The following is a 144,179-nucleotide window of genomic DNA, read 5'->3' on the forward strand; positions in this document are numbered from 1 at the left end:
AAAGTCATGCTATTAGTGATTGTAGGATGAATCATGTCATGATCTCAGTACTAGATATACAATCAATGATCACTATTAGTGTTTCGCTTTTCAATCAATGATCACTTTTTTAATTATGACGGATTACTTGTGTATTGTGGTGCCATTTGCTTTGGAATACTAGTAAGATGCCTAATTGTTTCCTTCCTGTTTTAGTGATCAGTTTTTAGTCACGCTGTAATTATAGTTGCCATTTTATTCCATGTATCATTCTTAAATTAGCATAATCACTTGCACCATTAAAGTTTTATCTTTCATGATTGTTTTTGTTGGCTAATCTTATCTCGGCACGGTACATGAATATAATTCTGCATAATTTTTAAATCTTTCCCTATCTTGCAAGCTTCTCTGATTTAAGGCATATACAGTTAAAGGCAAAAACACAAACTTAGCTACGCCAATTGTTTTGATAATCCATTGCTATCTCCTATGAGTACTTTGAATTGGATAAATCGGGGTAACTAAAAGTTTAGTTTCGGCAAGTCAGAAAGTATCAATTAATTATATAAATACTTTACGAATAAATGATCAATTCGGCTGACTGTTAAAATATGTAGAGAAAGTCAAGTATGGCAAACTGATATTCGCGAATTAAACAAAATAAATGAAGAATCAATTCGCAAAACCTAAAAAAATGCACTAACAGAAAGTCATTGTTACCATAATCTGAATCATCTAATCAGGAATCTTACTTCTCTGACGACTTTTCCCTAGTCATCCTCCGAAAAAACATTTGAGAAAGAATAGAAGTTCTGATCAAGTGACTCTACCGCCTCATACAAGTGATATGCAACCAAAAAATGAAATATCCAAATTCCCTACGCATGTAGCACTAACCTATAAAAGAAACCTATGCTATAAACTTCGCTACAGTGCTGACAGCCTGACATGAAATGCCAGGTTTCACAAAACATATGAGGCAAATTGCAAGGCGTGAAATTAAAACCCACATTTCATATAAGTCTCTTACAGCCTCAATAGCTCCATCGCGGCACCTTACGCCCCAAATAACCCATCCTACTCACATATAAAAAAACAACAGTTGAATCAAAAGCCACAAACCAATGAGAAATACCTCACCATCAACCATCAAACTGGAATTTGAAAAAGTAAATAAGGAAGCCAAGAATTACTTAAGAAAAGAATTTCAGTTAGTAAGCATCTTTACTGCACACGAACATCAAACAAAAATGTACTAACAGATCTGAGAACAAGGAGAGAGAAAGCAAGAATTAGGGTTACCTTCAGATCTAACGACATCAACGAACTATTCTACCTCCTGCTGTTCATGAGAGAAGGCTTGAAAATTTGGTTCTTCGGCAGCGGCGGCAGGATGCGGCAATGCTCTTCGTGGACATGCAAAGAGAAGAGGATCGAGAGTGAGTGAAGAGGGGAAGAGAGAGAAAGAGAAGTAGATTGAGAGTGAGTGGAGAGGAGAGGAGAGAGAGAGAACAGAGATTTTTTTTTGACGGGTGAGAGAGAATAGAGATTAGAGGGGAATAGTTCGGGTTGCTTTTAAAAATATTAAATTCCTTTCCAAAAAAAAAGTATTCAATTAGTCAAATGCTCGGGTTGTTTTAAAAACCCGAGCATTTGTGAATTTTTCTTTTTAAATTTCCAAAAACTTATCAAATGCTCGGGTTGTTAAAACAACCCAAGCATTTGTAAAGTAGCAAAAGAGGTTTTTTCTACTAGTGAAAGGAATAAAGTTGTGAATGTTTGATTATAGGAAAAATTGACAATAAAGGTCTGAACTTTGGGTGATAATTTTTAAAAGGTATGAACTATTGATTAACCGGTGTAGGTCCCAACTTTAGGGGGTCTTAACTTTTAGCGGGCCTTAATGAACTAAAACTGGCTTAATAGGTCATCACTTGTAAAACTTGGGTCACATCAGAAGGGTTAATTGAGGGAAGAATGTAGGAACTAGGTGAGATTTAAAAAAAAAATCTTCAGTTTTAAGTCGTCGAGGCCCGCTAAAAGTTAAGACCCCCTAAAGTTGGGACCTACATAGGTTAATCAATAGTTTAGACTTTTTAAAAATTATCACCCAAAGTTCAGACCTCTATTGTCGATTCTTCCTTGATTATATATTATATGTATTGCTTGTGTGTGATAACAAGTAATAATTAGTAAATCATGTAAAGTGAAACTTGGATAGTAATAAACTTTAGACTGGTGTAACACCCTGATAATTCTCTCTTTTCAGAAATACCTTTTTAATATAAAACATAGAGAATTACCCAAGCATAATCGCCCATGTGATAACATATCGGCTTATTCAGAATTTTACAGCGGAAAACATATAACTAAACTTCATACTTTAAAACAATAAACAAATGAGTAAATAAGTACTTAAAACCAAAATCTCTATAAATGTCTACTAAAATCAAACTTATTATAATATGTTCCTATTAAGGTAGTAATTATAAAATATGATTACACAAACTCTCCATTTCCAGATTCCCAATAATGCAACATCTGCGAACCTATAAATGTCAATGCTCTAAAGAATCTGCTCACCAAAATGGATCATCACATGATCAATAAGGCAAAGCCATGATCAACAATCACAAACAAAGCACGTAATCAGCAAAGCTGAGTACTACATAGTATTACATAAACATTCCTAACATGATACTAATATATAACATGCAGGGATAAAAATAATATAACATTCTGCAAATAGCTTCTACTGAACTAAACTTTAAACACCTTTTTATTACTTTAATGGAATAGTTATTGGACTTGAATTGTCTTATCTAAACTTGTCTTCACCTAGGAAGACGAAATACGGGCGCGACTTCGTATTTCATAATGACCTGCGATATCGAGGAACCTTTGAAAAATAATAGGGATGGTGATCAATCCATCTCCCAGAAAAACCCATGGGGTACCACCATGTACTCGAACTCCTGATTGTCCAACTCTAGACGTGCACCAGTTTAAAGTTTATTACTATCCAAGTTACACTTTACGCGATTTGCAATTTATTACTTGTCATGACACACACACACACACAAGTAACAAAGAAATATCAAATAAAACATTCACAACTGAACTTCTTTTTATCTTAGGATTTAATAAGTGATCACACAACTTACAATCCAGATTACTTTCTTTAATTTCAATCTTTCTTCTTTGTTGAACCTAGCCAACAATCAATCTTACCTTTCAAAGGCATAACTTATCAACTTACCAAATAAGGCTCACGATCCTTATAAAGTAGTGAAAATAATACTGTAAGGGAACATGAATAAACAAGATTCAATCTCAATAATATTATTAATTCCCCCATGTGAATTAATAGCTAAAGTTCTCATCCACATGCTTGCATCAACAAATCAATACAAACATGATAATCTTTAACTCATAATCAAATCTCAATATCAACATGCTTGCATACAAGCATAAAACATGTAAAATCCAATCTTACTATAAATCACATATGAACTTATAAAGTTCATAAACATGATACTCCAACTTTTCCTTCTTAAATCATGATACTATATCACATAACACATAGATATGTTCGTACCTTGTGTAAACCCGTTGATAGGCCACCATTAATCCCTTAAAAATCACGTACTGAATACTCTCCGCCTAAAATAATCAATATAAATTAAAATCAATACTCTAAAAAAAGGAACTTTCAAATACTTTAATAAATCCCCTTTAAAATATTTAATAGTTGTTTTTACTGTTAAAACTTCACTTATTTTTAATATCTAGCATAGTACTACCATATTAGTAATTAAAATCCTAAAACTCCATTATTAAAGCCCTTTCTAAAATTTCAGCAACTTATAAAATTATAAATCTCTCTTTAAACATACATAAACATGCTTAAATTCATAATTTAAAACAATCTCATAGTTTATAACCTGTTACTATGATTTTTCAATAATTAACACCCTAAAAATCCATGTTTGATAATTAAAAACTCAATATAAAAATAAATAAACAAATCTAAATTTTTTTCTTTTAATACATAATAAATATGAATCCAGATTAATCATTAAAACAGTAAATTCAAGTTAATAATCATGCTTAGTATTAAAATAAAGCATAAAAATATAATCTTTAATGAAACCTTGAGGAAGAAGAAAAGAAATTAACCAACAAATCAAAGAATCAAGAAGAGGAAGAGGCGCTGGAAATAAGGAAGACACGCTGCAACAGTGGCACACAAAAGGATTTATGATTTTGAAGGTTTAGTGACGTTTCTTATCAAGAAGAAACGTTACTTGAAGAAGAAGAAAGAAAACTTGAGAGAGAGAAAACAAAAATCCATGTGAAAGGGGAAGAGAGAGAATAGGTGGCATGCTTGGGCTTGTGAGGAGAGAGAATTATTTGTTTGTGTGGTAAAATAATTGGGTATAAAGGTAATTATAAGGAGACTTTTCCTTTTGGGCTTAGGAAAAGAATATTGGGTTCAAATAGAGTTTGATGATGGATAGGATAAATGAATTACAACTCCTAACATCAATATAAATCCTTTTCCGAATCTACTTAGAATTTTGGGTTCCTCAAGCCCATTTAAACTTCTTTTCCAAATCAAATTAGTATTTCAAACATTTTTGAAAGTATGCCTAAATAAAATATTTTTAACTTCCTTAAATTCTTAAAATAATTCTTTTGACTCTCAAAATAGTCAACCTTCTTTAAATAAATGAAACATTTCAAACTTAATTATGTTTAAATATAAATATATAAATACTAAAATATATTCATAAAATTACGGGGGATTACAACAGGTGCACGTCTGAAGTTGAACAATAAAAAAGTTGGGGTTCATGGTGATCGTGCCATGGCTTTTTTTGGGTATTGGATTGATCACTATTCCTATTTTTATTAAAAGGTTCCTCAATATTGTAGGTCGTTTTGGAATACGGAGTCGCGCCCTTATTTCGTCTTCTAAAGAGAAGGATGATTTTAGATGAGACAACTCGGTCCAATGTCTATTTCATTAAAGTAATAAAAAGATTGTTAAAGTTTAGTCCGGTAAAAGTTATCTGCAGATTGTTACATTGTTATTTATCCCTGCTTACTAGTTATTAGTATCATGTTAAGAATGTTTATTTATTATTATATAGTACTCAGCTTTGTTGATTACATGCTTTGTTTGTATATGTTGATCATGGCTTTTCCTTATTGATCCTGTGATGACCCATTCTGGGTGAGCAGATTAGTGCATTGACATCTACATGTTTGCAGATGTTACATCATGGGGATCTGGAAATGGAGAGCTTGTGTAACATATTGACCTGTTTACTGTATAATAACAGATACATGTACATTTAACTTTGGTTTAAAGTTAAAGTTAAATATTTTGTTTGGTTTAAAGTTATTTCGTTATTTATTATATTTCAATTCTAAAGTTTAGTTATATGTTTTCTGCTGCAAAATTCTGAATAAGTTGATATGTTATCAGACGGGCGATAATGCTTTGATGATTCTCTAAGTTTTATATTGAAAAAGTATTTTGGAAAAGAGAGAATTATCAGTGTGTTACATTTCCATTAATTTTATTGCATCAATATGAAATTATCTTCTATTCGCTACTTATTTGTTCAGGTGTTATGTGAACCCAAATTTATAGGTCTCTTACTTGTGTCTTGTTCTATATCTCATAAGATACTTGATCTTTATGCAAAGAATATCTCTGTTGTTGAGAATTCAGCTTGTAAGAATTTGATTATATTTTTTTTTCTTTTTTTCCCTTTTTAAGGTACTTAGAGGTGATAAAAGTGCAACAAATCAAGAACAGATAGAGACTTGAGAACATCAAATTTAGCTACCATTATCTATATTACTAGGTCTTATTAGTTAGTTTTTCAGGACAGAGACTTGAGATATTCAAATTTAGCTACCATTATCTGTATTACTTGTAACACCCCGATAATTCTCTCTTTTCAAAAATACCCTTTTCAATATAAAACATATAGAATTACCAAAGTATTATCGCCCGTGTGATAACATATTGACTTATTAAGAATTTTGTAGCGAAAACATATAACTAAACTTTAAACTCTGATTATAATAACTAAAGAAGTAAATAAATAAGTATTTATAACCAAACACTCTATAATTGTCTACTCAAATCAAACTTATTATAATATGTTTCTACTAATGCATAAAATATAATACTAGATTACACCAGCTCTCCATTCCCAGATTCCCAATGATGCAACATATGCGAACCTGTAAATGTCAATGTTCTTAATAATTTGCTCAACAAAATGGGTCATCACAGGATCAATAAGGCAAAGTCATGATCAACAATCACAAACAAAGCACGTAATCGACAAAGCTGAGTACTACATAATAATACATAATTATTCCTAACACGATACTAATAAATAACATGCAGGGATAAATAATAATATGACAATATAACATTCTGCAGAAAACTTCTACTGAGCTAAACTTTAAACATCTTTTTATTACTTTAATGGGATAGTTATTGGACTTGAGTTGTCTTATCTGACTTGCCTTCACCTAGGAAGACGAAATACAGGCGCGACTCCGTATTCCAGAATGACCTACGATATCGATGAACCTTTTGAAAAATAGGAATGGTGATCAATCCATTACTCAGAAAAGCCATGGCACAACTCCTAAATGTCCAACTCTAGACGTGCACCAGTCTAAAGTCTATGACTATCCTCGTTACACTTTACGTGATTTAAATTTAATTACTTGTTATGACACACACACACAAGTAACACAGGAATATTAAATCAAACATTCACAACTGAACTTCTCTTTTATCTTAGGATTTAATAAGTGATCACACAACTTACACAAGATTACTTTCTTTCAATTCCAATCCTTTCTTACTTTGTTGATGCTAGCCAACAATCAATCTTACCTTTCAAAGGCATAACTTATCAACTTACAAATATAAGGCCCATAGTGATCATAAAGTAGTGAAAATAATAATACAAGGGAACACATCCACATGCTTGCATCAATAATTCCATACAAACATGACAATCTTTAACTCATAATAGATCTCATAATTAACATGCTTGCACATAGGCATAAAATATGTAAAATCCAATTATACTAGAAATCACATATGAACTTATAAAGTTTCTATACATGATACTATAATTTTTCCTTCTTAAATCATGATACTATATCACATAGCACACAGGTATGTACGTACCTTGTGTAAACCAGTTGATAGGCCACCTTTTGTTCCTTAAAAGTCACCTACTGAGTATTCTCCGCCTAGAATAACCAATATAAACTATTTTTATACTCTAAATAAAATACAACTTTAAAATATTTTAAATCCCCTTTAAACATATTTTTAAAAGTTGTTTTTACTATAAAAACTTCAATTACTTTTAATTCCTAGCATAGTACTACCATACTAGTAATGAAAATCCTTAAAACTCCATTATTAAAGCCTTTTATGAAATTCTAGAAACTTATAAAATTATAAAACTCTCTTTAAACATATATAAACATGCTTAAATTCATGATTTAAAATAATCTCATAGTTTATAACATGAAACTATGATTTTCTAATAATTAACACCCTAAAAATCCATGCATGCTTTGACGATTAAAACTTCAATGTAAAAATAATAAACAAATTTGAACTTTTATTCTTTTAATATATAATATATATGAATCAAGATTATTTATTAAAACAGTAAATTAAAGTCAATAATCATGATTAGTATTAAAATAAAGCATAAAAACATAGTCTTTAATGGAAACTTGAGGAAGAAGAAAAGAAATTACCCAACATTTCAAAGAATCAAAGAAGAAGGATGAAAGGCGCTGGAAATCAGGACACACGCAACAACAAATCGACGCACAAGATTTGTGGTTTTGAAGGTTTTGTGACGTTTCTTGTCAAAGAAGAAACGTTACTTGAAGAAGAAGAAAAAACTTGAGAGAGAGAGAAAAAACCGTGAGGAGAGAGAGAGAATAGAGAGGGCCAAAATTCTTGAGTGTGAGGAGGGAGAAAATAACTCTTGTGTGGTAAAAATAATTGGGTCCAAGGTATATATAAAGAAGCTTTTCCTTTTGGTCTTAAGAAAAGGAGATTGGGCTCAAATAAAGTTTGATGATGAATAGGATAAATGAATTAGAACTCCTAGCATCAATATAACTTCTTTTCCTAATCTACTTAGAATTTTTGGTTCCTCAAGCCCATTTAGTCTTCTTTTCCAAATAAATTAGTATTTCAAACATTTTTCAAAGCATGCCTAATAAAATATTTTTACTTCCTTAAATCCTCAAAATAATTTCCTTTTGACTTTTAAAATAGTCAACCTTCTTTAAATAAATAAATCATTTAAAACTCAATTATGTTTATATATAAATATATAAACACTAAAATATATTTATAAAATCCGTAAAATTATGGGGGATTACATTACTATATCTTATTAGTTGGCTTTTCAAGACTTTGCTTTGCAATTATGATATATGTTCAGAAAAAATTTGGCTTAGAATTTTGGTGAACATGCAATATAAGTTGGAGTTTCAATTGAAATATTGCATTTGTAAGTTATAGTAATATTGATCAAAGTTTTTTGATTTAATCTTCAACTGTCATTGTTGATTTTCTTCTATGTTATAATGTACATATACATATCGATTAAAGTAGACAAAAATTTCTCGATGCTTTTTGACGTCGCAAAATGGGTTAGAAAGCGTCCACAAGACACGGTTTTTCTAGTAGTGATTAATAAGACGACATTTAATAGTAAGCACTAAGAAACTAATAGCTAAAAAGCGACCAAATAATCTCATCAAATGTTTAAACACTATGACATGTACTAAAATTACATGAAAAATTTAGATAAGCAAATAATTGTTAATACACTTATATACATACATGTTGTGTCTTGTGAGCTAGCCTCTATGATATATACATCAATAGAGTCAAATCAAAACAAGAGAGCAATATACACAATAATTCAAAAATAAATGCAAAGAAAAATATAAACAAGTACATGATATTCAAAGTTTAACCCTTAAATTAAATTAAATGTACTTTAAATTTTTATTTAATTAATTATTAAATGTAAGAAAATTTATTAATTAACATATTTAAATGATTTTGTACATATAAAAAAATAATTAAATTTTAGTAATATTATCTGGTTGAGTACGGTCGAGTTCAGGTTTGAATGTAGGTTTGTCTGGTCAGGTCAGGATATAATCTTGCCGGGTGCCGGTCAAGTTTGGGTAATCTCATATCAGGTTTCAGTCAGGTCTGAGGACTGACCCTCACAGGTCGAACGAGGTTCAAGCCAGGTTAGTATCAAGTTGACCCAACGGTTTGTTTCTGACACCACTATTGACAATTTTGGATATTGGTTGATAATATTGAATTTTTTTTCCTTGAATAAGCAAAAGTGGGTTTTAATTCCAGAAATATGCCAAAAAAAATTCCCTGCGTACCGTCCACGTAGGACGGCACATGAGAAACTTTTTTTTTTTTTGTTTTTGCCCACGTAAACCGCTACTCACAGTAGCGGTTTATTTTAAAATAAACCGCTACTTTAAGTAGTGGTTTATACACATAAACCGCTATCTCAAGTAGCGGTTTACTTGGGCAAAATGTTGTAAGCACATATCAAACTCTGGCATATGTAAACCGCTATTACGAATAGAGGTTTATGTACAAAAAAATCCCGATCTGTGCTGCTTCCCCATAACTGGCCAAAATGCCAGAATCATTAAAAAAAAGCTCTCCATCTTGCAATTCCAGCACCAAATTCCATTCAACAACACCAAGTTTATGCACACATCAATCACCAAACACCAAGTTCATCCACATTCAAATTTATCCAAGAATTTCTAAATTACGAAGTTAGATTATGAAAATATGTCAATCACAAACAAAGTTTAAAATGTAACATAGTGTTAACTAAGTATACAAACAATAAATGAAAGTGCTAAGACCCCTCTTCTTCTTTTGTGAAGGTCTAGATGAACTAGGTGTGGTCTCACTAGACTCTGCAATGGCATCAAGAGAAGATGGAGTGGTGGCAGAACGTCATCGGTAGGTCCTCTGACAGATTGGAGGCGAAAGGTTTCGTGGTAGATGTATGGACAGCAGACATAGAAGATGTAGAAGTTGTTGTATGTGCAGCAAAAGTAGGCACGCCCTGTAAGATGTGGCCATGTTCAGCTCGACCAACAACATTAATACACAGTCCCCTCATGGTCTGCAATGTCTGTACAAACAAATGGCACTCCATATTTGGAGGCGATGACTTAGCAGCCTCTAGTACAGTGCTGCACCTATGAGCAACATCAGATAAAGTATGTTCCTGCATAGAAAGAAAAATACATATTATATAGTCGGATAAATAAATAAAAGAATAACTACGAATCATGACACTTACCAGTACTAGACCTGCAAACGCAGGCTGATAATGTGTAGAAGGAGGTCGCCTCAATGGATCTGTCATGCGTAACCTCGTGATGCGACGATACCATATCATATACTCCTCAATGGCATGAGTACGACCACTAAACGGAGTGCCCTGAACACCTCCATTGTCATGGCTGACGTTTGTGTCACTGAAAGCCACATAGCACTTAGTGACTCGTCATCCTCTAGTGCGATTGGCACATATTTCCTCGGCATCGGATATCTCATAAACAATTTCAGTTCCACATACATACAATCACATCCAACAACGTCATATACCCTATTCAGAATCTTTTGAAACATCATACCAGAATTGATGATTTTTTTTCTTTCCACCTCTATACACAATATCAATGTCATTTTAGTTCACCATTCCAATAAAGGTATAAAGGATATTTAGGTTGTTGCATATTCTACATACAAAAAACATAATATTTAAGTTATTCTTAGGCCTTGTTTGGTTGACAAAATAAATCATAGGAAGTGCAAATTCCTAGAAAGTAGAAGTATATGAAGTTGTTTGGTTGGCAAAATCATGTGAATTTGCACATCCTAGGAAGTTCTACTTCCTCCAAAATGGAGGAAGTTACTTACCTAGGTCCCCCTAGGTAAGTAGAGCTTCCCATAGGAAGTTCTACTTCCCATTATCAACCAAACACAATTTTACACTTCCTAGGAATTTCAAATACATGGAAAAAACAACTTCTTAGGAAGTATGACTTCCTATATACAACCAAACAAGGCCTTATTCTACACGTTCAAACAATATGAACACCATTCTTCACCTATACTAGTAGCATTTGCAACCTAAACACAATAATTCATGCAAAATCAACCATCACAAAATGCTCAACACCATTTTTAACCAACCAATATCAGCAATATATCACCTTCCAATTCATGCAAAATCAACCATTACAAAATGCTAAATTATGCAAATTACTAGATTATACTAATCAAACTTAACAATTTCCATCTAACAACAGTTACAAAGCTAAAATACATAACAAATATGACATGCTAAGCAAATTAAATTAAAAAAACAAAAAAAAACTCACATGGGCTAATAGACAGTGGCCTGGCGTCAGTTGCGAGGATGTGCGACGTCCTTGTTGGCTGAGCTCCGGTGGCCCACTATCGACGGTGGTGTTGTGTGGGATGGTGTGCGATGGTCAGTCGTAAGAGAGAGAGGGAGAAACAAATTTGAGATGATGAAATCGTCGAATCTGAGAAATTGGGAAACCTAGGGGGGAGTTGGGGATTTCAGTAAACCGCTACTCAAAGTAGCGGTTTTTATTAATGAACCACTACTTGAAGTAGCGGTTTATATCACTCAGCGTCAAGCTATGGACTGGGGGGTTCAGGGACTAGTAATGTAATATCCCAAATTTTATAACTATTTTATAAAATTTATTTTGTTATAATAAGATTTTATAAATATAAAATTCTGAAAAATAAAGTAAAAACATAATAAATCAGATTTTTATGAAACTGTTTTTATTTATTAAATCAGATTTTTATCTTTTAAAAAAAAAATTCCGAAATCAGAATTTTATTTTTTTTTAAATCAAATTTCTGTTCAAAAAGAAAGATAGAGAGAAAAGAAAATTCTGAAATTATAATTTGAGTTGGTTTTGAGAAAGGATTAGATTTTTGTAATACTTATCTTTTGGTGAAAACCCTAAGATTTATACATATATATATACCCTAAACACCCAAAAATCTCCACGTAATACACTTTCTTCATCTTTTTGGTAAGTTCTAAATTTTAGATCTAGAATCACCATTGTTGTATTTCGAAGGTTTCAACCAGAAAAAAAATAATATATTTTTAAAACCCGACATCGCGACTCGGACGACTTGGCCAGAGTCCGACACCGGTCTTCTTCTTCTCTTTCTTCTTTCTTCTTTCTCTTTCTTCTTTCCTCTCTTTTTCCTACGTCTGGATGCTGCATGCAAGAAGCCACGAACTGATTCAAGTTCCTTAAATTCTTTTCGTCAAGTTTTAAAGTTTTTAACAAAAAAAAAAGAAAGGGTCAAATGTTGTGCAGCAAAAAAAAATCACGTGAAAGGATGATTTTGCTGTTACACATACATGAAAATGGTTTTCCAAAAAGTGACAGTACATTTGCAAGTAAATGTTTTTTTTTCCAATTATTTTTCTTTTCTCTTTTCTTTTCCTATTTCGGCTATTCAACTTTATCTTGTAAACTTGATCAATTATTTTCCGGGATACTATATCAAGTGACTAACTTTAGGTAATATTATTTGTTGTAGACGGAAACTTTGTAGGAGGCGAATTTTAGTTGATATTTCTATACTTGGGACCCGTGCAAGGTAATTCACAATGTCCATCAACAACTAGAATCCCGTTAGGAATTGTATGTGCTATGTGTAATACATGTGGTTATGCGATTCTATGTTTATGTTAGATGTATATTATGTGACAGAAATAGTATAGTACTTTCTATGACTAAAATTATTATTATTATTATTATTACTGTAGTACTATTATCCCTGCGTATAATATATATGTATCTACTAGTATTGTTGTTATGAATTTGGGATTTTAATGTACCTAATTATACCATCGTATTAAAATTATGCTAATATTGATAATGTACTTAATGGGTATAACTAGTGTGTTAATGATGTAGCGAACGATATTATAAGTTGATATATATTGTGACTCTATGAGGCTCTAATGATAGATATATTAATTATTATGAATTATGGACGTTGATTATTATAGTTCTATTAAGTGGCTAAGTTGTGAAAAATATTTTTTGAACTAAAGATGTTCATCTTAATGTTAATGTGATATTTGATGTGCCATAACTATTAAAATATATTAATCACGTAAAGTGGAAATAATATTGAGGGAATTATCCCGTGGACTTGGATCCTCCATAGGTGATGAACAGTATTTGATTTTACTCTGTTACAACTCTTTATTGTCTTCCTCCTAATACTATTGGTGCGCATTGCGGATACCCATTAGATTAGCGAGGGGTGTGCTTACTGGAGTGCAAAACGATATTGACTCATCTCGGGTGACGACCCATGTTGAAGTAGGTGGTTACTGGGATTAGTCCCGATCTACTGACGTTCAATTCCCCTCTAAAAAAAAAATAAAAATAAAATTGTTGTGTATGACTCATATAAACTTGAAAAATTGAAATGGTTAATCATATTATATATTTGATTGTATTATGTTATACTTGTCTGTATTACGTTTTATTTGTCTGTATTATGCTATAAAAATTATTTCTAAAATATAACTATTATTATTATTATTTTACGGGATGGAGTTGTAATTACTTAGCTTTCGCTAATTTTTGAGTTTTTGTTTTCCTTTGTTCTCTTCCTATTTATATTGTGCAGGTTGGTGAAAGGGACTACGTTGCAGGAATGAGTGAACCTATAGTTTTTATGTTCACCTAGTTTAGTAAACATTATAGTACTGTCATTTGAGATTGTTTATTTTTGGTTTGATTTAAATTAGACAACTTAGTTTGGTTTATTTTGATACTTTGGTTTGTGAGTTAAATTTTTATTCTTAATAATTAGCCTTGCATTTATTTTTAACAATAGATGCGGCGGTAACACCCTAAAGGTTTGGTCGGATATTTTAATGAAAAGTGAATGTTTATAAAGTTTTAGAACCAAAGTTTTGGGGTGTTACAAATTGGTATCAGAGCTTAGGTTATAATAAATTAATATAAATTAGGAGTTAATAAAATGTGTTAAATAATTACGAGTTTAAGGTTAAATAATATAGGTATTAATAAATTAAGTAATAAATATTAAAATAAATTGTGAGAGTGGGATCGAAAAGGGTTTATGTGCCTTAATGTGAAAGCACTTATTTCAGGTGCTTATTAATTGTTTTTTTTTTCGTTCTTGTATGTTTAGATGTTGTAACTACAAAAAAATATTGTGCTTAGATGACCGTTTAACCATGGGATTTAGAAATTTATATTTATAATAAGGTTTATAGACTAAGTTCTTTAGTAGTATTGAAAATTCTCTAAATTCCTATTTATGTGTTTTTGTTAGGAATCTTATTACTTGACTATTTGAGTTGAATAGAGTTTAAGTTCTTGTTATAATTGTTGTTTACTTGTCAAATTTGATGGAAGCATGCAAATATTGTCTTGAGATGTAATGATGAAATATAGTTTGGTTGAGGCATGTAATTTTTTTATGATGAAAGTTTGTATTGAGTAAATAAAACGATGTGCAAGACCATGTGTGGGTGAATAGATGTAGTAATACCAATGCTAATGTGCAGGAATTGTATGCAAACCTATCAAGTATACACTAGATCTCGTAGGAGGACTTTTGAACAAATGGCTGAAACCCCTGAACAATTGCTTGAGAGACTGAGATCTCTAGAACTTTCGCAACGTATGGGTTTAGTGTTACAAAACCAATTAGGGAATAATGGTGGAGAGGACCCACAAGCTGCTAGGGAAAAGAAGTTAGCAACCCTTAAACCTCCAATTTTTGTAGGAAAGGAAGACCCCTTACTCTTAGAAAACTGGCTAAGAGACTTTGATAAGTTATTCACTGCTACTGGCACTACAAAAAAAATTGGATATAGAGGCACATCATCTGGCTGAGTTGCCTCTGAAACCCCCTTTTAGCATCACATAACCATAGTTGCCTCTAAATTATATGGTTTTTAGTGTCAAATATATTCTGGTGCCTCTAAAGATACATTTCAGCATCCATGTATGTTGGTTGTCTCAAAACCATGTTTTTAGCATCACATGAATATTGTTGTCTCTAAATCCATATTTTTAGCATCACATAAATTTAGTTGTTTCTAAAGCCATTTTTTTTAGCATCAACTGTATTAGTGTTATCTAAAGCCATGTATTTAGAGTCACATGAATTTAGTTGTCTCTAAAGCCATTTGTTTTAGCATTAATTGTATTTAGTTGTCTCTAAAACCATGTATTTAGCGTCACATGAATTTAGTTGTCTCTAAAGCCATTTTTTAGCATCGAGTGTAGTTAGTTGTCTCTAAAGCCATGTATTTAGCATCCCATGAATTTAGTTGTCTCCATAGCCCTTAATTTTAGCATCAATTGTAGTTAGTTGTCTTTAAAGCCATGTATTTAGTGTCACATGAATTTAGTTGTCTCTATAGCCATTTTTTTCGGCATCACATAAATTATTGTTGTATCTAAAGATATTTTTTAGTGCCACTTGAATTGTGGTTGGAGCGGAACTAACATTTTGAAGCTGACTGATTTTATATTTCTAAGATTATTGCGAAAAGAGAATAAAAAAAAAGGAGAAAGAAGTCATGGAAAGTCGAATATTTAAACTTTTACAATCCAATGAATATATTAGAACCTCTAACGCTTAACTTACTAAAACTTTTAGAATCCAATGAATATATTAGAACCTCTAACTCTAATAAACTATATTAAGTGATCCTCAAATATTTTAAACAACTAGATATGTTATTAAAATTCTACAGAAAATTCGGCAGAGTTTCCTTTGTAATACGGACCGCCTAAAACTTAATTTAGGACTCGCGTCCGATTCATAATCCTGTATCCTCAAAATCCAGCAACCCAAACAAGTTTAAACTTTAATTTACAAACTCAACAACATGAGAACAACAGAAGCATAACAGCAGCACAACAACAGAAGAATAACAGCAGCAGCAGATCAACAACAGAAGAATAACAGAAGCATAACAGCAGAACTTGAACTTGAACCATTGTTATTGGAAAAAAACCAGTATATGAACCACTAACAAAACCATACTCCTTAGAACACAAACCCATAATAACCACTAACAAAACCATAATCCTTAGAACACAATAACCATTATTATTGGAAAAAAACCAGTATATGAACTTGAACATAGAATTTATAAAAACTAGTATATTAACTTCAACTTGAACAGCAGCAGATCAACATAAGCTGAACAACAGAAGTAGAACAACAACAGCATAGCAGCAGCAGAACAGCAGCAGAACAACAACAGCAGACCAGCAGCAGCAGAACAACAGCAGCATAGCAGCAGCAGCAGCAGCAGAACAACAGCAGCAACAGAACAACAGCAACATAGCAGCAGAACAACAGCAGCATAGCAGCAGAACAACATCGCAGCAGAATAACCATTATTATAGAGTCACCAATGATTTTTTTTTAAAAAGAAAAGATAAGGAGAAACCTGGGTCACCTTTAATACTGATATCTAACAAATATCTTTAATCTTCAACATCATTGTGTTTTTTCTCAGACTTTTGAATTAGCTCTTCCTCATCCTCTTCATCGGTCCACTGTCATAAGTATTATATACAGAAGTTAATATTTGTAATTGTTAATAATGCACATGTGTTAATCTGTTTTGCATTAAATTGAAGGTATAATCTATGACATACCGCATCCATATTGAGATCGGAATGTTGTATCCAGCCAAATTCATGAAGGCTTCTAGGGCGCGTTCCATAAGTCTAGATTTCTTTTCGAGGCCTCTCACTGTATTACTTAGAGCTTCGTTCTTCTCCTTAACCTCGTTTGCTTCCTTCTTTGCCTCACTAGCTTCATTTTTGGATGCTTCAGCCTCTTTGCGAAACTTTTCTCCTTCACTAAATGACCCAAATAATGATGTCACTGAGGGACTTATCCCTTTTTGTCGATCACGTGCACTTGGCTTGCGTTTTGGCTTAATTGTTGCATAGATTTCTTCATCAGTCATTTTTGTTTCCAAATGTTTCGTTGCTCAACTAGCTGCTTAATTTCATTCTGCAGAACGGGAGAAGATCTTGTCAAGTAGGAATATACTTTCAAATACAACCAAAAAAAATCCAGTTTGATATTCGTTACCATGGTGTCCTGTGCCGATTGAGTTACAGGTGTTTTGTCGCTTCTGTATGAGTCTCCTCGTACAATTCCAATAATCCTGGCATTACCTTGTCACGTTCAAACTGAAGAATGGCAAACAATAAACCTAAGTAACTATTCCAAAAATTAGGACAGGAATGGTGAAAGAACACACGTTACCATATCTTGTGCTTTTTGTGCAAAACTTTTTGTTCCTGCCGTATGTCCGGCATCAAGGTATGACCTATTCTCAATGTTTCTGCGACTCTTTTTCTATTAAATTCAAATATAAACAAATTACAATTGTGTGAAATGATAAAAATTGAAAATAAATAAAGAAATCTATGCAATGTACGAGGGTGCATCAACCTGAAAGTCCGGAGTGCCAAAGTATGATACAAGCCACTCCCAGTCTTTTTCGTACGAGGTATGGGCATTATGAGTTCACAGTGATGCCATTTGGACTTACTAATGCACCTGCAGCATTTATGGATCTTATGAATAGCACATTTCAGCCGTATTTAGATAGATTTGTGGTGGTGTTCATAGATGATATATTGGTGTATTCGAAGGACGAAGAAGAGCATGAAGGTCACTTAAGGAAAGTTTTGGAGATACATCGAGAGAAAAGGTTGTATGCTAAGTTATCAAAATGTGAGTTTTGGCTTGAGAAAGTAGCATTTTTGGGTCATGTGATTTCGAAAGAAGGTGTTGTTGTAGATCCATCAAAGATACAAGCAGTAACCGAATGGGTGAGTGATGTGTCCAAGTTATCCGCCAATCTTAGGCGGATTTCGGGGCGTTTTTGGTGTCGGTACGAGCTTAGTTTCGGGATTTAGGAGAGATTTGACGTTAGGAGGTGTTGCCGGAGGATGTTGTGATTTGAGGAGTCTAGGGAGTAGTTTACATGGTGGCACACTCGAGGGCCGATCTTAGCCCTCCGATCACTTTTTGTATCCCGGAGTCCTTGTTCGTAGTCCTTTATGATGCATCTTCCGAGGTTTTTCGAGCTTTGCCCGAGTTCCGAGTTTCGAGGTCCGTGGTTCGCGCTTCATTGTTATTCGTCGCCCGAGGATTGATCACACTTCAGTTCTACAGCTCCATGGCTTCCTCAAAAGCCAAGTTATTTCTTCTCTCCTTGTATTTTTGGTGTTTTGGTGCGATTTGAGGCAGAGAGCTCGTCCCGATCCGCGATCAGTGTCGCGAGTCGTGACCTGCCTGTTGTCGCGAGTCGCGAGCTCTGTCGCGAGTCGCGACCCCTGCTGCAACACTTTTTATTTCTTTTCCTCCCTTGGAGGGTAAGCATGTTAAGTTAGCTTTTAGTTTTAGCTTTAACTACGAAAGAAAGGTAGAGAGAAAGAGAGAGTTCCATAGGTTTCTTCTACTCTTCCTTATTAGATTTGTAATGAATTTTATGGATTTGCTAGCTTAAACTTCCATCTTGGATTTGGTTATTGAAGCTCTAATCTACTTGTGAGAACTTCTTACTCTCTATTTTCTTATGGTCATTGTGATGCTTCTTGTATGTATTTCCATGATATTTGCATAATCTTTGCTAGGAACGTTACTAGTATTGTTGTGTGAATCATCTAATGCTAGTTTTAGGTGCATAATCGGATTGTTGTGTTCCTAGCTCCATGTAGCATACTAGGTGTTTGATTAAATGCTGAACATTAATCTTGTGCACTTAGAGAAGCATAGCTTATTACTTGAATGTTGTTGCTTTAATAACATTAGTAATCCTATTGGTTCCTCGTTTTTAATGCTACTTTGGTTTGAACTTAAGTGCGATTCATTTGAGTTAATTCATAGTAAGAGCGGTTCAAACCACGCAGATCGTGTGTTAAACCACGATCTAGGAGGATAGAAGTATCGACTTCTCGATAGGTGACCATAGGAAAGGTTGAGGGTTAAGGTTTCGTGATCACAAACTAGGTTAGGGTGGATGCTAACCGAGTCCAAGGCCTTTTTATATTGTAATCCCTTCGTGTTTTAATATCGTGTGTAGTTTAGTTTACTGTCATCATTCCAAATCCCCCAGATTCGGTTGCTTTGGCCTTAGTGCATACTAGGGTTCTTAATTTGCTAATTTCCAATCAAGTTCATTTGCTCCATGTGGATACGATCCCTGCTTCCATTATACTTACTTAGTGTACATGAAAGTAGGTTAATTATATTTGGTTAGGAGTACACGACAAACGCCTACCAAAATTTGATGGAGGACCAGATTTATTCAGTTGGTTCCATGGTTTCGGACATGAACAACTTATTTGTGTCCCGTTATCCACCTTAGGGACCGGAGAACCAGGACTCCTGGTACTCCGATCCCACATCCGAGATTGAGGCGGCGGGCATTCTACGCCGCCAGGAGAGAGAGGCCCGTAGGTTTGAGCGCGAGGGCCCCTCGGGATCTTAGAGCTTTTCCTTTTCCCTTTCCCTCTTATTTGTTTTTGTCCTTTCCACATTGGGGACAATGTGCATAATTAGCATGGGGGAGAGATTGATTAAATGTGGTGATATTTTAGTTTGTTTTGTTTTTCTTAGTTTGTTCTGTTTTGGTCTGTTTTGTTTATATTGTAATAAGTTGATGTAAATTTGAAAAAAAAGAAGAAAAAAAAGAAGAATCCTGCTGAGTTGAAAACCCGCAAGGGCGGGCGACTCAGGCAAAATTGGGGGCTCGGATAGGTCGAAAACCCGAAAGGGCGGCCTATGCAAAAAAGAGCTAGTTGAGCGGGTGAGTTTTGTAAGCCAAAAAAAGAAGAGAGATGAAAAAAAAATGAAAATGAGAAGCTAGGATGAAAACTCGAAAGGGCTCCTAGGAAAAATGAGAGAAAAAAAAAGAAGAGAGAAAAGAAAACTTGCTTTGATTCTAATTTGTCGGTGGTGGCATCATAAGGTGACGGCATTCGGAGTCGGTGTTTTCGGGTTAGATTAGGTTCTTGTTTTGTGTCCTTTGAGGGCGGGCTAGACATCTCTTTTTGGCTTGTTTTTCTTTTGTCGTTTATGGTATGTTTTGGTCGGAGCTAGAAGCTAAGCGTGGGGGAATCACTCACCCTCGTGCCTTAGTTTCCTTGCATTTGGGTTGGTTGGAGTAGGAGGTCATTGTTGATGATCGTGTCCCGATACCTTTTGGGATTCGAGGGTCATTTGTATAGGATGATTCTTTTGGGGTAGATTTTGTCGTTTGGCTTTTGTGTCTTGTGGAGAGCAAATCCGGAGGTTGGCGAGTATGGCGATTTTGGGGCTTGGTGTGTCGAGTTCTCTTTTTCTTTTACTCGAGGTCGAGTAAGGTTTAAGCGTGGGGGAATTTGATGTGTCCAAGTTATCCGCCAATCTTAGGCGGATTTCGAGGCGTTTTTGGTGTCGGTACGAGCTTAGTGTCGGGATTTAGGAGAGATTTGACGTTAGGAGGTGTTGCCGGAGGATGTTGTGATTTGAGGAGTCTAGGAGTAGTTTACATGGTGGCACACTCGAGGGCCGATCTTAGCCCTCCGATCACTTTTTGTATCCCGGAGTCCTTGTTCGTAGTCCTTTATGATGCATCTTCCGAGGTTTTCGAGCTTTGCCCGAGTTCCGAGTTTCGAGGTCCGTGGTTCGGCTTCATTGTTATTCGTCGCCCGAGGATTGATCACACTTCAGTTCTACAGCTCCATGGCTTCCTCAAAAGCCAAGTTATTTCTTCTCTCCTTGTATTTTTGGTGTTTTGGTGATTTGAGGCAGAGAGCTCGTCGCGACCGCGATCAGTGTCGCGAGTCGGACCTGCCTTTGTCGCGAGTCGCGAGCTCTGTCGCGAGTCGCGACCCCTGCTGCAGCACTTTTTATTTTCTTTTCCTCCCTTGGAGGGTAAGCATGTTAAGTTAGCTTTTAGTTTTAGCTTTAACTACGAAAGAAAGGTAGAGAGAAAGAGAGAGTTCCATAGGTTTCTTCTACTCTTCCTTATTAGATTTGTAATGAATTTTATGGTTTGCTAGCTTAAACTTCCATCTTGGATTTGGTTATTGAAGCTCTAATCTACTTGTGAGAACTTCTTACTCTCTATTTTCTTATGGTCATTGTGATGCTTCTTGTATGTATTTCCATGATATTTGCATAATCTTTGCTAGGAACGTTACTAGTATTGTTGTGTGAATCATCTAATGCTAGTTTTAGGTGCATAATCGGATTGTTGTGTTCCTAGCTCCATGTAGCATACTAGGTGTTTGATTAAATGCTGAACATTAATCTTGTGCACTTAGAGAAGCATAGCTTATTACTTGAATGTTGTTGCTTTAATAACATTAGTAATCCTATTGTGTTCGTCGTTTTTAATGCTACTTTGGTTTGAACTTAAGTGCGATTCATTTGAGTTAATTCATATAAGAGCGGTTCAAACCACGCAGATCGTGTGTTAAACCACATCTAGGAGGATAGAAGTATCGACTTCTCGATAGTGACCATAGAAAGGTTGAGGGTTAAGGTTTCGTGATCACAAATAGGTTAGGGTGGATGCTAACCGAGTCCAAGGCCTTTTTATATTGTAATCCCTTCGTGTTTTAATATCGTGTGTAGTTTAGTTTACTGTCATCATTCCAAATCCCCCAGATTTGGTTGCTTTGGCTTAGTGCATACTAGGGTTCTTAATTTGCTAATTTCCAATCAAGTTCATTTGCTCCTGTGGATACAATCCCTGCTTCCATTATACTTACTTAGTGTCATGAAAGTAGGTTAATTATATTTGGTTAGGAGTACAAGACAAACGCCTACCAAATTTGATGGAGGACCAGATTTATTCAGTTGGTTCCATGGTTTCGGCCATGAACAACTTCTTTGTGTCCCGTTATCCACCTCAGGGACCGGAGAACCAGGACTCCTGGTACTCCGATCCCACATCCGAGATTGAGGCGGCGCGCATTCTACGCCGCCAGGAGAGAGAGGCCCGTAGGTTTGAGCGCGAGGGCCCCTCGGGATCTTAGAGCTTTTCCTTTTCCCTTTCCCTCTTATTTGTTTTTGTCCTTTCCACATTGGGGACAATGTGCATAATTAGCGTGGGGGAGAGATTGATTAAATGTGGTGATATTTTAGTTTGTTTTGTTTTTCTTAGTTTGTTCTGTTTTGGTCTGTTTTGTTTATATTGTAATAAGTTGATGTAAATTTGAAAAAAAAAAAAAAAAAAGAAGAATCCTGCTGAGTTGAAAACCCGCAAGGGCGGGCGACTCAGGCAAAATTGGGGGCTCGGATAGGTCGAAAACCCGAAAGGGCGGCCTATGCAAAAAAGAGCTAGTTGAGCGGGTGAGTTTTGTGAGCCAAAAAAAGAAGAGAGATGAAAAAAAATGAAAATGAGAAGCTAGGATGAAAACTCGAAAGGGCTCCTAGGAAAATGAGAGAAAAAAAAGAGAGAGAAAAGAAAACTTGCTTTGATTCTCATTTGTCGGTGGCGGCTCATAAGGTGGCGGCATTCGGAGTCGGTGTTTTCGGGTTAGATTAGGTTCTTGTTTTGTGTCCTTTGAGGGCGGGCTAGACATCTCTTTTTGGCTTGTTTTTCTTTTGTCGTTTATGGTATGTTTTGGTCGGAGCTAGAAGCTAAGCGTGGGGGAATCACTCACCCTCGTGCCTTAGTTTCCTTGCATTTTGGGTTGGTTGGAGTTAGGAGGTCATTGTTGATAATGTGTCCCGATACCTTTTGGGATTCGAGGGTCATTTGTATAGGATGATTCTTTTGGGGTAGATTTTGTCGTTTGGCTTTTGTGTCTTGTGGAGAGCAAACCGGAGGTTGGCGAGTATGGCGATTTTGGGGCTTGGGTGTGTCGAGTTCTCTTTTTCTTTTACTCGAGGTCGAGTAAGGTTTAAGCGTGGGGGAATTTGATGTGTCCAAGTTATCCGCCAATCTTAGGCGGATTTCGGGTCGTTTTTGGTGTCGGTACGAGCTTAGTTCGGGATTTAGGAGAGATTTGACGTTAGGAGGTGTTGCCGGAGGATGTTGTGATTTGAGGAGTCTAGGGAGTAGTTTACATGGTGGCACACTCGAGGGCCGATCTTAGCCCTCCGATCACTTTTTGTATCCCGGAGTCCTTGTTCGTAGTCCTTTATGATGCATCTTCCGAGGTTTTCGAGCTTTGCCCGAGTTCCGAGTTTCGAGGTCCGTGGTTCGAGCTTCATTGTTATTCGTCGCCCGAGGATTGATCACATTCTCAGTTCTACAGCTCCATGGCTTCCTCAAAAGCCAAGTTATTTCTTCTCTCCTTGTATTTTTGGTGTTTTGGTGCGATTTAGGCAGAGAGCTCGTCCGACTGCGATCAGTGTCGCGAGTCGTGACCTGCCTGTTTGCGAGTCGCGAGCTCTGCGCGAGTCGCGACCCCTGCCGCAGCACTTTTTATTTTCTTTTCCTCCCTTGGAGGGTAAGCATGTTAAGTAGCTTTTAGTTTTAGCTTTAACTACGAAAGAAAGGTAGAGAGAAAGAGAGAGTTCCATAGGTTTCTTCAACTCTTCCTTATTAGATTTGTAATGAATTTTGGCTTTGCTAGCTTAAACTTCCATCTTGGATTTGGTTATTGAAGCTCTAATCTACTTGTGAGAACTTCTTACTCTCTATTTTCTTATGGTCATTGTGATGCTTCTTGTATGTATTTCCATGATATTTGCATAATCTTTGCTAGGAACGTTACTAGTATTGTTGTGTGAATCATCTAATGCTAGTTTTAGGTGCATAATCGGATTGTTGTGTTCCTAGCTCCATGTAGCATACTAGGTGTTTGATTAAATGCTGAACATTAATCTTGTGCACTTAGAGAAGCATAGCTTATTACTTGAATGTTGTTGCTTTAATAACATTAGTAATCCTATTGTGTTCGTCGTTTTTAATGCTACTTTGGTTTGAACTTAAGTGCGATTCATTTGAGTTAATTCATAGTAAGAGCGGTTCAAACCACGCAGATCGTGTGTTAAACCACATCTAGGAGGATAGAAGTATCGACTTCTCGATAGATGACCATGGAAAGGTTGAGGGTTAAGGTTTCGTGATCACAAACTAGGTTAGGGTGGATGCTAACCGAGTCCAAGGCATTTTTATATTGTAATCCCTTCGTGTTTTAATATCGTGTGTAGTTTAGTTTACTGTCATCATTCCAAATCCCCCAGATTCGGTTGCTTTGGCTTTAGTGCATACTAGGGTTCTTAATTTGCTAATTTCCAATCAAGTTCATTTGCTCCCTGTGGATACAATCCCTGCTTCCATTATACTTACTTAGTGTGCATGAAAGTAGGTTAATTATATTTGGTTAGGAGTACAAGACAAACGCCTACCAAATTTTGATGGAGGACCAGATTTATTCAGTTGGTTCCATGGTTTCGGCCATGAACAACTTCTTTGTGTCCCGTTATCCACCTCAGGGACCGGAGAACCAGGACTCCTGGTACTCCGATCCCACATCCGAGATTGAGGCGGCGGGCATTCTACGCCGCCAGGAGAGAGAGGCCCGTAGGTTTGAGCGCGAGGGCCCCTCGGGATCTTAGAGCTTTTCCTTTTCCCTTTCCCTCTTATTTGTTTTTGTCCTATCCACATTGGGGACAATGTGCATAATTAGCGTGGGGGAGAGATTGATTAAATGTGGTGATATTTTAGTTTGTTTTGTTTTTCTTAGTTTGTTCTGTTTTGGTCTGTTTTGTTTATATTGTATAAGTTGATGAAAATTTGAAAAAAGAAGAAAAAAAAAAGAAGAATCCTGCTGAGTTGAAAACCCGCAAGGGCGGGCGACTCGGCAAAATTGGGGGCTCGGATAGGTCGAAAACCCGAAAGGGCGGCCTATGCAAAAAAGAGCTAGTTGAGCGGGTGAGTTTTGTGAGCCAAAAAAAGAAGAGAGATGAAAAAAAATGAAAATGAGAAGCTAGGATGAAAACTCGAAAGGGCTCCTAGGAAAAATGAGAGAAAAAAAAAGAAGAGAGAAAAGAAAACTTGCTTTGATTCTCATTTGTCGGTGGCGGCATCATAAGGTGGCGGCATTCGGAGTCGGTGTTTTCGGGTTAGATTAGGTTCTTGTTTTGTGTCCTTTGAGGACGGCTAGACATCTCTTTTTGGCTTGTTTTTCTTTTGTCGTTTATGGTATGTTTTGGTCGGAGCTAGAAGCTAAGCGTGGGGGAATCACTCACCCTCGTGCCTTAGTTTCCTTGCATTTCGGGTTGGTTGGAGTTAGGAGGTCATTGTTGATAATTGTGTCCCGATACCTTTTGGCATTCGAGGGTCATTTGTATAGGATGATTCTTTTGGGGTAGATTTTGTCGTTTGGCTTTTGTGTCTTGTGGAGAGCAAATCCGGAGGTTGGCGAAGTATGGCGCATTTTGGGGCTTGGGTGTGTCGAGTTCTCTTTTTCTTTTACTCGAGGTCGAGTAAGGTTTAAGCGTGGGGAATTTGATGTGTCCAAGTTATCCGCCAATCTTAGGCGGATTTCGGGGCGTTTTTGGTGTCGGTACGAGCTTAGTTTCGGGATTTAGGAGAGATTTGACGTTAGGAGGTGTTGCCGGAGGATGTTGTGATTTGAGGAGTCTAGGGAGTAGTTTACATGGTGGCACACTCGAGGGCCGATCTTAGCCCTCCGATCACTTTTTGTATCCCGGAGTCCTTGTTCGTAGTCCTTTATGATGCATCTTCCGAGGTTTTTCGAGCTTTGCCCGAGTTCCGAGTTTCGAGGTCCGTGGTTCGGCTTCATTGTTATTCGTCGCCCGAGGATTGATCACACTTCAGTTCTACAGCTCCATGGCTTCCTCAAAACCAAGTTATTTCTTCTCTCCTTGTATTTTTGGTGTTTTGGTGCGATTTGAGGCAGAGAGCTCGTCCCGATCCGCGATCAGTGTCGCGAGTCGTGACCTGCCTGTTGTCGCGAGTCGCGAGCTCTGTCGCGAGTCGCGACCCCTGCCGCAGCACTTTTTATTTTCTTTTCCTCCCTTGGAGGGTAAGCATGTTAAGTAGCTTTTAGTTTTAGCTTTAACTACGAAAGAAAGGTAGAGAGAAAGAGAGAGTTCCATAGGTTTCTTCAACTCTTCCTTATTAGATTTGTAATGAATTTTATGGCTTTGCTAGCTTAAACTTCCATCTTGGATTTGGTTATTGAAGCTCTAATCTACTTGTGAGAACTTCTTACTCTCTATTTTCTTATGGTCATTGTGATGCTTCTTGTATGTATTTCCATGATATTTGCATAATCTTTGCTAGGAACGTTACTAGTATTGTTGTGTGAATCATCTAATGCTAGTTTTAGGTGCATAATCGGATTGTTGTGTTCCTAGCTCCATGTAGCATACTAGGTGTTGATTAAATGCTGAACATTAATCTTGTGCACTTAGAGAAGCATAGCTTATTACTTGAATGTTGTTGCTTTAATAACATTAGTAATCCTATTGTGTTCGTCGTTTTTAATGCTACTTTGGTTTGAACTTAAGTGCGATTCATTTGAGTTAATTCATAGTAAGAGCGGTTCAAACCACGCAGATCGTGTGTTAAACCACAATCTAGGAGGATAGAAGTATCGACTTCTCGATAGATGACCATAGAAAAGGTTGAGGGTTAAGGTTTCGTGATCACAAACTAGGTTAGGGTGGATGCTAACCGAGTCCAAGGCATTTTTATATTGTAATCCCTTCGTGTTTTAATATCGTGTGTAGTTTAGTTTACTGTCATCATTCCAAATCCCCCCAATTCGGTTGCTTTGGCTTTAGTGCATACTAGGGTTCTTAATTTGCTAATTTCCAATCAAGTTCATTTGCTCCCTGTGGATACAATCCCTGCTTCCATTATACTTACTTAGTGTGCATGAAAGTAGGTTAATTATATTTGGTTAGGAGTACAAGACAAACGCCTACCAAATTTTGATGGAGGACCAGATTTATTCAGTTGGTTCCATGGTTTCGGCCAGAACAACTTCTTTGTGTCCCGTTATCCACTCAGGGACCGGAGAACCAGGACTCCTGGTACTCCGATCCCACATCCGAGATTGAGGCGGCGGCATTCTACGCCGCCAGGAGAGAGAGGCCCGTAGGTTTGAGCGCGAGGGCCCCTCGGGATCTTAGAGCTTTTCCTTTTCCCTTTCCCTCTTATTTGTTTTTGTCCTTCCACATTGGGGACAATGTGCATAATTAGCGTGGGGGAGGATTGATTAAATGTGGTGATATTTTAGTTTGTTTTGTTTTCTTAGTTTGTTCTGTTTGGCTGTTTTGTTTATATTGTAATAAGTTGATGTAAATTTGAAAAAAAAGAAGAAAAAAAAGAAGAATCCTGCTGAGTTGAAAACCCGCAAGGGCGGGCGACTCAGGCAAAATTGGGGGCTCGGATAGGTCGAAAACCCGAAAGGGCGGCCTATGCAAAAAAGAGCTAGTTGAGCGGGTGAGTTTTGTGAGCCAAAAAAAGAAGAGAGATGAAAAAAAAATGAAAATGAGAAGCTAGGATGAAAACTGAAAGGGCTCCTAGGCAAAATGAGAGAAAAAAAGAAGAGAGAAAAGAAAACTTGCTTTGATTCTCATTTGTCGGTGGCGGCATCATAAGGTGGCGGCATTCGGAGTCGGTGTTTTCGGGTTAGATTAGGTTCTTGTTTTGTGTCCTTTGAGGACGGACTAGACATCTCTTTTTGGCTTGTTTTTCTTTTGTCGTTTATGGTATGTTTTGGTCGGAGCTAGAAGCTAAGCGTGGGGGAATCACTCACCCTCGTGCCTTAGTTTCCTTGCATTTCGGGTTGGTTGGAGTTAGGAGGTCATTGTTGATAATTGTGTCCCGATACCTTTTGGCATTCGAGGGTCATTTGTATAGGATGATTCTTTTGGGGTAGATTTTGTCGTTTGGCTTTTGTGTCTTGTGGAGAGCAAATCCGGAGGTTGGCGAAGTATGGCGCATTTTGGGGCTTGGGTGTGTCGAGTTCTCTTTTTCTTTTACTCGAGGTCGAGTAAGGTTTAAGCGTGGGGGAATTTGATGTGTCCAAGTTATCCGCCAATCTTAGGCGGATTTCGGGGCGTTTTTGGTGTCGGTACGAGCCTAGTTTCGGGATTTAGGAGAGATTTGACGTTAGGAGGTGTTGCCGGAGGAGTTGTGATTTGAGGAGTCTAGGGAGTAGTTTACATGGTGGCACACTCGAGGGCCGATCTTAGCCCTCCGATCACTTTTTGTATCCCGGAGTCCTTGTTCGTAGTCCTTTATGATGCATCTTCCGAGGTTTTCGAGCTTTGCCCGAGTTCCGAGTTTCGAGGTCCGTGGTTCGCGCTTCATTGTTATTCGTCGCCCGAGGATTGATCACACTTCAGTTCTACAGCTCCATGGCTTCCTCAAAAGCCAAGTTATTTCTTCTCTCCTTGTATTTTTGGTGTTTTGGTGCGATTTGAGGCAGAGAGCTCGTCCCGACTTGCGATCAGTGTCGCGAGTCGTGACCTGCCTGTTGTCGCGAGTCGCGAGCTCTGTCGCGAGTCGCGACTCCTGCCGCAGCACTTTTTATTTTCTTTTCCTCCCTTGGAGGGTAAGCATGTTAAGTTAGCTTTTAGTTTTAGCTTTAACTACGAAAGAAAGGTAGAGAGAAAGAGAGAGTTCCATAGGTTTCTTCAACTCTTCCTTATTAGATTTGTAATGAATTTTATGGCTTTGCTAGCTTAAACTTCCATCTTGGATTTGGTTATTGAAGCTCTAATCTACTTGTGAGAACTTCTTACTCTCTATTTTCTTATGGTCATTGTGATGCTTCTTGTATGTATTTCCATGATATTTGCATAATCTTTGCTAGGAACGTTACTAGTATTGTTGTGTGAATCATCTAATGCTAGTTTTAGGTGCATAATCGGATTGTTGTGTTCCTAGCTCCATGTAGCATACTAGGTGTTTGATTAAATGCTGAACATTAATCTTGTGCACTTAGAGAAGCATAGCTTATTACTTGAATGTTGTTGCTTTAATAACATTAGTAATCCTATTGTGTTCGTCGTTTTTAATGCTACTTTGGTTTGAACTTAAGTGCGATTCATTTGAGTTAATTCATAGTAAGAGCGGTTCAAACCAGCAGATCGTGTGTTAAACCACAATCTAGGAGGATAGAAGTATCGACTTCTCGATAGTGACCATAGAAAGGTTGAGGTTAAGGTTTCGTGATCACAAACTAGGTTAGGGTGGATGCTAACCGAGTCAAGGCTTTTTATATTGTAATCCTTCGTGTTTTAATATCGTGTGTAGTTTAGTTTACTTCATCATTCCAAATCCCCAATTCGGTTGCTTTGGCTTAGTGATACTAGGGTTCTTAATTTGCTAATTTCCAATCAAGTTCATTTGCTCCTGTGGATACATCCTGCTTCCATTATTACTTAGTGTGCATGAAAGTAGGTTAATTATATTTGGTTAGGAGTACAAGACAAACGCCTACCAAATTTTGATGGAGGACCAATTTATTCAGTTGGTTCCATGGTTTCGGCATGAACAACTTCTTTGTGTCCGTTATCCACCTCAGGGACGGAGAACCAGGACTCCTGGTACTCCGATCCACATCCGAGATTGAGGCGGCGCATTCTACGCCGCCAGGAGAGAGAGGCCCGTAGGTTTGAGCGCGGGGCCTCGGGATCTTAGAGCTTTTCCTTTTCCCTTTCCTCTTATTTGTTTTTGTCCTTTCACATTGGGGACAATGTGCATAATTAGCGTGGGGAGAGATTGATTAAATGTGTGATATTTTAGTTTGTTTTGTTTTTCTTAGTTTGTTCTGTTTGGTCTGTTTTGTTTATATTGTAATAAGTTGATGTAAATTTGAAAAAAAGAAGAAAAAAAAGAGATCCTGCTGAGTTGAAAACCGCAAGGGCGGGCGACTCGGGCAAAATTGGGGGCTCGGATAGGTCGAAACCCGAAAGGGCGGCCTATGCAAAAAAGAGCTAGTTGAGCGGGTGAGTTTTGTGAGCCAAAAAAAAGAAGAGAGATGAAAAAAAATGAAAATGAGAAGCTAGGATGAAAACCCGAAAGGGCTCCTAGGAAAAATGAGAGAAAAAAAAAAGAAGAGAGAAAAAAAACGAAGAGAGAAAAGAAAACTTGCTTTGATTCTCATTTGTCGGTGGCGGCGTCATAAGGTGGCGGCATTCGGAGTCGGTGTTTTCGGGTTAGATTAGGTTCTTGTTTTGTGTCCTTTGAGGGCGGGCTAGACATCTCTTTTTGGCTTGTTTTTCTTTTGTCGTTTATGGTATGTTTTGGTCGGAGCTAGAAGCTAAGCGTGGGGGAATCACTCACCCTCGTGCCTTAGTTTCCTTGCATTTCGGGTTGGTTGGAGTTAGGAGGTCATTGTTGATAATCGTGTCCCGGTACCTTTTGGGATTCGAGGGTCATTTGTATAGGATGATTCTTTTGGGGTAGATTTTGTCGTTTGGCTTTTGTGTCTTGTGGAGAGCAAATCCGGAGGTTGGCGAAGTATGGCGCATTTTGGGGCTTGGGTGTGTCTTGTTAACTTTTTCTTTTACTCCAGGTCGAGTAAGGTTTAAGCGTAGGGGAATTTGATGTGTCCAAGTTATCCGCCAATCTTAGGCGGATTTCGGGGTGTTTTTGGTGTCGGTACGAGCTTAGTTTCGGGATTTAGGAGAGATTTGACGTTAGGAGGTGTTGTCGGAGGATGTTGTGATTTAGGAGTCTAGGGAGTAGTTTAAATGGTGCACACTCGAGGGCCGATCTTAGCCCTCCGATCACTTTTTGTATCCCGGAGTCCTTGTTCGTAGTCCTTTATGATGCATCTTCGAGGTTTTCGAGCTTTGCCGAGTTCCGAGTTTCGAGGTCCGTGGTTCGGCTTCATTGTTATTCGTCGCCCGAGGATTGATCACACTTCAGTTCTACAGCTCATGGCTTCCTCAAAAGCCAAGTTATTTCTTCTCTCCTTGTATTTTTGGTGTTTTGGTGCGATTTGAGGCAGAGAGCTCGTCGCGACCCGCGATCAGTGTCGCGAGTCGTGACCTGCCTATTGTCGCGAGTCGCGAGCTTTGTCGCGAGTCGCGACCCCTGCCGCAGCAATTTTTATTTTCTTTTCCTCCCTTGGAGGGTAAGCATGTTAAGTTAGCTTTTAGTTTTAGCTTTAACTACGAAAGAAAGGTAGAGAGAGAGAGAGAGAGTTCCATAGGTTTCTTCTACACTTCCTTATTAGATTTGTAATGAATTTTATGGCTTTGCTAGCTTAAACTTCCATCTTGGATTTGGTTATTGAAGCTCTAATCTACTTGTGAGAACTTCTTACTCTCTATTTTCTTATGGTCATTGTGATGCTTCTTGTATGTATTTCCATGATATTTGCATAATCTTTGCTAGGAACGTTACTAGTATTGTTGTGTGAATCATCTAATGCTAGATTTAGGTGCATAATCGGATTGTTGTGTTCCTAGCTCCATGTAGCATACTAGGTGTTCGATTAAATGATGAACATTAATCTTGTGCACTTAGAGAAGCATAGCTTATTACTTGAATGTTGTTGCTTTAATAACATTACTAATCCTATTGTGTTCCTCGTTTTTAATGCTACTTTGGTTTGAACTTAACTGCGATTCATTTGAGTTAATTCATAGTAAGAGCGATTCAAACCACGCAGATCGTGTGTTAAACCACGATCTAGGAGGATAGAAGTATGGACTTCTCGATAGGTGACCATAGGAAAGGTTGAGGGTTAAGGTTTCGTGATCACAAAGTAGGTTAGGGTGGATGCTAACCGAGTCCAAGGCCTTTTTATATTGTAATCCCTTCGTGTTTTAATATCGTGTGTAGTTTAGTTTACTGTCATCATTCCAAATCCCCCAGATTCGGTTGCTTTGGCCTTAGTGCATACTAGGGTTCTTAATTTGCTAATTTCCAATCAAGTTCATTTGCTCCCTGTGGATACAATCCCTGCTTCCATTATACTTACTTAGTGTGCATGAAAGTAGGTTAATTATATTTGGTTAGGAGTACACGACAAACGCCTACCAGTGAGACCTATTAATGTGACTGAGATTAGAAGTTTCTTTGGACTTGCTGGCTACTATAGGAGGTTTGTGCAAGATTTCTCAAAAGTAGCTCAACCTTTGACAAATTTGATGAAGAAAATAACTCGATTTCAGTGGGATGAGAAGTGTGAGAGAGCTTTTAAGGAATTGAAGCAAAGACTTACTTCAGCACCAGTTTTGACGTTACCATCTAGATTAGAAAGTTTTGAGGTGTATAGTGACGCTTCTAAGAATGGGTTAGGATGTGTATTTATGCAACATGGCAAAGTGGTAGCATATGCTTCGAGACAACTTAAGCCTTATGAACAAAATTACCCTAGTCATGATTTAGAGTTAGCTGTTGTAGTATTCGCATTGAAGATTTGGAGGCATTATTTGTATGGTGTGTCATGTAAGATTTTCACTGATCATAAAAGTCTGAAGTATATATTTACTCAGAAGGAGTTGAACATGAGACAGAGGAGATGGCTTGAACTTATTAAGGAATATGATTTAGAGATATTGTATCATGAGGGTAAAGCGAATAAAGTTGATGATGCATTGAGTAGGAAGATTAGTCATTCGATGAGCATGATGGTGTTATTTGAGAGATTGTGTGAAGAATTCAGGAGAATGAGTCTAGAGGTCATGGAGCAAGGGCAAGTGGAAGCTCAATTGAATGCACTATATGTGCAACCCACCTTATTCTGTGAGATTCAAGTGAAGCAAAGTAGTGATGAGTGGATGGTGAAGATTAAGAAAATGAAAGAAGATGGAGTTGCCATTGAGTTTGACATCGATGAGAATGGTGTTGTGAAGTACAAGGGAATATGGTGTGTGCCCAAGGATGAGAAGTTAAAAAGAAAGATTTTGGAAGAAGCTCATAATACGCCATATTCTGTGCATCCTGGAGGAGATAGACTCTATAAGGATTTGAAGCAGCATTTTTGGTGGAAAAACATGAAACGTGAAGTGGCAGAGTTCGTTGCAAAGTGTTTGACGTGTCAGAAAGTGAAGATTCAGCACATGAGACCTGGTGGAATGATGCAACCTTTAAAAGTGCCGAGTTGGAAATGGGAGTCTATTTCAATGGATTTTGTGATGGGATTACCACTTACTAAGTCAGCTAAGAATGCCATATGGGTTATAGTAGATCGTTTGACAAAGTCGGCCAGGTTTATAGCAATGAAGGATACTTGGAGTATGCAACAGTTGCCTAGTGCATATGTGCGAGAGCTTGTGAGATTGCATGGAGTACCAAAGGATATTGTTTCAGATAGAGACTCAAGATTTTTGTCCAAGTTTTGGGAAAGGTTACAACAAGCCTTTGGGACATTGCTCAAATTTAGTACAACTTTCCATCCTGCAACAGATGGACAGACAGAGAGAACAATTCAAACATTGGAGGATATGTTGAGAGCATGTGTGATAGACTTTGGAGGATCTTGGGATGATTATTTGCCAACTATAGAGTTTTCGTATAACAACAGTTATCACTCAAGCATAAAGATGGCACCATATGGAGCATTGTATGGGCGGAAATGTAGGAATCCTTTGTGTTGGAGTAACATAAGTGAGACGATGATTTTAGGGCCTGAGATGATTGAAGAAACAATGAAACAAGTTAGGTTTATTCAGGAGCACATGAGGGCAGCTCAAGATCGACAAAAAGCCTATGCAGATCAGAATAGAAGGGAGATGGAATTTGAGGTTGGGGAGAAGGCTTTGCTAAAAGTGTCACTAACAAAGGGGGTCATGAGATTTGGTAGGAAAGGAAAGTTGAGTACGCGTTACATAGGACCATATGAGATCTTGGAGCGAATTGGGGAAGTAGCCTATAGATTAGCCTTACCAATGGAGTTAGCTAATGTCCATAACGTCTTTCATGTGTCTCAACTTCGAAAATATGTCCATGATCCTACCCATATCATTCAACCTGAAACCATTGAACTAGATGAGACCTTATCCTTTGAGCAACGCCCAGTTAAAATCCGTGATACCAAAACGAGAAGTACCCAGAACAAGGCGGTAAAACTAGTCAAGGTGTTATGGTCAAGTCAAACTTCTGAAGAAGCTACTTGGGAAGCCGAAGATGATATGAAAAACCGATATCCCGAACTTTTTCAGCAGGTACGCTTGAGTTTCGGGGACGAAACTCTTTAAGGGGGGTAGAATGTGATACTAACTTTTTGTTTGCATATTGGTGGCGAGCGATAACGTTAAAGTTCGAGGACGAACTTTCTTTTAAGGGCCAGTAGATGTAATATCCCAAATTTTTATAACTATTTTATAAAATTTATTTTGTTATAATAAGATTTTATAAATATAAAATTCTGAAAAATAAAGTAAAATCATAATAATCAGATTTTTATGAAACTGTTTTTATTTATTAAATCAGATTTTTATCTTTTAAAAAAAAAAATTCCGAGATCAGAATTTTTTTTTTTTAAAATAAGATTTCTGTTCAAAAAGAAAGATAGACAGAAAAGAAAATTCTGAAATTATGATTTGAGTTGGTTTTGAGAAAGGATTAGATTTTTGTAAATACTTATCTTTCGGTGAAAACCCCAAGATTTATACATATATATATACCCTAAACACCCAAAAATCTCCACGTAATACACGTTCTTCATCTTTTTGGTAAGTTCTAAATTTCAGATCTAGAATCACCATTGTTGTATTTCGAAGGTTTCAACCAGAAAAAAAATAATATATTTTTAAAACCCGACATCGCGACTCGGACGACTTGGCCGGAGTCCGGCACCGGTCTTCTTTTTCTTCTCTTTCTTCTTTCTTCTTTTTCTTTCTTCTTTCCTCTCTTTCTCCTACTTCTCGGTGCTGCGTGCATGAAGCCAGGAACTGATTCAAGTTCCTTAAATTCTTTTGGTCAAGTTTTAAAGTTTTTAACAAAAAAAAAAAAAAGAAAGGGTCAAATGTTGTGCAGCAAAAAAAATCACGTGAAAGGATGATTTTGCTGTCACACATACATGAAAATGGTTTTCCAAAAAGTGACAGTACGTTTGCAAGTAAACATTTTTTTTTCCAATTCACTACCTCCCCGTGTCAGGATTGGGTAATTTGCGCGCCTGTTGCCTTCCTTGGATGTGGTAGCCGTTTCTCAGGCTCCCTCTCTGGAATCGAACCCTAATTCTCCGTCACCCGCCACCACCATGGTAGGCCACTATCCTACCATCGAAAGTTGATAGGGCAGAAATTTGAATGATGCGTCGCCGGCGTAAAGGCCGTGCGATCCGTCGAGTTATTTTTCTTTTCTCTTTTCTTTTCCTATTTCGGCTATTCAACTTTATCTTGTAAACTTGATCAATTATTTTCCGGGATACTATATCAAGTGACTAACTTTAGGTAATATTATTTGTTGTAGACGGAAACTTCGTAGGAGGGGAATTTTAGTTGATATTGCTATACTTGGGACGCGTGCGAGGTAATTCACAATGTCCATCAACAACTATAATCCCGTTAGGAATTGTATGTGCTATGTGTAATACATGTGGTTATGCGATTCTATGTTTGTGTTATATGTATATTATGTGACAGGAATAGTATAGTACTTTTTATGACCAAAATTATTATTATTATTATTACTATAGTACTATTATCCCTGCGTATAATATATATGTATCTACTGGTATTGTTGTTATGAATTTGGATTTTTAATGTACCTAATTATACCATCGTATTAAAATTATGCTAATATTGATCATGTACTTAATGGGTATAACTAGTGTGTTAATGATGTAGCGAACGGTATTATAAGTTGATATATATTGTGACTCTATGAGGCTCTAATGATAGATATATTGGTTACTATGAATTATGGACGTTGATTATTATAGTTCTATTAAGTGGCTAAGTTGTGAAAAATATTTTTTGAACTAAAGACGTTCATGTTAATAGTAATGTGATATTTGATGTGCCATAACTATTAAAATATATTAATCACGTAAAGGGGAAATAATATTGAGGGAATTATCCCGATTCCCGTGGACTTGGATCCTCCATAGGTGATGAACAGTATTTGATTTTACTCTGTTACAACTCTTTATTGTCTTCCTCCTAATACTATTGGTGCACATTGCAGATACCCATTAGATTAGCGAGGGGTGTGCTTACTAGGGACGTTCTGCAAAACGATATTGACCATTACTCTTAATCTATCTGGGTGACGACCCATGTTGAAGTAGGTGGTTACTGGAATTAGTCCCGACCTACTGACGTTCAATTCCCCTCTAAAAAAAAAATAAAAATAAAATTGTTGTGTATGACTCATATAAACTTGAATAATTGAAATGGTTAATCATATTATATATTTGATTGTATTATGTTATACTTGTCTGTATTACGTTGTATTTGTCTGTATTATGCTATAAAAATTATTTCTAAAATATAACTATTATTATTATTATTTTACGGGATGGAGTTGTAATTACTTAGCTTTCTCTAATTTTTGTGTTTTTGTTTTCCTTTGTTCTCTTCCTATTTATATTGTGCAGGTTGGTGAAAGGGACTATGTTGCAGGAATGAGTGAACCTATAGTTTTTAAGTTCACCTAGTTTAATAAACATTACACTACTGTCATTTGAGATTGTTTAGTTTTGGTTTGGTTTAAATTAGACAACTTAGTTTGGTTTATTTTGATACTTTGGTTTGTGAGTTAAATTTTCATTCTTAATAATTAGCATTGCATTTATTTTTAACAATAGATGCGACGGTAACACCCTAAAGGTTTGGCTAGATATTTTAATGAAAAGTGAATGTTTATAAAGTTTTAGAACCAAAGTTTTGGGGTGTTACAAGTAAACTGCGACTTGAAGTCGCGGTCAATTAATATTAACCGCTATATCAAATAGCGGTTTATTTTTACAATAACTGTTACTTTGAGTAGCGACTTATAAGGGTAAACCGCTATTCGTAGTAGCTGGAATTAAAACCCACTTTTGCATTATTCAAGGAAAAAATTCTAATAATGTTGGTTATTGTTTCTCCTAAAAAAGAAATTCTTTTTCTTAAGGAGAAAAAACAAAAAAAAAAACTAAATAGTATATCGCGATTTAGTGTTTTTTAATTGTTACCGCAGCGGTCCAAACCTGACTTTAGAATAGTCAGCTTTAAGTCAAGTTTTATCAGAATTAAGTCGTACTGTTTGATTATTTTAATTCACATCATCCCATTAAATAATATACAACTAACCTTCCCCTCCCTTTTCTCTTACTTGTCTTCAACCATTCTTTCCTCATACTACTGTCTCAGGAAGCGCAGCAACCAATTTCCTATGCATTTCAAGCTGTTCAAATCTTCAGGTTCCTCTTCAATCTCCGTTTTTCATATTCTTTTCTTGAACCTTGATTTTCTGCATTTGCAATTGGAGTTACTGTGTAATTTGTCTTGAGTATTTTTTAATGGATGTTTCATGTTTGTTTGTTGTATCACAAGTTCTTATACTTGCTTTCTTTTTTGTTGATTTCCTAAAGTATGTAATCAATATTGTTGCATGTCAGTCGAAATCTCCAGCTGGGTTGTGGCTGACTGGCTGTTGATGCTGATTGCTTTTCTTTTGGAATTTTTTGTGTTAGTAGAAGTGAAATGTAGAAGTTTAGTTTTCCTCCATTTCCAGAAAGAAAAGGACAAAGGGAACAGAATCTTGGATATTGTCCAGGATAAACGAACTCGAAATGGGGAAGCATCTAGATTTTTAAATTAAGATGCTGAAAGCAATCAACAAAGGAGAGGCTACCCAGGATAAGTAGTAGATAAACTTTTTTGTATAAAGAGAGGAAGGAGATTTATTTTGATAATAGTTGAGAAAATTAGGGTTTACCTTACCATCGTTCAAAATGGCTGTGGTAGCCCCTAGAGTGACAGGAAAAATTAGATTGTTGAGGGAGAGAAGAGACTAGAGAGTAAAGGGAAACTCGGCAGTTATGCTACTAATGGCGGTTTTATAAGGGTTTTTAGACTTGCCCTTTTGAAAATTGTTGTTACATAACTTCATCATGTCCTTCTTGCCATTTCATTAGTTATGTAACTGGGACTAGCTACTGTAGAACATTCTTTTTAGCTGTTTGAATTGGTCAAAGAAAGAGAAAAGGGGGAACATATATTGCAATAGACATCCAAAATGCACACACCAAAGAAGGGAGAAAAATGTGTGGGCTTGGATGTTGGGAATGTATATGAGTTAGTGTCTACATATCATCTTCATACTGATAATAGGATGGGGAATTCATGTTTTCAAAAATTATTCATTCATCATATATATAACCTAATCATATGGTAGGGTGTGGTCATATTGTTGATGGAATAATTCTTAAACTTGAAAAATACAAATTTGGGTTTAGAAATCCATTATTGTGAATTTGTTTAAAAATTTAAGTCAACTCTATTTCTTTTTTCCTCTCCTCTCCCTTTCCAATTCTCTTTCTAGGGTTTCTATTTCTCTTGTCCTGCTAGGACGGAAATAGTCTAATTTCTTCGGATATTAGACTATTTCCAACCCCTTTCCTTCATTTTTAGAGTTATCCTTCTTCACTGCTTTCTTTTGTTTTGTTCTCTCCATGTGTGTGAGTTTTTCTCCCCTTTTTGATGGATTGCTTCTCATCTTTGTACGAGTTTTTTTGCTTTTATGGTGTTAATAATTTGGAAGATGATATGGATCTATGAGGGTTTAGGGTTTTTGAGCAATTTGTCGTTGGCAAGAATTATATCACGGAGATTGTAAAGGTCTCTACTTGGAAAGATGCAAAGACATCGAAAAGCACTGCTCGCGTCAAGGTTGAAGTGCTGGAGTTGGAGATGTGCTCGAGTATGCTTAAAATTAATTGGTTCTATTCTGAAAATTGTTGTGATTTGCTAAATCTGTAATTTTCAGATCTTAATTATCATTGTATGTGCCGTATAGCTTATTATTAATCATGTATTTTCTTCCCATAAAAAAAAAGAATCTGTTTAAAAATTTAGGCTGCCTTTAGTCCTTTAGTGCGATCCATCTGACCCAATCACAGGTTTTTGTTGAAATCTGGCAGGTCCAGGAACTTTGATATGAATACTTATGAAAGGGATGAAACACCAATGCTGTCAGTTAACCCTGACCCATTGTCAGATGAGAATGAAAATCCTACATATAATAAGTCTCCATTGTGGATGAGAAGTGTATCTGTTTCTGCTCGTATGAGTCCTGCAGAATCTTGGGAGGAAAGTAACTTTGCTGGACACGGCCCTCTAAGAAGTGACATAACTTCATTTGTGCAGATGAGTGGTCCATTGTATGTCAAAAGTAAGCCAGATTACTCATATGATGCTAAATCACAAGCCCCAGGACTCCAGGACAAATTGCAGTTGACAGAAAAGTATTCTAAAAATGATGGAATGACCATGAATGGATGGGAGCATACTGGTTATAATGAGAAAAACACACATTTATTAAGATCTGGTCAACTGGGAATGTGCAATGACCCTTACTGTACAACTTGTCCATCAGACTACAATTACAGGTCTCAGCAAGGAAAATTCAGAAGGACTTCTGATATATTTGATGCAAAGGTGATTTATCATTTAGTTGTGTATAAGTAATACTCCTTTTGTTGATAAATAGATGTTCCATTTTGACTTTCGTACAATTCATGAACTCCACTCTGACCACATTTTTTTTGGAATATGTATAAATCTCACTGTTAGCGTACATGATGTCGTTGAATCTGTCTCGATGTATATTTTTAAATAACGAAATCCGTTAAAGTATCTTATTCCAATGAATAAGAAAATGGATTGTATATCCATCATATAGGAACCTATTTATATATTACATATTTGATTTTTATAATTCTTTAATACTCCCTTCGTTCCAGAATAGTCTGAACACTTTCATTTTATGTTTGTCCCAAATTAGTTTTAACACTTCCATTTTTGGCATGGTCCCACTAATACTATATTATTTCTTTTATACTCTTTTGGCCCACACTCTACCTTTATGAATAAAAAGTTACCCAACTTTCTCTCTCCTCGAATAAAAAAGTACCCCACCAACTACTATCACATCTACTTTTTAAACAAGATAATATTTGATAACCACACTACAACTTATCACCTTAAATTACGTGTCCAAACAAGTGTTTAGATCTTTTTGGGACGGAGGGAGTAATAGATAATTGGAGGTATTAATGGTCATGCATTAGCAAGTGTGCAAGTCAAAATGGCGCTTCTATTTAAGAATGGAGGGAGTAAGAAATTATATTGTTTATGTTGATTGTCTTTGGTTATTATTTCTAGCTACCTGATACAGAATATATCTAGGATATTTTCTCCTCATATTTAGGGACATATTTTTGTATACAGCTAGAATTATTTGCCCTTTTCTAGTTCAGAAGTATTATCTCAATATAATAAGACAAGCCTGTCATATACGATTATGTCAATATAATAAGACCAGGCTTGTCATATAGTTACCTCAAATTTGCCTTTTTCTAGTTTAGAAGCCATATATTTCCCCCCTTAGGTGATCTGGTTTCAAAACTATGATTAGGACGCTAGAATTGATACTGATGGCGGGAAGAATCTACATTGTGTGTTTCCATATAATTTTACCCTTAGGTGATGTGCTTTCAAAACTATGATCAGGACACTAGAATTGATGCTGATGGCTGGAAGAATCTACATTGTGTGTTTTGTCATCCTTTTACTTCAGTCAAATCACAAGTTGGTTTGATTGATAGTGTGGAAGGAGAAGGTGTTTGGAGATAAAGTAATCTTTTAACAAGCCTGCCCTTATTTGCAATTGCAACTGTATCCGCTTATTATGATATTCTAATTTATTCTGTGGGTAGGAGATCTGTTTGCAGTTTATATTTTTTGCAAGAATAAGCTTCAAGTTTTAGCCAAAACGTCCCCCACTACTACTAAATATTCCTTTACTAGAACATTTATATAAAGAAATTCATTTTTGATTTTATCTTAGAAGTGGCAAAAGAAAGAGAAAATAGAAGAAGAGGAAGCCATATGTTGCAAAAGATTGACTTTAACTTGAAGTGTAGTTCCCTCGTTGGTCTAGATGCTAGCTTCATGTATTTAATTTAATCAATTTTTGGTCCCATCAGTCAAATCCAGGTGCTATGTTTCTCTTTCCTTGTAATTCCTATAATGTAGTGCCATTGATATTTCTGTATCTGTACTTGAAATATATGCATGCTCTAGCTTTTGATCGCCTTATAAATGTCACCACTTGCTTCATCCCTGCAACTTACATCAAGTTGTATCCTTCCAGTTGCTGGTCCCTTGCACAATCTCCTCCAATCTCTGCATTGTTCTTGTTTGATTTTTTTATCAACCTATATGTCTGTTTTGTTACCTGCAGTTTCATAATGCACTTTATGGAGATGCTAAAGGATGGGCGAAGAGATTTTGTTCTTTTGTGTATTCATATATCCCAGGAGTTATCAATCCCCATGCCAGAGTTATACAGAAGTGGAACAAATTTTTTGTCATCTCTTGCCTAGTTTCGATTTTTGTTGATCCTTTGTTTTTCTTCGTGCTATCAGTATTAGAGGTAACTCCTTCGAACCCCTTCCGTTCTTTCATCTTCTTCCTCTTTCCCATTTTATTATGTCTATGGAAGTGTCTCTGTGTCTATTCGCAAGCATGGGTGTTGCATACAAGCAAAACGTACAAGTAACAGTCTACTGTGCCAGTTTACAACTCAAGGAGATCAGGTCAAATTGCATGGCTATTTACGTGATGATCTGTGTTACGTTAATCTTTTTGTGCATCAGCACTCATCCGGTTGAGATAGTAGAAAAAAGCATTTGGAAAGACCACTAGATCTTTTTTCTTTCTTTAACTTCTGTGAGAATCAAGTGATATGTAAGTGGTGTTTCTTGGCACAGAGTGAGTGTAGTAAAGTACTCAGCTACTCATAACTCTATAATTCCATACCTGATTTTTTCCTTAATGCACTAGTGTTGTGTTGGGGTAGCCGGGTAGGTAAAAATCCACGAGTATTTCTGTTGAGTGACACCTAAAGCAAGATACTGATCTACCCTGTCTGGAATAGTTTATCATGTCCTAGTTTTTGTTTTAGTTTAGCACAAGTATTTCTTCTTGTATGCAGGATTCAAAGTGCATAGTCATTGACAGGGCCATGTCAATCACAATGGCAGTTTTCAGAAGCTTAACTGACATCATTTATCTATTTCATATCCTTCTTCAGGTAAATATTTCAGATTATAATTCTTTAGAAGTCTTGGATGACTAATATTACTCCTAAAATTGTTGTCTGTTTTGTGAACCACCAAAACTTATTGCTTAGGGATATCATGTAGTATTTTTAGGTAAAAATTTCTACATGTTTGGTCTTTTGTTCTTCATCATTACAAGTGACATGGTTTGAACATGGCCATGAGAGTATACGCTGCAAGTAAATTGTGTAAGTTCAATTTATAGTCACTAATTTTCCATTTCATATCCCATTCGCAATTGCTACTAGACATCATTAGCCCATGAGATATATATGAAGAAATTGGAATGCATCTATTGAGTTGAGTGTTCACCTTATAATTATTTTTCCTTTCTTTCCGAGACTTTTTTAGCGAATCTCTTGGTGAGATGATGTATATGCTAATAGAGGCGGATCCAAGATTTTCAGTTTGGTGGGTACCTAATACAATAGACTGAATCACCTAAATACTAATCCTTCGGTCCCCCAAAGGATTTCCCGTTTCTTTTAGGCTCAAGTAGTAAGGATAAGTATTACATAGGCCTTAGTTGCATAAAATCCGAATAAAAAATTGGAGTTGATATATTATTTATGAATTCATTATTGAGGAGAGAGAATATGGGACACTTTTCTATTATTATACTTTAATAGTATTATTATATAAGTAATATAATAAAGATAAAAAGGTAAATAATATTGTAATGAGTGGTCCCATACCAAATAAGGAGATGGAAAATGTATTTTGGACAAAGATAAATGGAAAAATGAGAAAGGTATTTGAGACGAAGGGAGTATAACCTAACCAAGTATTTAATTAAAACTTTAATATAAACCAAGTTTGTGAATTGTGATACATAAAAAATTCTTACACAAAAATTATTAATTACTTAGCTTCATCAAACAAGCTAACAATAAAAGATTGGGATTTGACGATGACAATTTTACAACTTGGTTACCATATTTGAAAATCAATTTTCATGATATTAATCATATTTTTGTTATGAGAGATGAAGTTAGATTTTGGATAAGATCAGAGTTAAACATTTGAAAAAGGAAATGCAATAATAAAGCAGAGGAGAAAAAAGAAAGAACAGCAGTAAACCTGCAAATTGAAATGAACATGAAAAAAATCAACTGTTTAGAAGAGTGGGGGAGGAAGGAACCTTTAGAATCGGCAAATAATGCTTCTATGTTTTTCATCCCTTCCCGCCTCTTCAAACCCAATTATTTACGCAAAGAAACTTTTAGATTATATTAAATGCATTTCAAATCGAATAAAAAAAGAAAACTTGAAATTTTTGGTGGGGCACATGCCATGACCCTATTTGACTCTGCTCGTTTATGGTAACGAGAAAGTATGAATTCTAAGCAAAGTTTAGACATTGATCAGAATTTAGGAAGTTCGGTGGGGCGCATGCCATGACCCTAATTGGATATGCTCCTGTATGGTAACTAGAAAGCACAAATTCTAAGTAAAGTTGAGACATTGATCAGAATTCAGAGAGTTCAGATTTAGGCGTGAAGATTAGCTCTTGCTCCTGAAGTCTAATAGCGTTTTAAGGTTAAAAGATTAGCTCTCAAGCCCTCTCAACAATAGTGACAGTCGTGTAGTTTTATCTGCCACGAAAACCAGTCCAAGAACAGCAATTTTTATTAAGCCAAAGATTTGCAAAACGTTCATTTTCTGTATTATGAAATCTGCCAAATAGCTTACACTTAACCAAATATATAAAAGATGAACAAACTATCTTGATTCGGACACTTCCTTAACTCAACCACCTAAAAATAAACTGAAAACAAACTCTTAAACATACAAAAACACACGATTTCACATAGAGTCTGAAACGATCTAAAACAAGTTGCATTCACTCTAAAAACCTTGCTAAAACAAGTTGCGCTTACCTAGTGTAAGTAAAATACATGTGAAGCTTATTAATGACGACTGGTAGGGCTTTATGCTAATTCTAATGATCTAATCGAATTAGAGAACAAGGAGGTTACCAAGAAATAATTTGATAGAAAAGGTTCTAGGAAAACTGTGAACAACATGGTCTAGGAACTTTCCTAAACTGAGCTGTAGGTGGTGTTAGCCGCCTCTCTAAGTGTTGCTTGGGCTCCCAGAAAGCCGCAAAAACCCAGACGAAGGCAAGGAAATGCCGAACCAGTTGACAAGCCGTGCAACGTGCCTTCTTCTCTCGCAACGTGCCAAGTAACACTTCTTTTTCATCGTCCATAGCTATGTCATTTGCATTATGAGACATACAGCGTGCACCTTTGTTTTTGGTGATAAAGGTATGAGCATAGGACTATAATAGTAGGGCTCCCTATGTTGCCCTATTTGAGAAATATTCCGTAAACGAAAAAATATGACACAATCAAATTGAACTAGATCCTTGATGTATGTGTGGAGTCACAAATGACTTATAGTTCCTTTCTTGAGGGGTTCTTGGAAGTTCTTTAGCTTTGTTGGATGTTTATTGAACTTTCTTTGTAGTTATTATTAGTTATTATGCTTTCTTGTATTAGTTTTGCTTCCATGGTTTTATATTCTACTTGGAAAGGTTTTACATGGTTTGAGCTTTAGGTCTCTTTATTAATTACATGGTTTAGGCGAATTTCCCATAATCACAGGAGTCTAATTTCCCTTAATCATAGGAGTCTTGGTTAGTTATTTGCATTAGTTAGGAGTCTTGTAATTCTATCCTAAAATAGCCGTGTGTTTTAGCTAACTAGATGGCTGAATATTTGGTTGTTTAGCTTAGAAAGGAGTCTTAGAAAGATAGAGTAGGGTTTCTTTAGTTTGTACTGTATTTCTTCAACATTATAATAAGCGCGTATAATTTTGAGTTTATGAATTTCGAATGTTTTGAGCAGTGATTCGGTTTTGTTAAAGCCAAACACACAAATTGAGGTTTGTCTCCATCTCCTGATTGAGGTTAGTGAAAGATCCTCTAGTCTCCAGGGAACAATTAGAGCCCATCCTTTGTTCCATTGTTTAAAGTTACAATCTTTAACCCATAAAACAGTATAAGATTAAAACCAGAGTAGTGTTCTTTTTTCATAATTAGAGGGTTTCTACTATTATTACAAGGTGGTTATAAATCAATCCTACTATTCATGAAATAGTACAATCAATTATAGTGGTGATGCTGTAACAAGAAATGGAGTTTGTTGATAATGGATCATAGTGGATGTGCCCATGCAGTAGTTCCTTACTAGGTGATGGGTTGGGATCACTGGGTAAGTTCCAAGTTGCCACCTTCCCCCAACCCTTACGAATCCCCACACACCAAATTTACCCAGAAGCCTAAAACTAATAATTGTGCCACAAATTAGCTTCATTGGATCACCACAATGAATGCTCACTGTCCAAACAATTACGCAATATTGAGATTTATATAGAAAGCACAGCATTGGTACCTTCCTCTGTGAACACAATCACCAAATCTGCCACCAAGGTGAAGAATCTACAGTACATGTACTGTATTGTGTGTAAAGTTGTTTTTTTCCTCCATTTTATTTTTCTGTCTGGATGGCAGGATTTTTTAGCGTATAGTTTTTTCTAGATCTCCCTGTGGTGAAACTCTGACTGGCTGTACTTCAATCACAGTTCAGGCTGGCTTATGTTGCTCCTGAATCTAGGGTGGTTGGTGCTGGAGTCCTGGTTGATCTGCCAAGCAAAATTGCACTTCATTATTTTACTGGATATTTTCTGATAGATTTTTTTGCTGCACTGCCGATTCCTCAAGTAAGTTTTTTCTTATTCTATGCCTTTATTACCAATTACACTTGATTGAGTGGTTTTTCCTTGTTGAGTATAGACATGAATTTAGTCTTCCTTTTTCTTGGTTATGCATAATGGGCTGCATAAATGGATGCCATTTACCATGCAGCTTCTCCTATCAAATGCATCACACGTTGTGGCTTGTGCTATGCATTTCAAGCAATTAGCTTTATACATTGTTTCTGGTCATTCTTTTTTCTTTTTCAAGAATATCATGGCTTATGCTGTTTGTCAAGTAGCATATGTCCCCTTCAAAGCCACATACATACACACTGCCCTCTCCTCCCCCCTTCCTCCAATACGCAGACAATCTTAGTTTCGAGGATGGTGGCCATCTTGTAGAATAAGAAAACTCATTCCTAGTTTCATCACTCTACTGGCGCACATAAACAAACATTAGGTTGAAAATTTTGGTCTTCATATTTGAAATATGTTATTACTATTCAGCCTCTGGACCACCTGTCTATGCAGAAACTTAGAATTTCATATGGACATCATATTTCGAATGAAGCTGGATTTAGCAATAGTAGGAGCTTTAGAAGATAAGCCTTGAGTCTTGAAAAAGAAGCTACAAGAAATATTTATAAAAGAGTCCTGCAATTATTGTTATATCCAAACAGTTTCAGTCCAGTTCAGTTGCAGTTTGAACCAGTTTTATCCAAACAGTTAAATCAATCAACGGTTGAATCCATAGCTATTAAAACACGTTGCAGTTATTTTCAGTTTCGTTTAAGTTTATTTCAGTTATTGACGAAAATCACATAAGTTCGACAATAATCGCATCGGTTCGGGTTGAAATTACTCACATTCTTGTATATGTTGGGGAAAAATGGAACTTCATGTCAGATTTTGGTCAAATATTTTTCGGGTCGGTTAAAATTAACGCGGCAAAAAAGAGTAGTCCGACACTTGCCTCGAAAAACACTGGTTTACTTCCAAAGAACGTGTATGAAAGTGACATCGATATAAGCGTACTTTACTATTATATTTGACAATTCGGAATAAGACAATTTGGAATAAGCTGATCTTCAAACTTTGAGTTGTATGCAAATCACACCATGTTTGGTCACAAAGGATGTCTAATTTGAGTATAAATTCTTATAAACTTCTTCGAAAGACATTTTTTAGATTAAATCACTGTCTTAATATAACTATAGCTAGTCATTAAGCTATATGCATTTGAAAATTGAAAACATATAATCGACGTAAAATAAGTTAATATGGGATTAGATCAAGGTATCTATGAGAATTAATAAGCGAAGTCAAGATAACAATACTCCGTTTAACTTAATCGTCAACAAGTTATAATCAATTTGAAACTTATACATCTTAGCCAAACTGAAAGAAATTAATACTCCCTGTGTCCCATAGTACTCTTGACAATTATCAAGGCACGTAGTTTTAGATGATAAGTTGTTTGATTATCAATTGTTATTTAATTGAAAAGTAGATATGATAGGAGTTAGTTATTAGTAAAAGTAGTATTATTTTATTTTAAGGAGAGAAAATGTGAGCCATGGTTAGAGTGGTAGGTAATAAGAGTGATATTATTTTATTTGGAGTAGAAAAAGTGTGGGCCAATAGTTAAAACGTAGAATGCTTAAAATATTAATGGGTCATATCCCAAAATAGAAGTGTAAAGAGTATCCTGCTACAGATAAAAAAGAAAAGTGTAAAGAGTATTCTGGGACTGATGGAGTATTAGATTAGATGAATGTATCAACGTAAGTCGGGAAAGTAATTGAAAATAACTTTCCTCCATTTAATGTAAGATTAAGTTATATCCATTTTGATTTTAAAACATAATATTTGTAACAAACCCGAAATCCATACACGTCTACGACTACGTCGCATCGACTTTGGGAGTATTACCGCCGCGATGAAACGCAAAGCATATTAAAAGGAATACTAACTCAAAATGTTGTCTCGAAATCTGAAATGCAGCGGAAAGAAAAATGTAACTACAATTCGGGAATCATCAACAATCCTTTTTATTCAAACCACAAACCAATTAAGTAAATCATAGTAATCTTATAGTACTTAATTAAAATGCTTTAAAGTTCAAACAATACTGACTATCCCCCGTATGCTCGGTATCATGCAGCCTGCCCCCCATTGTAGCATTAATGGTTCATCACAGGTCAACAAACACATAATAACACACAATCAGCTAGGCTCAGTACATAATGAACCATTGAATGCATATAAACATAAACGAAGCAATAATGAACAATCCTAAGCATGATACTATAATACGTTACATCCTTTACTCTTTATTTAGTTGGCAGCGAACGGGCACCGTCATCTTACTAGAATCATACGGGCTACTTAATTCTTAATAGACAACTTGGTCTATTAGAAGAAATGCAAATACAGTTTCGTTCCTTCTCACACCCATCATCTTAGTATGCATACCCTCAAGATCGTATAGATCCTTTTGCCTACTTGAGTTATCAAAATTTATAAGGACACTACTATCATCACAGTAGGGCTGCGTAGGAGTGTAGAAAAGGTCCCACACTCCCCCCATTGTTCATAACTTGTAGGGAGTCCAACTATGCCATAGTTCACTTTTAATACTGTCCATTCATATCACAACAACATAGAATCATTTAACATGTTTTCTTGGTTATAGTACTCAAATCTTTTCTCTTGTAACACTCTTGTTACACCATGGATCAGATAATACGAATACAATACTCATGTTCGTAATACGATAGAATTACGCATTCCAATGCAACATATCAATTTCCAATCATAAACATGTTACCAAACAATCTCAACAATCAAAATGTTCCCTATCATGATTCTAGGTTCCAATAGAATAAATTGCAACCTAATCATGATACTAGTACTTGCAACTAAGCTGGTACGCTACGTACCTTGTAACGGAGAATCTTCGCTGTCTTAACCAAACATTCCACTTATGAAATTGGGACCTAAACGATTAAGTAAGTACTTCAGTGCTACGTCCTTGATAATGTTATCAACTAATACGTAACTAACTATAACGACTTAGTAATTCGAAATATAAACGATAACTAAACTCATTGTTTATGAACTTCTTTTTCTTTTCAATTCTATTGAGCATAGCGTCTTTTAGGAGTCAATGTTAGTGAGTCAAACTTATTTTAGTTAGTGTAATAATCCACTAATTTTACCAAGTCCATTCAAGTCATATGTCCAATCAAGTCTTATGTCCCATATCCAAAAATCAGGTTCGCATAGCAAGGTTATACTTCCACCTAATAACAATAATCTACTTTCTTTACTTCCCACCTTATTTAATTACAACCCTTAAATCAGATTTACAACTTAAATCAGATTAATAACTGAAACTAATTATACAACTTAATTAGTTACTAATTAACTCAAATTACAAATTAATTACTTACAACTTAAATTAATTATAAGGACAGAATATATAATAACAAAACTACTATAATATTATATTGTACATATTAGGTTTTATTACCACTGAAACTCGCCGGCAACCGAACTCCGACATCGGAACCCTCGCGCACGTCACTTCGCACGCACCACACGTCGGTCGCACGTCGCACATCATTGCACTCGAACAATCGCCCACTTTGCACTCTCGTCGCGCGAATCGCTCGAGCCTCGTCGCTCACGCCGATCTTCGAACTCCCTTACTCACCAATTCGCTCGCACAAGCCGAGATTCGTCGCACAACCTTGTCGCGAACGCTCGCACAACACCAACAGCCTCGCGCACCCTCGTCGCACAACGCTTCACAACCCTCAAACACGCACCACCCTCCCCTCCGCACGTTCGCACAACCCCACGTCACGTCGAACGCACCACACACACAACCCTCACACTCTACTTCGTCGAAGGCGACGAAAGAGAAGGACAGAGGAGAGAGAGAACAACGAGAGAGAGGAGAGAGAAATTGAGAGAGAAGAAAGAAAAGCGGCTGAGAGAGGAGAGAGAGAGGTAAGGTTTTTTTTTCTTTGTGTGTTTTTTATTCTTATTCTCTCTATTTTATAGTGTGGCATATTTAGGTCTAGTAGGATTCGGTTTAATCTTTTAAAATTCCGAAATTAACTAAACCGAACTATATTATTATAATTATTCATTGTAAATAATACTAAAATACCTTTTAATTATATTCTTTATATTTTCTTAATTATAAAGAATTAACTCCAAAAATACAGAGTATTACAATATTGGAGTGAAACAAATTGATATTGAATTGTTAAATCAATGTAAATCAATAAACTAAATCAAGATCACAATACTCCATTTAAGTTAATTGTTAACAAGTTATAATCATTTTCTTAGACTCATACATCTAAGCCAAACTGAAAGACATTGATATTAGAATAAGTGAATATATCAATATAAGCCGGTAACATAATTGAAGATAACAATGATCCATTTTGAATTCACAACATAAAATCGAAGTGACAATATGATATTAGAATATGATTGTATGAAGATGAAGACACCGCGACTGCGAGACATGAAGTGATGAAGTATGAACTTATGAAATTATAAATAGGAAAAGATGAAAATTATGAAATTTATACTTCCTCCAATTACACTTTTGATATCACGGACTCCTAGGCAATTTTTGGAGAGGAGAGAGATAGAGACAAAGAAAACAAAAGGGTCTCATGTGAAAATGTGATATGAGAGAGATATAGAGAAGTTATTAACCAAAATGAAAGTGTAACATTTAATTTAAAACTTCATAATATAGAAAGTGTAACATGTAAAAAAAAAATGGAGGAAGTAATTTATTTGAACTTGATCAACTTATTATTAGTGAATACTAATTAATGGTTGATACATTAACGATCAAAGCACAAGTAGGTGTGAAATGACTCAGACTCTCATCAACTTGTTCGGTGTGAGTTCCTGGTGTAATCCTAATTTCTTCCATTTTGTCGAAATCCATAGCATGTTAAAAAACAAAATCAATAATTGTTATTTTGTGTCAATCACTTTTCAGTAGTCACTAAACTCACATATTTGTTACTGTTAGTTATTTGTTATTAATTGTTCAATGTTTAATTTTCAAAATATTATGAAAATTAAGGTCATTGATTTGTGAAATATCAAAATCCAAATATTGATTAAGTTAGCAATACATGTGCTTAAAGGAATGTCATGAACGATGATCAGTTTGTTACTAACTAAATTTGTATAGGATAATCAAATTATTAATTGCTTAAGTGAGTAATAATTGTATAAGTAATGATATAAGTAGGAATGGCACCGGGTCGGACTTGGACCGGATTATGCATAATCCGACTCCGACCCTACAAAAAGTCGGATTTTAAATCCGAGTCTGACTCCGACCCGACTTAAAATCCGAACATTCGACTCCGAATCCGATTCGACTTAAAATCCGCACATCGGACTTAAAACCCGAACATCCAATCCTACAAGAAGTCGAATGTTTTTGCTCAATCTTAATTGAAATGAACTAATTTCAAATATTTTGACCACGGAGAAGATGACAAAGCTAGATTGTCACTAATTTCAAATATTTCAACTTTGGTTTTCTAATTAGCTTGAATTGCAATATTTTAATGGGTTTGTTGCCGGAGAGCGTTTCATGGAAATACTTTTCCATATAATTGATAAGGATGAACTTTTTTTTCCTTTAGTATTTTACTAAATAGCTAAAATCTATCTCATGAAATGTACTTGCGAATTCTCCCACTATTCTTTAGCGCCATTCAAGATATCTTTCCCCCCAAAACTTCCCCGTTTTCTCCTACTTTTGGGGTTAAGTGATGTGTTCACATTTAAGTTAGAGGTGTAGTATAGACTAAAGAGGCTACATACACCTATTGTTTACTCTAAAAGGTCTTAATTCTAAAGGCAGAAGCGCAAAAAATATCTTTTATAAGCAACTTTTTTAGATAAAGTAAAACTAACATCTATGACTAAAACAAACATTTAATTCAAGTCTTTTGGGTCCTTTATAAAGTGAGGCCATGTGCCATAGGTCGTTTTATACGCCTTATTAGACGACCCTGGACTTACTAGGTATCATAACATGTCTATTACAACAGCGCAAATAAAGGGTCGTCTAATAAACTATTAGTTACGAAATAAACAAACTTATAATTGAAATAAAGTTATATTTCATACTTTTTTAAAAGTTTGATCGATTTGAAATTATCAATTTATCACGAAATAGAACTATAATGTCATAAATTCATATATTAATAACAAAATTATCATGATAAATTTTCATGTCAGAGTATATCATAAAGTTGGGTAAAATGTAAATTCGATTTGAAGTGTAAAATCAGTGAACTTGATATAGTTGAAAATTATCAAGAAATTAAGTTATAGTCCCTTCGTCCCAAAATACTCTTGACACTTATCAAGGCACGTAGTTTTATATGATAAGTTGTTGTTTGGTTATTAATTGTTATTTTACTGAAAATTAGATGTGATAAGGAGTTAGTTGTTAGTAAAAGTGGTATTATTTTATTTTAAGTAGAGAGAATGTGGGCCATGGTTAGAGTTGGTAGGTAATAAGGTGGTATTTATTTGGAGGAGAGAGAGTGTGTGGGTCAATAGTTAAAAGGTAGAATGATTAGAATAATAGTGGGTCATATCCCAAAATAGAAGTGTAAAGAGTATTATGGGACATAAAAAAGGAAATTGTAAAGAGTATTCTGGGACGGAGGGAATATGTCATAAATTCAAGTACTAATAAAAAATTATCACGACAAAATTTGTAAGTGAATGTGAATGCGATTCGTACATTTAAAAATCAGTTTAAAACGGTTTCAATTTAAATCGGTTTCAGTTCAATTTGAATCAATTGAGTTAATTCAATTAAATATTCAGTTCGGTTAATCGATCAACTTTTTAGTTTTTCATAGTTATTTTCGGTTACAGTTTGTTTCAGTTCAATTGCAGTTCAATTTTGGGTTTTCATTTACATTTTTTTTCAGTTTTAGTTCAGCATTTTTCAGTTAAAGTTACTCCAAGTTCGGTTTAATTTAGTTAAATTTTCAGTTATTTCAGTTCATCCAACAATTCATTCATTAACCAAACTGACAACTCTACTTATGACTGCTTGTATAGTGGAACTTGGAGGATTTCCATACTCTTAAACTATGAAAATTGTAATGGAAGCATTAGAAAGACGTAGAAAGGAAAGAAATGTACTGGTGAACCTCCCCCCTTAAGCTGGATGCAATAATCGGGGATTTAGAAAATCAAGCTCGGGGCTTGAAAAAGAAGCTACATAAATATATTAGAAGAGTCTTGTAAAATATCGTGACTGCTTCTGAAGCGGAGGCTCGAGGGATAGTCATCCTCTTAAATTATAAAAATTGAAATAAGTGCACTAGAAGGATGGAATAGGAGAAGAAATGTAATGGAGAAAGACCTTTTGTTCCCCAATCCCTACCTAAGGTTATTTTCGAAAGCAAAATACATCTCAAAGACCTTGGTTTTGATTAAGGGAAGTAACAATTGGTCAATTGCGTAGTATTAGCTATTTTATATGTTAGTTATGGGCCTCATGGCTACAATATTATCAACCCAATGCCTCTAAATTAAAGAAGTTTCCTTGGTTGGGGTAGGGGTTGGGATGTACACTGCCTTACCTTAATGCTATTAAAGAGGATCCACTATTTCTTAGTTCTTTGTTACTCTCTCTAGACTTTATTAGTTTAGCCCTTTCTTTGGGGCACATTTGCCGATAAACTAATTTGAAACTTAATATCTTTAATTTTCGATAAGCAAAAATTACCAAAAGTTGATATTTGGATAATACACATTGAGACGAATCCAACAACATCTCACATGACTATATTTTTTCTTAAATACAGATTACAAGAGATAGTCAAAGTCATGTATGTAAAGAGTGTCAAAAGTCAAAATGGGTAAACTAATAAAGACCGGAGGGAGTACTTCACAATCAATCAGAAGCACAAACACTTAAATGAGACATTCTAATGTTGTAGGCACAAACACGATAGCTGCTGATTTGCTAGAAATCTTTGTAAAGTGTCAAACTTTTTCTTTTGTAAATAAATATGTACTTGACTGAGTTTTTGATAAGTTTCATCTTTTTTCACCAAATGTGTTATGAATACTCACACGCTTTACTGATGTTCTGCTAGAAAATGTTTGCTGTTAGGGGATCTTTTTTATTTTTAGTGCGAAGGGAAGGAACATATGAATGAGAAGTTTAAATTTCATTGTAGGGTTTGTGGTGTTTATTAGATATTATGGTGCCTTGACTATAATTTCATTCAAGATTGTTATCCATGAGATTACACCCAATCAATTAATATTCGCGTCACTTAAGATTTTGAGCACTTGTTACCTAAAAAAATAGCAACCATTGAGAATGAATGCATTATTTTGGCACCGTGAGATGGGGAGGGCTGGGCAGGGGGGAGGGATTGTTGAACTTATACATACACATGTATACACATGTGAACATATGTATGCATTCAAAAAGGAGAATCTATCTTGTGATTTATACTGTATAGCTTCATTTGGTGATTGCATGCTAGTTGAGCAATCTGCACTTTTGTTTGGTGTGTCCAAGACCTTATAATGACTAGCATATTCTTTGATTGACTTGCAGATCGTGATATTGCTTGTTCTGCCAAAATCCCTGGGTTCATCTGGTGCAAATTATGCAAAGAATCTCCTCCGCGTTGCAATTCTTGTTCAGTATATACCAAGATTGTATAGGTTCCTCCCTTTGTTGGTTGGGCAGTCAGCCATTGGCTTCATCTTTGAGTCAGCATGGGCAAATTTCGTTATTAATCTCCTCACATTTGTTTTATCTGGGCATGTGGTGGGCTCTTGTTGGTATCTCTTCGGTTTACAGGTAGATACTATCGCAACATCCAGTCATCTTATTTTATATAATATTCTTGGGGGAGCCTTTTCCCTTTTTATTTACATGATTGTCTCCTACTTAACCCTCATGATGACCTCAATATAGATCACGTTTCTTTTAGAGGGAAGTGTGTATTTGTAACTTTGTTAAAGGACCAAACCTAGAGAAAGACATAGCAGGCTTTATCATAAAGTGAACAACTAATTCGTTTCATTTACTTAACCTACTTGTAAGATGCATATTTGCTTGAAGAAATATGATTAAATATCTACAACTTGTGAGTAATAATTATAAATTTAACATGTGTTATGAACTTTTTGTAGGACTTAGAACTTACAAATTAATAACTCCACTAAATATATCAATATATATTGAGGAGAAGCTGATATGGGTTGATAACGAAATACTAATTTATTGAATATAATTTTCCTTACATATGTTTCTCCTTTTTTCTTCTACTTATTCACTTTTCTTATAATACAAATGAACTACATGTGTAACATTTGCATTTGGTAAACATTTCCTGGATGAAAATCTTTCTCTATTTCATCCACCACTAAATTTATCAATAGTTAATTAAAGTAAATGATAATAATAGTATTCCTAAAAAATTAATGTTTGACTTTCAACATTACCCCTCAAACTTTAATTATCATTGCAAGCATCCCTCTTAACTTTCTGAAAGTATCATGAGACAGTAGCCTCGTAAAAATTTCCGCAACTTGCTGTTTGCTATTACAATACTCGAGGACAATCATGCCTTCCTTTACTTTGTCGTATCTGTATGCTTGCTTCTTCCATGTTGTACCAGATTTTTTAGCAAGTTTTATAGCTGACGCGTTATCGACATATATTTTAGCCGGCCCATCTTGTATATGATCAAGTTTCTGCAAGAGATTTCTTAACCATATTGCTTGACATAGAGCAAATAAAGCTATTATGTATTCAGCTTCACAACTTGACAATGCTACAACGGATAGTTTTTTAGAACACCACGTAAAAGCAGTTGAACCAAAATAAAATGCATATCCTGCCGTGCTTTTCCTTTCGTCTTGGTCTCCAGCCGAATATTCAAATAGTTGTGCTTCATCTCCATAATAATAAATCATTCCAAAATCTAATGTACCTTCAATATACCTCATTATTCTTTTCGCAGTACACCAATGAGATTCTTTAGGGTTCTCCCTATATGTCCTCATAAACCCAACTCTATATGCAATGTTGAGTCTGGTTATGGTTAAATATCTTAGACTTCGAACTAAACTCTTGTACAAAGTTGGATCAATCAATTTCCCTTCTGCAACCTTTGTCATCTTTATCCCGTTGCAACAGGAATGCTCATAGGTTTGCATGAGTTCATTTTAAATTTCTCATGCATACTTCTTTTGAGAAATATCAATACCATCTTCATGCTAACTTACTTTTATGCCAAGAAAGAAATTCATAAGACCAAAGTCAGTCATTTCACATTCCTTGAATATTGTTGCCTTGAATTCATCGAACATATCTTGATTATTGTCGGTGAATAATAGATCATCGACATATATACAAACTATAGGAACATTGTTCATATGGGCACTTAACAAAACCATTGTGAATCAAATATCCATCAAGGCGTGAGTTCCATGCATGAGGAGCTTGCTTTAACCCATAAAGTGCCTTTTTCAAACGACACGGTTTATCTTCTTTTCCCTTCATTACAAAACCTTCAAGTTGTTACACATAAACTTCTTGCAGATATAAAATTGAGCTGGTATATCTTCCACTTATGATGTGCTGATAATGATATTAACATCCCCATGGTGTCTAAACGAGGTTCTGGAGCAAATAGTTCTTCATAATCAACACCATATTTTTGTTTATAACCTTTCGCTACAAGTCGTGCCTTGTATCTTTCAAATACATCCATCAACGCCTCTGTTTATCTTGTACCCAATTTTACTCCGATAGCTTTTTGGCCCTTAGGCAGAGTCGTCAATTTCCAAGTATTATTTTTTTCTAACGCATTTATTTCCTCTTTCATAGCAGATCTCCACTCTTTTCTTTCAATAGCTCCATCAAACATGATGGGTTCATGGTCTGCATATAGGCGAAATAGATCAACTTCGTTTATTTCATTTGTCTCTTCATAAATCTCTCTTAGACTTCTCATCCTCACATGTGTTTTTGGTGATGAGATTGATCCTTTAAGTGATGATGACGACAATTCATTGTCACAACTTGGAGTCATTGCTTGAGCTTTTTCAAAGCTTGTTCCGGTATCATCATTATATTTATGAAATACAACCTTATCTTTTTCATATCCTAGTTATCCCATCGCCATGATTCTCCTTCACTAAAAATTACATCTCTACTTTAAATCACCTTTCTCGTGAGTGGATTGTATAACTTGTAAGCTTTGGATTGTGTACTATATCCAATGAAGATGCATTTTTCACCTCAATCATCAAATTTCTTCCTCTTTGCCTTAGGTATTTGAGCATATGCAACACACCAAAAACTCTCAGATGTTCAATGGCTTTTCATTACTCCAAGCTTCTTATGGAGTCATATTCTTAACACTCTTTGTTGGGCATTGATTTAGTATATGAGTTGTCCATGAAACAACCTCAGCCAAAAATTGCTTCGGCAATCCTCTTTCTTTCAGTTTACTTCTTGTCATGTCTAGAATTGTCCGATTCTTTCTTTTGGCAATCCCATTTTGTTGTGGAGTATAGGAGGTTGTAAATTGTTGTCGAATTCCTGCGTTTCTAAAAAAAAATCTTGAAAATATTCGATGTATATTCACCTCGTCGAGCGGACCTAAGAAATTCCAACTTGTGAAAGCTTTCTCGCTCGACTCGAGCATTAAATTGTTTAAACATATCAAATGCAGCCGATTTCTCCTTTAACATATACACCCACAGTTTTCTATTAAAGTCATCAATAAAGGTGATAAAGTACCGATTACAGCAATTTAAGAAGTTCTGTAGGTTTTACGAGTGAAGCTGCAAATTAATTTCCAATGACCAGGGAAAAGTGTATGTTTGTCCTGTGGTGAATCAACTTGCAGCAACAAAATTTCTGTGCGAATTGCAATTTCAGCGCAGCAAAGTTTTTTCGGTATCTTCACGCCGTTTCTAAGCTGAAGATATATTTTAAAGTTTTAGATAAAATTAGAAGATCTGATATCATTTATCCAGTTGTCATATTTTACTGATCTTTTTATTTCAAGAGTATCGTACACTGAAAATTTATTTGACATTATTTCATTATCCTAAGTCTCCTAGTTTCTTTAGTTTTGAAAGCCTATCTAAAGGTCACAATTAATTGAATAAATATAGATTTGAGTTTATAAAAACATGTGGTTTATCCCCAAAGTGTTTTGCGAGAAGTGTGACTTCAAATTCGAGAGATTTTAATTAGTGAGTGAAACAATGAAAAAATCTTGTTATTAGGCGAGTGCAACCTATAAACAAGTTAGATTTATTCAATTAGGTGAGTGAGGCCTCTCTAAAGTAGTCTAAAAACCCTTGTTAATCTGAGATTTAGATAAGTGAAGCTTATTTGTCAAATTAAAACCCTAAGAAACTTTTAATTGAGTGAAGATTATTACCAAATCTATCCAGGTTGGACTCATATCAAATATAGGTGAATTTTATTTACATTTGTGAACTTAGTTGTATCTATATGCTTAACGACTTTAATAGTGGATTATAGACTGACACTTAAACGATATTCTTTACATGTTACATAGTGACATTTTACTGAAAGACAAATTGAATATTGGTTGCATAACAATCTTTACGCAATGAATTTGTCGTAATTGAATTGCGTGTTTAGATCTTATTTACTGAATTATAAGACAATCTAAAAGAAATATTGACATTTTCTAACTAACTTCATTCATTTCTTTTCTCAGAGAGTGAATCAATGTTTGCGAGATGCCTGTCACCATGCTGAAATTGAGTTTTGTAAGAATTTTATTGATTGCGGGTATTGGAATCCAAATCAGCATAGTCAAACAAAAGGGTGGGTTGAGTGGAAAAATTCTCAAAATGCTACTCGCTGTTTTACTTTTGACAACCCAAGTAATCAGTTTGATTATGGCATCTATGCAAAAGCGGTGAACCTTGTCACGCAACACCGCATTGTCGACAGATATATATATTCCTTGTTTTGGGGATTCCAGGTTGGTCTTTTTGTAGAAGTCTGCAATTTTACTGCTTTTTTATATTTCTCGTGAGAATGGAAGCAGAAGATGAACATATAGAGTCTTTTGAATCCCTATGTGCTGATGTACTTGTTTTATGTTGCAAAAAAGTTATAGGATATTATAATTGAATGAGACAGTTGAAAGTGATGGTGGATTAGCCCCAGACAAGTTTGTCCACTAACTAATTTTAGTTGCATTACTTGTATAACCCCTTTTGTCATATCAATTATTAGCCTCAAGAGATAGCTTATGTGTTCATGCTCGATTTCCTGTTAATTAAGTCAAAATTCAAATTTATAAACTAAACATGATTAGTTTAAATGTGAAGATAAATTTTGTTTTCTTTGGTATGTTATGGGTATGTGCTAAAAAGGCTTCTGTGGAGATCAATGAACACATGTTTTGCAAGGCTTATTAACATGGATATTTCGTTGTCACCCGCATTTGGCTCTTTGCTAATTCCCTCAACATTACAGCTTTACCTAACAAAGTAGCCATATCTGATTACTTATGGTATATATTTTGGATTAGACATTCACCTAGGGACTAGACAATAACTCTTTCCAATTTGTGGAATTAGATATTTAAGAACTTTCCATTTCCTACATTTTGAGAACCTCGAAATTTACAATCTATTATATTTTTGGTTTATACAGGTGATTCTTTTTCAATAACCAAATTACCAACTATGTAATTTTATTTACAAGAAGGACTTCGTGATAGAGATTTTTTGGACCCAAAATTATAAAAAAGAAACCGAACATGTCAACATATATTCGAGTATCCCTGGTGTATGTCACAAACTTAGCCTCTTTCTCTGTTGTTTGAGTATGTTAATATTTATTTGAACTGACTTATATTGTTGATAACTCGGGGAAATTGATTAGCCTATGGTGCTATGCAGCAAATCAGTACTCTGGCTGGAAATTTAGTGCCTAGCTACTTTGTGTGGGAGGTTCTGTTTACAATGGCTATTATAGGACTTGGTCTCCTGCTCTTTGCTTTACTTATTGGAAACATGCAGAACTTCCTGCAGTCTCTTGGTCGTAGGTATGGAGTTTATATACCCTTAAGCATTTACCATATTTTTCCTCTTGCACATTGATTTTTTAATTGTAGCTAAGGAGTTTCCCCTTGATTCTTAGGTGGCTGCAGATATGTTCTATGCATATTTAAGCTTCAGTTCTTTTTGTATGGTGTAGAAATGTTCGATTGGAAGTTTAAATGTTTGAGTGGCTTGCTTATTGGATGGGGGGTTACCTATTTTCTTTTCTTATTAGGCATAAGATCATGAAAATGATTTGGATTATGTTTTCTTGCGATGGTTTGTTGATTAGGAAGCGAAGAGGTTTGAGTTTTAGGGCAATGGAAGGAAGATAGAAGTTATCAGAACAACACTTGACATGGTAGCGAACAATTCAAGATTATTAGGAGTCTAAAGAAGTAGGAGCTGATAAAGAAAGTGAATCTATCGAGACAGAGTTGGAGACATGAGACATGAGAGGTCTTAGAAAACAAACATAATAATAGCGAGACCATGTCAAAAGTGGAAGTGTACAAATTAATTTGGGACAAACAAAAAAGCAAAGTTTTCAGATTATCTTGCAATAGATGGAGTCAGTGAGCATAAAATAAATAAACGGATTTTTCACTACGTACCGTCGAGGTTTACAAAAATGGATATGTTTGTTGGAAAATGGATCCTAGAGGAGACAAAGAGGAGGAGAGAAAAATACCTTCCACGACCATTATGGAGGGTGCCATGGAAGCTCTAGAGATAAAATAATGGATTTTTCACTGATTCTTTAGGGATAGGAGAGAAAAGCTATAAACTATATGGGATTTTCACGAGGGCTTGCAATGGGTTGGAGATGGGGCGGGTGACCTCAATCCGCCCCATCACCCGCGACCCAAATCCTCATCCGCCCCATCCATCAACCGCGGGTGGCCGAGTTGAGCCGGTGGCAAATGGATGATACTAGAAAAAACTATTTGTAGACTCAACGACTAAAAATAAATTAATTAATGAAAAGTTAGCTGTAACACCCCGATAATTCTCCCTTTTCAGAAATACCTTTCTAATATAAAAGTAGAGAATTACCCCCGTATTATCGCTCGTGTGATAACGTATCGGCTTATTCATTTATTATAAATAAGTAAATAAATAAACAAGTATTTAAAAATCCAACAATCTAGATAAGTCTTATTCAAACCAACTTATTAATGTATATTCTTACTAATACAGAAAATAAAAAAAACTAGTTACACATTCTCTCTATTCCAGATTCCCAATGATGTACATCTGCGAACCTGCAATGTCAATGTTATACTGAATCTGCTCACCAAAATGGATCGTCACAGGATCAATAAGGGAAAGCCATAACCACAAACATAAACAAAGCACGTAATCGGCAAAGCTGAGTACTACACACTAAAACATAAGCGTTCCTAACATGATACTAAATAAATAACATGTTGACCTTTAAAAAGCTATCGGAGTAAAATGGGTACAAGATAAAGAGAGGCGTTGATGGATGTATTGAAAGATACAAGGCACGACTTGTAGCGAAAGGTTATAAACAAAAATATGGTGTTGATTATGAAGAAGTATTTGCTCCAGAAGCTTGTTTAGACACCTTGGGGATGTTAATATCATTATCAACACATCATAAGTGGAAGATATACATCTGCAAGAAGTTTATAAGGTTTTGTAATGAAGGGAAAAGAAGATAAACCGTATCGTTTGAAAAAGGCACTTTATGGGTTAAAGCAAGCTCATGCATGGAACTCACACATTGATGGATATTTGATTCACAATGGTTTTGTTAAGTGCCCATATGAACATGCACTTTATGTGAAAAAAAAAGATGACAATGTTCTTATAGTTTGTATGTATGTGAAAAAAAAAAGGCGATAAGCATTATGAGACCTTTAAAAATGTTTTAGGTATCCCTGCATGCAACCTCATACTTCTAGCCCTCTCACTCAGTTCATCCTCTTTGCGAGTTGCGACTCCATTTTGAGGTTTCCTCGAAATAGTTCTCTTCAGAATTATGTTATTCCCCTCTCAAAGCCTTGTGTGTACTCTGACAATTCATACTCACCTCCATTATCAGACTTACCACTTATTAAAGGTCTCATGAAGCTCAGCTTTTCACTTCATGAAATAGACTCATACCTTCTTGTTGTGGTCATCAATGAAAGTAACAAAGTAACGTGAGCCTCCAAGGAATCTGACTGGGGAAGGACCTAACAAATCAGTGTGCAACAACTCTAGCTTCTTAGTTTTCAATTCTTTCTTCGCTTTTGCGAAAGTCACCTTTTTGTGCTTGCCATAGACACAACTCTCACAAAATTCCATGTTAAGTGATTTCAACCCTGACAAGTGACAACTTGCCACTTGAAGCTAAAATCTTCATCCCTTTCTCACTCATGTAACCAAGTTTAGTATGCCACAACTTAGTTACATTTACTGTAGCTGCAACAACCATGTGTGTACACCCTGCAATAGTGTAAGAGTTCCCATCTTAGTACCTCTAGCCAAGATCATGGACCATTTGAAAATTTCCACCTTCCCTCACAAAACATAGTCTTGTAGCCACACGAGTCAAGCTGACTCACAGAAATCAAATTCTTTGCTTGGCCTGAAATGTACCTAACATCTTGCAGTTTTAAAATTCCCCCGTCCACCACATCTCCCTTCCGCATGATATCCTAAGGTCTTGTCATCAGCAAGATAGACCTTTCCCAACTTCTTTGCTTTGAAGTTATGAAACAACTCCCTCATAGGTGAAGAGTGAAACGATGCCCCCCAATCTAGGATCCACGACTCTATGAGAATATCAACACTTAGGCACAAAGCTTCCTCAATTTCATTCGATGCAGAATAAATCGATGAGTTATCACTATCTTTCTGTTTATCATTATGGCCATACTTTCTACCTTTCTTCTTGGGATGTGTACACTCCCTCTTTGGATCCTTTTCACTTAGTCCGACCCCTTGACTTTCAGCTTCCTTGGAAGTTCTTCCTTTTTCCCTTTTGTTTTCCCCACTGTATGCTCCAGATGATTTTCCACTCTCCTTCCTTTGAATACTCTCACTCAAAATCAAATCACGGGCTACATAATAAACCAATTTTTTCTTTACCAGAAGAATTACTAAGAGTAGTTACTACAGTTTCCCAAGCAACAGGTAAGGAGGACAACAAAATTAGGACTTTCAATTCATCTTCAAATGTAATATTAACCGAAGATAATTGACTTATTATTGAATTAAATTCATTAATATGTTGAGCAGCAATTACCATTATTCAGCTCTAAATCAAATAAACGGCGGATTAGATATACCTTAGTCATAGCCGAGGGTTTTTTCATACAAATCTGAAGGTGCTTTGATCAATTCCGCCGTTGTTTTGATATCCTTGACATTAAAGGCCACAGTCCGAGCCAATGTCAATCGCACCACCGCTAGTGCTTGCCTATCGAGTACCTTCCACTTTGCCTCTTCAATGTCATCCGACTTCGTCTCAAACAAGAGTTGATACATATTCTTTAGATATAGGAAGTCTTTGATTTGCATCTTCCGATACCCAAAATTTGTGCCATCAAATTTCTCAATTTTGATCTTCGCATCCTCCATTGTTAATTACTTCTAGATCTAGACAACAATCCAACCTGACTGTAATATCACTTAAGTCCTATTGAATATCAATCTAGCAAGTAATATCAAAAAATAATAGAACAACGAAACAACAAAAACAATAAAAGACACAAGAGAACTTTTACGTGAAAATCCAAGAACTGGGAGAAAAACCACGAATATGCATTACGAATCGATGAATGTTCAAGAAAAGATTACAAAAGCTCTCCTAGATCTCTCTCTAGCTTTTTCTCTCTTGAATATGAGAATAGTAATGAATAATATACTTATAAACGTATTAGGTTAAATCTATTTATAACCCAACTCCGAAAAACGCGTTTCCGCGTCAAAATTAACCATCGCCTGATCGGGTCGGGCGGCCAATTCGGCCAACAAAATTTACACGCGAGCCCGATCGGGTGGGGATCGCCCGGTCGTAATTTATGGATGTGATCGACGCTCTTGCTTTTGCCCCCGCTGCATCCTTCGACTCGGGCCCGATTGGGCGGCATTGCCGACCCGATCGGGAAAAGTCTTCGAACAACATTTTGACGAGCTTCTCTTTCACGCAACCTTGAGCCCCATATTGACTATAGGCCCAACAGATAACTAGAGGGGTTAGATGTCCTTTAGAACACTCTCCTCCTCTTTGTTAAAAAGTGTTCAACGAGGAAGTATTAAACAATATAAACATTGTATGTGTGAGGCTGTCAGCCTTAGTGCTCAATCCCTAACTATCAATCTATGTGATGAAATTGTTATTCAATTTTTGAATTAGGTTCATTGTGTACTTAACTTGACATGGTTTGTTTGTGTGTTGGTCTACTATTTGGTTAGGACTTATGACGCCCCAAACTCAAAATCCAAGATCCGTCTGTGCTTCCAGCCTCTAATTTGCTTGATTAATCGAGATGACCTAATACATGTAGGACAAAACAAAATGAAGGAATAGGTCAGAAAAAATTAAAACTACAAAAAGACAGGAGACTGCTAGAGCACGTGAGCAGAAAACAAAAAAAAAAAGTCTGTGTGGGAGGTCTGAGGTCCGCTAATTGGATTATCGGACTTTAAGCTGAGAAGTAGGTCTAAGGTGCCATAAGACAAAGTTATGCATTATAAGGCTCCTCACAGAATTATCTACAAAAGATTGTTGGTTACAGCATGTAAATTTGAAAGTGATTCCGGTAAATATTTATTCTCTTAGAGCATGATTCTCATCATAACATCTCTCGTAAAATCTAACTGAACTGACAAATACCGTTTCTCATCCCGGCTATCACTATTAAACTTATACTTCTTTCGTTCTTTTTCAATTGCAACAATGAGATTTTTACACTATTCACTCACCACCCTTTCACTATCTCTTGTGATTTTTAGGTAAGGAAAAATATAGTCATGTGGGATCTTGTTAGATTGGTCACGATTTATACTTTAAAAAACTCTATTGTTGCAATAGAAAAAGATGATAGGTAGTATTAATTATTGTCAATAGTTGCTTGTTTATTCTTAATAGGTGCTATATGAGAATATTCTCATGTGAACCTTTTTTCCTTACATTGTCTGTCGTACAAACTTTGATCACATGTGAGATTATATATTATCAACCAATCACAAACCACAAAAATATATCAGTCAATAGATTGACATGAACTTATATTGCATTTTACTTCATAATGAGTCCTTGAACCAATATATACCTAAACCTTGTAACTTGTTAGTCTCAATGTGACCATCAGAGTCACATATACTAGATGCCAGCACAAGAAGGAAAAAAGAGGTAATGACTAATGGCGAAATAGGCTAGACGGACACTCTATCATCATTGGAAGGATACCTTGCCATTATGAAGGAATATCAGACTCAGAAAAGGACGATAGCCTGTTAGAGGTGAGAGAAGGAGCACTAACCAGTAGATAATTAAGGGAAAGGCAGTGAGAATTATTCGTTGAGAAATATTGAGAGGATTCACACTTGTAAGAGAGGGACCCAGCATGTCGAAAGCTGTGGAACTTGTCTAGCTACAATCAATGAATCCTCACCAATCATTAGCCCTATTTAATTATCTACTCTTCTTAACCTTTTTTTTCTTATTTCTTGTGTGTGCTGCACTGCTGCTGTACCTTGGTTCTGTGATTGAGTGTTGTCACTGTCACGTTCAGTTAGGAGAAAGCTGCTTCACTATTTCCAGTTCACAATAGAGTACTTCAGTGCCTATATGGTAAACACTCGCCTAGTACATAGGGATAACCTAGTAAGGCTCTCTTCTCTTCAACTTTTTAAAAAAATACTTCTATTCATTCAAAATCATTTTTAATCAGCAAAATCAGCTTCTAAGGGGTGATATTGGTTTTTAACAGAAAAATTAAGTATCTATTTTTAAATTCAGCTTTATTCAGTGAAATTCAGTTTTACCCAGTAAAAATTTCAGTAGATATCAGTTTTTAGTTCTTAAAAATCCTCTCAGTAATGAACTCAGTTTTAGGGCATGCTTGGATTTGGGGTAATGGATTAAGGGGGTAATAAAAGTCAAACCAACTTAATAAAGGAAAAATGGAGGTGACTGGTTGCAAAGAGATAATGTGATTTTGGTGTGATGAGAAGGAAGGGAAAAAGAAGTTATTACCTCCAAATGAGGGTGACAATTACTCTAGGGGGTGGTGGGTAACTATTAACCCCATAATGAGAGTAACAATTCTCCTATCCATTATTTTTTCTTCCTACCATCACTAGCTTATCCCTTTTATCACCAATTCTTCCCCTTCATAAATCACTTCTAACCACCTTACTTTCCTTAGTTCGACTTTTTTACCCCCTTAATGAATTACACTCAATCCAAGCGAGCCCTTAGTCAGTAGAAATATTCTGTGTTAAGATTAGGTGAAGTGACATGGTCGACACAGGGATGACTGGTTGCACGTAGTCTACTATCGTTGATCTTAGCGCAATTGAAAATATCCGTATATTGGTACTCCCTCCGTCCACAAACAAGTGAATAATTGGGATGTGGAACATGTTAAGAAATCCAATGTAATGGGAAGCTTTGTTCTTTCTTTCAGTTTCCTTGACTGAATCACAGTTCATATCCTTTAATTTATTTTTCTTTCTTGTTGATTCTTTTCTGTTCTGATTTGTTACATCATGTTTACTTTTCATTAGAGTCCTATCTTCCAGGTCTTGCTTTTTAGTCTTGTTGTCAGTCCTGCCATTGACCAAAACTTTGTGAAATTCAGTATCCTTTGAGTTTTCCTGAACCATTAGACCATATATCCGTGGTGTCTTATGAGCTTTGTCCAGCAAGATTTACAGAGAAACTGTTTTGTAGCTTCTGTGGCTATTCAAATGCCATAATATGCAAAGTGGCTAAATTTATCTACTGTTGTAATATTGTTGAACTAGCTGTTGCCGATTGAATATGTTATTCAAGTTTCTTAATGTTTTAAAGGACTAAATTTTGATGTGGAAATTTAATGCACTTGCACAAATCTGTTGCCCCACTGACATGCATGTCAATACCGGATAACCCAGTCCCATTTTGATGTGTAAATTTAAGTATCCTTGCAAATAACCACATATACTTCTTGGCATGTTTTTCCTTACTCATTCCCATGTATACCCCTATAATATTACTCAATTTAGACTATTCCATCACATGAGTTTTACATTGCACATGCATGGATAGAGAAAATTGGAAAATTGGGCTTTGTAAAGAGGAAGTCATGAGTAATTATCTTCCTTTGATCTAGAGATGTTGCTAGAATTAGAGTTGACAATGCCTGATATGTATTATCTCTCATTAGTAATGCTTTATACAGGAAGTTGGAAATGTCACTTAGAAGACGTGATGTCGAGCAGTGGATGAGCCATCGTCGTTTGCCTCAGGACTTGAGAAGGTATTCTTTTGGCTGCTTATAGTTCTGTACCTAACATATATGAAAAGGCATTGTTGCTTTTCTGGAAGTGGATTGTCATAGAGCTTCTTATTGTCTCTCCATAAATAAATTGTTTATAATTCCATGATAAAAGAAAGTTTGATTTCTAGATATAGTTTGCTTTACTTATGTAGTTAGAGAACACCTTGTATTTGCAAGAAGGTTATCTTGGTCAATGGGTATCTCAATATTTAGGAATTATCTAATACTTCCTCCATTTGTTCCTCATTGCAACATATGGTCTAGGCACACTGTTTAAGGAACTTATAAAATAGTGGGGTTTTGTAAAAAGAATTTGTGTGATCAGTTGATGGACAATCAATGATGGATTTAGGTAGGCTTAATAAGGGCAATGCAGTCCAATTGGGTAGCTTTTGTTGCCAAAAGAGGAAATGTTGCAATAGATATGAAACTACCAAAAGAGGTATATGATGCAATACAAAAAGGATGGAGGAAATACTTCGTAAGTAATAAAGCAATAATGACTAGCTACCTAATACTTAGTAAAAACAATAAAGTAACAAACAGTAATCACTTGGCTCTTTCAAGTCTAACATACTAACCATTTGGAGTGTTTTTATATTAAATTAACACCAGGAGGGTGCCCATGTTGAAAATGAGTGCTGGAACAAAAAGTATCATGTTTTTATCGATCATAAATCATTCTAAGAATAATCCAAACATCAACTATTCGAAATTACGAATTTGAAACTTGAACCTCATGTAAGGTTATGGGTCAAAAAATCCAGTGCTCTTCATTTCCAAGGGCAGCACTATCTTGTATTCTTTAGTGACCCGAGCTTTCTTCCTGCTTCTCCACTATATGCAATAGGAAAAATGCACAAAAGAAATGGGGACATCTGGGTCATCATGGGAATAATTAGTGAATCTTTAAAAAGAAAAAAAGATCAGGTGAAGGAACATCGTTTGTTGTATGAGGTCGAAGCTCACCCATCCTCGTCAAAGCTGTGAACAAGTGGCAACGAGATATAACCCGATGACATAATTGAATAGTAAGAGGAAATTAATGGACTCCTTCGAACATACTTTAACAAAGATTTGCATAACTGATTTTCTTCAATTAGGTAAATATTGTATCTTGATGTTCTACTACCGCATTACTACGAGAACATGCTTAACTTGAAGCTTTTGTTTTCCATGGATCATTAGTAGAAAACTGAAAAAGCTTGGGTTAAGGAACATTGTTTGTTATATGAGGTTGAAGTTCATGTAATGAATCAACCTAGGAAGAGGGGTACTTTTGGTATTATAATAATTAGTTAGATTTTAGTAGTAGCTTGAAGAATAAGCTAGGGAGTTAGGGAGTAAATATCTCTATAAATAGAATGGAATAGGGAGAGAGAAAGCATGTTGAATATTGAGTATATTTTGGGTGAACTTTTAAGAGTTCAATGGGAGAGAACAAGCCTCTCGAAAGCTTGTAATTATCAACTTGTTTTACTGTTTTTCAAGAAAACTATCAATCAAGTCCATTTTACTTCTTAATCTTCTTCTCTAATCTGTCCTAGTGATGTCAGTTCATCACAAATGGTATCAGAGCAGTTCGTTCCCGGAGATTAAGTACTGATTTTCAGTTTCAAAAAAAAAAAAAAAAAAAAAAAAAAAAGAAATCTGCAATGGAGTTGGACGGATCTCCAGTTCTGGAAACAGAGGTGTTTAGGAGGGAATTCTCTATAAAGATGGAGGAAATAACAAGAAAATGTATAGAGGACATTCAAAGAGGAATTTCGGAAATTCTTGATGAATCTTTGGCTCCTTTGAAGTTGGAATTGAAACAACTTCGAGAGGCATTTGAGGAGGAAGAAAACCAAAAAGCAGAAATGGAAGTGGAGGAGCAGTCACATCTGGTGAAAAGTAGATTTCTCGATGACCTTGGCATCCTTGTTGATGGTGCTATTGGAGGAGAAGCTAAGGACCAGAAAGCTACTGGTAGCAGGAGAAATGTCGAGGGTCCACTGAACACAGGAAGAAGGAGCTACGCTAATGGTGCAGCGACAACTGGAGAAAGTCGATATGCAGGTGAAAGGCAAGGAGATTTTGGAGGCGGATTTACCGGTGGAGGTCGAGGTGGTTTTTGTGGTGGTATATTAAATGGTAAGGTGAGTATGATAGTCGGCAGACCAACTATATTGTTCGACAGAGGGGGTGCCGGAGGTAGTGGGTCTGGTGGTGGCCCGGGGTTCGCTAGTGGTGGTGGCGAATGTAGTGGTTATGTGAGAGGGGCTGAAACTGCTGGTGTAGGGTGGCGAGTTAAAAGAGAATTTCCGAGTAAAACTACCGGTGAAAATTCAGATTTCTTTTCCGGCGAGAATTATGGTGATGAAGAAGGGTGGCATTCATGGTGGACCTTGTTGCAGAACCTTCAAGAAGATAAGATGCAGGGAAAAAGAATGACTGAGATCTTTAGTGGCTTAAGGAGGAAGCCAGATCTAAAATATCTTAGTAAGGGTAATTCTGTAAAGTTCCTAAATCCTATTCTATTTTCAAATCAGCCGATCCAGTTATTAGAACATGACCCTTCTAATTTTTCTGACCAACAAACTAATGGCCCAATCACCACCTACAAACTTGGGCCCAAATATGCTTATGTCAACTCTAAGCCCAATTCCTTCATCCAGAATTTAAATGCCCAATTCTCTACCCTTTTACAATTCCCACAATCCACCTTCCTGATTCCTTTTTATCAACCGAGCCCCCTTTCCTTTGAACCCATCCAACTTAATCCATCTATCAAACCCAAATCTCCAACCACACTTACAACTCCACCCATGTTGACGTTTTTCAGTCCCACCCACGCTCTCACCCTAAATGTTCCTTCATTTTCCTCCAACCACCACTCTTATGAAACCAAATCAAACAATCACTTGACAAGTGAAATTGGACCTACTTCTGACCATCCAACCCACAAGCCCAAGCTACCCACCAAGTTTTTCAAACCTCGTCATTTCTCCAACCCGATCACATGCAGCCCACTTAATATTAATGTGCTGGATCTCAAGTTCGACCACCCCACTTTAGAACCCAACCATACCCAATTCTTCAACTCCCATTTCTCTACTATTCAATCTACCACCCAACCCATGCCAACGTTTTCCAATCCTATCCCACTATTCAAATCAAGCACCCCTTCCATTCCCTCCAACCAGCACCCTTACCATACCAACTTAAAAAACACACATTCACCCCAACACCTAATACACTACCATGACCAATTTCTGAATTTTTTGCCCAAGGCAGAGCCCACAACAGTCACTCAAGTACTCACTCAGCAAGAACTTGATCATCAATGGCTGCAAGGTTTGGAAGAGGACACTGCCAAGTGGTGCAGAGGCCCGGGATTTACTAGTGATTACTATCCACCTTGAGGACAAGGTGAAAGTTTGGGCGGCCGGTAATGTAATGAATCAACCTAGGAAGAGGGGTACTTTTGGTATTATAATAATTAGTTAGATTTTAGTAGTAGCTTGAAGAATAAGCTAGGGAGTTAGGGAGTAAATATCTCTATAAATAGAATGGAATAGGGAGAGAGAAAGCATGTTGAATATTGAGTATATTTTGGGTGAACTTTTAAGAGTTCAATGGGAGAGAACAAGCCTCTCGAAAGCTTGTAATTATCAACTTGTTTTACTGTTTTTCAAGAAAACTATCAATCAAGTCCATTTTACTTCTTAATCTTCTTCTCTAATCTGTCCTAGTGATGTCAGTTCATCACAGTTCATCCATCCTCATCAAAGTTCTGAACAAGTGGCGAAGAGATACAACCTTAATGACAAAATATAATAGTAAGAGGACATTAATGGACTCCTTTAAACATACTTTAACGTCTTGCATAACTGATTTTCTTCTTTTAGGAAAATCTTGTATCTTGATGTTCTACTACCGCATTACTATGGAAACATGCTCAACAAGGGGCTTTTGTTTTCCATGTGTCACTAGTAGAAAACTGATGATGGACGGGAGAGTTAAGGTAATTCTTGACTGGAATGAGAGGTTCTTATTATGGAGCCAAATCATTTTGGGGCTTTCATGGTGATTTTGGAGGTCAAAAAGAATATTGCTTCACTAGCCTTGATGTGTTTCTTAACATTTGTGATATTTAGTATGACAATCACAAAGCAAATGGGTGTGAGGTAGTAAGCATAGATAAATGCATTGTTGTCACTGTGTCAATTGTCAACATGGAAAAATTCTTCTTCATTATTACTTTGGAACGTATATATTTGAACTGTAATATACCTTTAAAACCTGATGCGGATTTAAGTTGCGAAATCAGCAATTCTTTTTATCTTTTTAATTATGAACGAAAGTAGTCAAGTAACAAAGGGAGACAACTCAAAGGTCTTGGTCTTTGAGGGTCTTGCGAGTCAAGGCTCCAAGAGATCATACGTCTCAGTTTGTATGGTCTGAATGCACAATTCTCATAAACACAATACTCACTTTTTCTTAAACTCAAATATGATTTTTGTTCAATGTATTCATGCCATATATATATAGGCAACCATAAAGCACTCCTGGTCCTACTAGACTACAATTACAATGAATCTTAACAAGATCAAAGCAACTAAACCTCCAAGTAGGAAAGTAAAACTCTATACTCAAAGGACTTTTAATAACACTAGACTCCTAACTACTCTAAGTTCTAACACCATTAGAGTTCTAACAAGGTCAGAGTGCTAGACTTCTAATATGATTAAACTTTTAACATCACTTGACTTCTAATTATACTAGACATCTCTGACTCTAAAAGCATTAAATATCTAACATAAATATAATCCTAATTCCTAACACTAGGAAGCTACTTGGATCCGTAACTGAATAAGGTCGGAATCATGCTTGATTCACATGAGAACCTTATCTTATTAAATAATATGGAAAGAGGTCCCATATATAATGAGGAACATGAGTGTACAATTCTCTTGGTCGGATGTATTGATAGGCTTATAGGCTTACAGCTATAATGATGAATTGTAGTGGTTGTAAGCCGACATTGCCATTAATATTGGATGTTGAGCATGAATTGAAATATATTACAGATTGACTTTCCATGGAATGCAAGGTAAATATGCACCACAAAATGATATTTATATAATGAAATGGACATGATTAAAGTTTGTGCTAATTACAACAATTCTTCTGGTTTTAAACCTTATGTTGTCCGCAATAAACCAAAACCTTGGAATCATTGTAATCTACTTTTGAGCTTATAAACATCTTATTAGATCTATATTATGAGAAGGGGATGATCATTTTCTGATTCATAGTGTAAAATGTTGATGGTGTATATATATCTTTCTTAAATGTTAGTATGTGTTGCAATGTCTTATGTGAAGCATGAGCTCCTAGGGCCATTTTGTAAATCGTTTTTCCATTCTTTGTTTTCCGCTTATTCTTGGTAGATTTCATATTTGGATTGTACAATGGGACTATGGGAGCTCGGAAGCTTGTTTGTTTGCTATAGTTATTGGCCACACTTTTATAGAGCGCTAATTGATTAGAAATTGCAGAACGAAAATGATGTGAATTTGAATTGAAGGAAGGCTATCTTCGAGTTCTTGCTTAAAAGATTGAATCTTGGATGAATCTTGAATGAATCTTGAACCAAGAAAGCAAATCTTGATCACTTTTCAAGGTTTAAATTCGGTTTCTTTAAGTACTACTCACACATTTCTTTATGATTGATGATTAGATAACTAAGTAACAATGATATGGAATTATCAAGTCCTAACCAAGGATTGATTATAACTAGGGTTGCATTCAGTGCCAAAGCTTTGGATTCTCTCCTAAAACGTTAATTCCACAAGGAATAGGTTAAACTCAAAACAACAACTAACTTTTATTAATGATCATAACCGAAATATATGAAGTACATAAGAGAGTCCTAATCTAATGCAACTAATAAGCTTAAAGATAATAACAAACCAAACAAAGATAAACTAAGACCTACACGCCTAAATTCGCCAAACACATGACTAAGTAATTAAACTCCTAATGCAAATCAAACTGTAATCAAAATTAAGTCTTAAAGTAAAACACACTCTTAACAAGCCAGGATTTAAAACATCTAAATTACATAGAATTCTAACAGAACTAGAACTCTACATAACTAACAATTCTAATCCACATCAGAAAACTGATTGTGGTTATGTGTATTGAGGTGGAGCTGTGAGGACGGCTAGAAGTATTGATACATGTTAGTGCGTGTACCATTGTGCTGTCAGGCCAGCTGTGTGTAAAAAAGCAGCTTGCATGGATGGTTGTGTTCAAGCAACCCCAACCAGCAGTAAATTTGCAGAAGTTGCAGAATCTTGATCTACCTGTTCGGCATGCAGATTTTTGCGTAAAGGCTTCTCCATATATACTTGCTTGGTTTGAGCCATGCCTGGCTAATTTGCACACAATCTTTTACATAGGATAAGTCTTGTACTTTTTTTTTTATCTAGGAGGTTTTTCTTCCCTATTTGAGGTGGACCCATTGAGCACAACAATAGCATTTAAGGATTTAGTTCATTAGTACTACCTGTCTACATATATTTACTTTTGCTTGCAACATTTTCTTATTATTGCAATTTCAAATTACTAGCAACAATGCTACGTTTGGCATTGAGTTCTCTCTATCTCTATATATCATCACATGAGTTCGATTGTCAGTTTCTCTCTCTCTCTCCTCTCCTTGGTTCCCGTGCGACGGTGCCTCCCCACATGTTGCCAGAATAAGTAAACAAAAGAAGTATTTTAGTTGCTTTAGAGGAGTCCTCTAATTTGGTTTTGTTGTCCTAGGACTGTACATGATTAAACTTGTGTAAGGCATAAATATTTCAGGCTTTGTAAGGCCAAAATACGGTCTCATTGTAAGGACTTGGGTATGACAACTTGAACATGCTATAAATCTTGGTGAGATTATCAGACTTGTATAGCACATCGTAGTGAGTGTAATAGTCATCGTGTGGTTGAACTCAATGTTATCGAGTTGGACCCCATACCACAACCTAGATTGTGTGTTTCAAACACACGTGTGGGGTGACCCATATTGGCCAGGGAAGTTATTCAAGAAGAAAGCTGCAGATGATGACACAGGGTTAGGCTCTAGCCTATGACAAGGAACTTCTGCGACAATGGTGCAAGAGGTCCATGAAAGTCTTTCTGGTTATAATGGTTGTGGGTGAGGCAGCTTCGATGGATTGAGGAGACCACTCCAGTGGCCAAGGAAATGGTCCTCTTTTAGAAGTTCTGACCAAAACTTCCATTGGAGACCGACAAAGAAGGTGGAGACCAGCAAGATCTTGTGCTACGATAATTTTTTGCATTTACTACTTAAAATATAGAGAAAGCAGATTGGCTAATTGAAGCTACGAAAAACCTTAAACTCAAGAATAATATGGGAGATTGACTTAAGCTTTTGGCTAGATCTCTCTAGAATTTTCTACTTACAGTTTAAGTCATGTGAATGTAAAATGTTTTAGTCTATGTGACAGAATTTTGTGTTTTGGTATAGCGACCAAAATCCCTTTATTTTCTTTAATCTCATTGCCTTAAGATGAACCTCTCTAAGTATCCAAGTGAGTTTGTGGGGCATGTTTAGCATATCTTAGTTGTTATAATTCACGTCATTCTAATGATTTCATTTTCGTTTCAATGAGATTGTTTCACCCTCTTATTATTATCCACACTATTAAAATACAAAACCCAAAAACAAATGTTCAATTAGTCTGAATATAGCTCACGAAAAAAGCTTGTTTTTGTGTTACTTGAAACTAACATTTACTTGATATCACGACAGAAAAGTCCTTGAAGCAGAACGTTACAGCTGGGCTGCTACTAGGGGAATAAATGAGGAGATGTTGATGGAAATTCTTCCAGAGGATCTTCAAAGAGAAATTAGACGCCATCTCTTTAAGTTTGTTGAAAAGGTAAGGAGGTATGTCTGTTCTATTGAAGGTTGACGAATTATAAAGATCCTATTAAGATTGTATCTCGTAATATATCTTCTCCATCTACTCACTGAAAGACCTCTTTTTTGTGTACGAGTGTTACGATTCTGGTGGTATTTGATTTATTTGTTTTGCATGGAAATTAGAGTTTTATGGGATGTGAGATTCGTCGTAAAATTGTCTATGTTAAATTATGATATATGCTGACATACTAGGTATTTTTATGATTACATACTAGCTGAAAGATGCAGTTTGGGTGGACCTCTCTAGAACTAATACGCAACATAGTTGTGAATTCTAACTTGAATAATTTAAATTGGTTTGGTTTGAAGGAGCAATCCTAGTTGCAGTTCAGAATTCAATTATCTGTTAGGGGTGTTTGAGTTGTAAGTGTATAATTCGTGACAAGACATGGGCAAAGGGTAAGTGGTTAGAGTTATTTTGATAAGGGGGAAAAGGGGAGATTTAAATAATAATTTTGTCCAACGTAACATGAATTTGAATATTGACATTCTATCAGCCAAACAAGCATTATGTAATGCTTCCTCCTGTCCGATATTAATTAATACATTTTGACTGACACAAAGTTATAGGAACTTTATTTGACTCCTATTGTCTGTAGTTGTTAGCTAGTGAGGTATATTTTTTATTGTAGTTAGTCGATTGGGAAGCCTTAACTTTTTCATGGGTAAGTGTGGGAGAGTGTTTTTTTTTTTATCATTGTTTAGGGGCCTTGTAAAGAGAGAGATATAATATAAAATTGGTCGGACCATACCATTTTAGGAAGTTTGTTTAATTATGTGGGACGAACGAAAACGGTAAGTTTATTGATTAATATGGGACACCAGGAGTATCCTTCAATGCTCGATCACGAGTTTCCATGCTTGAACTTAAATGTTTATTACAAAAGTATCGGAAAAGAGCTCGTACCTTAAGCATTATTTGAGGAAATGAGGGATATCTTTGAATAAGGAGAGTAACAACATCCATTTTTTGAGTAAAGAGAGTAACAACATCCATTTCTTAATCACCACAAATAGGTTAAGTCCAACTATGTGTTTAGGCTGATGGATATACTTGATTCTGGAGTATCAGGCAAAAGAAAAAAAATTATTAGACATATGAAATGGATGTATTAAAACTTTAAATGTTTTCAAAAAATATATCATTTTCTAAGTGTCATTAGTATAATGTTTTTGTCCTTGAAAATTTAAAAGGTAGGATATTATTAGCTGTTTAGATCCTATGGTACCAAGACAAGGGTACAAGTCTCAGTAATGGTTCATGTTCAAGTGTGAAAAATGCAATCACTAAAATTTGACACATGGAGACGTTTGTCTCAAAAATAAACACTGGATACAACAATGATGAAACATAATCCTCTTTCGAAGATTGTTGCATATGATTTGCACGCCATAAATAAGTGTGCAATTTTTAGGGTTGACTTGTACTCTTATTCTCTTAATTCTCGTTGAACTCTCATCTTGAGTCCATTTCTAAGTGTTTTAAAGCAAAACCCTATACGTTTGAGTTTAAGGTCAAAACCATGAACTCAACATGTGAATCCATGCCATCTTTGTCAATATTAAAGGATGACCCATTTTGTGAGACTCACTAGTCATGACCTCATGGGATCAACAGACTCACTAGTAATGGTCTCCTCCTCTTTGCTCTTCCTTTTCGATGTGTAGGATCTGAGGTTAGATCAATTAATATGTGAGTGTTTGGGCTTTACGTGTAGGCTTAAAAGGACATCTGTATTCTGTCTTGATAATGTATAAAGTGATGTAGGTCTAATAACTTTTACATCTTACTATTATGTCTATTTTGTGTAGATGGATTTGCATATTGGATCAAATAATTGAGAATAATTGTTGGGCTTACTGCACTTGTAAAACCAGCTTCTTTCTTCTTTATTCTACGAAGTATTTGATGAAAAATATTTTTTAACTTCATATAATGTGTGTATTTACGGATCTCTTACTGAAAACATGGTTTGCTCACCGCTGTTTGTATTAATGATCTTGATCTTATTCTGCTAAAAGACTCAACAAGAGTTTTGTATGCTTTACCGTATTTTTTCTACAGGTTCGAATTTTCACACTGTTCAACGAGAAGGAGCCTATCTTAGACGCCGTTTATGAGAGGCTTAAACAAATGACATACATCAAAAATAGTGAAGTTTTATATCACGGGGGTTTCATTGATAAGATGATTTTTATTGTACGAGGGAAAATAGAAAGCATTGGAGAGGATGGTATTACTGTTCCTTTATCTGAAGGAGATGTGTGTGGTGAAGAACTTCTTACATGGTGCCTTGAACATTCCCCCGAGAATAGAGGTCAGATCAATATTCTTCTTGATGCTTTGTTATGTGCTGGTGATTGTTATTTGAAGAAGTGCGCTACCATCTATGAACTTCTAGTTTGCTTAATTTATTTTGCCTGCTGTAATCATAATCTTTGCTGCCAGCTTTAAGCAACCCGTCCCGCCCCCCAACCTCACCCTAGGTGGATATTATGACATTGATTTCTCCTCTCCCTTTCCATTCATAAGTTTCAAGACATGGAAATTTCTACCATGTTAAGATGTATCTACCATATGGGCACAATGTATCAGCGTTGAGCAACACAGCGAATGTTGCTTTTATCGAAACCTCATATCGACTTGTATAGTCTGCAACTTCAAAACTGGTCTGCAGCGGTGAGAATTTGGTCTCTGAAAGCAACCAGCTGTTTTCCCTTCGGTTCTTTTTGAGCTTTGCTCTACCTGATTTTAAAAATATTCCTGGTAATTTATGCAGTCAAAAGCTTTATATACGAACAATGGAATGAGAAGGGTTGAAAGTTGGAACTATACTGATTGGCAGTAATACAAAAGATATAACAAAAGAATAGGGAGAATGCGGATTGTGTGCATGCACTTGTTCATGTGTCCGATTGTCAACAGACTCTTATGAAGTGGCTTCTTGAATACTAGATTTTATAACAGATTGCGTTTTTAAGGTCATTTTAATATGGGTAATGCTAAATGCAGCCCTTAGGGCTGCATATAAGCATTAAATACCTTTCCTAAACTAGTATAAAGTTGGTTATATATGACAAAAAGCATGCATTTATCAAGGTCATTAATGCTTGTTTTACAAAATAATTTCCATTTATAGGTTCTTATATGCAGCCCTAAGGGCTGCATTTAGCTTTTCCCTTTTAATATTCTTTAGAAGTATGAATACTGAAATCTGAACAGACATTTTTTAATTGATTGAGTTTTACAGATGGAAAGAAAGGCAGGATCCTTGGGCAGCGGTTGTGGAGCAACAGGACTGCAAGATGTTTGACAAATGTCGAAGCATTTATACTTAGAGCGCGAGATCTTGAAGAGGTCACAAATCTCTTTCCAAGGATCTTGCGAAATCCACGAATCCAGGGAGCCATAAGGTTTGTGAGCATTTGTACTTTGGTAATGCAAATAACAAAATGACTTTGATTCCTCCACATACAAAACTTTCTTAATGCTGGCTTTTATAAATTTTAACTTTTTAAGTATCGTATCGAACAACTCATTTTTCACTTCTTGATGCGTCCATGAAGTCCATCTGCTTATCAAGAAAAAACATGTTCTTTTGGTGATTCTTTTCCCAAAAGTAACATAACATTATAGTTAGTGAGTGGTATAGGTTCAATGGTTTATAATGAGGACAAAGTTCGACTTATTTTCACCAAATTGGAGGTGTAATTTTAATCTTGGTGTGTTGCCAAAGAGAAAAAATCCCTTCATAGGAAAGGAGAAAGAGAGAAGTAATAATCCTAGGGAACACCCTTTTCAAACACTCCAATATAACACATACATGTATGGTTTATGTGTTACTTGAACGTGGGTTTGTGTTTTAATAGAGGTACTTGTCTTAGACATATCCTTAGGACATGAGCGTTTGTCCACAACGGGTATGAATTGAGGACACGTCATCTTAATTATTTTTGTTGATTTATATGAACAATTCACATGCACACGCACACGCACACGCACGCACGTGCGCACACACACACACCCACGCACACGCACACCACGTGCACGCGCACGAACACACACACGCTTATCGACAGCGGACACGTGCGCACACACACACACACACACACACACACACACACACACACACTCGCTTATCGACCCCTCGAACAGTACTATAAAATCGGTACTGAATAGCCCCCCTGTAATTGTATAGGCTCTCATAGCAATAATATATTTTGGTTCAGGCATTTGCTCATATAATCTTACTAAAGAAGGTGTCGCTAAGTAGTGCTATTCAGTCCTTTAGGGGACTGGACTCCCCCAAGGGGTCCGGTTCTTTTTCTCACGTAATTTCACCTACTGGCTTAAAGGTACCGATATCTATTTCATAACCTTAATGGCCGTCCCTTGGTTGCCGAAGAGTGGACGTAAAAGAGCATGCACACTACATAAGTCTTGAAGCAAGTAAGCGCTTTTCAGTTAAAGTGTGATTCCCGTGCCTAGCGCAGGGGAGCTCACGTTTTTTGGCTGAGCCGGTGCCACATGCTCGCAGCTGGTAGGGGCCTTCGCTCGCCTGTTCAATTTCCGAAGGAAATTAAATGAGGGCGTTCCTCTTATATGGCGCGTCGCGCCAAAAAGAGCGCTTGTAGAAGTTTCCAGCCTCACAGGCTTTAGATTGGACTATGGAACCGAGCGAAGAAGCAGGAAGCGGTTCGAAAGAGTCCTGTTTATGAACTAAGTCCATTCGTCATAAATTTTAGCTTAGAGCTGCTTGCACTTTCAAAATATCCCTTGCCTCCCCTGTCCAAGGGGGAGGCCGCGCAACAGCGGAGCCAAAAATCCCGTTTTTTGCTCAGTTGATGGGTGTGCTTCTGACCTGAATCAATGCCGGGAATACCATCTGATCCCATTCGAACAGAAGATCATTCGAACAGAATTAGACAGAGGAGGGTGTACTTTTTCTTACAGATCGGAGGAAACCGCTTCAACGGGCGAGGAAAGGGGATCAAATCCCCCATGACCCCCCTAGCTTCCCCCGACCCCCCTAAGGTGGAATCGGGACCCCCCTACGGAGAGGAACGCCCTCATCTAATTTCCTTGCGGAAATTGAACGGGGAAGCAATGAGGATCAAATCCCCCATGTGACCCCCCCTAGCTTCCCCCCTTGACCCCCTCCCCTACTCGTAAGAGCGAGGGCGCCGTGCCTCTCAATTCACCTCCCATCCCTTAACCAAGAATAAAAAAAACAGTATGGTTGGACCGAATTGGATGATCGGTTCGACTCTCATCACCTCTTCCCCTCACTATCCTTTCCCTAATATGAACCTTGAGTCATCAAAGCCTTTCTGACTTGGCCTGGCCCGGTCGCCCTACGCGACTGGCGCTTCAAAAGATATTTTCTACTTGTTTACTTGTTTCGAGGAACGGGAGATTCCTTATCAGGGTCTGAATGGGAAAGATTTCTAATTGGCCTATCGGTGATATAGACTCTTCCCGGCGAGTTGCCTACCAGGTAGCTGCCTATAGCTTTTAAAAGTCAGGGACATAGCCTATGTTGCTCGGACTCTTCATTTCACCTCAAGTACCCGTGTCGGATCCTCGAAACTCAGACATGGGTGGGACACTTTGTTTTGGGCTAAAAAATAGAAAAAAATCCAAAAAATAGCCGAGTCGGACACTTGGACACGTACCCGTGTCGGACATGGGTACCCGTGTCTGAGCAACATAGGACATAACCATAGATTTCGGAACTTTCGAGATGTTTTCTGGGGGTCCTGCCCCTCAGTTCACCTCCTGCATCGCTTAACCAAGAATAAAAAAACAGTATGGAGAGTTAAGCTAAAACATAGGACAAGCCGAGCTAATCGATGGCTCCTAGCCTATAGTGAGACTTCCTCTTTTGCCATTTCACTACTTTTAACGTTAAGCCCTGCACCTATTGCCCACTTCTAATAAATGTATTCGACCCAATTCTGGATGACATAAATTGCCGGTTGGTTCTAAACCAATTCGGGAGAGAGCGACGAGGACATATATCCCTTCTAAGGCATAGCTACGTCCCGAATTTATACTACCCTCACCCACGGAGGATTTCCTTTGCTTGCCCGTTCAATTTCCGCAAGGAAATTAAATGAGGGCGTCCCTCTTAATCGGCGCATCGCGCCAAAAAAGCGAAATCCCTTGCCTTCCTGCTTGGTTTCTGAATCTCTCCAGCTTGTTGAACAAGTTCGATTGCAAAACAAAGAAGAATGGTAAACCCTGTTGTTTCTAGGTTGGTCGAGGGGGGAAGTTAGGGGGCATTTGTGATGTGATTTTTGTGGTTGTTTCGAACCATTTTTATGGTTTTGTGATTCATGAATGAACTAACTATGAAACTAAAGGGATATTACTCTTATGTCGCGGTTAAGAGCATAGACAAACAAGTCTTGGTTGTTTGTTTTGGTATACTACTCGGAAACCAATTTGTTAGCTTACGCTCAACATATGCAATTACGCACTTTCTTTTACTCAACAAAAAACTGATTTTATTAATGAAGCTCGTGCCTATAAATACACGCTTGAAACAAGTCCTAACACACACTAACAACTAAGAAGATAAATAATAAAGACTCATAGTTAAACTAATTATCACACGCCTAACAAGATAACTATGCATAATCTTATCTTCTAATCATGCTTATCTTCACACGCCTATTCTAGGATAGAAAATCAATGCTCCTAAGAACACTCAAACACTAAGACTTAGGGAATTAGACTCCTAAACATAATAGGATCCCTTTATTATACGAAAACCTAAATTAAAGAGTTACTAAGCAAATAAAATACATAGTTTCCTAATAGAACTAGGAAACTACATAAGAATCCTAACAGAACTAGCATTTATAGAAAATGACCATATCCCATATGTATCATCCTCTCCCTCTTGAAAACAATCCTTGTCCTCAAGGTTCTTCCAAGCACGGAACAAGATCAACACTCTCATGCACACATGGCCGACACTCTCATCTGCCTTGGACGTCACTTGAGCAGAACTTGTTGTGATGCGACTTCAGCAGCTCTAGGCACCATCTTACGCTTAGGAGGTAAAGGCTTGAGACCAAAACGTTCCCCATCTTTCACCATCGAATAGATTTTATCTCGACCATGGTGTATCACTTGGCGATCTGATTGCCATGGATGCCCCAGCGATAAATCACAAGCACTCACAACTGATCCATGTACGTGCCTACCCTAAAGCCTATTAACGCTCGCTTATTAACCAACACACCACCATCATCGTTCAACCAACTCAACTTGTAAGGCCTACGGTGTATTTGCGTAGGTATTTTGAATGAACTCACAACAGATTAAGCCACAGCATAAGATCTTGAATCAATAATAAAATTGTACGTCTTACCATTGATCAAGCACCTTGATTGAAATAAGTTTTGACGCTGCTCATGCTCATCATCTTCGACAGATTGCACCACCAACGCACGCCTAAGGATCATGCTCCTCCTATCTTCGCTCTCCTCTTTCGGATGCACCAACTTGGTAGTAAACAAGGCAGCCTCCATCTCCTCAAAATCAGTAGAAGCCTTGTTACCAGCCAACAACCTCGTTTCCTCCTCTTGTTGCTCCATTAAAAGTGCATGGTGCTCCTCCACCGAAACAAGAACCATGTTCGGACATTGTCGAGCTATGTGTCCATGTCCTTGGCACTTAAAGCACTGCTTACCCTTCATAATCACCAGCCGCGAGCCAGAGCTCCTTGCTTTGGCTTCAAATCCCTCACCGCCGCTGCATCTATAGCCTTACCTTTATCTAGCCTCGCACTTTGGTGAAGAAAATGTTGCTTCAGATTTAGGAGCAAACGGAAATCGAGTACTCTTACCCGTAGCCTCCTTTTGTGGCGCTCGACCTTGCTTGCTAATGAGCACTCTTTTGCTCATCTTCATCCTTACAGTGACAAGCCATTGAAAGCCTCTCAAATTCTTGTACATATTGTACGACAATCAACTGATTTTTTTGCAAAGAATTAAACTTTACTAAGATCTATAATTGAGTATCATATTCTCCCTCTTGAATTCAAACTAGGAGACCACAAACCAGTGATGGCGAAATACACTTCTAGGGTAGCGTAAAACGCCTTGCAACTTGACTAAGATCTATAATTGAGTATCGTATTCTCTTCCTTGATTATTTTTATTATTGATTCTTGGATTCAACAATCATATTTCCTACAGTATGTAATATCAATATCACAAACTTATGGGTTCTTTTTTTGCCTCATTAAGGGTATTCGAGGGAGTTAAAGAAAAAAATTGCGAGAGATATGCATGTCACAATATAAAGTTGATGTTTCCTAGATAAAACCATATTTCCTCTGTCTTTATGTGAGATGGAAATGTCCTGAGATCCTATCTACAGGTTTTGAGGGGGGGGGGGGGGGAATAAAGTAGCAACTAGTTCTATGTTGCTTCTTCACGATTTTAGCAATATACTTCAAAACATTGGACATAAGCAACTTTCTTACCAGACATAAGCAGCCATCATTTCAAATGGAAAAGATTCTAACATTTGGAGGAATAAGGTAAATTTTCCTGTTCCCGTTCCATATAAAACTATAATAAAGTTGAACTTCTCGAGGAGAGTCACATGATCAAGAGAGCAAACTGAACATAAGCTATAGTTCATTTTTCTTATGACATTGTAGTTCTGTTGAAAGTGGAGGCTATGAGAAGTGAGAACTGTAGCTTTCTTGATCTAGTTATATGCATTTTTATCCTATGTTCCATTTAAATGAGATATAATAGCAACAATGTGGATGCTTTTGTGGATGTATAATCTAAATAGCACATATGAGTCAAAGGATGGGGTGAGTGGATGGAAGAAACTGAGGTTCAAATGGTTTGGACATGTTAAATAATGAGATATCGGATCGTTCCTGTCAGGAGATGTTTGAGGATCAGCCTAAGCAAGGGTGCGAAAGAAGAGGTAAACTGAGGATGTTAGGCTGACATAATGAGGTTTGATATGTTCACCTAGGACATAACGACGATGTCACTTTTTGATAGCAATATGTGAAGTTCTAAGATCCATGTTGCTAACCTGTGAGCTGTGGCCTCTTATCACTAAGTTAGGTTTGTAAACGAGTTGATCTTCATCAATCTTATGATTAAAATTACTAGTACTGGATTTTAGTTGTGGTGATTGTTCAAGGTTGCTTTAAGTCATGTATGGTAACTAAAATTTACTTTCTGTTTCTTTTTGCATTACTTGCAATTGTTTGACGTTCATGCTTGCTAATGAATAACTTCAACTATTAATATCTTTAAGTACCTAAAATTTAAAAATTATAGAGTAGATTTTTGACAAATATATATTCACATGAATCTAAAAATATTTCACATGAATATGTTTTTCCTTAATAATAAATCACCGAAGATCAACTAAGTAGAGTTTGTGAATAGTGTAAAAGTCAAATAGTTGCAAGTAAAAAGAACCGAATGAAGTATTTATTATGAGTTTGTGTATGAGCGTATCCATGGTTGCATCTTGCATTTGAATGACCTGTTGTGTGGTATTATTTCTATAGATTATATATTGCTTATCGGCAGAAATGCAAGATATGCTTACCCCGATATCTTTTACATTGGTAGTTGTTTTGTCTTACTATACATGTCAAATAGGTAATTTAGTCGATAAAAAGTTTGTTTAGGATTCAAGTTATTTTAGTTTGTTTAGGATTCAAGTTATTAAATTATAATGAAGATTCAAATAAATTTTAAACCTTGATTATTGGTTCAATGTGGAATTTGGATCGATATTTGGTTACCTTGTTTCATTAGAATTTTGATCTAGATTAGGTAATTACCTAATTGGATCAAGATTTAGTAGCAACAAAAGAAATATTGTATGCGTACTTTCTAAAAGTGCTTCAATGTGGATAAAGAACTTCTTCTTAAAACATTGTGGCTTAGTGTAATATATCGGCTTCTTTTTGTCAGGTATGAATCCCCGTATTGGAGATGCTTTGCTGCAATGCGGATTCAAGTTGCTTGGAGGTACAGAAAGAAGCGACTCAATCGCATGGGAGGATAAAGGAATTCGATAAGCACTTCTAGGTGCGGAGTTGTTGTAGTGATGAAATTCATATATTGTATTTGTATATATAGAGAAATTTCTGAACAATTGTAGCTCAAAAGTAATCTCATTTCGAAAACAGTTTGATGGGTTATTTTGATAACTCGCCATAAAGTGAGGGTAGATACTTTTCTATAAATTTTGAAAGGGGTAAATATATGCACCTAACAATAAAAGAGCATTTGGTTTATCACTAATTATTAGGCTAGGCTGCCTAATTATAATATTAAAAGTAGGCAGCCTAAGCCCAATTCTAATAGAGAAGCCCAACCACAACTAGTGTCATTTAACCCCGCTTCTATTTATCTCTGCTCATTTGCTATTAGCTTAGGGCAACAAAAAAACTCACTAATTCTCATTTTCTCTCTCCTCTGTATTTCCCTCTCCTTTCTTCCATTGATAATCAAGCATTGACTCATGGTGGATGCCATGGAACATCTCAGAGGTCACATTTACCTTGTTCGAATCCCTGAACCAACAAATCACATCTTCAAAAGAAGAATGCTGCGTTTCTTTTCATACTCAAGTGAGTTTTCTTTTGCATTTTCGCTGATTTTGTTGTTTTCTTTTTTTTGTTTGTTATCGTGAATTTGAGCAAGTGTGTAATCGTTGTGTAGTTGTTGATCGTTTTCTTGAGCTATTGAATGATGATGCTGTTTTATCTTTGTGTTGAATTTTAGTCGAAAGAGGTTTATTTCAAATGTTGTAGCTAAAGATTGTGTGTGAAACCTAGGTTTCAAATGTTTGCAATCATACATAAAACCTGAAATAACAGTAAAAATCCAAAATGTATCGCTGTAATTTGAGTATTCTGAGTGAAAACTAGTTGATTTTCGTTTCTCAGACTCCAAATTAAAGAAGCAAAAATGCATCGGTATTTCGCACACAAACTCACAACAATATTTCTGGATATTCAAAACCTAACTCCTACAATATACAAATTCAAAAGACATGTTTTATATAGATAATTCTGTATTGCCTAAAGTACGTACTTTGGAGAATGATTGAATTTGAATTTATGTGGTGAATCTTTTGTGTCCTAGTTAGTTCCATTTATTAGCGGGAATTCATGCAAAAGTAACTATTTTATGTGTGAAACCTCGGGAATTCGACGCTGCATTGTTTTTTTTTCGTTTTTTTGAATCTATTTTGTATTTTTTTAGATGGATGAAATGTATGAAGTTTTTGAACAATTTCTGTTGGAGGATATAATTCTAATGAATTAGGTGCTTCTATTGTTGTGGAATCTACACTTGATTCAAGGTTTAAACAATTTTTGTTGGAGGTTGCACAAGATGATGAATTAAATTCACACGTTTCCGTTGTTGCTGAGTCTAATGTTGAATCGAGATCTTTAGTTGTACTTGGTATGTTGGCTTTTAAAATATATTTTTTTTATCTTAGTCCCTTTTTTTCTTATATTAGTCTCTTTATGGAATAAATTGGTCACATAATAAACTGTCATGATGTCTTTTGACTTTTGTGTTGTTATTGATTTGTGGCAGAAGATAATGTTGTTGATCGATTCTCCAGTGATTGCATTCGTCGAGTCAGACTCGTTGACTCAGAACTCGTCCTCAAGAAAACTCAATGGGAAGGCGCCGGAGTTCGTTCCAAAGAAAGTTTTATGATTCTCCATAACCTGAGCATGAAACAGACTTCAAGAATGCTAGATTGTTGTAGCTTCTTGAATTATTATAGTGGTCACATAATGATTTATGTTGGTGACACAATGGTTATTGTTGGTCACTTATTATTATTTAAACATTTAGGAATCCACACATGTAATTGGAGTGACATTTTGTTAGTGATTATAGTAATAAATACAGTTGGTTCTTTCCATTTCACATTTGAAGTTTCTCAGCTATTATTATATATTTTGTCATTTGATTTCTTAAATATTCAGTAAATAGATTAAAGTGGGCACCAATTAGCTTAAATTAGGTACCAAATGAATATAAATAGTCACTTATTGAAATATATTGGTGTTCAGCTTTGTGTTTTTTTAAATTAAAGTAATCAGCAAATGAATAGATGACTAATTTGAACAAGCATCAAATGAATTTAAGTAGTCTTTAATTTCAAGAAATATGAAGTCGTCATGAAATAGTGACTAATTGGCATATCATGGTCTCTAATTGACACATAACAGTCACTTAAGAACACAAAACTTACTTATCAACATAAATTGTAGTTAGAACCTAAAGTTGAGTACCACTCAGCATAATTTTGCAAAAATAACAAACCAGTGGCAATTGTTTTGTTTATATTCTACTAATTACATAAAGTTTTACTTTTGTTCAAAACTAATTAATCATCTGTTAGTAACCAAATCAGTTTTTGTTCAAACTACTTTCTTGGAGAGCGTCTAGTTGTTGGTCCGGATTCCTTCACAGGAGAGTTTTGCTTTGAGGGAGATGGTTTTTGCAGCTTTTGCAGAATTTCAAACTATAGTGTTGGGTATGTCTTGGTGTCTTTTCGATCTCCGGCAAAACGCTTGATTAGCTTCATCTGCTTGCTTGGTGGGAATTTGAGGTTGTTGTTTTTGTGCCTGTGGAATCAGATTATATAGCAAATTCATTTACAGTGAAAACCAAATGATTTAAAATGCTTACAAAAAAATAAAGTGGCTACCAAATAACTTAAACTGGTCACATAAGGAAGTAAACTAGTTACTTGATGAAACAAACTGCCAGAAAATTAAGTATCTTTCAAATAACAAGAACTCAAATGACAATTCATTAGGAGAGGAATGAGAACTTATTTAGCCTTGTAGAAGAGTTAGGAAAGCAATAAGTAATTGAATTTGAAACTTCTCAAACGAATGAACTGAGTTAAAGTGGTCACAAATAAATCTAAACTGGTTACGAAATGAGTTAAAGTGGATACTTAATACCTGTAATTACTACTACTTCCATGTTCTATCCCAACATAATTGTTCACATCGGACTCCAGCCATTAAAATCCACCAACTTCAACCATACAATTCGTTAAAATGTATAAGAAATAACATTTCTCAACTTTTTTTAATAAAAATTTACATTAGTTTTACTAAATTAACAAGATTCTACGGTATTTCTACCATGGAAATCAAATATTGAATACAATGTGAATGGAAAAAAAATACAAACTTCAAAGTCAATTCAATTCACTTTCACAATCGAATATGCAATTTCCCCTACTAAACCAAACACATACAGTCAATTGAAGTTCCAAAATCTGAAATAATTTTCCAGAAACTACAAACAACAATCAAATTCAGCAGCAACATACAAATTAGCAATTGAAATGAGAAGGCATACAGAAGCGCGGACGACGAAGCTGCGTCTGGAGGATTGAGGGCGACGAGAGGAGAGAGAAAAAGGAGATTGGAAAGATTTGCGGGGGAATTTTGATGCATGTCGGAGATAATCTCGGTGAAATTCGGCATCCTTGTAATCGAAGATAATCTCATTGAAATTAGGCCTCCTTGTAATCGGAGAAGGTGATAATGGAGCTGCTACGGAGGATTTCCACCATTGAAGAGAATGAAGACTCAAGAGTGAAGAGAGGAGAGAGAAGCGCGTAAGAGAACCATAGGAAAGAAACGCTGCTGTGTTTTCTTTAAAATTTGCAATATGGGCTGGTTAGTCATATTGTTTGGACTTGGGCCTGCCTAATTATAATGTTATAATTAGGCGGTCTCTTGCAAGACGAGCTGTCGGTTTATAAAGGGGAAAGAGAAACAAGGAGAAAGGAAAGCTAATAAATCCTTTGATGAAACATGTTTGGATTGATAACCTGTAACACCTTTGCCGATCCAAACCCTTCTTTATTCGATAAAGCTCGTGTTTTGCGGGAGGAAAATAAATCTACCAGGGTTCGACTCGACGGGTGGCGCTACCGCCGCAATTATCTCCTTGGAAATAAATGCAAGGCTAGATTACCACATACCAAATTCAAATTCATTAATTATTGCAACTAAGTAAGTCGTTCATTAAACATTACTAATTAATTAAGTGTTTCAGAGTTTCAGCGGAAGCTAATCATATGCTAAGTGGATGACAACTCTAAATGATCAGTGGCGGAGCCAGCTGGGGGGACATGGGGACAGATGTCCCCCCACTTTTAAAAAATAGTTTCTAAAAAAAAATAAAAAAAAATTGAAAAAGAAAACGCTCAGAGTCAGGGAAGCGTGAAACTTCTGGAAAAAAAAAGAGACGCTTAAGAGAAGAGAGAGTGTGAGGAAGAGAGAAGTAGAAACCCTAAGTCTGAAGCGACGTCGATGACTCGACGGACCGACGGCGGACGGTCGACCGGAGATTCACGCCGACAACGACCTAAAACTCTGAAGTCTCGAACAGCAGAACAGGAAGCGAACTCGAAGCGAAGCGAACTCGAAGCGAAGCTGAACCGTCGACCCCACCGCCGACTCGCCGGCCTCCCGCGACTCCCGAGACGCCCATTACATTTTTCAGTCAGTTTGTAAGTTTTCTTAACTAACCCTAAGTTTTAGTTTAAGTTTTTTTAAAAGGTAATATTTTATATTTACAATTTACATTATTTGGTTGTGTGAATTATGATATTTGTGAAATGTTAATTTGTGATTGTGGAATGTGGATTTATGGTTGTTGATTGATTTGTTTAATTGTTGTTGGTTTGGAAAATTGAAAATTGGAATTGGTCATGAACTCATGATTTAGGAAATTGTTAGTTTGTAATTTGAAATTTCTAATTAGGAAATTATAAATATGAGTTGATTTATAATTGAAATATTGAATAGTTTGGTTTGAAGAGGAATACTTTGATATGTAATTGATTAATGTTTATCAATTTAATAGGAAATGCCAAGTGATTCACATTCACCTAATTCTAACAAGTCCAAAGCTAAGGGAAAACAACCCGATCTTCGACAATTTCTCTTTAAAAGAATGAATGTAAAACATTAAGTATTAAACAATTTGTAGTGTATTGTTTGTTTTTACATATTTTTTTCCGAATGTTTGACGGTCGAATTTTGTCCCCCCACTTTGAGAATCCTGGCTCCGCCACTGTAAATGATTTCCCTTCTATTCCGCCGATTGATCATCCACCTGCACAAATACATTGAAAAGTGACAAGAGAGACAAACTCCCAAAAATCAGAAATTTTTTTTTGAGTAATTCCAACTCCATCTTGTAATATACTTAAGTTGAAAATACTTTGTAAAATAGTAGATTAATAGTTTTGGAAGTCATAGCACACGCACGCACACGCACGCGCACGTGCGCGCACACGCACGCGCACAGACACACACTAATTCGAATAACCCGGTTATTCAAGGAGAGGAAAGAGAATGCCAGTAAGCCGGGGTCAGAATAATCAGCATAGTAACTAGAGAACCTGTAGGGGCCTTTGAACCACTCATACGGGGCAACCTGTTCATCATTTTCCTCCGATATTTCACTTTACGTGATGAACATCTTTTAATCAAGTCATCACACAAATCACGTACACATTTATGTCATCTTGTTCAATCTATGTCATTTTGTTCAATCCAGTGTGAACATACTCAATCCATCATAATCTCAATCCATTCATAGAGATTTCCATAATTCATTTCATAGACACAACCATCACTTGAGTTCATTTATCACTTCAGTTTCATAATCATTTCAATATCGCAAGTCTTTATTAATACCAATTTTCATAAATTCCCATAATAATAATAATAAAATAATAATAACAATAATAATCATAATCATAATCATAATCATAATCATAATCATAATCATAATCATAATCATAATCATAATCATAATAACAATAATAATAATAATAATAATATAATAATAATAATAATAATAATAATAATAATAATAATAATAATAATAATAATAATAATAATAATAATAATAATAATAATAATAATAATAATAATAATAATATTAATGATCATAACAATATAATAATAACCATAACATTATTAAATGACATTAACCGATTTCAATAACGGTATAATGAACATCTTTGTCATATCGTACATCATCCATACATTAGTGGAAAAATGAAGAAGGGTTGCGCTTTTTGGCAGCAGCCCTTTCAATAGCAACCTTTCACTTTTCAAGTAGGGCTGCGCTAGTAAAGCGCAGCTCTTCACAACGAAGGGATGCGCTTTTTACTAAAAAGCGCAAGCCCTTCTAAGCTTGAAGAGCTGTGCTTTTTCAACAAGCGTAGCCCTTCTAAGCTTGAAGGGCTGCTTGCTTTAGGAGCCATGCTACTATGAAGGGCTGAGCTTGGTCCAACTAGCGCAGCCCTTCACTAAATATTTTTTTTTTTTTTTTTACCCTGCTCCTGCTCGTGCACACAGCAGTCCACCCTCCCTCTGCCACTGCCCACCCCTCCCACCCTCACACCCACCCCTGCCCACCCTCCCAGCCCACCCCCACTGCACACCCCTCTGCCACAACCCCCTGCTCACACTCACTGCACCCACCCCCCACCCCCACTGCCCCCCTCCAGCCCCCACCCCCACTGCCCCCTTCCAGCACCCACCCCCACTGCCCCACTGCACCACCCCCACAGCCCCCAGCCACACCCATGCCACACCCAGCGCCCCCACCACCCCACCCGCACCCCACCACCCCACCCCACCCAAAACCTCCCTTGGACAAAAAAAATTGCAAATTGCAATACGATAATATATGACAAGTGGAGAAAGGTAATAATTAACTTCAAATATATTTAATAATGTAAAAAGTGTACATAGGATTGATAGAAACTAGTACATTCGAGCTAAATGTCATCCTATGCAATCATCGGTAATGTGGGACGCCAACTTATCCCGAACTTCATCTATTTCTTCTTTGGTGAAGTTCCTCAAACGTGGTGTGGAATTCGCATAAACCTTGCAAAACAACCAAGGAATAAACACATATATAAGAATTCAATCATTTTACCGTAGTTAGTACTTCTAAAAATGACATATACCTTCCCGAAATTCAATCAAAATCAAATGCAAGCCTAAAAGTCTACACACTAGTTATAATATATCTCATATAATCATGTTCAAAGAAAATTTGGGATTAAATGACTTGATAAGTACATTTTGGGAGCGAAAAGGCCAAAATAGGCCGGAAATGGCCTTTTCGTTCCCGAAATGCAACCAAAAACAAATGAAGCCTAAGAATCTACATACTAGTTATATTATGCCTCATATAATCATGTTCAAAGAGAATTTGGGTAAATAAATCACTTCATAAGTACATTTTGGGAGCGAAAAGGCCAAAATAGGCCGGAAATGGCCTTTTCGTTCCCGAAATGCAACCAACAACATATGCAAGCCTAAGAATCTACATACTAGTTATATTATGCCTCATATAATCATGTTCAAAGAGAATTTGGGTTAAATCACTTATAAGTACATTTTGGGAGCGAAAAGGCCAAAAATAGGCCGGAAATGGCCTTTTCGTTCCCGAAATGCAACCAAACAACATATGCAAGCCTAAGAATCTACATACTAGTTATATTATGCTCATACATTCATCATGTTCAAAGAGAATTTGGGGTTAAATCACTTCATAACTACATTTTGGGAGCGAAAAGGCCAAAATAGGCCGGAAATGGCCTTTTCGTTCCCGAAATGCAACAAACAACATATGCAAGCCTAAGAATCTACATACTAGTTATATTATGCCTCATATAATCATGTTCAAAGAAAATTTGGGTTAAATCACTTCATAACTACATTTTGGGAGCGAAAAGGCCAAAATAGGCCGGAAATGCAACAAACAACAATTGGAAACCTAAAAGTTACATACCTTTCGAAGATCACCAACATCTTTGCAATAGTTGACGATATCGAGCATGAACCTCATGACGTAATACCACACAACGCCACCTTCTTGTACCGGACACTAAAATTCACCAAAGATGCAATAAATGACATGTTAGATGTGTATTATGTGTTTCTATAAAGGATGCAAAAAATTACTCATGTTACCTCGACTAAAACCAAACAGGAGGTTTTTTGTCGAAGTCCAGATGCATAACCTTCTTCATCACACTACATCAATACATTATTATAAGATTAGATGTACATTTAATATTTAATAAGTAAGTGCATATAGTTTCGATTAGGCTACCTATTTAACAATGATTTGACTAGTAAGGACCGTATTGTTCCTTTACGCAAAGAATCAAAGTGGTAGACTTCGTTACGTGACAAACATATTGCAATCAGTGTCCAATGGTTCCTACAACAATAAAAATGTTATTTTTATCGTAGAACAACTAATAGGTCAATTTAATTAAAGTAAAAAGTGAGTTTAAGAAGCATACGATTCAATGTAAGGAAGAAGAATGATCTTATATCCAAGACGAGAACATGCTTTCAAAGAATCCTTGAGATATGCTTTCACCTCCTTTTGTTTGTACGCAACTGTATCTCGTACAAAGCTTGGACATAACCAACCAAACATTGGCTGACTAGATGCCTCAAATCATTGTATAATAGCCTGAGAATTCATATTGATAAAATAAAACTTACTTATTATGGAAGTTATTAGTTGGATTGAATACTACTTAATTAAGGCATATATGTATATTTATTAATTTAATATACTAATAAAGTATTACCTCATGAATGTTTGTATCATGGAAACATTCAACTCTTTCCCAAGTAAGAATTCTTTAATATCAACCTTAGAAATGAAGGTCGATGTTTCCTCAATGTAGTGGAATTGGTGGTCCGACAACTTAATCTCAATAATTGCTTCATCGTCTGCATCGCTAAGCGCACTCATGTAGCCAGAAGCACGGTTGAGTAAGGCCTTGCACCACCTCCATATCCGTAATGAGTGGAGACTTTGCCGTAGAAAATTTACTTTCTCCACTTGGGCACGTCGGCCTTCCTGAGGTGAAGCTACCTTCTTTCCCTTCCTGTCGGCCTTCCCCGAACCCTAGTAATTAGTTAAATTAAAAGATATTACTGACAATCATATATAGGAACTATAAAAGAAAACTATGTATATAACTTATGTTAATCATTGTACCTGATCTGATAACCGCACCAATGCACGCGGCCATAAAACATAACTGCCAAGGCATCAGTCACATGATGTACACCAACTTGCATTCGGCAGCGGAAGAGGAAATGCTTCGAAACCGGGCACAATGTCTGAAACGCTGACCACATAGTGAATATCAGCGACTGGCTGGTTGTGCAATCGTACCCGGTCCCTAGGGGGCTGTGCAGATCCATAAGCAACGACAAAATGAAACTCCATGACATCTCCTTGATATTAGCTCACATGTGTCTCTTCCTTTAAAAAAAACTCTATTCATAGTTAGTCTATGAAACAACATATTTAAGAACAATAGTTGTGATATTAAATGATTACCGTGAACTCGGATCTGGATGAGGCTGCGTAGGAACACTGCGTTGCGAGAAAGCACCAAAAGTCGGTAAGCCCATCTGCGCCAAAATGGCGTTGAAATTCAGAGTTAGCTTCGCTCTGAGCTCCTCCCGAATCTGGGCTTTCATAGCCTCCACATCTATGGAAGCTGCTGAATTGACACTGGAGGCACTGGATTTTGACGTAGAGGTGTATTGATCACCATACACCTTTCTCACCCAGCGGACACCTCCTACGCCCCTCACACGTCCATATTGGTCCCGTCCTAGAGTCTCGTGTAAGGCATCAACTTGTCCTCTAGGAGTGAACTCACCAGTTGCCTCCTTTTCCTTCAAGCCAATCTACATAAGGATAAGAGAGAAATACTCGTGAGCGCACAAGTTATATTATTATGTATACCTTATCAAAAACTTATAATATGTACTTACAAAGTTACAATGGCATTAGCTATCTGTTTTGTTTCGGGATCAGGTATGACTCTCTGTCCCTTTGCATCAACCCCATGCATCAACCCCACTACACAGCCCCAAATGATCGTACTCCAAAGTTCTTACTTGGCCTTTGTAAACCTTTTTCTTCACGGCGAGCCTTAACCAATTACCGCCGTTCCTTTTCGTTATCGAAACACTCATCCTCGGTAGTGTGTTCCGCACTCGTATCCGTATGCACCTCCGCTATGTCCCCTTAATTGTACAAACATACGCATTAATTAAAAAAAAACACATTTAGGGCGGGAGGGGGCTGTGCAGTGGGGAAGGGGGCAGCAGGGGGAGGGGGCTGTGTAGTGGGGAGGGGGCTGTGCAGTGGGGAGGGGGCAGTGGGGAAGGGCTGTGCAGGGGAGGGGGAAGCAGTGGGAGGGTGTGCAGGGCAGTGGGAAGGGGTGTGTAGGGAGGGGACAACAGTGGGAGGGGGCAGCAGGGGGAGGGGGAGGGGGTGCAGCAGGGGAGGGGGAAGCAGGGGGAGGGGGGGGGGCAGCAATCAGTAGGGGGAGGTGAGGGGGAGGGGTGCAGGCAGCAGGGGGGCAGCAGGAGGGATGGGGGTGCAGCAGGGGGATGGGGGCAAGTAGGGGGAGGGGGTGCAGCAGGGGGAGGGTGCAACAGGGGGAGGGGGAGCAGGGGGGGGGGGAAGGGGTTCAGCAGGGGGAGGGTGGGGGAGGGGTGCAATGGGAGCGAAAAGGCCAAAATAGGCCGGAAATGGCCTTTTCGTTCCCGAAATGCAACCAACAACAAATTAAAGCCTAACAATCTACATACTAGTTATATTATACATCATATAATCATGTTCAAAGAAAATTTGGGGTTAAATTACTCGATAAGTACGATTTGGGATCAAAATAGGCCAAAATAGGCCGGAAATTGCCTTTTCGTTCCCGAAATGCAACCAACAGCAAATTAAAGCCTAATAATCTAAATACTAGTTATATACCTCATATAATCATGTTCAAAGAAAATTTGGGGTTAAATCACTTGATATTTGATAAGTACATTTTGGGAGCGAAAAGGCCAAAATAGGCTTGAAATGGCCTTTTCGTTCCCGAAATGCAACCAAAAACAAATGCAAGCCTAAGAATCTACATACTAGTTATATTATCCTCATATAATCATGTTAAAGAATTTGGGGTTAAATATTCATAAGTACATTTTGGGAGCGAAAAGGCCAAAATAGGCCGGAAATGGCCTTTTCGTTCCCGAAATGCAACCAACAACATATAAGCCTAAGAATCTACATATAGTTATATTATCCTCATATAATCATGTTCAAAGAAAATTTGGGGTTAAATCACTTGAGAAGTACATTTTGGGAGCGAAAAGGCCAAAATAGGCCCGAAATGGACTTTTCGTTCCCGAAATGCAACCAACAACAAATTAAAGTCTAACAATCTACACACTAGTTATATTATACCTCATATAATCATGTTCAAAGAAAATTTGGGGTTAAATCACTTCGATAAGTACATTTGGGAGCGAAAAAGCCAAAATAGGCCAAAATAGGCCAGAAATGGCCTTTTCGTTCCCGAAATGCAACCAACAACAAATTAAAGCATAACAATCTACATACTAGTTATATTATACCTCATATAATCATTTCAAAGAAAATTTGGGGTTAAATCACTTGATAAGTACATTTTGGGAGCGAAAAGGCCAAAATAGGCCAAAAGGCGGAAATGGCCTTTTCGTTCCCGAAATGCAACCAACAAAAATTAAAGCCTAACAATCTACATACTAGTTATATTATACCTCATATAATCATGTTAAAGAAATTTGGGGTTAAATCACTGATAAGTACATTTTGGGAGCAAAAGGCCAAAATAGGCCGAAATATGGCCTTTTCGTTCCCGAAATGCAACCAACAAAAATTAAACCTAAAATCTACATACTAGTTATATTATACCTCATATAATCATGTTCAAAGAAAATTTGGGGTTAAATCACTTGATAAGTACATTTTGGGAGCGAAAAAGCCAAAATAGGCCGGAAATGGCCTTTTCGTTCTCGAAATGCAACCAGCAACAAATTAAAGCCTTACAATCTACACACTAGTTATATTATACCTCATATAATCATGTTCAAAGAAAATTTGGGGTTAAATCACTCGATAAGTACGATTTGGGAGCGAAAAGGCCAAAATAGGTCGGAAATGGCCTTTTCGTTCCCGAAATGCAATCAACAACAAATCAAAGCCTAACAATCTACATACTAGTTATATTATACCTGATATAATCATTTTCAAAGAAAATTTGGGGCTAAATCACTTGATAAGTACATTTTGGGAGCGAAAAGGCCAAAATAGGCCGGAAATGGCCTTTTCGTTCCCGAAATGCAACCAACAACAAATTAAAGCCCACAAATCTCACACTAGTTATATTATACCTCATATAATCATGTTCAAAGAAAATTGGGGGTTAAATCACTCGATAAGTACGATTTGGGAGCGAAAAGGCTAAAATAGGCCAAAATAGGCCAGAAATGGCCTTTTCGTTCCCGAAATGCAACCAACAACAAATTAAAGCCTAACAATCTACATACTAGTTATATTATACCTCATTTAATTATGTTCAAGAAAATTTTGGGGTTAAATCACTTGATAAGTACATTTTGGGAGCGAAAAGGCCAAAATAGGCAAAATAGGCCGGAAATGGCCTTTTCGTTCCCGAAATGCAACCAACAACAAATTAAAGCCTAAAATCTACATACTAGTTATATTATACCTCATATAATCATGTTCAAAGAAAATTTGGGGTTAAATCACTCGATAAGTACATTTTGGGAGCAAAAGGCCAAAATAGGCCAAATAGCCGGAAATGGCCTTTTCGTTCCCGAAATGCAATTAACAACAAATTAAAGCTTAAAAATCTACATACTAGTTATATTGTACCTCATATATTCATGTTCAAAAAAATTTGGGGTTAAATCACTTGATAAGTACATTTTGGGAGCGAAAAGGCCAAAATAGGCCGGAAATGGCCTTTTCGTTCCCGAAATGCAACCAACAACAAATTAAAGCCTAAGAATCTACACACTAGTTATATTATGCCTCATATAATCATGTTCAAAGACAAGTTGGGGTTAAATGACTCGATAAGTACGATTTGTTAGCAAAAAGGCCAAACTAGTTACAAATTGGAGAAACTACACAGACCTGAGTTTATGTCTCATGATTTTTTGAGCTTCCGCCGTTTCTTAGGATCCTCAATTACATGTATCCCTTCCGTGTGATCTACACGCATATAGTTCTCCGACATATTCACATCATCTTCCACACTAATTTGAGGATAGGTAAAAGGGGGGGAGGTCATCAAATGCATCATATTCTTCCTCATTATCAACATCACCAATACCGAGGATACTCCTTTTACCAGGTACAACAATTGACCACTTATGATCAGCAGGATCAGTTACAAAAAATACTTGCTTGACTTGTGATGCAATTACAAATGGCTCCTCAGTTTCACGTAGACGACTAAGGTCAACAAGAGTGAAACCGCAAGGATCATCGTTTCTTACACAACGTCGATTATGTCAACCCACTGCAACACAAGAGGCAAATATTAAAAGTACAGTAGTCCAGCTCCCATATTTCTTGTATTCGCCCATAATAGTTGCTTTCAGCATGTACAGGGACTTATCTTTCGAGCTTGCATATTGTGTAGACGACGCCACAAGTGAAACACCACTATTTTGTTGCGATCTTGACTTGATCTTGACGTTCAGTCCAAAACGTATACCCATTAATATCATAACCCTCATAAGAGCGTACAGTTCACGAGGACCAAATGCTAACCACTTGACTGTTTCAGGAACACTTTCATCCAAATCATTGAGTACTCGTTTATGAAACCAATCAATGAAAGTCTTGTTATGCATTTGCGTCAATGCCCTCACTCCTTTTCCAGGATTGCTAACACGTAATTCCTCCATATGTTCACTTAAATAAGGATGGACATCTGGTACGTGATGCAATACAAATAAGTGAGCTTGTTTACGCTTTTCTACGGAAGGTGTGATCAATTTTGAACCAATTGTACCCTTGCCCTCAAGTCTGCCCTCGTGTCGGGATGTCGGAAGTCCAACAGGATCAACACTAGCAAAATACTCAGCCACAAAATTACTGATCTCTTCACCCACAATCCCTTGAATTATACTACCTTCTGGTTGTGCAGGATTCCGAACTTTATCCTTCAAAGTTCCCATATATCTCTCAAAAGGATAGCACCACCTCAAAAACACTGGACCACACAGCTTAATTTCTCGAACTAGTGACAATGAGATGGACCATAATGTCAAAGAATGCGGGGGGGAAATACATCTCAAATTTGCATAGAGTTTCAACTACTCTGGCTGCAAGAAATCGAGGGTCGACGGGTCTAGGACTTTGCTGCAAATTGAATGAAAAAATGAACACAGTTCTGTAATGGTGTGCCTCACATGCTTTGGAAGTATCCCACGAATTGCAATCGGTAAGAATACTTGCATCATGACATGACAATCGTGCGATTTCATACTCGATAACTTCAACTCACCATTTAAGGTAACAAAGCGCTTCATATTCGATGAGTAGCCAGTAGGGACCTTAATGCCATACAATGACTCGCAAAAAATCCGTTTCTCTGCACGCGACATCGTGTAGCAAGCTGGTGGCAAATAATTCTTCTCCGAATCCTCCACCTTTTTACTTTTTTGAGTTTCATCATCAACCCTTTTCTCCTCTCTTTTCTTATTCCTTTTATCCCTTTTCTGAGCCCACAACTCTGGTCGAATCCCCTCTTTTTCCAAGTAAAGTCGTGACGCCTTAACATCTTTTGTCTTGCCCGGAATATTCATAAGTGTCGCGATAATAGCTTCACAAACATTCTTCTCTATGTGCATGACATCCAAACAATGTCTGACCTTTAGATCTTTCCAATATGGGAGTTTCCAAAAAATGGACTGTTTTTTCCATAATCCTGTAGGTCCATCAACCTCACTAGCAGGTTTACCAAAGACTGTTTCAATGCCCTTCACCTGATTATAAACTTCAGTACCAGTTAATGGTCTATGAGCAACTTCTTCTTCAACCGTCCCATCGAATGCCTTCTTCTTAAACCGATAGGGATGGTCGCGGCTGAGGAGCCTTCGTGTGCGCATATACACATGTTTGCAGCCCTTAAGGTGTGTAGATTTCATGTCATCTAAACAAATCGGGCAAGGTTGTTTTCCTTTAGTCTTATACCCAGATAAGTTCCCATAAGCTGGATAATCGTTCATAGTACAAAAAAGCATGGCACGCAGAGTGAACATCTCATTAGCATACGCATCAAATACTAACACTCCTTCGTTCCACATCTTCTGTAAATCTTCAACAAGCGGCTGAAGGTATACATCTATGTCATTTCCAGGTTGTTTGGGCCCCGATATAAGAAGCGACAACATCATGTACTTGCGTTTCATGCACAACCAAGGAGGCAAGTTGTAAACCACTAAAACTACTGGCCATGTACTATGCTGCGAGCTGAGATTGCCAAAAGGGTTCATGCCATCCGTACATAATCCAAGCCTCAGATTCCTATCCTCATTACCAAAGACTTATGCACCCTGTCGATAGTTTTCCACTCAGGCGAATCAGCCGGATGCTTGAGCAGACCGTCTTTCTTCCTACGATCTGCATGCCACCTCAAATTCTTCGCATCTCCTTTAATTGAGAACATGCGCTTAAATCTAGGTATTATGGGTAGATACCACAACACCTTGGCTGGTGGTCCTTCACTACCTCCAGCTCCTTCACGCTTGTACCTCGACAATCCACAACGTGGACACTCATGTAAATGCTCATACTCATTACGATAAAGCACACAATCGTTAGGACAAGCATGTATCCGCTCGTACTCTAAACCCAAAGGACACATCAGCTTCTTCGCATAATAGTACGACTTTGGCAGTTCATTTCCATCAGGGAGCATCTCAGCTAAAACTTCCAACAACGATGTGAAACTAGAGTCCGTCCAACCAGCGTTCGACTTAATGTTGAACAGTGTTACCACCGCGGAAAGTTTGGTGTACTTTGTACAACCTGGATACAACGGCTTTTCAGCAGCCTGAGACATAGACTCAAAAATACGAGGTCGTCTACACGACTGATCTTCAACCTCGTGTATCATCTCGTCTACCCGATCCCTATCATCATCTCCAAATTCATCATCCAAATTCTCATCCCCTAACTCATCATCATCCTTCTTTTTTTCTTCACATACATCATTCTTTACTCCAGAGCTTCCCATATACCTCCCCTGCTCACCATGCCAAACCATACGTGGTATTGAGGCCTAAACCCACGGCGAAAGACATGCTCCCAACCACATGTATACTACTAACCTTGCTCACATTTCTACAATCCAAACAAGGACAATAAAAGTCGACTGCTCCAGAGGATGTTTGATATTCTAATGCACTTCTACAGAATTCCGAGACCCCATTCACAAACTCAATCGATTCACGACTACCATACATCCAAGTAACGATCCATCTCATTCAAGAAGACCACCTCTAATAATTAAACACAACATTCATTATAATGCATCAATCATTATTAAAGTACACAACTCACATATTCAAATCACACACGTATACAGCAAGCTAAGATAGTGACATGTTCAATTGTATGCATGCAGTCAAAGGTCCTTATCACTCCAACCTAACCCATCCTTGGACGTCTAATCTCACTAGTGAATATATGCCAACTTTTCAATTCTAAGGAAAATCCGGCAGCATTTCCCTACAGTTCTCCAAGTACACAATGTAGATAATTGCTTATCTACATATGTACCCAGAGAACAATGTAGGAAACGATAAGCCAAGATTTTCCCAGAATTGAAAAGAAGACACACATTCACCACCTAAGTGAGATCAAACGTCCAAGAACAGTCCCAAACCGGGGACTATTCAAGACTTACTCCTAATGAGTAAGTCTTGAACGGGTATCTAGGCATATATGATGATGATTCAAACAACTGTAATTTTCATAATATAGCTAAATCACATTGCGTTTTCATACAATCTCATATCAACAAATAATAATATACATTATAAAAAATACATATATACATTCAATAAATTATCAACTTTGTCTACATGTTAAAGTAGTTACCTCTTAGCACCAACGACGAGCAATGAAGAGAAAAGAGATACTTGGAACTTTACTTGCCTTCCTTAGCCTCTTCTTCTCAATTGACAAAACCCACATTGCACATTACCATTTAATTCAATTAATAAAAACAAAAGAGACTTAAAAACAAAATTAATTCATACCTAATTAACCGCTCAAATGGTGGAGAAGAGAAGAAAATAGAAGAGAAGAGAAGAGAAGGGTAATGGTGCGCAAGGTGGTGGGCACAATGTGGTGGGTGCTGCGCAAGGTTGTGGTGCGCAATGTGGTGGTGCGCAAATACCACTCGAATTAATTGGTGGTGGTGGAGCAAAGTGTTAGCAACAGTTGTGGTGGTGGTGGTGCTCGAATTAGGGCAGCAGCAGTGGTGGTGCTGGTGGTGCACTCGAATAAGGGCAGCAGTAGTGGTGGTGGTGGTGGTGCAACACTCGAATTAGGGCAACAGTAGTGGTGGGTCTCTCGCTCGTAATTCTCTAAGGGAGGGAAATCGAAAGAGGGAAATACAAAGATACTACTACATGCGCGCACTAATTCAGCAAAAAAAAAATATTTAAAGTAGGGCCGCGCTAGTTAAAAAAAGCGTAGCCCTACTATGTCAGAAGGGATGCGCTTTTTTAAAAAGCGCAGCCCTTCTCAAAGTGTAGGGCTGCGCTTTTATAAAAGCGCAACCCTTCTAATGTGAGAAGGGCTGCGCTTTTTCATAAAGCGCAGCTCCACTAACTGAAGGGCTGCGCTTTTTTTAAAAAGCGCAACCCTTCTGTTTTGTAGGGCTGCGCTTTTTTACAAAAGCGCAACCCTTCATTAATAGGGCTGTGCTTTTATCAAAATGCAGCCCTTCTGTTTTTTTCCCCTAGTGATAGTCATGATTCATAATCGAAATCCATAATCATTGTCCATTTTGTTCTTCGTATTCATATTCCACATTAAATTGATAATCCATAATTATAGTCCATACTTATAAATTTTATAAGCACATAATAATCACGTAATCAATTCGTTTTACGCTAACGGGATCTATGTTTAGATGGACATCGGAGATTACCTCGTGACGCGTGCCCAAAAGTTAAGTTCACCGAACGGATTAGCACTCTTGATATTCTTCGTCTACGAAATCGGAGTCTACAATAGATGTTAACAAGATCTAAGTTAGCTCCTTAATAATCCCTTTATATATACGTATATAAAATAAACGATTTAAATAATCCAAATAACTTTAAAGAAATTCTTAATGATCTTTAAGAGAGTTTATAATTTTGAAATTTATTTATGAAATCATTTTAATTAAGTACTTACGAAATTACTTCAACTTCATTTTTTATTAACTTGAACAATTATTTAAACTTGAAAAACTAACTCTATTATACTCTTTTATTTTTTTTATTTTAGAAAAATAGGAAACATTATCAAGTTATCAAAGACTAAGCTAACTAAAATATACTAACTTTACTAAAGTAACTAATTTAGGAAGATTATTAAGTTTTGGTTTAAAAGTAAAAGTAAACAAAATAAAACAATTAAAACTCAAAATAAACAAAGGAAAAGTAAAAAGAATGTTTTAAAACATCAGTTTCTCAAAATGAGAAACAACAAAAGGAGGAACGAAAGGGAGGGAGGCACGAAGCTGGGGAGACGACAGAGGAGATCTGTGGTGTTGGGTTTTGGCCGGCGGTTTTCGGTGGCGTTGGGCGAAACAGGATGGCGGAATTCAGGTGGCGGTTGAAGGCCGGAAAGAGACGCCGTGAAAGGGTTGGGTTCGAGGGTTGTGGTGGTTCGCGCGGGTCGCGACGGAAGGGGGGCATGGGATACGCGAAGGGGGAGAACAGGGCTGGTGGTTGGTGTTTGTCGTGGTGGTTGGCTGCGATTCAGGTGGTTCGATTGGTGGTTCAGTGTGGTCGAGTTTCCGACGTTTTTCTCGATGGTATGGTGATGAAAAGAAACAGAGGAGGTTGTTAATGGTGAATTAAAATTTCATTTTTAATTTTCAAAACAAAATTCAGAAATTAAGGAAGAAAGAAATGAATTGAAGCAAACCTGTAACACCCCGATAATTCTCTCTTTCTAGAAAATACTTTTATAATAAACCTTAGAGAATTACCCAGGCATTATCGCCCGTGTGATAACGTTTTGGCTTACTCAGAATGTTGCAGCGGAAAACAACTTTATTAAAAACAACTTTATTAAAGCTTATGAAATCAATAACAATATCTGAAACTAAAACACACCAACTTAAAACTAATGTCTGAAAACATAAGTTCCTACGAAAGCAACTTAAATGATACTAGTAATACAATGAGTCTCTCCATTCCAGATTCCCAATGAGATGCATCTGCGAACCTGTAATGTCAATGCTTTCTCGACTGCTCCCTCGAAGGAAGGATCAATAGGCAAAGCCATGATCACACACACAACAAGCACGTAATCAGCAAAGCTGAGTACTACATATCAGGCATAAATAATCTACTACAAAAGTAACTTGCAGGGATAAATAATAATATAAACATATAATAATCTGTAGACAACTTCTACTGAACTAGACTCTAAACTTTATTCCTTTCTTTCAATGGAATAGTTATTGGACGAGTTGACTTATCTAAAAAATAGGAAATATGGGAGCTACCACATATTCCAAAAATGACCTGCTATATCGAGGAACCTTTGAACTGAATGAGGGATGGTGATCAATCCATTCCTAGAAGAACCCATGGCACGCTCACCATGCATTCCAACCCTTAGTGTCCAACTCTAGACGTGCACCAATCTTAAGTCTATAACATATTCTCGTTTCACTTTACGTTGAATATATTTTATTACTTGTGTTGACACAACAAACAAGCAACACATAACTAATACTCAAATAGTCATAACAGAATCTCTTTTTATCTTTGGATTAACAAGTGATTACAACTCATCAATCAAGACTCCTTTAACTCCTTTTTATACTTTACTAACTTTCTTGTTGAACCTAGCCAGCAATAAACTTTACCTTTATATAGGTAGAACTTGTAACTTACCAAATAAGGTCCACAGTCCTTATAAGATAGTAAATAATACTCAAAGAATACATGTAAGACATGATTCACTCTAACTTATATTAATTCACTCACGAATTAATAAATAAACTTGACTTATCCTGCTTGCATCAATCTTCCATACAAACATTTACAATCATAATCACTTCTAGTTTACATGTAGCACACATGCAATAACATGTAAAAACAATTCCAGTAATCATATATATGAACAAATAGAGTCCTATACATGATACTATTAAATAAAATACTTTTAGAGCATGCTTCTAAAACACATAGCACGTAGACGATGTACGTACCTTGTATAAACCAATCGGTAGGCCACTTTTACTCGCTAAAAGTCTCCTACTACGAAATCTCCGCCTAGAAAATAAAGTAATGAAATAAATATCTCGAACTGAATATTTACAGCAACTTTAAAACGATCAAAACCCCCTTAAACGTGCTTTAAAATCGTTTTTATGTACCAAACTTTCGTTATTTTTAATCCCTAGTATAGTACAACTATTCTAGTGATTAAAAATCCTTTAAAACTCTTAAAATACTTATTTTATGAAATTACAGCACTTATAATATTTAATAAATCTTCTGAAAATATATTCATTACATATAAAATTATGTACTAACCAAATCTCATGATTTATACTTTATATATATAGTTTCTAATAATTAAAAACCCTAAAAATTATAAATTTCATGATAAAAACTAAAATAAACTTAACATATTAAATCTGAAATTTATTATAATAAATATCATATAACCGAAAATTATTTATATAATAAAACAGTACTTTAATTCATAAACATGATAAATATCAATATAATAACATAAAAACTAGTATTTTAATGGAATCTTAGAGAGAAAGAAAGAAAACAACCACACAATAATGAGGAAAAGAGGCGCCGGACAGCAGCAGCCACGACAGGGAACCCGGCGACAACAGGTTCGACTCTTGAGAAGTATTCGTGACGTTTCTTGTTGAACAAGAAACGTTACTTGAAGAAGAAGAAACGAACTTTTGAGGAGAAAATTGAAGAACGACGCACAAACAAGAGGAGAGAGAAAGTGCCGAGTGAAAAGAGAGGAATAAGTGAGAAGAGGAGAAAATAAAGTGTGTAGGGTAAAATAATTGGGTTTTTAGGATATTTATATAAAGGCTTGTATTTGTGGGCTTAGGAAAAGAGATTTTAATTAATGAAACTTGATGACTAATAAGATGGGCTATTTAAAACTTTAGTCATCAAATGACTCTTTCCCTTTTTATCACTTTTGGGCTTTCGATTCCATTAACTACCTTTTCAATATACTTTTAGTATTTAAAACTCTTATTAAAACATGCTTAATTAAAATATTCAAATTTTATTAAGCTATGAAAAATAATTTCAGTTGACTTTTAAAATAGTCAACCCTTTTTAAAAGTCAAATCATTTTCCAAACTCATTTGGATTTAAATATAACACATAAATACTTTAATATATTTATGAAAATTCTTTAAAATTGTGGGGGATTACAGTCTACCCCCCTTAAAAGAAGTTTCGTCCCGAAACTTAACACAAACCCTCGTACTTTCAAAAGTTTGAACTCAACATTTCGAAAACTTTTAAGAAAGTAGTGCCTCTGTGCACTTCCCATTTTTAAAACACTTGTGTTACTTATGAACACTTTTCTTATGCGGAGACTCTACTTCTTTTGCACTAACATGTGCAAATTGCCCACATAGGCATACATATGCATGAAAATCTCATAAAAATAGACAAAAGCGCGAAATTTATCGCATTCTCACCCCCTTAAAGAAAACGAGTTACGCCCTCGTAACTCACCTCAAGGAATAGTCTGGATACTTTTTCTCTCATATCTCTTCGGCTTCCCACGTTGCCTCTTCTGACTCGTGGTTAGACCAAAGAACTTTGACAATATGAACATCTTGTTGGCGTACTACGCACTTTCCTGTCGAGAATCTTGACAGGTCTTTCCTCATATGTGAGGCTACTATCTATCTGAACTCTTTCAGGCTCTAACACATGACGCTCATCAGGGATATAGCGCTTAAGTTGGGATAGGAAATACATCATGCATCTTTTCAAACTCCATTGGCAAGCCAATCTATAAGCTACTTTCCCAATGCGCTCCAAAATCTCATATGGGCCTACATATTTAGCACTTAGCTTGCCCTTTTTCCCAAATCTCATAACGCCTTTAGTGGGTGATACTTTCAGAATACTTTATCACCTACAGCAAACTCATCTTCGCGACGTTTTAAATCTGCATAACTTTCTGCCTATCTTGCGCAGCTTGAATTCGAGCCTGAATCAATTTGACATTCTTGACGGTCTCCTCAATAAATTCAGTCCCCAAGACTATATTTTCGCTAAAGTCATTCCAGCAAATGGGACTTCTACATTTCCGTCCATATAATGCCTCAAATGGTGCCATCTTTATACTCGCATGGTAACTATTGTTGTAAGAAAACTCAATCAAATCTAATTGGTCCTCCCAACTTCCTTGAAAATCATTGCACAAGCTCTCAACATATCCTCCTAGTCTGATTAGTCCTCTCAGTCTGACCATCGGTCGCAGGGTGAAAGGCGGTACTCATTTTCAATGTTGTCCCAAGGTTTAATTGGACCTTTTTCCAGAACTTAGATAGAAATCTAGAGTCACGATCCGAGATAATGTCCTTTGGAACTCCATGCAATCTCACTACATGCTTGATATAGGTCTTAGCGAGTTGCTTCTTTTTCCATGTCTCCTTAATAGGTATGAACACGGAGGACTTGGTCAGTCTATCCTCCATAACCCAAATGGTGTCATTTCCACTCCTCCTCTTGGGTAAGGCAGTCACAAAGTCCATAGAAATAGAATCCCACTTCCATCCAGGGACCTCTAACGATTGAACTTTCCCCATGGGTCTCTTATGGTCATCTTCACTTTTGACAGGTTAGACACTTAGACACGTATTCGGCTACTTCTCGCTTCATGTTTGGCCACCAATAGGTCACCTTAAGGTCTTTATACAGCTTGTCACCCCCAGGGTGCACAGAATATGGAGTATTATGCCCCTCGTCCATAAGACGTCTCTTAAGGTCCTTGCAGTTCTGTGGTACACACCACCTCCCTTTAAACCTTAGACTCCCATCATCATGAATTTTGAAGTCTACTTCTTTTCCTTGCTTCATTTTTTCCTTGATCTTGTCTAGGTGCTCATCCCCGACTTGACCCTCAATAATCTCGTCGAAAACTAACACTCCCAAAGAAAGATTACTAAGTCTAGCCTCACTTTCCCCAGGATTTAAAATTTCCAGATTCAACCTTTGCATATCTCTACATAACTCCTCAGGGACTATCAAAGTACTCAAGCTATGACTCGATTTCCTGCTCAAGGCGTCAGCCACCACATTGGCTTTCCCCTCATGATACTGGATGTCTAAATCGTAATCTTTAATCAACTCCAACCATCTTCTCTGCCTCATATTCAAGTCTTTTTGAGTAAATATGTACTTCAAACTCTTATGATCTGTAAATATCTTACAAGTTGCTCCATAAAGATAATGTCTCCAAATTTTCAATGCAAACACTATGACAGCTAACTCTAGATCATGGGTAGGGTAATTAGGCTCATAAGGTTTCAATTGACGCGATGCATACACAATTACCTTACCATTCTGTTGCAACACACAACCCAAACCATTTTTCGAAGCATCACTATATACCTCAAATCCTTCATTCCCATCAGGTAGGGTTAAAACAGGTCAGTGGTTAACCGATCCTTCAAGATCTGAAAAGCCTCCTCACACTTCTCATTCCACTCAAACTTGGACTCCTTTTTCATTAAATTGGTCATGGGTCTTGCTATCTTTGAGAAATCTCGCACGAATCTCCTATAATAGCCAGCTAAACCCAAGAAACTCCTAATGTCTGACACACTCTTTAGAGTTGGCCACTCACTCACAGCTTGAATCTTAGCAGGATCTACTGAGACTCCTTCCTTAGACACAAAATGACCCAAAAATGCTACTTTCTCCAAACGAAACCCACACTTAGAGAATTTGGCATATAGCTGGTTCTTTCTCAAAGTCTCCAAAATAATCCTTAAATGTTTGATGCATGAGATGATGTGGATACTTGTTCTTGGATACTCTTGAGTCATGATGTCAAATAGAAGTGTGTAGAGTTCTAGTTATGTTAGAACTCATATCTTTATTGCTTTCCTAGTTCTACTTGTATTAGGAATCATGGTTTTGCCTACATTCTTAAAACGATGGATTTTACATGATTCAAAGAGTCTAGAGAGTATAGGACTTAGGGACTTGTCCTAAGCCTATTAGGGTTATAGTTTATTATGTTTTCCTAGTAGCATTAGGTTATTTCTTTCCTACTAGGATTAGCATAATTAAACTAGTATAAATAGGGTCTATGTAGTTCGAATTTAGGCGGTGAATAATAATAATTTTGTGAATTTGAGTGTTTACCCAAATCCTCTTGAGTGTTGGTGGCTCTGCCTTTGTGCATTCAAAACCCTTAGATTTATTCCTTGTGGTGGCTTTGCCTTTATCATTGAATAAACTAAGTACTATCTAGTTTTGTTTTGTTTAGTTGGTGGCTTTGCCTTTATGCTAATCAAACAATTCGAACCTTTTATGTTATTCTTGGTGATTAAATTCTTTATAGAATTGACATAAAAGCCTATCCAAACCTTAGTTTGATTTTCGTGATGATTAAATTCTTTATCGGCAATCAACTAAGTATTATCCTTTATTTATGTTAGCTTCCGCACCTTGTAATTTAGTCTTTTAGTAGATTAAATACATCAATGTTCATCATGCTCGGTTTCATTCCTCGAATATATCAAAATGTCATCAATGAAAACCACTACGAACTTATCCAAAAACTCATGAAAGATCCTATTCATCAAGTCCATAAATATAGCAGGAGCATTGGTTAACCCAAATGGCATTAAAGTAAACTCGTAGTGTCCATAACGCGTTCTAAAGGCAGTCTTAGGCACATCCTTATCGGCTACCCTCAACTGATGATACCCAGAACGTAAGTCAATCTTTGAGAACACACTCGCTCCATTCAGTTGACCGAATAGTTCATTTATTCTAGGCAAAGGGTACTTGTTCTTGATGGTAACATTGTTCAACTACCTATAGTCGATACATAACCTCATACTCCCATCCTTTTTCTTTACGAACAATACAGGAGCTCCCCAAGGCGATGCACTAGGCCTGATATAACCTTTATCCAAAAGCTCTTGCAATTGCGTCTTCAACTCACTCATCTCAGGAGGTGCCATTCTATAGGGTGCCTTAGATATAGGTGCAGTTCCAGGAACTAAGTCTATGGTAAACTCAACAGCTCTTGCAGGCGGCATACCTGAAATCTCACTCGGAAATACATCCATAAACTCGTTCACTATTGGAACATCCTCAAGTTTTAGTTCAGCTTCCTTACTAACATCTTGCACGCTACTGAAAAATAGCTCACACCCCTTTCTCATCAACTTCTGCACTTGCATAGCAGAGATCACTCCAAACTTCTTGGGTTTCCCAAATCGTCTAATATGAGGTCAATTTTCCCGAAGGGTTTCTCAATACTACCTTTTGAACTTCACAATCAATGCAGGCCTTGTAAAGACTCAACCAGTTCGTCCCAAGAATCACATCTAAGTATCCTAAGTTAAACTCAATTAAGTCGGATGGAAAGACACTCCCTCCTATCTTCAAAGGCAGGTTTCTGAACAACTTAGTACACTTTATGACTTCTCCAATAGGAATACTGATAGACAAGTCAATTGATTCATACTCTACTAGCCCCAGACTCTTTAGAACAGAAGACGAAATAAAACAATAAGTCGCCCCCGAATCAAATAACGTTTTAAGGAAAACTGAATTTATAGAGAAATTACCAGTGACCACATCAGTGGACCTCTCTGCTTCGTTGTGACCCATCACGAACACTTTTCCCGCAGGCTTATTCTGGGTAGGATTTTCATTAGCAGGCCTACTATAGTTTCCTTGGTTATTCTGACCTCCAGGCTTAGGACCCTGGTTCCTTGTCTAATTGGACCCTGATCTAGCCTAATTACCATTCCCTTGAGTCTTCAGATCTTTCCCATGCTTGGAGAAGCACTCATACTCTCTATGACCCTTCTTCTGGCAATAATTACAGGTTACTAAATCTCCCCTGCAGTCTCTCCCAGGATGGTTTTTGTCACAAAACTTGCAGTGATGCACTATTTCAAGTTTCCCTTTGCGACTATCCTGGTTATTCCTTCCTTGGAAGTTCCCATTTCCATTCCGGTTTTTCTTAAAATTTCCTTGGTTTCCCCCAGTACTAACCTCTTTTCTCTTTTCGCCTATTACCACATTCCTCTTATCTCTCCTTGATTGCAACCCATAAATATGTGAAGCTCTCCCATACACCACATCTAAAGATGTAAAGGTTTCACCCCCTAATCCCAACTTGATTTCATCAGTCAACCCTTGTTCGAACCTCTGAGCCTTAAGCTCCTCAGTAGCTACCACCTCAGGTGCAAACCTAGACAGTGTTATGAATTTACTAAAATATTCAGAGATAGTCATACTACCCATTCTAAGGTTGATGAACTCTTGAGCTTTCTGTTTTCTCATGAAGGCATGGTAAAACTTTCCCCTCAACACAACCACAAAGGCTTTCCAATTGAATCCCTCAGCAGCACTCAATCTAGCCCCGTTTTCTCTCCACCACAAATCGGCCTCATCCTTTAGATATAATACAGCCTGACCTATCCTCAACTCAGCAGGGCAATTCACTACTTCAAATAATTTCTCAAATTCCCTAATCCAGTTCTCTAGGAAGGTTCGGCTCTTGAGAAGTATTCATGACGTTTCTTGTTGAACAAGAAACGTTACTTGAAGAAGAAGAAACGAGCTTTTGGGAGAAAATTGAAGAACGACACACAAACCAAGAGGAGAGAGAAAGTGCCGAGTGAAAAGAGAGGAATTACGTGAGAAGAGGAGAAAATAAAGTGTGTGGGTAAAATAATTGGGTTTTTAGGATATTTATATAAAGGCTTGTACTTGTGGGCTTATGAAAAGAGATTTTAATTAATGAAACTTGATGACTAATAAGATGGGCTATTTAAAAGTTTAGTCATCAAATGACTGTTTCCCTTTTTATCACTTTTGGGCTTTCGATTCCATTAACTACCTTTTCAATAGACTTTTAGTATTTAAAACTCTTATTAAAACATGCTTAATTAAAATATTTTAAATTTTATTAAGCTATGAAAAATAATTTCAGTTTACTTTTAAAATAGTCAACCCTTTTTAAAAGTCAAATCATTTTCCAAACTCATTTGGATTTAAATATAACTACATAAATACTTTAATATATTTATGAAAATTCTTTAAAATTGTGGGGGATTACAAAACCTTTTTGAGATTGTTTGCTTGAGAAATTGAATGTGTTTGGGTTGCTATTTATAGAGAAAATTTTCTGAATTTGTTGAGCTTAGTCAAGGCCATTAATGGTGGAGATGAGGCTATGGAGTTTTAACCTTTGAAATTTTTACCCCCTAAGATATGTTTTCCTGGACTGAAAATCAACTCTACTGACTAGAGTTATAAATTGTTGACAATTTGGCTCCTTTGGAGCTGTTGAATCAGACAAGCGAAGAAGAAGGGAGAGGAAGAAGATGGAAATCAGTTTTCATTTTCTTTTCCCTTTTTTTGTTTTTTGTTTAAACTTTTCTTTTTGGTAAAAGACATATGGACTATGGTCTAGTATTTGGGCTTTGGATTACTAATGTGGATGGACAACATGAACAAAGGTACCCACAAACAAATTTAAGGAGTTTGATGTAATCCCCCACATTTTTAAAGGATTTTCATAAATATATTAAGGTATTTATGTAGTTATATTTAAATCCAAATGAGTTTGGAAAATGATTTGACTTTAAAAAGGGTTGACTATTTTAAAAGTCAACTAAAAATATTTTTCATAGCTTAATAAAATTTGTAATATTTTAATTAAGCATGTTTTAAATAAGAGTTTAATTATTAAAAGCATATTTAAAAAGAAAACTTAATGGAATCGAAAGCCAAAAAGTAATAAAAAGGGAAAGGATAATTTGATGACTAAAGTCCTAATAAGCCCATCTTGTTAGTCATCAAAGTTTTAATTATTGAAATTTCTTTTCCTAAGCCCAAAAGGATTAGCCTATTTAAATATCCTAAAAACCCAAATATTTTGCCCTACACTCTATTTTTTCTCTCCTCCCTTGCACGTAAATTCCGAATTCTCTCTCTCACTCGACATTTTCTCTATCCTCTTCCTCTTGAGCGCGAGTTTCATATTTTCCTCTCAAAGATTGTTTCTTCTTCGCTAAGTAACGTTTCTTGTTGAACAAGTTCAACAAGAAACGTCACAAAACCTTGATTGAACCAAGAAAGCTGCTGCCGCCACCTCCTTGCTGCTGTCACAGCCGCCGGCACTCTCCTTCCTCCTATTTCGGTTGTTTTTCTTTACTTCTCCCTTAAGATTCCATTAAAGTCCTAATTTTTATTGTTATTTTATTACTATTTACATGTTTATGATTTAAGTTATTATTTATTATGAAGAACATATTTTCGGTTTTCATATGTATAAAAGTAAAAATTTCTGATTTATTATTTTTAGTTTTAATCATGAAAGATATGGTTTTTAGGGTTTAAATCACTAGAAACCGTATATTTAAAGTATGAATATCAATTTTGATTAGAATACGATTTTTATATGCATTTAAAATATTTTCAGAAGGTTTAGAAAATTTTATAAATGCTGGAAATTCAGAAAGTTAGTATTTTAAGGCTTTTAATGATTTTTAATCACTAGAATAGTTTTACTATACTAGGGATTAAAAATAACGAGCGTTTAAATTATAAAAACAATTTTTAAAGACGTTTAAAAGGGTTTGGGATGTTTTAAAATTGCTGTATTTTTTTTAGTTCAAGTATTTACTTTATTATTTTATTGTTCTAGGCGGAGAATTCATAGTAGGGGACTTTTAGAGCATAAAAGTGGCCTACCATTGCGTTTACACAAGGTACGTACATAGTCTACGTGCTATATGGGTTAGGAACATGCCTTAGGGATGTTTTTATTCATTAGTATCATGTATAGGACCTTGTTGTTCATATATATGATTTACTGTAATTGCTTTACATGTTACTTGCCTGTGTGCTACATGTAAACTGAGAATATGTATGAGTATGATTTGTTTGTATGGAAGTTTGATGCAAGGAGATAAGTTCAGTTTGGGTATTAATTCGTAAGTGAATTAATTTAAGTAAGTTGGAATCATGTGTTACATAGATTTCTTGGAGATTATTAATTTATCTTATAAGAACCGTGGATCTTATTTGGTAAGTATGGATTATACCTATGTAAAGGTACGAAGTTTTGTTGGCTAGGTTCAACAAAGGATAAAAAGAAATAAAAGGAGTCTTGATTGATAAGTTGTGAACACTTGTTAATCCAAAGATAAAAAGAATGTTGTTCTGATTATGTGATTTTTGAATTGTGTGTTATTTGGTTGTTGTGGTGTCAACACAAGTAATAAAATATATTTAACGTAAAGTGAAACGAGAATAAGTTATAGACTTTAGACTGGTGCACGTCTAGAGTTGGACACTAAGGGTTGGGATACATAGTCCGCCGTGATATGTATTTTCGAGGGTTGGATTGATCACCATTCCTCTTTAGTTCAAAGGTTCCTCGATATCGTAGGTCATTCTGGTTTACGGAGTCATGACCGTATTTCCTATTTTTGGTTGGTCAACTCGTCCAATAACTATTCCATTAAAGTTGTCTGTAGAGTATTATTTACTTATGTTATTATTTATTCCTACAAGTTATGATTGTAGTATCATGCTTAGGATTATTTGTGTCTGATATGTAGTACTCAGCTTTGCTGACTACGTGCTTGTTTGTGTGTGTGATCATGGCTTTGCCTATTGATCCTGTGATGATCCTTCTGGTGAGCAGAGTCAGTATTGCATTGACATTACAGGTTTGCAGATGCATTGCATTGGGAATCTGGAATGGAGAGGCTTATACTTAGTATAGTTGAAGTTGTTTTCGTAGGGACATCTTTACTTAAGTTTGAGGTTTTTAGTTGGTGTGCTTTAGTTTCAAAACAGTTGTCATTTATTTCATAAGTTAATAAAGTTGGTTTTATTTAGTAAATTGTTTTTCCGCTGTAAAATTCTGAGTAAGCCGAAACGTTATCACACGGGTGATAATGCCTGGGTAATTCTCTAGATTTGTTATAAAAGTATTTTCCAGAAAAAGAGAATTATCGGGGTGTTACAAAGTGGTATCAGAGCTTTAGATTAGTTTAAGACTTATAGGCGCCTAACTACCTAGTTTATTAGTTATTTGGAGGAAACCTTAGTATGCTCCTACATTTCATTTCGAAAAGTGAGACAAAATATTTTGAGGATCAAATTTTTTTTTGGAACCAAAAATTTTTCGGAATAAGGTTCGAAAATCTTGTTTTCCGAAATTGGAGGAGTTCGAAATTTTTTTTTCGGAAATTTTATAAGCCGAATAAAAAAATAAAAAATAAATTTCGGTCGAATAAAAAAAAATAAAATTTTCGAATGTCTTAGGACCGAAAGTTTTATAAAAAATTTTTTTTTTTAGGCACAAAAGTAATGTTATTTATAAAAAGTGTCTGCATTAGTTTTCATGCCTTTAAGGTATAGTATTGCATTGTGAGAATGGGTAGTATAAGAAGGGCATATAGGATAGAAATATTACATGCCTGTATTGAAAAATTAGTTCAGCATCATCATTATTTTCTTCCCTGCAAATAAGTGCATTATTATTTTTCTTCCCTACTAACGATGCATGAATGTTTTTCTTCTCTGCTAATTGTTCTATCCTTCTTGCCTGTTAAGGTGTTATATTTTACATGCCTTTGTTCTGTTTACCCTTTGATTGTTGGTGGGAACACGCTAGGAAGAGTGCTAAACCTTTTGGTTATTGTGTTATAGCTCTACAATTATGGCTGCAAATCTAGGAAACTATTTTAACCCCATCGTTCTGACTGACGATGAAGCCGACGACCATCATCCACCCATTGACCATAGGTAATATGAAGAACTGCATTGGATAATGCGTTGCATCTTGAGAAAACATTATGCTAGGGATGATGAAGTCATCATAGAGATGGATCATGCTAGAGGTACTACCAGGGAAGACATATATGATGCATGTATGAGGATTGAATCTGAACCTGAAGAAGACTTGGACACCATACCTACTAGGCAGTCTAAGATCAAGAGAAAATTCGTTGACTACTATGAGACGACGAAGAGGATGAAGCTAGTGATGAAGACTTCGTACCTCAACAATATAAGGAAGATAAGGATAAGGATGGCAGTGTAGTGCCATAGGTTATATACATATAGATATTGTTTTTTTTTATATATATATAGACGTATATAAGGTTTTAGTTATAAGAATAATGTTGGGTATGTGCCAACAAGACAAAAGTGTTTTATAGGATTAGCATTTTAGGAAAAATATATATACTAGTGTGTTATTTTATTTCACATTTTTTTTCCCTTCTATGGAAGAATAAAAATATAGTTTGCTTAATTCAAGGAGTAAGAATTTAATTTTGGGCACGTAATGGGAAATATTTTTTTTATTATTTATTTTTATTATGTGATTACAATTTTCTTGCTCAATATCATGTGAATATGAGTTTATTTACGTGAGGAACTATATGAATATTAGTGAACATTCCATGTTGAAACTTAGTGAAATTGTATGTTGATGCGATCTTTAATGATCAAATCAAGTATTGCCTTGCTTAGATGACTATGTAAGTTTTCTGGAACCTGAGTAGAGTTATATTACTTTCAGGTCCCGAAGTAGAATGGCTAACAACACTGAATTAGCTGATGCTATTCGCCTCTTGGCGGAGAAACTGAACCAGGACAAGGTCGAACGTCCAGAGACTGCTGGAGAAATGTTTGAAAGACTGTCCAAAGTGAAACCACCTTATTTTAAGGGACAAGCTGACCCTACCTTCCTAGAGAACTGGATTAGGGAGTTTGAGAAATTATTTGAGGTGGTAAATTGCCCTGCTAATTGAGAGTAGGACAGGCTGTTTTATACCTAAAGGATGAGGCTGATTTGTGGTGGAGAGAAAACGGGGCTAGATTGAGTGCTGCTGAGGGATTCAATTGGGAAGCCTTTGTGATTGTGCTGAGAGGAAAGTTTTACCCTACTTTCATGAGAAAACAGAAAGCTCAAGAGTTCATTAACCTTAGAATGGGTACTATGACCATTTCTGAATACTATAGTAAGTTTATAACCTTGTCTAGGTTTGCACCTGAGGTGGTAGCTACTGAGGAGCTTAAGGCTCAGAGGTTCGAGCAGGGGTTGACTGATGAAATCCAGCCGGGATTAGGGGTGAGACCTTTACATCCTTAGATGTAGTGTATGGGAGAGCTTCTCATATTTATGGTTTGCAATCGAGAAGGGATAAGAAGACTGGAATAGTTGGTGAGAAGAGAAAGGAGGTTAGTACTGGAGGAGACCAAAGTAACTTTAAGAAAAACCGAAATGGAAATGGGAATTTCAAGGAAGAACCAACCAGGGTAACCGTAGTCAGGGTAGACCTGAACGGGCATACCATTGCAAGTGGTGCAACAAAAACCATCCTGGGAAGGACTGTAAGGGAGAACCAGTGACCTGTCGTTATTGCCAGAAGAAGGGTCATAGAGAGTTTGAGTGCTACGCCAAGCACGGGAAAGATCTAAAGATTCAGGGAAACAGTAATCAGGCTAGACCAGGGTCTAATCAAATAGGGAACCAGGGTCCCAAGCCTGGAGGTCAGAATAACCAAGGGAACCATAGTAGGCCTGCTGCTAATGAGAATCCTACCCAGAACAAACCTGCAGGCAAAGTGTTCGTGATGAATCATAACGAGGCAGAGAGATCTGCGGATGTGGTAACTGGTAATTTCTCTATTAACTCAGTTTTCGTTAAAACGTTATTTGATTCGGGGGCTACTTATTCTTTTATTTCGCCTTCTGTTTTAAAGAGTCTGGGATTAGTGGAGTATGAGTCAATTGACTTGTCTGTTAGTATTCCTACTGGGGAGGTCGTTAAGTGTACTAAGTTATTTCAAGAACTTACCTTTGAAGATAGGAGGGAGTGTCTTTCCATCCGATTTGATCGAGTTTAACTTAGGAGATTTAGATGTGATTCTTGGGATGAACTGGTTGAGTCATTACAAGGCCAGGATCGATTGTGAAGTCCAGAAAGTAGTGTTGAGAAACCCTTCGGGAAAATTTACCTCATATAGACGATTTGGGAAACCTAAAAACTTTGGGTGATCTCTGCTCTGCAAGTGCAGAAGTTGATGAGAAAGGGGTGTGAGCTGTTTTTCTGTAGCGTGCAAGATGTGAGTAAAGAAGCCGAGTTGAAACTTGAGGATGTTCCAATAGTGAATGAGTTTATGGACGTATTTCCGAGTGAAATTTCAGGTATGCCGCCTGCAAGAGCTGTTGAGTTTACCATAGACTTAGTTCCTGGAACTGCACCTATATCTAAGGCACCTTATAGAATGGCACCTCCTGAGATGAGTGAGTTAAAGACGCAATTGCAAGAACTTTTGGATAAGGGTTATATCAGACCTAGTGCATCGCCTTGGGGAGCTCCTGTTTTGTTCGTGAAGAAAAAGGATGGGAGTATGAGTTATGTATCGACTATAGGGAGTTGAATAATGTTACCATAAAAAACAAGTACCCTTTGCCTAGAATAGATGACCTATTCGATCAACTGAATGGAGCGAGTGTGTTCTCGAAGATTGACTTACGTTCAGGATATCATCAATTGAGGGTAGCTGATAAGGATGTACCTAAGACTGCCTTTAGAACGCGTTATGGTCACTACGAGTTCACTGTAATGCCATTTGGGTTAACCAATGCTCCTGCTATATTTATGGATTTGATGAATAGAATCTTTCATGAGTTTTTGATAAGTTCGTAGTGGTTTTCATTGATGACATTTTGATATATTCGAGGAATGAAACCAAGCATGATGAACATTTGAGGATTATTTTGGAAACCTTGAGGAAGAACCAACTATATGCCAAGTTCTCTAAGTGTGAGTTTCGTTTGGAGAAAGTAGCATTCTTGGGTCATTTTGTGTCTAAGGAAGGAGTCTCTGTAGATCCTGCTAAGATTCAAGCTGTGAGTGAGTGGCCAACTCCAAAGAGTGTGACTGACATTAGAAGTTTCTTGGGTTTAGCTGGCTATTATAGGAGATTTGTGAGGATTTCTCAAGATAGCGAGACCTATGACTAATTTAATGAAAAAGGAGTCCAAGTTTGAGTGGAATGAGAAGTGTGAGGAAGCTTTCCAGATCTTGAAGGATCGTTTAACCACTGCACCTGTCTTAACCCTACCTGATGGGAATGAGGGATTTGAGGTCTATAGTGATGCTTCAAAGAATGGTTTGGGTTGTGTGTTGCAACAGAATGGTAAGGTAATAGCTTATGCTCGCGTCAATTGAAACCTTATGAGGCTAATTACCCTACCCATGATCTAGAGTTAGCTGCCATAGTGTTTGCATTGAAGATTTGGAGACATTATCTTTATGGAGCAACTTGCAAGATATTTACAGACCATAAGAGCTTGAAGTACATATTTACCCAAAAAGACTTGAATATGAGGCAAAGAAGATGGCTAGAGTTGATTAAGGATTATGATCTAGATATCCAGTATCATGAGGGGAAAGCAATGTGGTGCTGACGCCTTGAGTCGAAAATCGAGTCATAGCTTGAGTGCTTTGATAGTCCCTGAGGAGTTGTGTAGAGATATGCAAAGGTTGAACCTAGAAATTTTAAATCCTGGGGAAAGTGAGGCTAGACTCAGTAATCTTTCTTTGGGAGTGTCAGTTTTCGATGAGATCATTGAGGGTCAAGTTGGGGATGAGCATCTAGATAAGATAAAGGAGAAAATGAAGCAAGGTAAGGAAGTAGACTTCAAGATTCATGATGATGGGAGTCTAAGGTTTAAAGGAGGTGGTGTGTACCACAGAAGTGCAACGACCTAAAGAGACGTCTTATGGATGAGGGGCATAATACTCCGTATTCTGTGCACCCTGGGGGTGACAAGTGTTATAAGGACTTAAGGTGATTATTGGTGGCCGAACATGAAGCGAGAAGTAGCTGAGTATGTGTCTAAGTGTCTAACCTGTCAGAAAGTGAAGATAGACCATAAGAGGCCCATGGGGAAAGTCCAACCACTAGAGGTTCCTGGATGGAAGTGGGATTCGATTTCTATGGACTTTGTGACTGCCTTACCCAAGTCGAGGAGTGGAAATGATACCATTTGGGTTATAGTGGATAGACTGACCAAGTCCGCTGTTTTCATACCTATTAAGGAGACATGGAAGAAGCAACTCGCTACAACCTATATCAAGCATGTCGTGAGGTTGCACGGATTCCAAAGGACATTATTTCGATCGTGACTCTAGATTTCTATCAAGTTTTGGAAAAAGGTCCAATCAAACCTTGGGACAACATTAAAGATGAGTACCGCCTTTCACCCTGCGACCGATGGTCAGACTGAGAGGACTAACCAAACTATGGAGATATGTTGCGAGCTTGTGCTATAGATTTTCAAGGAAGTTGGGAGGACCAATTAGATTTGATTGAGTTTCCTTACAACATAGTTACCATGCGAGTATAAAGATGGCACCTTTTGAGGCGTTATATGGACGGAAGTGTAGAAGTCCCATTTGCTGGAATGACTTAGTGAGAATATAGTTTTGGGGACGAATTCATTGAGGAGACCGTCAAGAATGTTAGATTGATTCAGGCTCGAATTCAAGCTGCCAAGATAGGCAGAAGAGTTATGCAGACTTAAAACGGCGCGAAGATGAGTTCGCTGTAGGTGATAAAGTATTCCTGAAAGTATCACCCACCAAAGGCGTTATGAGATTTGGGAAAAAGGGCAAGCTGAGTGCTAAATATGTAGGCCCATATGAGATTTTGGAGCGCATTGGGAAAGTAGCTTATAGATTGGCATTGCCAATGGAGTTTAAAAAATGCATGATGTGTTTCACATATCCCAACTTGAAGCGCTATATCCCTGATGAGCGCCATGGTTAGAGCCTGAAGAGTTCAGATAGATAGTAGCCTCACTTATGAGGAAAGACCTGTCAAGATTCTCGACAGGAAAGTGCGTAGTACGCGTAACAAGGATGTTCATATTGTCAAAGTTCTTTGGTCTAACCACGAGTCAGAAGAGGCAACGTGGGAAGCCGAAGAGGATATGAAGAAAAAGTATCCAGACCTATTCCTTGAGGTGAGTTACGAGGGCGTAACTCGTTTTCTTTAAGGGGGGTAGAATGCGATAAATTTCGCGCTTTTTGTCTATTTTTATGAGATTTTCATGTATATGTATGCCTATGTTGGGCAATTTGCACATGTTAGTGCAAAAGAAGTAGAGTCTCCGCATAAGAAAAGTGTTCATAAGTAACACAAGTGTTTTAAAAATGGGAAAGTGCACGAGAGGCACTACCTTTCTTCAAAGATTTTCGAAATGATGAGTTCAAACTTTCGAAAGACGAGGGTTTTGTGTTAAGTTTCGGGACGAAACTTCTTTTAAGGGGGGTAGACTGTAATCCCCCACATTTTTAAAGGATTTTCATAAATATATTAAGTATTTATGTAGTTATATTTAAATCCAAATGAGTTTGGAAAATGATTTGACTTTTAAAAAGGGTTGACTATTTTAAAAGTCAACTAAAAATATTTTTCATAGCTTAATAAAATTTGTAATATTTTAATTAAGCATGTTTTAAATAAGAGTTTAATTATTAAAAGCATATTTAAAAAGAAAACTTAATGGAATCGAAAGCCCAAAAGTAATAAAAAGGGAAAGGATAATTTGATGACTAAAGTCCTAATAAGCCCATCTTGTTAGTCATCAAAGTTTTAATTATTGAAATTCTTTTCCTAAGCCCAAAAGGATTAGCCTATTTAAATATCCTAAAAACCCAAATATTTTGCCCTACACTCTATTTTTTCTCTCCTCCTTGCACGTATTCCGATTCCTCTCTACTCGACATTTTCTCTCTCCTCTTCCTCTTGAGCGTGAGTTTCATATTTCCTCTCAAAGATTGTTTCTTCTTCGCTAAGTAACGTTTCTTGTTGAACAAGAAACGTCACAAAACCTTATTGAACCAGAAACTGCTGCCGCCACCTCCTTGCTGCTGTCACACCGCCGCCTCTCCTTCCTCTATTTTGGTTGTTTTTCTTTACTTCTCCTTAAGATTCCATTAAAGTCTAATTTTTATTATTATTTTATTATATTTACATGTTTATGATTTAATTATTATTTTATTATGAAGAATATATTTTCGGTTTCATAGTATAAAAGTAAAAATTTCAGATTTATTATTTTTAGTTTTAATCATGAAAGATATGGTTTTTAGGGTTTTAAATCACTAGAAACGTATATTTAAAGTATGAATATGAATTTTGATTAGAATACGATTTTTATATGCATTTAAAATATTTTCAGAAGGTTTAGAAAATTTTATAAGTGCTGGAAATTCAGAAAGTTAGTATTTTAAGGCTTTTAATGATTTTTAATCACTAGAATAGTTGTACTATACTAGGGATTAAAAATAACGAGAGTTTAAATTATAAAAACGATTTTTAAAGACGTTTAAAAGGGTTTGGGACGTTTTAAAGTTGCTGTATTTTTTTAGTTCAAGTATTTACTTGATTATTTTATTGTTCTAGGCGGAGAATTCATAGTAGGGGACTTTTAGAGCATAAAAGTGGCCTACCGTTGCGTTTACACAAGGTACGTACATAGTCTACGTGCTATATGGTTAGAACATGCCTTAGGGATGTTTTTATTATTAGTATCATGTATAGGACCTTGTTGTTATATATATGATTTACTGTAATTGCTTTACATGTTACTTGCCTGTGTGCTACATGTAAACTGAGAATATGTATGAGTATGATTGTTTGTATGGAAGTTTGATGCAAGGAGATAAGTTCAGTTTTGGTATTAATTCGTAAGTGAATTAATTTAAGTAAGTTGGAATCATGTGTTACATAGATTTCTTGGAGATTATTAATTTATCTTATAAGAACCGTGGATCTTATTTGGTAAGTATGGATTATACCTATTAAAGGTACGGAGTTTTGTTGGCTAGGTTCAACAAAGGATAAAAAAGAAATGAAAGGAGTCTTGATTGATAAGTTGTGAACACTTGTTAATCAAAGATAAAAAGAATGTTGTTTGATTATGTGATTTTGAATTGTGTGTTATTTGGTTGTTGTGGTGTCAACACAAGTAATAAAATATATTTAACGTAAAGTGAAACGAGAATAAGTTATAGACTTTAGACTGGTGCACGTCTAGAGTTGGACACTAAGGGTTGGGATACATAGTCCGTCGTGATATGTATTTTCGAGCGTTGGATTGATCACCATTCCTCTTTAGTTCAAAGGTTCCTCGATATCGTAGGTCATTCTGGTTTACGGAGTCATGACCGTATTTCCTATTTTTGGTTGGTCAACTCGTCCAATAACTATTCCATTAAAGTAATAAAAGTTGGTCAAGTGTAGTTCAGTAAAAGTTGTCTGTAGAGTATTATTACTTATGTTATTATTTATTCCTACAAGTTATTTTGTAGTATCATGCTTAGGATTATTTGTGTCTGATATGTAGTACTCAGCTTTGCTGATACGTGCTTGTTTGTGTGTGTGATCATGGCTTTGCCTATTGATCCTGTGATGATCCTTCTGGGAGCAGAGTCAGATGCATTGACATTACAGGTTTGCAGATGCATTGCATTGGGAATCTGGAATGGAGAGGCTTATACTTAGTATAGTTAAGTTGTTTTCGTAGGGACATCTTTACTTAAGTTTGAGGTTTTAGTTGGTGTGCTTTAGTTTCAAACAGTTGTCATTTATTTCATAAGTTAATAAAGTTGGTTTTATTTAGTAAATTGTTTTCCGCTGCAAAATTCTGAGTAAGCCGAAACGTTATCACACGGGCGATAATGCCTGGGTAATTCTCTAGATTTGTTATAAAAGTATTTTCCAGAAAGAGAGAATTATCGGGGTGTTACATTTGATTAATTAGAAATAATGAAATGAATAATAAAACAAGTAAATGATTTAATTGAAACTTGTTAAATAAATCAAAACTAAATGAAATCATGTTTTTGATAAACGTAGTTATCAAATAAAATCGCATTATAATAAAATAATTTTAAGTAGAAATAATATTAGACCTTAATAAATAATAAAATAATCTTTGAAAATTCGAGGTATTACATAACTCATCTTCCTCCTCCCACTAATCATCCACCACATTTTCGGTCTCTCTTCCCCCATTGCTTCACCACATTATTCTCTCTCCAATCACTACCACCCATTCCCGTCATGCCGTCTTACAACACCGTCCATCACTGCAGCCCCTCATCCTCGCTACCTCATTGTTGCCCATGCCTCTTCTTTTTTCTCCTTCACCACTATTACATGTCAAGTTTGAGGTTTTAAAGGTCAAATTTGATCATAAGAACATATCGAATGTTTTCATGACCAAATTTGACCATCTAAGTCCATAATTAATGACAAGAAATTGTCTTTTCCAATTGGGTTGGAAATTCTTTTCCGTGGGGGTGATTTTTTTAGGTGGGAGGCAACAACTTGACGGGGTGGTTTCTACGAAAAGGATAGTGGTTTCGTGAATGGATTTGGTGGTCTTGTTGCATGGTTGGTGGTTTTTTTGCTAGGGTGCTGGTTTGGTGCATTTGGTAGTGGTTTTAATGGTGGTAACGATTCTTAGAGCGGGTGGGGTGATGGGTACGATGGTTATAATGCTGCTTAGGGTGGCGGGAACGATGGGTATGGTGGTAAGGGTGGTTGGAACGATGGGTATGGTGGCGGTAATGGTGGTCAGGGTGGCTAGGCGGACGGATTGGTCAAGGTGACCATGTGTAGCTTGTGATCTACTAGTGTTTGGTGATCACTCGAACAAGTTTCAGTGGTTACCTAAACCTATTTAGAACACAATATGGTATTCTAACAATGTTTGATAATTTCAAATGATGGCTCAAGTCATTACCCAAATGATTTAGGTCATTACTTTAGTAGTCGGTTATTTTACTTAACAAAGGTTTGGGAAATACTTGGACAAATGGTTTAGTCGTATGCACCTATTAAAAATAATTTTTTGCCATTCTTTTTTACAACTAAATGCATAAGGTAAGTAAGGTTTGTATGCATAGGAAACAGGGACAAGTTATATATTTACAGGATCAATACCTATTCTAGATAATAAGTAACCTGATAAAAGGGGTTTTTCAAATGAGTTATAAATGAACTAAACTTAATTAGAAGGATCTTGAGTTCGATTAACATCCACTTCAATTTAATTATGGCTCATTGAACCTCAACTCTAATTATTTTATTGTTTATCTATTGTTGAGAATTGATTTCGTATTCTCCTTATTCGTAGTTGAACAGTATGATCAGCGTCACTATAAAACCCAACTAAAGTATAATAGTCCAATTAGCGCCTCAGTTCAATTCAATAGAAGCAATTAACATAGAGAACTAATAGACCTGCTAATGTCATACACGCAATGAACATTCAATAGTTGATGTAATTTCCCAAAAAAAAAAAAAAAAATTACCAAGATGATTTGCATTCAAGTTACTATCTGGTTTGCTACAAATTGATAAAAGAATAAAACAATCTGATTCTAGTCTTAAATCTAACAGTAGTTTAATTACACAATAAAACTAGTAATGTTCCTACCATAATTATGCAAAAATCAATCAAACAAAATAAATAGAAAAGGAAATATCTCACAATAATGATTGAACCTTCATGTTAATCTTCTTCAAGAACGGTTTCAAGCTACAATTATACCATAAGCCAATTCCATAATTGGAATTTCTAGAACTAAAAACTAAGAAGAATGAAGAAGGAAAATTGAGGAGTGTTTTGTCTCTCTCCTCCATTTTGGCTCTACTCCTCTTGCCCATAATAGCTTTGTGTGGAGCTTTTAAACGACGCATGAAATGTCGACCACGACCCGACTTAAGCATCGTGAGGTGCAACGAGCTACTGATCTTGCTGAGCACTGCAAACCTGGCTGGACAAAATGGCCGCGACCCGCGACGAAGCTCGCAAGGTGCGAAGCTCGGGTAGCGAGGTGCGAGCTCCTTCGTGAGGTGCGGCATGCTGGCTTCCTGCGGTGTTGTTGGCTTAGTGCTTTTTGGGCTGTAACGATGGTTGACTAGAACTTGTGGCGAATGTTGGCAAGTGTAACGACATTCGAATGACTCATGCTTCTTCGTGTGTTGCTCTAGACATACGAAATCCACCTTCCATATTCATGCCAGCGGCCAGCGTGCTACGATGCTAAACTTTCCAAGCATTCCCAATATATATACATTTCACCTCCAAAGCTCAAAATTATAACGTTAACATTGATCAACTCATAAAACTCTGAACTTTCGCTAAGGTTAAAAGATATACCAATGTTAACAATTAGAAACAAATCCCTTAGCAAAGTGCACCCAAAATATCACAAATGCCCCACACTGGAACTTTACTCGACCTCGAGTAAACATAAAGTCAGAATCATCAAACAAAATTTCACACAAGTTACCGATACCAACCTACTCCTAACATCATCATTATCACAATCTTACCAAGAATCGTTTAATGTTATAACGTACGGGACATTGATTCCCCCACCTTAGATACAAGCTCACCAAGGATGAAATCACCAATCCTACCTGCTGCCTTCTGACTTATGACACCAACTCCATAAAACGAGTTTTCAAAATACATAAATCTCTCATTTTGCCTATGAGCCCTTTCGGTTTTACATCCTATTGTCTCACTTTTTTTTTTTAATCTAACCATCTTACCCGCTCAAATTAAGCCACTATTTGGCATAGATTGCGCTTTTGGGTTTTCAACCTATTTGGGCTCCCGTGTTTGCCTGAGTCACCCACCCTTGCGAGTTTTCAACTCAACGGGTTTCATTTCATCACTTAATTTTCAATATTTTTTCATCGATTTTTTTTTCTACTTCTTTTCATTTCATTTTTTTTTTTTATAATTGAAAGTAATAACTACCACATAGACACATGAGAATGAGAATTCCCTCGCCCCTACTTAAACTACACATTGTCCTCAATGTGACGACAATTATATGAAAAAGTAATAAGGAAAATGGGGTGGGGGTGTGGGGGGGGGATTGAAAATCACGTAAATCGAACATCGAATGCTCAAGACTCATGACTTATATTTCTCAACAACACCAACTCAAACCTCATAAATCAACTCACAACCCTCACCCTCGAACAAATGACAAGATCAAAATTCCAAGAAACTTTTGAGATTTGTAGAGGCTTAAGAGATCGAAAATATTCATTAACAATCTTAACCCTCCAGTTTTACCAACTCCTAGCAATTGAACTCCTCCATAAGGAATACGAGTGACGACCTAGTCCACTCAAAGATCTTGATAGTTGGAATTCCAAAACTTGCTAGATAAAATAAAAGCATTAACATCGTCATACTAAGCTATATGCGGGAGTTTAGTTTCACACTAACTCCCCCCTTATGTTCAATACTCATGAGGGATCAATCCCAAGAGTTTTATTGCCAAAGCCCATTATGTGAGACACAATCACAATAATAATACATCTAGCAAATAAATTTATTTCTTATCTTTCTTTAACAAGTGAATGCAACAAACGCCATAAATAACTCGATGCTAAATTCTTTGAGACATTGCTCATATTATTACTTTAATGACTCCTTGAGTTCTTTCTTACTTTCATAAGGATCCATGATCCAATCAATTGAGTCCTTGCTCAATGATTAAACTGCTTGTGAGACCTTGCTCAATAACTTTAAACGTGTGAGACCTTGCTCAATAACTTTAAAACTTGTGAGAACTTGCTCAATAAAATACATAACTTCTAATGAGACCTTGCTCAATAAAATATATAACTTCTCATGAGATCTTGCTTAATAAAATATATAACTTCTCATGAGACCTTGCTCAATAAAATATATAACTTCTAATGAGACCTTGCTTAATAAATATAACTTCTAGTGAGACCTTGTTCAACAAAATATTCTCATGCAAGCCCTAGCTTCAAGAATAACTTTAAATAACTTTAATCATGCTCAAAAGCAATAATCATCAATCACATACTTTTCAAATATAGGAATAACTCAAAAGTTCCATTCCTAATCTCCTTTCACAATGTGAACTCAAACAATTATAAGGCATAAGCCTCTCCTTACCCCTCATGCTCAATAAATTAAATAAACCTTTAGAGCCACTAAAGTCAAGGTCAAAGTGTATGTACCTTGATAACACACAAAAATCAACACTCAAAGTTTGACTTGCTTTTACTATGCTTAAAACCTACCCATAGTAAAGTACTATCATTTAGTAGTTACTAACAACTATTCAAAGTTGTTAATAAATAAAAATTAGCACTTTAAAAATACTAATAAAGCTGATTCTTCCTTAAAAATGCTTTAAAAACTATTTTTGGGTCATAACTTGAAAACCTTTACTAGTAGGCAAAACCCACTATAAACTAATACTTAAAACTTTATAAAAATTAACAATTTATTAATTTAGTTACTGCTGTAATTTAATTAATAAATAAAAAAAATATTTTTTTTACATGTGGTTCGAAGACCACAAATTTGTAAAAGTAGAACCAACCGGCGCCACCACGCACCGCCTGCACCACCACCGTGGTGGCCGGAAATCGTAGGGGAAGAGAGAGAGAGACCGAAAAAATAAGGAGAAAAATAAAGGAAGAAAATAAAAATCAAAAATGATTAACCTTTTTGCTTCCCTTTGATATTTGAAAGATCCTCCTACAATTATCAAAAACAAAACTAGATTAAAAGCTTGAATCTTTGAAGAACTTACATGAGGAGCAACTAAAGTTTGAGAGAGGAAGAAATCCTTCACTAGGGAAAAAAAAAAAGGAAGGGCTGCGCAGGAAGGGTTGCGCTTTTTTTAAAAAGCGCAGCCCTACATAACAGAAGGGCTGCACTTTTGAAGAAAAGCGCAGCCCTACTAAGTGAAGGGCTGCGCTTTTTAAAAAAGCGCAGCCTTTTGACTTAATAGGGTTGCGCTTGTAAAAAAAAGCGCAACCCTTTATGGGCTTTTGTATATTAAAAAGAAACAAACTCATTTAGCGCTCAAATACAGCAAACCCATTCTCTCTCCTCTCTCTTCCTTCTCCAATTAATCAAAACCCTAAGTTCTCTCTCCTCCCTCAACCGTTTTCGTTCTCCCTCTCCCTCAGCCGTCCTCATTCTCCCTCTCTCTCATTCTCTTCTTTCTCTTCTCTCTTTCGTCGCCCTTTTCGTCAACCGTTTAAAAGAATTTGATCCAACACTAATCTGCCCAAAAAACTTGGACCCAACACCAAAAACATACCCAAAACTGTAACAAATTGTAAGAACAAACACACAAATCTTCATTCTCCAAAACCAAATTCAACCGTTGAGTAATGGGTATTCCTCAAAATTCAAAATTTCTTCATGCTTGATTTGGGTTTTTCATCAAACGTTCAAGATTTCATCGTTTTTTACTCCAAATCTCCGGCGGTCGGAGAAAGATATTCGACCGTTGGATAAAAGTGAGTGTTAAGAAAATCTTATTCTTTTGTTGGGTATATATCTTTTGTGAGATGGTGATGTCAGTAGTTTCACCAAAAAGAGTTGGAGGTTATTACTTTCGTCAACTGTTTAAGTGTGGAGTGTGAGGCTCGCGAGTTCAGAAGCAGAAGCAGGCACCCTCCGTTCGTCGTTTCACCCTCGTTCATCGTTTCACCCTCGTTCGTCGTTCGTCGTTCGGAAGCAGAAGCAGGCACCCTCCGCTAATAGATTATAGATCTATGTTTTTTTTTTTTTTCAATTGTGATGTAGTTTCTTTCAGTTTTTCTTTTTAGGATATTAATTTCTGTTTTTTGGTTTATATTCATTTCTTTTTGTGTAGTTACTCTGTAATTTTTTGTAATTTTTTTGTAGGTTTTTGGGATATTTTTCATTTGTGGATTTTGTTGAATATTTCGTTTGCGGTTATCTTTTCGTTTTTTTGTTGTATTTTTTTGTTTTATTTCGATGTTTATAGAACTATATGCAAATCTATGTTTTTCTCTTCTCTTTCATTTTTCAATCTATCTTGTTGTGGCATTCAAATATAAGCAAAGTTGTGGTAAAATATACTATGTTATGCTTTCTAAAAAATATTCCTTATATTACTTTTCTAAAAAAATGCAAAAAAAAAAAAAAATTTTTTATTTTTTTTTGGTCAAAAGGGCTGTGCTTTTTAGTTAAAAAGCGCAGCCCTTCACTTGTAGAAGGGCCGCGCTTTTACCTAAAAAGCGCAGCACTTATAAGCTTGAAGGGCTGCGCTTTTTAGTAAAAAGCGCCGCCCTTCGTTTACTACTTAAAAAGTGAAGGGCTGCTATTGAAAGGGCTGTTGTCAAAAAGCGCAGCCCTACAGGCCTTTTTCAGCGCAACCCTTCTTCATTTTTCCACTAGTGAGCTTCTTACTCCTTTTTGAAGAAGGTGGCTAGTAAAAATGATGGAGAATGATGGGGAAACTAGGATTTCCCTTTTTATAGTGGTAGTCAATTTGGTCAAAAGACTAAAACACCCTTACTCATCAAATTGCCAGAATACATTTGATGATCAAATTGCAAAATAATCTTCCTACTAATATTACTAAAATACTTTCTTGAAAAGACTAAAATACTTCTTTGTGAAAATACTCAAATACTATTTTGGTAAAATGACCAAAATACCCTTCTGCTCTCAAATACTGAAATTAAATAGCTTTAGTAATTCAAAAATGATTAAAACTATTTAATTACATATCTTAAAAATATGGGGGATTACAATGAATATGTAATCACCCACACTTTGGTGGATCCTTTCGCTGTCTTAGGAAGACCTACAACGAAATCCATTGCTATGTCATCCCACTTCCATTCAGGCACTGGTAACGGTTGAATCGTCCCTTGAGGTCTCTTGTGTTCGCTCTTCAGCTTCTGGCAAGTCAAACACTTAGCAACAAATTCAGCCACTTCTCTCTTCATATTGTTCCACCAAAACATTAGCTTCAAGTCCTTATACAATTTATCTCCTCCAGGGTGGATAGAATAAGTCGTGTTGTGCCCTTCCTTCATCACTCTCTCTTTTAACTTGGTGCAACTCGACGGTATGCACCACCTTCCATTGAATCAGGCACTTCCATCGTCATGGAGGCCAAACTCCTTTGTCTTCTTCTCCTCGATCAACTTCTTTATCTTCTCCATTTCCTCATTCCCTTCTTAAGCCTTTAAAATTTCTTCATTCAATGTTGACTGGATTGAAATGGCATTTAAGCATGCCTCCACTCCACTACTCCCAACAACTTCAATGTTGAGCTTCCTAAACTCGCCACACAACTTATCTGGAAGTACCAAAGTACTTACACATGGCTAGACTTGCGACTTAACGCATCGGCAACGACGTTTGCCTTTCCTTCATGGTATAAGATCTCAATATCATAGTCAGTCACCACACCAACTCCAACCATCTTCTTTGTCTCATATTCAAATCCTTCCGAGTATATAAAGACTTCAGACTCTTGTGATCTGTATACAACTTCACCTTCACTCCATACAAGTAGTGTCGCCAAATCTTCAAAGGAAAGACTATTGTGGCTAACTCTAGATCATGGGTTGGGTAATTTACTTCGTACATTTTCAATTGCCTAGAAGCGTATGTTATAACCTCTCGATTTTGCATCAACACACACCCTAAACCATTTTTTGAAGCGTCACTAGATACGTCCAACTCAACATTCTCCTCTGGCAACATCAAGATCGGAGCTGTAGTCAACAACTCCTTAAGCTTCTTAAAGGCTTTCTCATACTCCTTGGTCGATGTGAACTCCGTATCCTTCTTCATGAGGCTATTCATTGGTTTAGCTACCCTCGAAAAATCCTTCATAAAACGTCTATAGTAGCCAGCTAGACCTAAGAAACTCCTTATATCAGTAACATTCCTAGGTATAGGCCACTCGCTCACTGCAGATATCTTTGACGGATCTACGAAAATTCCCTTCTTTGACACAATGTGGCCAAGAAATGCCATTTCTTCCATCCAAAATTCACACTTCGAGAACTTTGCGTAAAGCTGATTCTCCCTAAGTGTAGATAATACCAATCTCAAATGCTCTTCATGCTCCTCCCTATTCTTCGAGTAGGTAAGGATATCATCGATGAATACGACAACAGATTTGTCCAAATACTCTCGAAACACTCTATTCATGAGGTCCATAAACATCGATGGTGCATTGGTTAAACCAAATGGCATCACAATGAACTCATAGTGACCATACCTTGTCCTAAAGGCAGTCTTTGGTATGTCCTTCTCCCCAATCTGCAATTGGTGATACCCTGACCTCAAGTCTATCTTCGAAAATATTCCAGCTCCTCTTAATTGATCGAATAGGTCGTCAATCCTCGGCAGCGGATACTTATTCTTAATAGTCACCTTGTAGAGATCTCTATAATCGATATCGATACATAGCCTCTAGTTCCCATCCTTCTTCTTCACGAACAAAACAGGCGCTCCCCATGGGGAATAACTAGGTCTAATGTACCCTTTCTCGAGTAATTCCTCTACTTGCTTGTTGAGCTCCTTCATCTCTGCTGGAGCCATTCTATAGGGTGCTTTTGATATAGTGGCAGTTCTAGGAACTAAGTCTATGGTGAATTCTAACTCCCTTTGAGGTGGCATTCCCGGTATATCTTCCAGAAATACGTCTGGAAACTCATTCACCACCTTCACATGTTCTATCTTAAGCTTCTCTTCTTCCAACCTTTGCACACTACATAAGAATAACAGAGCTCCCTTGCTCACTTGCTTTACCAAACTTAAGGCTGAAATGATCTTACTTCTACCTTCTTGCGGTTTAGTTTGAAAGTCACCTTTTTCCCATTCTTATTCCTCAATCTCACTTTTTTTTCTCCACAAAGAATCTCGGCTTTATACTCCTTAAGCCAATCCATTCCTAAAATGATCTCCAAGTCTTCCATCGGAAACTCTATGAGGTTGGTTGCAAAGTATACATCCCCAATTCTCACAAGGACGTTCTCATATACTCTTGAGCAAGTTACTACTTCCCTAGATGGTAACATAATCCGAATTTCAACATCCCTAGGGTTTTCTAAGCCATATTTTGAATCAACTAACTTTGAAACAAATGAACGTTCGGCTCCCGAATCAAATAAAGCTTTAGCAAGAATGGAATTAATAGAAACATTACCCGTAACCACTCCTTAGACATCTCAGTTTCTCTAGCACTTATGACATTCAATCTTGCCACTGCAGGCACACTAGGACCAGCTCCACTTGAAAAGGTCTTATTGTTTCCATTTTGCTTGTTCCCACCTTGATAGTTATTGCCTCCTGAGTGGTTTCGATTGTCCGGGATAAACTGGTTACCGCTCTTGCCCTTGTCAGTCTTCAAGTTAGGGTTTATGGAAAAGCACTGATACTCTCGGTGACCCAATTTGTGGCAGTAGTTACACTTCACTAGCTTTCCCTCGCAATCCTTTCCACTAGCTTTCCCTCGCAATCCTTACCACTAGTTTCCCTCGTAATCCTTTCCAGGATGATTGTAGGGGCACCTCTTGCAGAACTACACTCGTTCGTCTCCTTTCTTTCCCCTATTAGGACCATTTCCATCCTTCTGTTGTTGATATTGGTCTCCATTCCTTTGGCCATTAGACTGTCCTCCTTGGTGAAAGTTATTTTGAGGCTTGAACTTTTTGTTGTTCCTCTGGAAATTCTTACTAGGATTCTCCTTTCTCTTGTTGCTTGAGCTCTCAACTCCAGCTTGTTTCAAATAGGAACCAAATGAGCAGCTCTATCATACACTTCCTCTAAGGTCCTGAAAGTTGAACCTCCTAGCCCAAGCTTCACCTCAAACTAAGTCCAGTCTCAAACCTAATAGTCTTTCTTTCCTCAGTAGGTACTAACTCTGGAGCAAACTTCATCAATCCTACAAACTTCTCATAGTACTGCTCCACAGTCATGTCACCTTGCTTCAACTCATCAAACTCCCTGGCCTTTTGCCTCCTCAAGAAATTGAGATAAAATTTCTCCTTCATATCTCCTCGAAAGCCTTACAATCAAAGTGAGGCCTCGCCATTAACGTCTCCTTATGTTACGCACCAAAAATTCGGCTCCTTCTTTGAGGTAATACGCAGCTATAACTACTTCCTATTATCTGGACATTGATAATCGAATAGCTTCTCAAAATCCCTAAACCAGTTCTCAAGCTTGAAGGATCACCTTCCCATCATAAGAAGGCGATTTACTATCACTAACCCTCTTAAACCAATCAACAGACTTCTTCTTCGAAGGACCCTTCTAACTAAATTCGTAGTCACTCGGACCAAATTCCTCAGCTGAGCATCAACTCTAGCGTTTCTACCGGCCATTGATCTGCCTAAGAAGGAAAAAAAATCCGACTTAAAAATCGCTTATTGACCCCAATATAGGTCAAAACTACTAAGCAAATGCCACGCTGACATTTAATTCCAATTCTCTCTAAGGACATTTTATACTAACTCTCTTACTAGATAGTATATGAAGCAAAATAGCACTACTTTGTAGTCATACTACACCTTTCAGTCCAAACTGGACTCCATGCAAGTAGAAAATGTCAATCACTTGCAATCAAACATTAGTCACATAAAACACATCAAAATGCTACTAGATTAGAACACTTACTAATCTAAGCACATAAAGACTTAGTGACTAATGCGATGCAATGTACATATGCATATGCAATTCCCTTCCCTTTTGCAATTCGACTTTGAAATACTTTTAAGTTTGAAAACTTTTGTGAATAAGGTAATATAAACCTTGGAGCTCTGATACCACTTTGTAACACCCCACGACTCCTCCTTTTAAAACTAGGAGAAATTGCGGGAGTTGTTATGCCAGCAAAGATAACGTAAGGCTAATCAGATATAAAGGAAGTCTTTTAAAATAAACTGAAAATCTTTAATACAACTGAAATAAGAAAGTATGTAAATGAGTTACAAACTCAAGACTATCCCATACTAGTCCCATCTTCAAAAGTCAAACCTTGACCCCATGGTCAATAAAGTAAAACATAAAATTCAAAAATAAATAATAGAAAGTACTCTGTGTACTAGAAATTCTCCTCCGGATGCTTATGATTCCATGCACATCAAGAACTTGTACCTGCAACTTCTCCTCTCAGTCTACTCGCCAAATGGTCATCACAGGGTTGTTAGGAAAAAACAACAACCAAAAGAAAACAAAGAAACACATACATCAGCAACGTGAGTACATAACACAACTAACTGATGAACAATAATGCATGCAATCCTCAACACTTCGGCTTGCTCTTCTTATGACTCTACATGCGACAAGCATATAACTGAACTTACTAAATACTTTCTTTTATTATTATTTGGCAATGAACGGGCACCGTCCTCCTCTTGGATCATACGGGCTACTATTCTTGTGTAAGAGATCCCACACCTCTTACTAAAGTTCCATGAACTTTAAATAACTTGACTCGAGAAATTTAAGCTTGTTAGTAATGAAGAGGGTGAGAGTGAGCCTCTAGACTCAACATCTCAGAGATAAAGAATACGAGTGACACCTAGTCCACTCAAAGATCTTGATTGTGGAATTCCATAAACTTGCTTGATAAAATAAAAGCATTAACATCTCATGCTAAGCTATATGCAGGAGTATAGTTTCACACTAACTCCCCCCTTATGTTCAATACTCATGGGGGATCCATCCCAAGAGTTTTATTGCCAAAGCCCATTATGTGAGACACAATCACAATAATATACATCTAGCAAATAAATTAATTTCTTATCTTTCTTTAACAAGTGAATGCAACAAACACCATAATTAACTCAATTCTAAATTCTTTGAGACCTTGCTCATCTTATTACTTTAATGACTCCATGAGTCCTTTTCTTACTTTCTTAAGGATCCATGATCCAATCAATTGAGTCCTTGCTCAATGATTAAACTACTTGTGAGCCTTGCTCAATAACTTTAACTTGTGAGACCTTGCTCAATAACTTTAAACTTGTGAGACCTTGCTCAAAAAATATAATTCTAATGAGACCTTGCTCAATAAATATATAATTCTAATGAGACCTGCTCAATAAAATATATAACTTCTCAATGAGACCTGCTCAATAAAATATATAACTTCTCATGAGACCTTCTCAATAAAATATATAACTTCTAAGGAGACCTTGCTCAATAAAATATAACTTCTAGTGAGACCTTACTCAATAAAATATTCTCATGCAAGCCCTAGATTCAAGAATGTTGACCCTTGAGTTTTGAAGATGACTTAACCACAAAAGACATAGTGTATTTTATTTATGTTGTTGCAAGGTAGTTCATTCTCGAGCAAAGAGAATTCTTGATTGAAGATTAAAACGGAGAATTAATCAAAGATCGAAGTAAAGATGTTCGAGTGATGAAGTATCAAGCATGGAATGAAGATTAGAATACATTAGGGTGTATTTATTATCTTCATGTTAAGGTTGAGTGAAAGCTCAATTAAGTTCGTGGTGTAATCTCAAAGGAACTTGGTTCTGTTCCCATGACAGGAACATACCGGGCACTGTTAGGAACAAGGTTAGGGAACAAGACTTAAAACTGGTTTAGGAACACCTAAGAGTCTCTAAAGTTGTGCGCCTAACTCTAACTATGTGCCCAATATGTTAGTTAGAGTTTTTAGGGTTGTTTTATTTAAGATCCACTATTTTAGGGAATTTGTTTTTAGTTTGTTAGGAAAAGATTTCAAAACTGATTTTCTGATTTTATTTAGAATAACATTTAACTGTTATCTTTTATATTTTATGTAAAAGATTTTGTTTTCAAAATTAAATATCTTTTTAGTTTTTAAAAAGGATTTCGTTTTAAAATATAAAACTGGTTTTCGACTTTATTAAAGTTATTTTGAAAAGATACTTTCCTAAAATCTAGCTAAAATAATTTTTTATTTATTTCCTAAAATAGATTACACACCTAAATTACTGAACATGTATGTAGTTAGTGGTTTAGTGGCTTGATTAATTATCTCCAAGTATTTAATTAATTAAATGAGTTTAATTATTCCCAAGTTTGTAAAACCACGTAATTGTTACTGTTCTCTTATAGTAAGTAGTGGATTAGGGTTAATTCTTATCAACGAATATTTAATTTAATTAATTAATTAATTAATCATGGAGATCATGTTAATGGATTTAGTGGAAACATGTCTTGTCTTAATTGTCTATAAATAGGCGCCTAATTCATTGAACAATTGTGTCTGACTTAGTTAATTTGTCTTAAGTTTCTAAAAGTGTCAGTGCCTTTTCCTTAAGAGAATTCATACTTACATTAATCGAGTTTATTACTCTTCCATTGTTTTCAAAGTGTATTTTTGAGAAAAAGGGTTTGAGTGAACTTTGTAAGTGTGAGAAGCTTTGAGTGAAGCAAGAGAAAGAAAGAGAAGAGAAAGAAGAAAGGAACTTCGAGTGAAGTTTGAGGAAACGTCAGTTGTGGGAACTGTCGTTGGGAACTTGAGTTGAGTGACTTAAGTTGAGAATCGAGAGAAAAGTAATAGGTTGTAATCGAGTTTTTTGGCCTATTATAGTGGAAAGTTGTTTAAAATCCCTTGTGGTCGAGGTTGTTTCTTCCTACTAGGCCTAGGAAGTTTTTCCTCGTAAAATCTCTCGTGTTCCCATTGTTTGTTCCCAAGTTTACTTTTAATTCCGCAAAAAGTATAGCTTATTCTCTCACTATAATTCACCCCCCTCTTATAGTGCTCATATTATACAACAATTGGTATCAGAGCGGGAACTCAAATCGGAAACCCTGTTGAGTTCAAGATCTTGAAAAATATGAATACTAGAGAGAAACTGGAAGAAGGGTACTCTACGCAGAGGCCACCAATGTTCAATGGTAAGTTTTACACTTACTGGAAGAACAGAATGGAGATCTTTATCAAAGCCGACAATTACCAGGTATGGAGAGTCATAGAGGTAGGTGATTTTGAAGTCACTACCACTAATGACAAGAATGAGGTAATTCCTAAATCTATATCTGATTTTGATAAAGAGATTTCTAAAAGATGGGAATTAATGCTCTTGCTATAAAACTGCTTCATTGTGGTCTTGGACCTCATGAACACAATCGTGTCATGGGATGAAAACCGCAAAACAAATTTGGGATCTTCTTGAAGTCACTCATGAAGGTACGAGTGAAGTTAAGAGATCAAAAATAGATCTTTTGATGAACCAATATGAACTTTTTCAAATGAAATCAAAAGAGTCTATCCAAGACATGTTTACACGCTTTACTAATATTATTAATGAGCTAACATCTCTTGGAAAGTGATTACATCTGAGGAACAGGTACGAAAGGTCCTAAGGAGCCTTCCTAGGGATCGATGGATGGCTAAGGTAACTGCCTTACAGGAAACTAAGGACTTTACAAGTTCAATTTGGAACAACTTGCTGGTTCCCTTACTGACTCATGAGTTGCAATTGGACAATGAGAATGGAGACATGTCCAAGCAAAAATCGATTGCCTTAAAAGCTGATGAAAGTGAAGACTCAGAAACTGATGAAGAAGAATCCGCTCTCATGGTCCGAAAATCTAAAAGAATGTTTAGGGACATGAAGAATGGAGATTACAAAGGTAAGAATAAGAAATATTCTAACAAACTTGTTTGTCATAAGTGTGGCAGTTCCTGAGCACTTCATCAAGGATTGTCCCCAATGGGAACAAGAAAAAGGCAAAGGAAGGGAACGAAGCAAGATAGGAACAAGGAATACAAAATCTATACTCGATCTGACATGAAGAAAGCTATGGTTGCTGCATGGGGAGACTCTGACTCAAGAAGAAGATGATCCTCAACCAAATGAGGAGACGCAAACTTCTGTCTTATGGCTCTTGACAATTCCGAATCTGATGAAGAGATTGAATCTCTTGAGGCAAGTCTAGACACCATCAAAACTCGTCTTAATTCTTTAAGTAAAGAAAATTATTTGAGTTTATTGTTGACGTGTAAATGATTGCAAAGATGAGCCATTAAACTAAAACAATGTCAAATGCTTTAGACTGTGAGAAGGAACATACCTCTTGGCTTAAAAGTGTTCGATGATATTGAGAAAAGATTTTTCGAGTTGTTTGACAAAAAATCTTAAATTAAAAGAGGATTTCGAAAATCTTAAAAATGAGAACTACTTGTTAAGCTTGATGTTCACAATTAAAAGAGTTTGTTCCTGAAGTAAGTTCATTTGACATTAAGTCAGTTCCCTTGCAAAGTTTCAAATCTGAAATAAACGAATTGAAAAATCATGTTTCATTTTTGGAAATTGAAAATAAGGACTTTAGGGGAACTGCACCAAATGAGAAATGAAAAGAAAATGCTACCTATTCCAAACTGGATTAAGAACCCTCAAACAAAACGAACGAAGGTCTTGGTTTTAATCACAAAAAGAAATTTGAAAAACCTAAAAAGAGAGTTGATTTACCAAGTGATAAAGTTTGTATGTTTTGTGGGAACACTGGTCATTTTAGGAACTCTTGTCCTAAAAGACTTGGTCGCATATGAACTTGGAAACAAGTAGAGTAATTGGAAAAAGAAATCTATTGTTCCTGAAGGAAAGGAACCCAAGAAAGATTGGGTTCCTAACTCTAACAATTAGTTTTCTTGCAGGTTGGAGTGAGGGGGAACAACACATGGTACCTAGACAGTGGTTGTTCTAAGCATATGACTGGAGATAAATCAAGATTTCTCTCACTCTCAGCCTATATGGTGGAAGTGTGACTTTTGGTGACAACAAGAAAGGTAACATAGTTGCCATGGGCAAAGTTGGTAAGTCATCGTCACATTCCATAGATAATGTTTTCTAGTTGATGGTTAAAGCATAACTTGTTGAGTATTTCCCAATTCTGTGATAAAGGGAACTGTGAAGTTTAATAGTGAAAAATGTTTAATTGTCAACAATAGCACAAAGGATTCTTTTGGAAGGAACAAGAAAGGGAACACATATGTTGTGGATCTCAACCTTGTTCCCAAAACAAATTACATGCCTTAGTGTTATTGATGATGATTCTTTTTATGCGCAAGCGTCTAGGTCATGCTAGTTTTCTTTGCTTGACAAACTTCGTTCTAAAGAACTAGTTTTAGGTTTACCTTCAATTAAGTTTCATTTAGATCATGTTTGTGATGCATGCGCTAAAGGTAAGCATGTTAGGTCCTCTTTCAAGTCCAAGAATGTGGTAAGTACCACAAGACCATTTAGATTATTCATATGGATTTATGTGGACCTATGAGGATAAAAGTAGGAGTGGAAAGAAATATTGTTGTTATTGTAGATGACTTCTCTAGATTTACTTGGGTTATTTTTCTTTCTAGCAAGGACGAGACTTATGATGAGTTCCTTGTCTTTGCAAAGAAAGTTCAAAATTTGAGTGGTCAAAAATTCTACACCTTAGATCCGACCATGGCAAAGAATTTGAGAACTTTAAGTTTGATGATTTCAGTAGCGACAATGGCTTAGATCACAATTTCTCCGCCCCTAGAACACCTCAACAAAATGGTGTTGTTGAAAGGAAGAATAGAACATAGAAGAAATGGCTAGGACTATGTTGATAGCTAGTGGTCTTCCTATAACTTTTGGCGAAAGCTGTGAATACTGCTTGTCATATTATAAATCGGCCATGGTAGACCTTTATTAAATAAAACTCCTTATGAGCTGTATTTTGGTAAAAAGCCCAATATTACATATTTCAGAACATTTGGATGTAAATGTTTTGTTCATAATAATGGGAAACAAAATCTTGGAAAATTTGATGCTAGAAGTGAAGAAGCTGTATTCTTAGGATATCTTCTAGTAGCAAAGCTTATAGAGTTATAATAAAAGGTCTATGTGTGTAGAAGAAAGTGTGCATGTTATTTTTGATGAAACAGATAAATTTGTATGCAAGCACACAGGTTGTGATGACTTCGAAATAGGATTGGCAAAAGATCAAGTCATTGATGAGACTTTGGAAGACGAAGTCATGGGAACAAAGCCAAGGGAACAACATCTGTTCCTGTTCCCAATAGAGAAGAAGAACTAGGTGATGAACAAAGTGAATGAATCCACTATTGTTGAACCTGGTTCCCAAGACAGGGAAATGAAGATAGATCAAGGAAACAAGTTTCCATCCAGGATTTCCAACCAAAGCCTTGGAAAACTCATCGTTCCCATCCTGTGGAACTCATAATCAGTGATAATACATAAGGGAACTCAAACGAGATCTCAATTGAAAAATTTTGTGCTTTTCATGCTTTTCTTTCTATGTGGAACCTAGGAACATGAAGAAGCTCTCACTGATGCTGATTGGATTGTAGCTATGCAGGATGAACTTCATCAATTTGAAAGAAACAAAGTTTGGCACCTTGAACCTAAACCTAAACACAACAAGGTTATTGGTTTAAAGTGGGTGTTTAGAAACAATTGATGAGTTCGGAACCATATAAGAAACAAGGCCATTAGTTGTGAAAGGATACAATCAACAGGAAGGATTGATTATGAAGAAACTTTTGCCCTAGTTGCAAGATTGGAAGCAATTAGAATTTTCATAGTTTTGCTGCCTTCATGGGTTTTAAATTGTATCAAATGGATGTAAAATGTGCTTTTCTAAATGGTTATCTTAATGAGGAGGTTTTGTAGAACAACCTCCAGGTTTTGAAAATAAAGAATTTCCTAATCATGTCTTAAGCTTGACAAAGCTCTTTATGGGTTAAAGCAAGCTCCAAGAGCATGGTATGAAAGACTTTCTAAGTTCCTTCTTGAAAATGAGTTTAAAAGAGGAAAATTGGATCGAACCTTGTTTTTAAAATCAAAAGGAAAACATTTATTAGTTGTTCAAATATATGTTGATGATATTATATTTGGTGCCACTAATGAATCTTTGTGCAAGGACTTTGCTAATCTCATGAGTAAAGAATTTGAAATGAGTATGATGGGTGAGCTCAACTTCTTCTTGGGGTTGCAAATCAAGCAAACAGAAGAAGGAATCTACATCCATCAACAAAAGTACATAAAGGAACTTTTGAAAAAGTATGGTTTGGAAGCATCCAAAGTAATCATACACCTATGGGAATTCAACCAGATTGGATGAAGATTCTATAGGAACAAGTGTGGAACAAACCAAGTATCGAGGTATGATTGGCTCATTACTATATCTAACTGCAAGTCGTCCTGATATTGCTTTCAGTGTAGGGTTATGTGCAAGGTTTCAAGCCAATCCAAAGGAATCTCATCTCACAACTGTGAAGAGAATCCTAAGATACCTCAAGGGAACAGATGATTTAAGCCTATTCTATTCGAGATGATACCTTTGAATTAAAGGATTTGCGGATGCTGACTATGCAGGAGATCTAGTCAATAGAAAGAGTACATCAGGTATGGTTCAGTTCCTTAGTCATAATTATGTTTCTTGGAGCACCAAGAAGCAAAACACAGTTGCTTTATCTACAGCTGAGGCTGAATATGTTGCAGAGCAGCATGTTGTTCCCAAATGCTATGGATAAAACAACAACTAGTGTATTGGAATTTACTTTGAATGTGTTCCCATCTATTGTGATAATACTAGTGCTATTAGTATTTCTAAAGATCCCGTGCATCATTCAAGAGTCAAACACATCCATATTAGGCATCACTTTCTAAAGATAATGTTGAAAAGGGTCTTATTAAAATGGAATTTGTGAGACTGAACGTCAAATTCTGAATTTTGACAAAGCCCTTAAATAGAGATAGGTTTGAAAAATTGAGACTTGAACTTGGCTTATCAAGTTGAAATGATTGCTACAATATTTTCCCTTTGTGTTAATTCTTTGGCATTATGTATGGATGAGCATATTTGATGTTTTTATTTGCTTAAATACATCACAATCGTTATATGATTATTTCATATGTATGAGTAAAAACGTCTAAAATTGCTCACCAATGTCCAATAAAATTCCTTTTATTGTTCATAAGACAATTCTATGCCTTAAGTGATGACAAA

At 36.5% G+C, this 144,179-nt stretch overlaps 1 protein-coding gene and 1 long non-coding RNA gene across 9 annotated transcripts; one reads left to right on the plus strand and one right to left on the minus strand.

The window, feature by feature from the left end:
• The first annotated feature begins 37,375 nt into the window (after nt 1-37,375).
• Nucleotides 37,376-87,771, plus strand: LOC104901360 (probable cyclic nucleotide-gated ion channel 20, chloroplastic). 8 transcript variants are annotated; one of them, XM_048634645.1, is made up of 15 exons: nt 37,377-37,530; nt 39,232-39,769; nt 41,577-41,768; nt 42,330-42,428; nt 46,045-46,182; nt 54,818-55,066; nt 58,980-59,249; nt 60,178-60,323; nt 67,725-67,802; nt 75,640-75,769; nt 77,879-78,131; nt 79,065-79,227; nt 85,789-86,450; nt 87,188-87,291; nt 87,430-87,771. In XM_048634645.1, the coding sequence occupies exons 2-13, from the start codon at nt 39,269-39,271 to the stop codon at nt 85,880-85,882; spliced, it is 2,313 nt and encodes a 770-aa protein (XP_048490602.1). In that variant the 5' UTR covers nt 37,377-37,530; nt 39,232-39,268; the 3' UTR covers nt 85,883-86,450; nt 87,188-87,291; nt 87,430-87,771. The 8 variants fall into 8 exon arrangements, with proteins under 8 accessions (XP_057247069.1, XP_048490602.1, XP_048490604.1 ...); XM_048634647.1 differs by having other exon boundaries at nt 87,433-87,771; XM_057391086.1 differs by having other exon boundaries at nt 37,376-37,530; nt 39,253-39,769; nt 87,188-87,771.
• A 4,833-nt stretch (nt 87,772-92,604) lies between these two features.
• Nucleotides 92,605-93,773, minus strand: LOC130589622 (uncharacterized). The gene is made up of 2 exons (XR_008967168.1): nt 93,703-93,773; nt 92,605-92,789 (listed from the first exon to the last, which is right to left on the minus strand). It is a non-coding gene; the product is annotated as an uncharacterized LOC130589622 (long non-coding RNA).
• Nucleotides 93,774-144,179: the final 50,406 nt, after the last annotated feature.

This window comes from Beta vulgaris, chromosome 8 (genome assembly GCF_026745355.1).
Source record: "Beta vulgaris subsp. vulgaris cultivar EL10 chromosome 8, EL10.2, whole genome shotgun sequence".
Taxonomy (NCBI): Eukaryota; Viridiplantae; Streptophyta; class Magnoliopsida; order Caryophyllales; family Amaranthaceae; genus Beta; species Beta vulgaris.

Excerpts from the sequence above, each read along its gene's own strand:
- LOC104901360 (XM_057391086.1), top strand. The coding sequence starts at position 39,269 with ATGAATACTTATGAAAGGGATGAAACACCAATGCTGTCAGTTAACCCT. Across the intron at positions 39,770-41,576 it reads CTGATATATTTGATGCAAAG|TTTCATAATGCACTTTATGG; the intron begins GTGATTTATCAT and ends TGTTACCTGCAG. Across the intron at positions 78,132-79,064 it reads ACATTCCCCCGAGAATAGAG|ATGGAAAGAAAGGCAGGATC; the intron begins GTCAGATCAATA and ends TGAGTTTTACAG.